Source organism: Trichoplusia ni, chromosome 17, assembly GCF_003590095.1.
Source record: "Trichoplusia ni isolate ovarian cell line Hi5 chromosome 17, tn1, whole genome shotgun sequence".
NCBI lineage: Eukaryota > Metazoa > Arthropoda > Insecta > Lepidoptera > Noctuidae > Trichoplusia > Trichoplusia ni.
The window spans coordinates 2,928,984-3,062,254 of record NC_039494.1 but is presented as its reverse complement, the minus strand read 5'-3'; the positions used below and the strand labels follow the sequence as shown (position 1 = coordinate 3,062,254).

Genomic DNA, 133,271 nt, shown 5'->3' with positions numbered 1-133,271 from the left:
TGATTGATGCTGAAGAGGTAGTGTTTAAAACACCTCAGTCTAGATTAGTTTCGTAGTCTTTTCGAGTATTTTAATTACATAAAAAAAGGCAATCAAAACAGTTGTTTTCAGAAGAGGTTTTTTTCTATGAACTTGTTTTAAGATAAATCCAATTATCACATTTTGCAAACTTTAGATTGGCAAAAGATCTTCAATGAATTCGTAATAGAAGAAATGTTTTTAAACGTGTTTTTACACGTGAAACTGCAAAGCTTTTAAAATGGCCTCAGTTTACGGAAATAGAAAATATAATTACGGTAGATTATAATTACTTATAGAACCGCACACTCAGAGCCATCACTGTGACCTTCGATGTGGCTCTCTGAAACTTGTTTTATAATCAAAAGTAAGTAGTTTAAACTAGTACAAGAGAAAGCAAGTCATCACTATTTATTTAATTTTCATTTTCTTGATGTAAAACAGACATGAACCAATTTTCACTATTACTATATACAATGTCTATTCGATTCTGAATACCAGAATACCTGTCAAAGTATCGAAAAAATATATCAAACATATTTTTTCTTAATAATGCGTACATAAGATTAAAACTACAACAGAAACTGTAGGGTTTAATTATATTTGAACGTAAAATATACAATTTTATGCTACCATAATTTTATTGGCATGTATTAACGTAGACATGCAGACTAGACATGACAAAACAAGTCAGCCAACAGAGTCAATCAACCAGACATTGTTCGATAATGGTGTATTAATTACAATAGAACAAAAGGCATGTATCATGTATACGTCCAAAGCTGACAAGCTTTCACCAAACTCTTATTATAATAGATTCTAAGAATATAGACGACCTCTTTTTGTTAGAACCTCCGTTACGTTCCGCTGTCAACTGTTGTCAATCCATCACAAACAAAAGTGCCCAAAAAATACAGTTAATCTGACGTATTATCTCATTTTTCGTAAATATGTATGTGCTAGGAAATAAGACACATATTCAGATTTCAGATTTCTCAATGAACAATATTTATTTTGTTCTACACGCTTCAATCTATCATCTAGCCTAGAAAAATGTACGAAGACCACTCCATTATTAAATTTTCTATCTAATTAGTGACGACGCAGAAAATATTGATTGACGTTGTGAAGCACTTGTCTAATGCCTATCTATTACAAAGGCGACCAAAGACACTTCTTTGTTTCTGCGAACCCGACTACAACTATTGGTCCCCGTGAGTATCAAACTTGTTCGTTTCCAAGTTTAAGAGTTTGTTGCAACAGTTTGAGGCAGTCTCAAGCTGCATGATTCGCACAACAAACATTTCATCGAGCGAGTTCTAAATAAAACAAACAACTGTTTGAAAAATCTATCAAATCGTCCGATAAACGACCAAACATGAAATGAAACTTCTTTAAGGAAGACGTATCATTACGTGTGTCTGTTTTTCCAAACATGGAGTCGACACTTCTACGATTTCCGTCGTCCACCCAGAGAAGAAATTCAAATTCAAAAATTTGTATGTCGAAACAAACTTAAATGCTTACATTGTGAATCGAAGTAATAATACTAATAACTAGATATTTTAATCAAACCAAAAACTAAAAGTACTTCTTTGATCGTCTCCTCTTTATAAGTACACTTGAAACGTTGTTTGTTTTCATGAGTGGTATCGGAACTACTCGCGGCAGGTCAGATACGTGGGCGTCAGTTACATGTAAATAGATGCAAAGAGCGATGTTCCTAAATACTATTTAGGATCTAATGTAAAAAATAGATTTTTCGGGTAGTGTTTTGATACTTTAGAATTATTGATAGTTTCAAATCTAAGAAACTACTCTCACTAATCATACCCTTATCAATAATGTATTCCATAGACATTTTGTAACAGTACACTTAACTCACCACTTAAAAAGTAATAATTATATTACTGGACTAATCTAATTAAATTAAGTGTGTTTTGAGTCTAAGTGTATTTGAACTAGAGACTTGAATGTTTCTGGAAACATGGGAAAAAGAGTGCGGGTAACCGTCACATGCGATTGTAGTAAACATTAAAAAAAAAATATTGATTTTTTTTTAAACTATCTATTGACAAAATCAAAAATATTTAAAAACCGAATGGTACAGAATCGTCGCGACATATTGCCGTAACGGACTTCCATTGCATTGTCGTCCAGTTACCTACTAGTCGCACCTAAAGAAATATTACTTCAAGGAAGTTTTAATTGAAAAAGAAAAACTAAAAAAAATATTATAGAACACACTAAACATGTGCCGCCTCGGTAAAAGTAATTCGGAAGTACTAAAAGCGAATTGTCGGTAAATAATTGTGTGAATGTGTTGGCTGAGCTAAATGGAAATCCTGCCAACAATGGCGGCCTGCCAATACTGAACGTAGCCTTGAGAAAAAGGTTATATTCGAGTTGAAAGTTTTGATTTAATATGAACTGGGGTCGAAATCTAAACAGACAGCTCTCGTATTTGTAAATAAGGATGAAATGTTTTATATACAAAAGATGTATTTAGTCAAATGCAGATGTTTTCTGTTAGATGTGAAAAGTGTGACGAAATACAGTGTTGTGCTTGCCAAATGTTAACAGGCGAATATGAACAACAAAGCTTGGTTTGGATGTGATTTAGATTTAGTTTCCAGAATGCTAGTAAACCAACTTTATAGATACCTACTGACATTTTTAGTACTTTAAAACGGTTGGTACGGTAAGTACGTGTATTTACTGGAATCGCCAGATAAATGGACAATGGACGCCCAACCAGAACGTGAACAACCCCTTATTAAATATTTATAAATCCTCCTCTCTTGCTTTATAATTACTGTCAATAAGTAAACAAAAGCGAGTCGGTTACATACTCGTAACTATATAATCTATACGCATATACATACTATGAACTATACGCTGAAAACATCAATTCCATTAGCTCGAACAATTTCGCTGTCAGGTAAAATGAGTTATGGCGTGAAGCTGAACGATAGTCGATATTACGTCTCGTCACGAATACAAAATAGACGCTGTAAAATTGCCTGTCGAACGCTGTAACTACACTCAGTACTATGTTGCTATTTATGTAAACGAAACACGCGTTAGAAGGTAAATAACACTGATGTTTTAGACTAAGAAGCGAAGCTTTTAATCTTTTTTTTTTTAGATAAAAAGTTTGGATTTTTTTCTTATCAGAAGCAATTTTCATCATGTGCACATTTTTGTACCGATCCTATATCCCTATTTTAGCCTAAGGATTCCCGTGCATTGTAGGCATGATTATCTCGATATTAACTGCGTAAGAGGACTGGCAGGAGCTGGATGCGAGCAGCCGAAGACAGATCTCTATGGGGTGCAATTGGGGAGGCCCATGTCCAGCAGTGGACGAATATCACCATCAGTATAATTTAAGTTTTAGTCAATTTGCTTGGGTAAATAATACCCTACTTTTTCGAAACCTTAAGTGTCGCAAGTCCACTTATCACTCTCACTATTATATTTAAGTGATTGGACTAGACTTCTGGCTTCCATAACTTTCCGGTTTTTCTCGATAGAAATGACGAAATTGCGAAAACATGCAACTGTGAGTGATGTAAGTTTTTAAAAACCTGGAGAACGACCTTCTCGAAATAAAAAAAATGGATTTTGAGTGAAACTTTATAAAACCTCAAGACCTATACAATTTTATTTCTAAACTGAATACACAGACATTTGAAATACACAAACAACCAATAACATCGTAGTTATGCGGCTTAATAACTAGTAATAAAAGTCAAAACATGCTCTACAGTAACTATGCACAAAACATTGCATTCCTGAGGCCGCAGACATGTTTTATTAAATTTATTCCGTACCGTCTATTGAAAACACAATAATGAAATATCTTGAAGCAGAACGTGACTAGACAGAATTTTTGACATAACAATCGCGTAGACTGACTTTCTAGTTGCATTTGTCTAAAATATTAGATTAAAACGAAAGCACATTTGGCTTTCGCCTTCGAGCAAAAATAAAAGAAATGCAGGCAGTAGTGCCAAGTGGCAGGCTTTTATTACGCCTCTCATATCGTTCGTTATACATCAGCCTTTTATTTTACGAAGGACACTTTCATTTCCCCTTTATGTTGACCGAAATCCAAGTAATTAAAACAGTTGATACGCAATTTGATATTATAAAATTTTTATAGATCACCACGCCATAATCCTTGAGCATGACGTGCCTCGGGTTCAAACCCCGCGTAGGACAAGCATTTGTGTGATGCATGAATGCTTTTTCACAGTCTGAGTGCTTCGTATGTTACTTATGAAAAAAAAATCAAAGAAGGTAATTACTACACAAAATCATTATTCTGAACAAACCCTCATTCCAGTCATCATAACAGAACATCGTATTATGTAAGATATCTATCTATACATCCGTAACTGTCAGCTAAACCCTTCATCCACACATCAGCTAGTCCACAGCTCCTAGATACAAGGCTTACTGCAGTTTATAAGCATTAAAATCGCATTTGCGAAGCCAATGTGTTGCACGCAAGGGATTATGTTAACACGTTTGCAAGCACGCTCTTATTAGCGCTTTATAGTATCTTGATTGTGTACTAGGAAATCTCTTGCTAATCGAGTTACAGGAGGATTCAATACTGCATGTAGTATAAGGCTGCTTTTATAGGAAATTATATGAAATCATTTATTTTCTGTGACTGGTATATTTTTACTTTTTACTCGAGTTTTCTTCCTATCCAACTAGACTGAGAAGAAATATCTAAACAAAGTTAGTGACCGATGTAGCTTTGAAATTCCAGAAAGCTATTTTAGGTATAGAAACGTGAAATAATATACGACTAAAGAGGTATAATCGGATAATATATTTATATTCCGTACTCGAAGGGTTAAAACGGAACATAATTACTGAGGCTTCGCTTTCTGTCTGTCTGTCCGTCGTATTCAGGCTACATTTCATCATTTGTCGAAATTCAAACAAATAATGAATTTGGATGCCGTTATGACAACATTTAATAAAAATCTAAATAAGTAGACGGGCAGAGGTGGAGCGTTAGAAATAGGGTAGTCTTTTTAACCTTAATAGACGGGCCTGTTGGTCTAGTGGTTAGCGACCCTGACCGCTATACCGGAGGTCGTGGGTTCGATTCCCGCCCAGGACAAATGTTTGTGTGATGAGCATGATCATTTGTTCTGGTGTCTGGGTGTAATTTATCTATAATATGTATGTATTTAGAAATATATAAGTAAGTTTATCAGTTGTCTGGTGACCATAACACAAGCTCTGCTTAGCTTGGGATCAGATAACCGTGTGTGAGTTGTCCCAGGATATATTATTATTTATTTATTCATGGAGCTGCAACAAATAGACATTTTTGAATGTCACCTATCCGTCTACGTGTATTGTTCTTGCATACAGCTACAAATCATATTTATAAAGTTTGATTTTAAGCAAGTAGGTGCACAGCTGTCCAGTATATACGTCAGCTACGTTTTTCGTATTTATAAGTAACTGCCCTGTGGTTATTTATTCATTAGCGTGACCTTTTACACGGGCATTCAACGGTTCTGTAAGTCTTTTACACGATTTATAAAGCTTAGTCTGATTTGCATGTATACAAAATAGAAAAAATGGTATGCCAACCGTGAGACCAGATTCTTAGAATGAGAAACTGAAATGCAGTTATTATATTTAGGGTATGACATCAATTTTTCATTATATTTATATTGTTAACGAAACCTCCTTTTCAAAGTGAAACCTCCTTCAAGATCCTTAGTGAAACCTCTTTCGAACCTGGGATTTGACAAGCAGTCTGCTATAAAAGACGGAGCGCTCTTAGCAACGCTCTCTCCGCTGTCAGCTGGCCTTGCTGGAACATCTCCGTGACCTTCGTTGTATTTATTCAGCATAGCAGCCATATTGTTATTTCGATAATTGCCATTCATTCATATTCCTTTGCAGTAATTAGAGTTTGATGTATTAACTTTAAGTTATCTTTGTAATGATTGGGTTTAATTGTTTGTGACGTAACCGTGCTTGCTTTTTAAAAACCTGTCCTCACTTCTGGTTTCTAAGATCAGAAGTGGGATAGACCACGTGCTTTGTGCTGTTTGTGCCATCTGTTTTAAGTTAAAGTAAAGGATTTGTTTGAATTTCATCTAATTACTGCAAATTTTATTTTTGACTGTGCCACGAGTATCGGTGAGCTTTTTATTTTTATTCTGTTTTTCCTGAGACATGCCCGAACGTTCGAAAAAGTGTTAAAAACCGAAACGATTCGCGTCGATCGTGTCGTTATCATTCTCGCACGTTGAGAAGTAGATCGTTTTATCATCGCATAAACACCGTGAGCGTTCTCGTGGTCGCGAGCGTACCTTGATTCTAAACATCGTTATGTGTTCCGTAGTCCATGAAGTGGTCATAGACGTTGTGATAACTCATATAGCTGCCGTGATTCCACGCGGGATCGGGCCTTAGGTTGAATATTAGCTCGTTGAGGTTATGTGTAACATTTAAATAAGTTCATGACATATGCCGAAAGTCTCTTTTGCGTTTTATACCAAAAAGGTTTGTCTGACGATCTGAAAGTTGCAATAATAGTCAGAGGTATTACTGATACTCGAATAAGGGCTGCTGCGACGAATGCGAAACTTAAAATAACAGACTTAGTTGAATTTTTGTTAGTACCTATGTGTCAAGAAGGACTTTATTTGTTGTCAAGTTTTGAGTACTGTCACGAATGCTGGTTTTTATTCGGTTAATTTAAAAATATTTCTTTCGTAGATACTGAAATAGATTACTTTGGACGTTTTCTTGATAATGGTCAGGAGCGGCCGAGCTCAAGAAAAATTGAGGCTCTGGTAGGCTTCTACACAAGTGTCATGCTCTATAGTGTGTGACGTAATACTTGACAACCGTAACCCTAATCGAGAAGCATTTGTCCCTCAGGAGATAGCGTGCCTCAGAATTGTTTACAGACAATCAGCGTTGTCAATACGACTACACTAACCAGAACAACCACGAGCGTACGCTGCTGGCGACTCTGTAGAAGGCTTCGTGGAGCGCAGCAAAGCTCGACTCTGACAGGCGGGAGTCCTGTAAGTTCCTACGTGTACAGCTACATCGCCCCTGCGAGCTGGAACTGCTGGCTGGTTCGGCTGCGGCTGCCGGGCGTATGGTGATCTGGCGCGGCGAGTCACGCTGGACGCATGCTGTGCTGTCTCCGAGAATGCGGAGCAACATTAAGACTTCTGTTTGGCTTGGACCTCTGGTTCACAGCTTCTGTTTGGTCTGAGCCTTTGGCTTATGGCTTCTGTATGGCCTGGACCTCTGGTTCATGGCTTCTGTTTGGCCTGAGCTTCTAGTTCATGGCTTCTGTTTGGTCTGAGCATCTGGCTTATGGCTTCTGTTTGGCCTGGACTTTATGGTTCATGGCTTCTGTTTGGTCTGAACCTCTGGCTTATGGCTTCTGTTTGGCCTGGACCTACAGTTCATGGCTTCCGACCTGGTTAAGTATATCAGCTTCAATACCATCTGTTTATCTTGGCTAGCATTCTACACAATGAAAGTTGGGAATTTCATTGCTTGGAATGTTACTAAGTTCCATTTACATTTTAATTTTAAGAATCAGATTTTGCTGTGCAATATTTTTAAGTCATAGCTTTTAAGTTTATTTACTTTTAAGAATCAGATTTTGCTGTGCAATAATTTTAAGTCATAGCTTTTAAGTTTACCATTTCAATAACATTCCTGAAATCTTTCTGTTCGCTTGTTGGGTACTTGATGGTGGGAGTGCACGCTCACTATCGCGTACTTAACAAAATCACTTCAAATGGTTTCTGTTTTCCAGCTTCGACACAAGTGTCGCAAGAAAACAAATGTTTAGTATGTGTTGTTGTCATTTTGCAGATGATTATTTCTAGTCTGAGAGCGACAGCAGTCTGGTGATGCTTGAGATAGTGAAGATTCCAAGCAAGATGCGGTCGAGGACGCCTCGCTGTCAGGAACGGCCGTGTTAACGAAACCTCCTTTTCAAAGTGAAACCTCCTTCAAGATCCTTAGTGAAACCTCTTTCGAACCTGGGATTTGACAAGCAGTCTGCTATAAAAGACGGAGCGCTCTTAGCAACGCTCTCTCCGCTGTCAGCTGGCCTTGCTGGAACATCTCCGTGACCTTCGTTGTATTTATTCAGCATAGCAGCCATATTGTTATTTCGATAATTGCCATTCATTCATATTCCTTTGCAGTAATTAGAGTTTGATGTATTAACTTTAAGTTATCTTTGTAATGATTGGGTTTAATTGTTTGTGACGTAACCGTGCTTGCTTTTTAAAAACCTGTCCTCACTTCTGGTTTCTAAGAATATATTTTCTTGTTTTCGCTGCAGTTGTCATTTCCAATCCGACATCGTTCTCTTTTAAATTCCAGTCGTAAAAATAAGCAAGATAATCAACTTAAACATACAAATCTCGTTCTATGCTTCTATTTCCACCCTTTTCGAGACCCCGAGGATGGCTTTCAAATGTTACTCATAATGATTGGAAACGAATTTCATCCCTAAGATTCAGTTAGTCAAATTTCAGCTAAATAAGTTCCCCAAATACACACACGTACAATGATCTAAATGCAAATAAAATAACTCGTAACTCCACTTATAAAAGGAATCCTGCTTGCTTAAAGTTCGGCGAACAAGTGAAAAACGCTAGTCAATTTAAAATTCGTACCAATTAGGCCGGCAGCGCAGTTCAGTCCTCGAAGCTACTGCCTGACCTTATTTCCTGAGGTCACTGCACTGGCCCGTCCCATACGATAATTAACAAGCTAGGACAGGTTGAAAAAGAGTAGTGGACATGCGAAAAACGCTGATTGAAACGGGCGAATTTTTTTCAGAATCCGAAATGTGTCGACGAAAATAGTTTTTAAAAATAAATTTGTTTTATTCGTTAACACAGATGCAGAAGTCTTGTTATAAATGTAGAAAAGTGTCAAAAAAAAGTGTGTTATGTAATGTAAAAATATGTTCTGCAAGTACTTAAAAATACAAAGATAAAGACCAAATCTGGCCATGATCCTGTGGCTAAATATTTGTTCCATTAAATAACAGTACGTATTATTATTCAAAAATTAAAGATAAGCACCGACCTGCCATAAACATGGAAGTTTTCCGAACTACCTCCCAACCAATACAATAAATTGTTTATATTTATTTCATTACCCTATATAGGAAATAAAATACCTTACTTTATTAAACCCTTTAACCCATCCTTAAATTATAATCATTGACTTTGTTCTACATTACTATAAAGGATACCATTACTCAGAAGTATCGTAAAAAATAATGTTTTGTCTCGTAAATACACTACTAGCGATACAATTAATAAGAATGAGCTGTGATTCACTTGGGATTATAAAACGGAACATTTTCGGAGGATAAAAATAATGGCAAGATACGTTTTAAATTAAGCCAATTTATTGTATACAAACTGCTGCCTGCGGGCCCGCCCGCTATGTAAAATGATCTCATGTGAACATAAAATCGAGATAAAAACCTGTGTTACCAAAAATAAAAAAATATTAATTAAATTATTATTAATTAAATGTTTGACCGTACCAAGCGTTGTTAACCAAAAGTTATATTTTAAAAAGGTTTTGGTTTAGCAGCTACAGAAATACATCATAATTGAACATGTAAATAGCTACGCGGTTCATGAGATACATACAGCCTGGTGACAGGAACTAACAAAGAGCTGAGTCTGAGAAATAGGCTTCTCCTTTTATACTTTTGGAAACGTAACCCTAAAAAAATAACATTAAGTTTATTTCTACCATTTCCCCGTTTTCCCTCATTTAGTTTTTGACAACTGTTCCTGTTTTCAGCTTATACTGTATCTTTAGAATTTAGTATTTATATCGTAGTAATAAGAGAAGTCCCTTTATTCAAAACCGACGAAATGTCCTCTGTAATTTATGAAAGACTTGCCTACCCGAGATTTATCAAGGCTAGACCATTTGTAAGACTTCTGTCTACGACTGATGATTGCATTTACAGTTGATATAAAACAAGTCACAGCAGACTTCCCGATAAAGCACGGCAGTACAAAAACACATTAGAGCTATGTAAGTACAATTTTCAGGAAATTGAATATCAAAAGTGAAATTTCCGATCGAAAATAAATTAATACGAATATTATAAAGGAGTAAATTTCTTAAAAATGAGACGTAGTTAATCTCAGGAACTACTAGTAAACCACTTATGAAATCTGTTACATTCGGTAAATACCAATCTTCTTTTCTTTCCACATTATTTTTCAGTATCACAAACTACATTTGTATAAACTCAAAATATTACTTGATGAAAAGGAAACGGGTTACTTAAAGACACAGAGCCCAAAAACAAGTAATTAAGAGGATTTCTGATTGCTGAAAAGATAGGCTGAAAGACGTCTTACAAGTGTTCAAAGGTCAGTCTATTTTTACGCCCATCAAGGTCTGTTTTAACTAACGTCTTGTAGGCTATTGCCCTTTCAAATTATGGCCCACTATAGCCCACTTCCTCCTTCGATGGGCACTACATTTACATTTATATTCGTATGACTTTCCGACTAGTAATAAAAATATTTGCATAACAAATGTGGCTTTATGACGAGAATCGAGGGTTATTTCAAGGAATGGGTAAATTGAAGTGGTAAGTAACGTATAATAGAACCTATTTTATTGTCAAAGCTTAAGCCGTAAAGAGAAGTTGGAGTTCAATCTTCTTTGTTTTTCCCTTTCCATGTTGAACATATTTTAATTTCATGCTACGTTTTTAAGTTTTCGCGACACTTGACTATTAGCAAATATCCTAATATGACACTTAATATCTTTTGGTGGGTTGTGCTGTCAAAGGGTTCGTGGGTATGTCCAGCTAGGACGCTAGCTGTAATACATGCTTATTATATTAATCTATATGCTTTTGTGTCCCTAATTAAACATCACTCAACGTCATTGTTCCATCGTTAGATAGAGTGCTTGATAATTAATCATTGGGACTTTATTGGCCCATGCTGCAGCAGTAGCAGAATACATTAACAATAGGCAAAAAATTATGAAAATGAAGACGAACAATTTCAGGATTTCGAATTGTAGAGTCCGAGTTGTTAGAGGACCCTAAAATAGTTTGAAATATTCAAATTACTCACACAAAGATGAGGAAATTTGGAAGTAGTCCTATGTTATATTTTCCTCTCTTCTTAGCTTTGGTCTAATCTACCTTAGAATGGGCATTGTTCCTTATTACATGCTGCTGAATACTGAACCCCATGAGAAAACTGCTAATCTGACCTCCACATCCCATTTTAGAAGGTAACAATGTGTACCATGGTCAGATGTTCACATATACTCACTTATATACTTTCTATCTCAAAGTCGTCATACCGAAAATATTTTTGGGAAATTCGTTTAAGTTCTTCTTATTTGGATGACGAACCAATGTTTGACCGAAATAAGTAGATTCAGCATTGGCGTGTAGGTGGTGAGGATTCAGGAACTAGTCTAAATGTAACCTTCCTTTATTTATAGGGATACGCCAGAATACAAAGAAATAAACCATCAATTTCCTATAAAACCTGCCGAAAATTACGTAAATACATAACGAAATTGTCAACACGGAAGAAACACAACACGGCGTTTGACGCCATGTAAAAATGGGTCTACTATTGTCCGGGTCGCGTGAGGAACTAAGGAATGTTCGTATCCTAGAACGTCCACAATAATATTGATCTTCTTTTGTTTATCGGCACGTCAACAGTTTGGAGTCCAGGAGGTGTTGTTAAACGAATGCTTACATAACAAAGTGACATCGGAACTGGTTGGTTGACCCGATTACCGCGGAGTTCGTTGATCGCTTGTGGGTGTGTCAGCTCCGTTCATATTGACTAATATTCTGTAACTTAGGAGGTCGTAGGTCTTGTGATGTAAGTAAAGGACTGATATTTGTTTAGACTGACTCAGGGTGTGAGTTTATCTTCCGGTTGTGGATGTTACTGAGATAATGCGCAGTAGAGTTTGGCGACTAAATGATACTGTTTTGCACTCTATTTTTATGTTAACTGTCATTAAGACTTGAAAACTGATTTAAATTAATGATATTTACTTATTTTTTTATTAAAATTATATTAATTTAATAAAACATAAGAAAAATAAAACGAAAAAGAAAATAACAATATACCTATACATATTTCACATATTTTGTAGCCATTTTAGCGAAAACAAATGTGAACATATTATTTAAATGTCGTATTGTGTTACTGAAATCGAATAAAATCGAAAATAAATATATCTATGGAATCCGTATTTACCTAGGTCAGGTACTCAACCGAAAACCTAGACGTCATCGTTACTCAACTAAAATACATTCACGAACAGCGCTCAACTGACAAAATGTCGGAAGTTCGAAAACACTAGAAAATAGATATACGGTGCATATGCAGAAACCGAACAATGCCGTCCTTGAGGGACGATCCAAAACTAACTCTACAAAACTGAAGACTCTACAAAACCACTTCGAAATTGTAGAAATACAGATATAGGATCGACTTACCAGTAACTGCGTTTTGTCGCGACACACACAACAATATTTGTGAATGAATAGGAAGTGAATGCACGGAATGGCGCCGCGGTTTCAAAATGGCCGGTGACGTGCGTTCGCTAGCGCCCTGCGATGCCGACTGAGGGGAGGTTGGGTGGAGCCGGGCTGATCAAGCGAATATTTTATCGATACTCCTACTCTTAGATCGGAAATGAGACAATTACGTTAGGCTTTAGTTAGTTTCAGTTTTTTTTTCTCTAGTGTGTTGGTTTCTCTTCTCGTAGTTTAGTTTGGAGAAGTGGAGTCTGGGCGTTAGTCAATTGCGCAGTAATTCCGTATTTAGAGATACTTTTCTTGTTGGTTGGTTACTTGCACGTATATTTGCTTCTTTAAAACATCTACGTGCAAATAAATCAACAAAAAATATCTTGATAAAAATGCAGTTATTATATTTAGGGTATGACATCAATTTTTCATTATATTTATATATTTTCTTGTTTTCGCTGCAGTTGTCATTTCCAATCCGACATCGTTCTCTTTTAAATTCCAGTCGTAAAAATAAGCAAGATAATCAACTTAAACATACAAATCTCGTTCTATGCTTCTATTTCCACCCTTTTCGAGACCCCGAGGATGGCTTTCAAATGTTACTCATAATGATTGGAAACGAATTTCATCCCTAAGATTCAGTTAGTCAAATTTCAGCTAAATAAGTTCCCCAAATACACACACGTACAATGATCTAAATGCAAATAAAATAACTCGTAACTCCACTTATAAAAGGAATCCTGCTTGCTTAAAGTTCGGCGAACAAGTGAAAAACGCTAGTCAATTTAAAATTCGTACCAATTAGGCCGGCAGCGCAGTTCAGTCCTCGAAGCTACTGCCTGACCTTATTTCCTGAGGTCACTGCACTGGCCCGTCCCATACGATAATTAACAAGCTAGGACAGGTTGAAAAAGAGTAGTGGACATGCGAAAAACGCTGATTGAAACGGGCGAATTTTTTTCAGAATCCGAAATGTGTCGACGAAAATAGTTTTTAAAAATAAATTTGTTTTATTCGTTAACACAGATGCAGAAGTCTTGTTATAAATGTAGAAAAGTGTCAAAAAAAAGTGTGTTATGTAATGTAAAAATATGTTCTGCAAGTACTTAAAAATACAAAGATAAAGACCAAATCTGGCCATGATCCTGTGGCTAAATATTTGTTCCATTAAATAACAGTACGTATTATTATTCAAAAATTAAAGATAAGCACCGACCTGCCATAAACATGGAAGTTTTCCGAACTACCTCCCAACCAATACAATAAATTGTTTATATTTATTTCATTACCCTATATAGGAAATAAAATACCTTACTTTATTAAACCCTTTAACCCATCCTTAAATTATAATCATTGACTTTGTTCTACATTACTATAAAGGATACCATTACTCAGAAGTATCGTAAAAAATAATGTTTTGTCTCGTAAATACACTACTAGCGATACAATTAATAAGAATGAGCTGTGATTCACTTGGGATTATAAAACGGAACATTTTCGGAGGATAAAAATAATGGCAAGATACGTTTTAAATTAAGCCAATTTATTGTATACAAACTGCTGCCTGCGGGCCCGCCCGCTATGTAAAATGATCTCATGTGAACATAAAATCGAGATAAAAACCTGTGTTACCAAAAATAAAAAAATATTAATTAAATTATTATTAATTAAATGTTTGACCGTACCAAGCGTTGTTAACCAAAAGTTATATTTTAAAAAGGTTTTGGTTTAGCAGCTACAGAAATACATCATAATTGAACATGTAAATAGCTACGCGGTTCATGAGATACATACAGCCTGGTGACAGGAACTAACAAAGAGCTGAGTCTGAGAAATAGGCTTCTCCTTTTATACTTTTGGAAAAGTAACCCTAAAAAAATAAAATTAAGTTTATTTCTACCATTTCCCCGTTTTCCCTTATTTAGTTTTTGACAACTGTTCCTGTTTTCAGCTTATACTGTATCCTTAGAATTTAGTATTCATATCGTAGTAATTAGAGAAGTTCCTTTATTCAAAACCGACGAAATGTCTTCTGTAATTTATGAAAGACTTGCCTACCCGAGATTTATCAAGGCTAGACCATTTGTAAGACTTCTGTCTACGACTGATGATTGCATTCACAGTTTATATAAAACAAGTCACAGCAGACTTCCCGATAAAGTACGGCAGTAAAAACACATTAGAGGACACAATTTTCAGGAAATTGAATATCAAAAGTGAAATTTCCGATCGAAAATAAATTAATACGAATATTATAAAGGAGTAAATTTCGTAAAAATGAGACGTAGTTAATCTCAGGAACTACTAGTAAACCGCTTACGAAATCTGTTACATTCGGTAAATACCAATCTTCTTTTCTTTCCACATTATTTTTCAGTATCACAAACTACATTTGTATAAACTCAAAATATTACTTGATGAAAAGGAAACGGGTTACTTAAAGATACAGAGCCCAAAATCAAGTAATTAAGAGGATTTCTGATTATTGAAAGAATAGGCTGAAAGACGTCTTACAAGTGTTCAAAGGTCAGTCTATTTTTACGCCCATCAAGGTCTGTTTTAACTACCATCTTGTAGGCTATTGCCCTTTCAAATTATGGCCCACTATAGCCCACTTCCTCCTTCGATGGGCACTACATTTACATTTATATTCGTATGACTTTCCGACTAGTAATAAAAATATTTGCATAACAAATGTGGCTTTATGACGAAAATCGAGGGCTATTTCAAGGAATGGGTAAATTGAAGTGGTAAGTAATGTATAATAGGACCTATTTTATTGTCAAAGCTTAAGCCGTAAAGAGAAGTTGGAGTTCAATCTTCTTTGTGTTTCCCTTTCCATGTTGAACATATTGACGACCTCCGTGGTCGAGTGGCGCACGCACCGGTTTCAAGGTGTCGCTAGCTCTGAGGTCCCGGGTTCGATCCCCGGTCGGGTCAATGTAAAAATTCACATTTCTACATTGTCTCGGGTCTGGGTGTTTGTGGTACCTTCGTTGTATCTGAATTCCATAACACAAGTGCTTTAGCAACTTACTTTGGGTTCAGAACAATGTATGTGATGTTGTCCGCATTTATTTATTATTTATTTATTTATTTTAATTTCATGCTACGTTTTTAAGTTTTCGCGACACTTGACTATTAGCAAAAATCCTAATATGACACTTAATATCTTTTGGTGGGTTGTGCTGTCAAAGGGTTCGTGGGTATGTCCAGCTAGGACGCTAGCTGTAATACATGCTTATTATATTAATCTATATGCTTTTGTGTCCCTAATTAAACATCACTCAACGTCATTGCTCCACCGTTAGATAGAGTGCTTGATAATTAATCATTGGGACTTTATTGGTCCATGCTGCAGCAGTAGCAGAATACATTAACAATAGGCAAAAAATTATGAAAATGAAGACGAACAATTTCAGGATTTCGAATTGTAGAGTCCGAGTTGTTAGAGGACCCTAAAATAGTTTGAAATATTCAAATCACTCACACAAAGATGAGGAAATTTGGAAGTAGTTCTGTTATATTTTCCTCTCTTCTTAACTTTGGTCTAATCTACCTTAGAATAGGCATTGTTTCTTATTACATGCTGCTGAATACTGAATACCATGAGAAAACTGCTAATCTGACCTCCACATCCCATTTTTAAAGGTAACAAATTGTACCATGGTATGATGCTCACTTATATATTTTCTATCTCAAAGTCGTCATACCGAAAATATTTTTGGAAAATTCGTTTAAGTTCTTATTTGGATGACGAATCAATGTTTGACCGAAATAAGTAGATTCAGCATTGGCGTGTAGGTGGTGAGGATTCAGGAACTAGTCTAAATGTAACCTTCCTTTATTTATAGGGATACGCTAGAATACAAAGAAATAAACCATCAATTTCCTATAAAACCTGTCGAAAATTACGTAAATACATAACTAAATTGTCAACACGGAAGAAACACAACACGGCGTTTGACGCCATGTAAAAATGGGTCTACTATTGTCCGGGTCGCGTGAGGAACTAAGGAATGTTCGTATCCTAGAACGTCCACAATAATATTGATCTTCTTTTGTTTATCGGCACGTCAACAGTTTGGAGTCCAGGAGGTGTTGTTAAACGAATGCTTACATAACAAAGTGACATCGGAACTGGTTGGTTGACCCGATTACCGCGGAGTTCGTTGATCGCTTGTGGGTGTGTCAGCTCCGTTCATATTGACTAATATTCTGTAACTTAGGAGGTCATAGGTCTTGTGATGTAAGTAAAGGACTGATATTTGTTTAGACTGACTCAGGGTGTGAGTTTATCTTCCGGTTGTGGATATTACTGAGATAATGCGCAGTAGAGTTTGGCGACTAAATGATACTGTTTTGCACTCTATTTTTATGTTAACTGGCATTAAAACTTGAAAACTGATTCAAATTAAAGGTATTTACTTATTTTTTTATTAAAATTATATTAATTTAATAAAACATAAGAAAAATAAAACGAAAAGTAAAAAAACAATATACCTATACATATTTCACATTTCTTGTAGCCATTTTAGCGAAAACAAATGTGAACATATTATTTAAATGTCGTATTCTGTTACTGAAATCGAATAAAATTGAAAATGAGTATATCTATTGAATCCGTATTTACCTAGGTCAGGTACTCAACCGAAAACCTAAACGTCATCGTTACTCAACTAAAATACATTCACGAACAGCGCTCAACTGACAAAATGTCGGAAGTACGAAAACACTAGAAAATAGATATATACGGTGCATATGCAGAAACCGAACAATGCCGTCCTTGAGGGACGATCCAAAACGAACTCTACAAAACTGAAGACTCTACAAAACCACTTCGAAATTGTAGAAATATAGATATAGGATCGACTTACCAGTAACTGCGTTTTATCACGACACACACAACAATATTTGTGAATGAATAGGAAGTGAATGCACGGAATGGCGCCGCGGTTTTAAAATGGCCGGTGACGTGCGTTCGCTAGCGCCCTGCGATGCCGACTGAGGGGAGGTTGGGTGGAGCCGGGCTGATCAAGCGAATATTTTATCGATACTCCTACTCTTAGATAGGAAATGAGACAATTACGTTAGGCTTTAGTTAGTTTCAGTTTTTTTTGCTCTAGTGTGTTGGTTTCTCTTCTCGTAGTTTAGTTTGTAGTAAAGGAATCGGAACGTTAGTCAATTGCGCAGTAATTCCGTATTTAGAGACTTATTTAAAGTTCATTACTAGCACGTATATTTGCTTTTTTAATATCTAGGTGCAAATAATTCAACAAAAAAATGTCATGATAAATAAAGGATATATTGATTTTTATTTTCTGCTGAATACAACTTTTCGTAAAATTTTAGTTTGTTTACAAAACAGATGTTTTGAAACGGAACTACTTAGGTAACAACATAAAACAAAAACCGATCCCCGTAAAATAAAGCTTCATCGAAGTTATTTATCGACTGACATTATGCGTTATATCATTGTAATGTAAACACGACAGGCGCACACTTGCCGGCCGGCGGGGAGCGTCCTAGCTACCGACAAAATTCAACCTTGTATGCAATACGATAAATCCTCATCTCCTTCAGAATCACAATCCATTACTGTTTCTCTTACCAGCAATACTAAAAGCTACAGTAACTACGACGCAATGAACAACCCCCGAACATTAAAAGTCGTAGCAAAAATGACGTCGTAGCACCGTAGCTCATGCTACGGCGTAGAGGACCCAAGGCACGCAGTGAACACGCCCGTGATTTTTCATCTCCTCCGACATTGGGCTACATAAGAGTCAAGTTCAATAAAACGGAAAATTGAGTTTCCTTATAAAATGGAATAGCTTTTGGTATGCAAAGATGAAGGACGAACGATATTGTGCTCATAAATCAGCCTTCTCAAGGAACAGTGTATTGAAATGAATATAATTAAATACATGTAAAAAAATGAAAAAAATATTTTTCTGCTGGAAAGATTACTTTGTCTTCAACATATAAATATTGCCTTTTGAGTTATGAATCTGTACTAAACTAGGTTCAAACTTGTGGATCCTAGCTTTGTTGAGGACTTATAGTACCTAATCGCGAACTTAATCAATAAATAACATCAAAAAAGTGTATTTATTGAGCACTCAACGATTCAACTTGCCTTTTCTGTACATTGCATTCATTTCTAAGAAAAAAATCATAACCTGAAAAAGGTTGTACTACATACACGGTTAAGTATCTCGTTGTAAGTTGATAATCCTAAAACGTTATCGTTATTTAGGTACGATATTATTAGTAGTAGTCACTTGTTATTTATATTTACGTTCCTGAACTGCAAACCTACCTTCAAATTATGAAGAATCATTTCATACAACTCTTACGAGAATATACAAATTTATACCATTATTGTATTACGTTACCTGTTTGTTTCATTACATAGCCAATCATAACATATTACCATTTACAATAATAAGGGACTTTTTTTTCTTTGTTTACCAACAGTCTCACCCATTCCCATCGGGTATTTTTCCGTTAGAAAGAGAAGGAACGACTGCGAGATAGCTGCGTCCCTTTGTCCCGATATGCCGATCGATGTGACCTTGGCAGTGGGGGACATTCAAGCCCTAATAGATGGGTTACCACAGGGAATATTAAGGGGTAGCATAAAATAAGTTAATCGAAATAATTATGTTGATAAGCCAGCTGGCTGTTTGGGTAAGTGATTTATTTATTTATTGAAATTTGTTTGTATTTTTTACCTTATGTAAGTTCTGCGCAAGTAGATTTGAGTTTATTTGAGCATTTGCTTCTATAATAGTCACCTTTAGATATTACATCAAGATAAGTATGAAAAAGGAGACGTACAAACGTGTGGAATACAAAATTACGTTTGATGATAAAGATTTGAATTGATTGGGATTTGTATAAAAAAAGTAAACACAACAAACCACATGGAAAAAAAGAATCTAAAAAAACAGTTTTTTAATTTTAACCATCACCATCGGTAACAAGGTAAGTTACAGCTTGTAACCATGATAATCTTTATCATAAAGTACTTAAATAATATAAAACTGCATCTACATGATTTCGAACCTTGTCATAAGTTGTGAAAGTCAACAGAACGAAAGAGGCCGTGCCATAAGGATTAACAACTCACTTGTGAAAGTGTTGTGCAATATCGATCGATGAATCAATAACACGTATTAATTTATAAAGTTCATTACTTTGTTACGTGTGAACGAAGTAGGTATAATGTAGGTATTAAAAATTGGTAGCATTTAGAAAGAGTAAGACATGAAACCATGTAAAAAGAATACGTGTGTTTTAAGTTTGTCTCATAAGTTTTTTATGACAAAGACAAACAAATTTTGTTCAAATTAAGTTAAAACGAGTTTTAAAATATTAAAAGTTTAGGCTAAACTTGTTTTTAGTCATTTCAGTGAGTACAAAAAAGTGGGTAGAGCGAAAGTACTACACATTAACAATTGTAATTATAATCTAACGCTTTCATAACTCGAACAACTGAAATTCATAGCTGTAAATAAAATATGTGCTGAAAATAATAAGAAATTTGCTCATACCCAAGTTCATGGCACAATAGCTCTGTATAGCATTTGAAAAACGTCAGCTAATAGAATCAACTAGGCAGCTAACAGTTGCTACGTTGATACAGTAAACAGCGGCGATCGGCATGAAGCAATAACTTGATATTGGTGCTCTACCCCTGAACTTGGAAGTCGGAGTCAGCGTGAATTGGTCGGGTGACGTCATATGAAACGATATTTACGATCGGGTCAAGATATCGGTTGAAAATGAAGACGGGTAGAGCAATTTGAAGTCTGAATAGGAGTTAGGTGATATGTGGGTAATGTAAAAGTTCTATGGATAAGTATTAGATGCGTTTTTTGTTTTATATTTTATTTTCACTGAATTGTTTTGGTTTCAAAACTAAAAGTAACATTTTATACAACAGGGAAATTTTAAAGACAATAGCAACAGCAAAAATTGCTCTACATTTAATACTCGAATTATACATATACCTGAAATGATTTTAGAAAATGAAATTTAGATGTTTCATAAATGTACGGTTAGTTAGTGAGTACTTGTAGTTATAGAGTATTCTGGCGTTCAACTGAGGGTGACTTGTACACGAACTGACAAAACCCTCGTTAATAAATTGAAATCAAAACCTCGCTACCTACCTCACTACACCGGGGTAAAAACGCGTTGCCCTCACATTGCGCAACACCTACACACTTTTGGCCATTCATATCTCTACTACGCTTACCGTAAAACCCACTTTGTTCGTACCCTTATCGTCCTCGCCTTTCCATTCATTATAATATGTTCAATTCTTTTGAACAACTTTCAAACAATATGATTCTTTAAACTTTTGTGACACCGAATGGATTTGGCGATACTTAGTAAATATATGCCGGAAGACGATAACAAAAATGCGAGGTGTGAATGTTGACAAATAGAATTGATGAATAAAACAACCGGTTAAGTACGGTCGGACTGATGACACTGAGCGTTCCGTATGGCACGGATAGGCTGGATCATGAAAAACAGGACAAATTTAGTTCCGTTTTTCCCCTTTCGGTAAGAAACCCTAATAAGACATATTTCACCAACCGTTAGTTATTGGAAACATACGTAAAGCTACACACATTAAACTAAGTCCAACTAATCTAAACTCCATCCTTCGGGTAATAAATATATGCATAATCTATGGCCAGGAGAAACCTAATAATATATTGATGAAAACGTGAACGGCAGCAACGAATCCCAGTGAAGCTAGAAATAGAAGCGTTGCAGCAATATGAGGGGCCTACCAAGTACCAGCACCTGTGTTTATTAATATAGTAGCCAATGTGAGAAAGAGATGCCACTCTATGAAGTGTATTGTGCTGTCTCGCTTCCATAACTACCATAATATTACTTTAAGACCTGGTGCTAGACCCTCTCTAGTATCAATATACCGCTATTGAATTTCTTAGAACAAGAAATATGATAGCTATTAGGAATTATAGGAAATGAAAGACTGGAATTTAATTAATTGAAGACTTAAATGCTCGGTTGAAATATAAAAGGTTGGTATTTTCTGAGAATTTTAGAAATTCTCTCCCGTTCCTTACATTTTCATTTAGAAAAATATTTCAGGATTTTTTCATTAGGTAAGTACCGAAGTAAAACTATTTTATGATGAGAAAACCTTTTAAAATGTTGTTCAATTTTTGTAGGTATCTATCTGGTAAAATTTAAAATAATTCTTTTTCTGCCTATGCAAATACCTTAAACGGTTTTAAATTAAGGTTTTTTTGGCTGAAGAACGTTAGCTCGGCCTACCGTAAAATTGATAAGTAGCATGACAAAAAGACATACAGACTTCTGGTAACGTAAAAAATACTTCTTAACATCGTTATGGCATGCAAAAAAACCTTCGAGCCCTAACAAAGCCATACAAACATTCGCCAAAACTTCTAATTTCTTTCGACTTTCGAAGTTATTACATGTCAGAATACAATGAACAAAACTCGTTCCCTTAAAAACGAAAGTTCGCGAACAGCAGGCATTATGAGATCGAATCAATCTCCTTTATCTATTATTTTTGACGGAAAAGTTCCGCCGAACTCCGTTTCCTACTTAAAAGCGTCTCTAAGGACCAAAGTTCTCAACTATAGGCACTCTACCAAACTTTATTGAGTAATAAATTACACAATGAAGTTGTATATAGTGCTCAAAGGACCAAAATAAAGGTATTTGGGTCCTGTGAGCACTACATTCAGGTTTAGGGAGAGGGGGGACAGTCAATAGCTTTACGCCTGCGCATTGATCTCCACGAGATCAAGCAAACGCGAAATTGAACTCTATTGCATTGAGGTAAGGTGTTATCAATGTGTCCTTGTAATGTTAGAGGACAAAGGTGTCTGGATGCTAGATGCTAGGATAACAAAGAAAGGGCTAACAGATACATGACATAACTTTAGCTTTGGGAAGAGAGGTTTGTGTTCGTTTCACGTAAATAGGTGAAAGAATCCCAATATTACTTTTGACGTGAAATATAAAATCGCATGCAAATTTGAATTCATAAAAAGAAGTAAAAATTAAACGGTTTCCTTTAAAAAGTTATTCGTTCGGTCATTAAAAAAATGAGTATAGTTGTATTTAGTGAACAAGAACATTGACTGTTTGATGAAAATCGACACATAAATCACGAGAGAAATTTGCAACGAAACGAAAACAAAAAACAAATTGCTATATGAAACTAAACCTACCTACAGTTCAGAAAGATTCCAAAATCGAAGTAGATGTAAACAATAACAACGGCAAATTCTGGATCCAATTGCACAACATCTACTCAAAGTGAATTTAAATGAAACCTATGAGTAACGTAAACACGGCAACCTTGGCGTGAAAGGAAAACAGATGAGAGGCGACGGGATAACGCGCAATACAGTAATAACAGAGAGCTCATAACCGTATCATAAAGAATTTCATAAGTGTAATTTTAAACTGCCGCCGTAAGGAATTTGAATCCTTGCGTAGCGGAGGTTTCACAAACATTGAAATCACGTTCAAGACACCCAGACTCAGCATAAGCATTTGTGGATCACACAAATGTTTGTCCTACGGGGGGATCGACTCGTCATCACACGTCGTACATAGCAGGTTTGAGGTAGTGATCTCTACCTAAGCTTATTGCTTAGTAGACAGAACATTTAGTATCATAGTACAATTACATTAGCGTTAAAATAAACGAGTGATGAATCATAGAGAGAGCTCGAAGTGAAATATTGTTAAAATAATTAAGTTGAAAATATTGAAATGTTTTCTTAAACAAAGATAAGTTGCTCAAATTTTAGCGGTTTTGTTTTTGTTTTTGTAACTATATCAAACAAGATATATCAAAATAAGAGACCGTCATCTAGGAAACCAATGACTGGAAACTTTTTTTTCTGATTCGGGTTTGACTACACCCACTATAATAAGTTCTGTTTTTAATATAAACACTTGGTAAATTCAAATCCAAGAACCGATGTAATACGTTTGCTCAAAATGTTTCAATGATAATGGTAGATACATTTATCATTTATAAACAAAGCCTTACGATCGACATTACATTTCTACAATATTCAAAAAAATTAATTTACGACGGCGAGTATAGACAATCGTATTCAAATCTCAACCTTTTCTCCTGTCAATTGAAAACCCGTACGTACGTATCTCTGAAATAGATCGATGGACTGGTTCGTATTGAGTAAATTCATTCGTTCACATTCGTCAGTCAACTACTGCTGAGATAATGCTACTGTTGAGTATTTGGGTCGTATGTTTAATATTTAAGATTTCTTGCGATTTAATTTACTAAAACTGGTCCACCACAGCCGGTAACTACTGGTGCCGTGGGGGGGCGGGATTGGAGCCGATGTTGTTAGAAAGGGCTATAGGGGCCCCGGTACATAAATGTCAAAGAAAAGAACATGGTTTCCTATCAGCAAAACATTAATAATTCGTAAAAATCTTATAAAAATAAGTCCCTGTATGTAAGCCGCTTACAGGCACAGGCTAGATCCGAAAACAAACCAGTAAAACACTGCTACAATATTGTACTTGGTCAATACCTACACAACAAGAACCCCAAACATCCAACGCATTCCTGAATTGAAAGTAAATTGACCAACCAGCTTCCATATAAGCATATAGGTACATAGGTACGGATAGCTTACCTTAACAATAGTACCTATAGTAAGCGATAGTGTTACATCACTCAATCTCGTCGCTAATGCTTTGCTATTGTTTGTTCCTTATTCGATATCTGGCAATAGTCCAAAAAATTGACATACCAGGATGAACATAAAATTGTTTCGATGTCGCATAGAAAACGGCCTACATCTATAAAAACCTAAGTAATAACTAAGTAGGTGTGTTTATAATAATAAAGATAAGTCCTTTAGTGCTATTAGCAACCGAACAACGGAAAAAGCAATAGATGATAATGGATATTCCCATAATTATCACTACACGTAAACACAAGCAAAATTAATAGAATTGTCGGTATTTATACGTATACGCCATATATTCAGGTACTTAAAGAGGTCAACAATTATTATAGAGAATCTGAATGTCGGTGTGTCTTTTCTTCTAACACATATTAATATCATAATTTCAGTGGTATATTCGATTTGGCAGACTTGGTTTTTTATATTAATTTTAGTTGCATATAAGATTTAAAATGAGTTTTTAGGCAAAAAGACACACCAAGGTTTACTTCTTTAAAGTGCGTTAACAAATAAATTTAATACTGCTGATAAGTTTTAAATTCTGTGCTAACCTTTTACAAATTCATTTCGTTATAAATACTTCGCTATTCATTGGAGTTGTAACAAACCTTATAAATTGTTCTTACAGCATATATATCGCTAAAATAAAGTGGAATGTTTACGAGGCTGTCACTCTCAGTAATCTGCCTCAGCGGATTTTTAAAGCTCCACGTCAGATTTGTTTTGTCGCGGACGCAATCGCTCACAAGAGTTTGCGATCCCTTTCTGCTTACTATACATGCCGGGATAGATACGGGCATCTATTTTTTATTATGTAACTTGCAATGGAGCAATAATAATGGCAGCCTTTGTACATCCCGCTGATGCACGGCTGGACACAGGCCTCTTTCTGTCTAGGGAAGTTTTGAGTATTGATCATAACGCAAGCTCACTGCAGGTTGGCGATTTCAGATTAAAATACTTAGACTCCAGGATTCCTCGTGATATTTTCCTTAACCGTTTGTCAGTGGTGACTAACAAAAATTAAGAAAGTAGGTACATTCATCTAGCTTTGAAAACATTACATTGTTTTTTTTATCTGCATTGTGATCGAAACTGATCTTTGTGCAAATAAAATAACCGATTACATTTTCGGGTAACTAACCAGTTGTAAACACAGATCTGTGCCAATAATACTCTATAATAATAAAATACTGATTTTTACAAGAAATATGTAACAACAAGTTACCGAAAATATTACACAAAGTTAAAAGCACAAAGCCCTTGTTTAACGAAAGGCCATGACATTATAAAAGCATGTACCTAACCCTCTTAGCTTCATCGTAAAAAGGATATTACTATAAAACTGTAACTTTATGCCTGTCCTTATAATATATAACTCAATCAATATTTAAGTTAATACCCGTACTATGAAGTTAAAAGTAAATGTAGTAAAATGTAGGAGGGAGAGGCCGATATCTCTGTTGAACATGCTGTCTCGCTTACACAATGTCAACAGATCTGTTATAAGTCCCCATAGTAAGCATTCAGGTAACTACTGCTAACTATAGAACTACGCTTGTTTACCTTTACAAGACAAACAGGACTTCTTGGAAGTTGGAATATACACTTCAGAGGGAAATCCAGTGCTCAAACAATCTGTACAGGGTATATATGCATCCACATACCACGTCCAAAGATTTTATAACGACAAATTAATATGGAAACGCTTTTAAATAAAGGGCAACCTAGAGTTCTGGAAGTGTGACAGCGTTAAAGCTCACGGCTTTGACCGGCGCATCTCTTCCAAAATTGCAATTATATTACCTAAAGTGGTCCGTGTGATTCCAATCGGACACTGCTCCCTTTTCCTATTAGGGAAAGAATGAGTTAAAGGGTGCACAAAAGCCTTCAGAGGTTCCTGCTCGACAACCTTGTATTAACTTTTGCTACACATCTATCTGATTACAGTCATTTCTGTACGAATTAAAGTGACACAAAACGAGACTGAATGAGCACTTACAACTGGTTGGTATTTTGGCAGTTTGTTACATCGCTGTGTTATAGTAAACATGAGGAATACTTCTCCCCATGCCTTGATTGATCGATTAATAAATGTTGCAACAAAAAAATAATATAGAAATATCACCTAATACTACCAACCACATTGCTAATATTTACCAATACACAGTATACACACCTTTAAAATATAATATAATGTTAAACAACACAAATCTGCTGTTGCTTGTTTTATTCTTGTTTCAATTATAATTTTATGTCTAGAATTTAAGTAATAAACAGTAATTTTATAGGAAGTAGAATATAAGCTCTCATATTTTTGCAACGCCTGAAAAAGGCCGTTAAGCTGAACTTCAATTATATATTTATCAACTGTACAACCTTAACATGCAAATAAACATTTGAATTTGCTACAGTCTTTTGTTATAGAAATCTTTTATTTATTTATAAAAGCCTGTGGCTAGGTAAAACCTTAGCTAAATTCCAACGTATTTTAAAATAGTTTTAGACGACCGTCGGCGTCGTTGTTAATGAACAAACATTTTAGCTGTCCTCTCTGCGTTACCAACGAAACATTCTAGAAATGGGTTTAGTATTAAAGTGAGTTTACCAACGTAATTCAGGTCAATCTGTTTACAGAATCCCGGCTATTTGTATCGGGGATAATACTAGTAGTCCAAATAAATTTCGGAAGATTTATTACCGAGACATCAAGGAGGAAAGTATCGCTTTTCCGATATTACCAAAATATTTTTGGTACAATTTTGAGGTATCTAGAGGTAGAGTTTATTTTAGCGGAGTGGTTCAGGTCACCAAGCAAGGTAACAAGTGTAGGCTTTGAAGCAATCGTAGCAGTTGTCTTCATAGCATTTTTTCTTTCATAATAGGTTGCTACGAAAGTATGAATATAAACTGTTTTAATAAACTTGATGTTAGTATATAACACCTGCCTGTCGTAGCATAAGCATTCAGAACGACGCACAAAATATTTATTGACTACTTATAAATATTTTGTGCGTCGTTCTACAAGTTTATTTAAATATAGTTCAGTATTACGTGAGTATTGACATGAAAAGGGTGTCAGTAATTCGTCTCTAGGCTAACATCGTTGGAAACTATTAATCCTATTTGAATAGAAGGCTTAGGCGGAATGGTAAGTAGGTACCCGTTGGGGCTAATTCACACTGAAAAAACAGCGGCCTGCATCGTCTGAAAATTACAAACTAGGTGTATTGTGTATTTATTTTTCTAAAATATTTTTATTTCTGAAACAAAATTAGCTTAAATTACCTACATCTCATGAAATCAGCTACAGGCCAATAAAGACTTGTCAAAATCGGTCTAGCTGGACCGATTTTCAGAGATTAGTCGAAACAGACGGAATAAAATTAAACAATGTTATTTTGATGTTTATCCTGTATACCTAATTCATCTGCATGTAGTAGAAAACGGTTAATTCAATTACACACTCCTACAATTTTATATAGATGGATAAGCAGATAATTTTGAATCTTATCTATGTGAGCAAAAAGTTCACAGTCGTTTGATAGCAAAGGACCTGCAGCATGGCAGCGAAGTGATTCAAGATGATGCACGAAGGTACCACATGGACCTGCGACGCAGCACGAGTCTTCTAGCGACTAACGACTAGTTTAGCAACTGTTGCACCTGACAACTATTGCGTCCATTCCCTCTCCGCTTTTCCCTCAGTGTGAATTGACCCTAAAGGTAAGCGGATCACTTGAGAGGAATCGCTCTCAAGTTATAATTAATACGTTACGGGTACGACTTATAATCTGTATTTGAAAGCGAAAAGTTTTTTCAAGGTTGATATCGGATGAAAACCGGTCGAGTGCGAGTCGAACTTGCAGCACTGATGATTCATGAGATGGATTCTGATGGTAGACGGGCGGACAACGGAGCCTAAGTAAAGGTTTTACCCTTAAATAACACGGTATTGAATCCGTAAAATAAGCGTCCATTGATTTAAAGAAAGTAAAGTTATAAAAATAACAATGTTTGTTTAAAGAAAATTATTTCTTGTACCTACCTCTTTCTCGACATTTTCTCTGCAACTTGCAATTGTAAGGCTTACTTAAGTAAATATTTATATTACATCGGGTTTTTTTAAACCCAACAATATAAGAGAAACTAGAAAGGTTATTTCTAAAGTCTACTGAACCTAAACACAATACTTTGAGATATTTTGGCAACTGTAAATCTATATTATACTAACAAACGCGTCTGAAAAAGGTTTCAAGTTCCCAAGGTGGCTCTCCTAATTGTAGTAGGGTATTTTAATGTAGGTTTATACTACGGCTACCCGTTTATACAAAACTCTTTGGTAACCATAGGTCATTGAACGGACGGCCTAACCAACAAGAAAGTTGTGAATATTTTACGTTTGCGCTTAACCGTTCAGTGTTGTGAATTAATTATGGTTACGTACTACTTACGTAATACTTTTTCTTGGCTTACATGTTCTATTTATTACCGAGAAAATTGATCTAAAACTATACCTTAATGGGATGAGGGTGCCAGCGGGATTGCCCCAGTGGGTTACCTCGGCCACGTTACACAAAGGGCAAAGGAAGGAACATGGGTGGGTTTTAGTTAGTAAAAGTCAGACACTTCCTTCCGCTCAGCAAAGGGAATCATTTGATTGAAAAAAAGAAGATAGGACAAGTGTTGGAAAAATAAGAAGTACCTACCTAAATATAAATCGGTTTGATTATTTACCTGGGTTCAAGCTTTTAGAGTAACAAATGCCGTGCAAGGCGTAAAGAAAACGCCTAACTAATCCGTAATTCTATAGAAATATATGAAAGTGCACAAAAGATTAAATGCCGAGACCTTCGCAAGATATAGGTACAAAGGATGCGCAGCGTTTATACGTGGGTCAAGGAGATATATAATTTACTGAAAAGATCTATTCAAAGAAAATAAGAGATCTGTTTGTTGCCACACTTTTACGGCTTTAATTTTTTTATTCTTATATTTCTTCTACCCATTCGGACGCAGAATTCCGTAGTGGAAAACCTTATTCCTGGTGGTGAAAACCAGAATCCTATGACTACCTCTTGATGAGGAAAATTTAATCATTACATCTATTCCTGACAAGCGTGTCCTCGGTCAGCAAATCTAAATGACCTGGCGTGGTGTAATAAAATGTTTTTTGCCACAGATACTCTGATAAAACGTTAAAAAAATGTAACATATAAATATTTTAATTCAACATCTTTTTATATCACAACTCATAATGTTATAATCACCTAAGTTCACAAGCTAAAATTCTGCGCTAAAATACTCATACTCAAATAACTCATAAGGCAACTGTGCCATTAAATTCAATTTGAATACCGCTTAGGTAGTCGTGACAGACGCTCGCTGTTTGCAATGGTTTAGAGTGAATAAGATGCAGTGGTGCATCGATCGGTACACGACCTACTTGCAGGTCAAACGGGCAGAGGGGTGCACACCTACCTCCCTGTTCCTGCCCCGGACTACCCCCGTTTCCCCCACTCTTCATTCATTCGTTTAATGTAGATTGTGGACGCATTGCAATCGTGCGGGATATTATACCTACTTGATTATGCTATAATTCTTTCCCCTTCGTAAATTATGGGCTGATGGAAATGGATTATTGAAAAGGGTTGTTCAGAGATCCAGTTTCTATTATAAGATAGGTCAATGGAAATTTTATTTAGATATCAAGTGGGACATGATAGAATAGCTTTTGAAACTTAAAATATTCTGTGGTTACGTTTCTCAAAGTTAAGAAGTTTTCTTTGTCTTCTGAAACTCGCCCTACAATAAATTAAGGCATTCTCGTATTCCCAAAAATTTTTATCTCCAACGTCGGGTCTATAGCTAAGTAGGCACATGGAATATGTAATTGTTTCTGGTTTCTTTTGATGTGATCTTACAGCATAGTATACACAATAGTCACGATACGTACTACCTATTGTTGATGTTTCATCACTTTTGCTACATTTTGAGCGAGATATTTGATTAGTATGATATAAATTGGTAAGAACCTGTCTTGCTTTTCGGAAACATGCTTTGTAATGCAAAAGTACACAATGTCGGATACTACCTCGTACAATGTACCTATTCGCAGACACGTTCCTGGCTGAAAGATCGTAGATTCCAGTTAAAAGCAATCAGAACGCAACGGGAGTTTCAAAGGTAAACGAACTTACCGCGCACTTTGCTATTCGGTGAATAATTTCCGGTGGTCTGCTATGGTTTCTGCTTGTACTTAACAATAATTCAGTCCAGGATCAGAGCACTCTACGAATTTAGCACAATATTATAAATAATATTTATGTTGTGACAGCCATTGTCAAACTATGAGAACGGGACAAAGACTTAAGTCAATTTTATATTCCTACTGTCTGCCAGTCGTAGACAGAGAAACTAACTTGGTTTCCTACCTTTTTAAATCACAATGGCCGAAAAAAACATTCAAACGCAACGTTGAAGGTTCCGTACAAACAGGTAGATATCATGTGAATAAGACTAACTAACAACTAACTTTAACATCTCAATACACAGTGAAAAAAAAAGTATATTTAAACAGATCAACGATTCGCAAACAATTTCCTTTTAAATACTTCGAGAACTTTCTCTGAATAACACCCACTCGCGAACTCGCCAATTAACTTTCCAATTTATTTTTCACAATAAAGTTGAAAGTTAATTAGTTTTTATTTTCTTCGAGGATAAGGTACAATACGTAACGCTTCATTGATCAAATATATAAACAGAAATGATCGCCAATGTCAACAAAACAGATCTTAGGCGCTTTGAAATAGAAACGATTTTTGTTTAATTGAATGTTTGTATATACTTTTACTCTTCCCAGTTATATTGGGGATCGACTTCTAGTCTAACCGTATCGACTAAGTACCAGTTTTTTTTACAAGAAGCGAATGCTTATCTGACTTCAAACAGCTTACCCAGACAACACGATACTCCTCAGTAAGACTGTTTGTCAAGACTTTCTAGTTTCTAACTTCCTGCAACGACTGTGTAAAAAATGTGTAAATCACAGCCGAGACCCACAATTCAACGTGCGAACACTGTTTTTTTTTTACTTAAGACATGCCCCTTTTCCGATCTAAATTTTGCCGTCTAAATAATATATTTAAAGGGTTAAAAAAGTGAAACAATCAATCATGTACTTAACATTTAATTACCGGCACAAGCAGCTGACACATTTAAGTGATGACATTATCTTTAAAGTCTAGTATACAAAGCTTGGCTTTCCTGTCTCCCTACACATAATAACAAAAAATATATAACTTCTGCTTAATTACAAACTTATATATTTCCATAATTAATACACACAGGCACCGTATCCACTGATTTCCTTTTCCAATACATTATTTAATCACTGTACAGTCAAGAAAAGTAGTCGGTTAACGCGTATTTATCGGGACAGCCTGACTAGTTTCGGACCCTACCAGAGTCAAATCCCGCCAGCAGCTTTGCCAGCTCATGATTAAGGACTCCGATTGGGTCCAAAACGAATCGAGATATCCCGATAACTAAGCGTAAATAAAAAGTTTTTAAATAAATAATTACGAATCTGCCTCAGACATTCACAATGCACCAGTATTTTTGTAAGTTTATGTGTGATGCCTAATAACAACTCAATAACACAACTGTACACATAGAATTGTGTACAATTATTCTGTGAACTCTGTTACCCGACTTCTGTTTCTATCTGTACCTATTTCCTTTATATTTTCAAACCGTTCCTGTCTATTTTCTTTCATAACTACTACCCTCCGTACTCGAAGCAGTGCAAGTGTTGGATACCCGACGACTTTTTCCAACGCCGAGAACCTTTATTTATACCAACTATTAGCAGCCCAGGACAATGGCCTCCCTACCTCCTTCAATTTAACCTGGTTTATGGGAACCCAGTTTTGAGAGAAGGTATCGTGCTTGTCCGGCCATCTCAGTCTCACTGTAACTCTGTGTCTCTCTTTTTCTTTTCTATTTTTTTTACCGCCCAGTGTACGGTTACCTTAGCCCAAAACTTGTTCGGTATCCAGCTGATATGTTACCAGAAGCCTCATTATACGTTATTGAAATCTCCTTTGGCTGAAAATCATTTAGTGATAACAAGATGGTATTCCAGACTTGCGTTGATTCATTTACGAAGGGCTGACAAAAAGAAGATATATTTTTCTCTTAACGTGATTTCGTTAAATCCCACGTCATAATTAACTTATGAAATACTATTAGTAGTTAGCAGTGACTTGGGCGTAATCTTAGAAAACGATAAATTCATACTGTCATTCTTGTACAACAAGCTTCGCGAGATAATAATAATAATACCAGCCTTAGTAAGTCTCGCAGCAGGCCTTCCCTGTCCTGTCCTCTACAGGGAAGATTTGAGCATTGATCACCATGCTAGCTCTATGGGTTGGCGATTTCAGATTCCAATATTTGGAATCCCTATTTCGTCACAATGTTTTCTTGCACCTTTTGTTTGTCAGTAGACTCTTAAAATAATTAAGTAAGTAGGTACATAGGTAAGTCGGTACGCAATTTGTCTGCGGATATTGCGACCGGCGTTGTCACTCCTGTATAGGCCTTGTTGGCCATCAGCGCAAGGGCCAAAATTAGAAAAATAACACGGCTGCTGTTTTAATCATCTGTCATAGATGTTAGAGGCCACTGATGAAGTCACATAAGGACCTTGCCTGCGTTGAGATCGATAGTGCACCTTGTGCATACAAATCCATGCATAACCAGCAAAACCGCCAAGACTTTCAGGAGATAAGTAATGTAGTATTAAATTATACATACTCTTACCTCGCACTTATGTAAAAAAAAATTCATCAGTAATGTTAAGTTGAAACCGTTGTTCAACGGCCGTTTTCAGTATTCCTTCAATCGAATGTTTGATCTACTAGAAATATAATTAATATTCTACATCCATCGAGGGATAGAATATAGAAAACGACAGATTCATTATATTAATACGACATAGTTATCAAGTTGACATAGGTATCAACAGTACGTTGTCACATCTTTCAGTGTTACCAGTTCAGTTATTATTTTATTTTTAAATATAAAATAGACTCGCCCAAGTCGATGTATGTACATGATTAATATGTTTTATACAAAATAAACCATTAGAATCTATTTTCATATTTGAAGTGAATGCCACTATGATACAAGGCAAACTATTAAGCTATTGCAAATTGTAGTCAACTTTTATATGTAAAATATTACACTTTTTGAAAACACTATTATTTTATTAATTGATAAAGATATTGTCTTTGAATATAATAAGCTTATTATCTTGATACAAATAGTATTTTTATTTTTTACAGTACCTATGCATTGTACAACTTAAAAATAGGAGTTTTATTGGCAACAATATATACTATCACTTTTAAATAATTTTAACAATACTAGATATTAATATTATCTTATAAAAACACTAGCTGACCCAGCAAACGTTTTTTTGCCGATTTTTTTTTTCTAGTTGTATTTATTTTTTAATGCTACATTATAAAAAAGAAAACAAAAATTTTTAGTGTGGGCAACCCTTGTCACTTAGGGGTTTGAAAAATAGATGTTGTTCTATTCTCAGACCTACTGAATATGTGTAGAAAATTTCATAAAAATCGGTCGAACCGTTGCGGAGGAGTACGGTAACTAACATCGTGACACGGGAATTTTATATATTAGATGTAAAAATGTGTTGCTTACCATACAAATGAGTGTTAAAAACATATTTTTTCATAAGTTAACTGTGCTTCTTTTAAAATTCGAAAACGCGTTATTTTACAGCCCGTCTGTCGCTATATTCACTTATTGCTAATAATAAAAATCTTTTAGAACTTGAGTCCGTATTGAACCTCTTTTGATAAAAGCAATAAGTCTTCATTACCTACTCATGTCCGATGCAAACTACACAGCACTATGATTAATAGGCTATTTCATACCATTTTTTTAATCATGAATTTCAATTTTACAAACAATACTTACAGTTATTTACAAGTAGTACCAAGTCGTATTGTAAAACTAATATTGCTTATGAATGGTGTATTCCTTTCTACGTGTCAATCTATTGATAAGTTTGTTTTTATATACAGATAACATATTTTTAAAATTATCAACATTAATATTGATTTATTACATTATTCAGCATATATGTAGTTAAAACAACCTATTATTATAACCTAAGTAAATATTAAAAACTGGAAGTGTAGTTTTGATAGTAAATATCACGCAACTCATGGTTAAGGACTGAGGTTGGGTCCGAAACTAGTCGGGCAATCCCGATACATACGCGTGAGTAAACCGTTGCATCATTTAATAATGAAAATGCAATATCAACAGCTTTTTTATATTATAATTACTTTAATGTAGGTTGTAAATTTAGCTTTAGTGATATGACTGTATTTTTTTTAATTGTACAACTTTATTTTTACAGCGAAATCGCCATGTCTTAACCCCAGTGTTGCCTTTGTATCTTGCATAATAGACCTGCCATATATGCAGCTGTCAAAAGTATTCATCAGAGGTCAAAACTTAAAAATAGGAGAAAATATTATTTAATACATTGTCTATAGAAAAATCCGCGGATACCTCAAATAAAATCCTTACAATAACTAATGAACAGTATACTTGTTGCCAATAAACATATGCTATGAGTTCACTTGCACTGTACACTGTATTTGCACTAAAACAGTTTGTTCTGCACAACCTAACCCTGTCATTTTCACTGTTTCAAAGGACCACACGGAACGGGCGCATGGGGTAGCGAAGTGTTAAGGTGTTACATTTTTATTTTTAGTCGTGTAATCATGTTATTAAGTTGGTTGCGATATATTGTTTTAGTAAGTTGAATATATCTTTTTAAATTGTAGGCTGTTTTTTTAGGCTTTATTTAGATACTTCTAATTGATCTATGTAGATTGAGTGCAGCAAAAAAAAACTTTTTTCCAATATTAACTTAATGAACACGGGTATTTATTTAACTGTATTGAGTCCATTTCCGAATCGATGATAAATCGATTGTTCAGTATCGATTAACAATCGATTAGACACTATCGACTAACAATTGATTAGACACTATCGACTAACAATTGATTAGACACTATCGACTAACAATCGATTAGACACCATCGATAAACAAAACAATCGATTAACAATCGATTAGACACTATCGATTTGTAATCGATAATTCACTGCTCGTTTATTTAAACCAAACAAGACATCGCAAACCAACATCAATGACCTTCCATCACAAGTACACTTCGAAACCTCATGCTACTCGCAGCAGTGAACACTTCAATAGAAGTTGCGTGGTCCCTGAGGCCTGGGCTATGGTGGCTGCTTGGCAGGGTGGCGGTGGATGATTACTAGCTAATAACGATGTCTGTTCGGATATATATTGGGGTTCTGGACGTTGTTTGATTGCTGGACCGGGTAGCCTTGGGTAATACTACCCGGTTTTGCGGTCTGAAAGAGTAAAGGTTAGAATAGAATGGATTTTTAATGCTTTCTTCTTATACACTTGAGATTTACATATTAAATGGTAATGTGTTTATTTTGAATTATCTATCTGACGGACTCAAAAGACAATTTTTTTTTTTAATACAAAGACACCCCCCAGACTCCGGACAAGCATTGGTGGATCACACAAACGCTTGTCCTACGCGCGGATCGAACCAGCGACTTTGTCGCACACAGTGGGTTTGGCGTGGTGACTTCAACCACTCGGCTATCCGTGCAGTAAATTTTTTTGTTGCCACCACTACCACGATTTTTTGCGCATGAACAGTGCAGTCGAAAAATCCATAATGGAGTACCACATACCTGCATATTGTTGTGTTGTGGTGGATGTATGGAGAGGTGTCGCGACACAGGCGGCTGCGCGTAGCCCACGCCGCTGCTCACAGACGGGTGGTGGGCCTCGCTGAGACCGATCAGTACTTGGGGCTAAAGTCAATGTAAGGTATACAATATACATATTTGTTGTTTGAATTTGAAATAAGTTGTGACTACTAATATCGAAAAAGAGTTGGGAATTCCGCGGGATTCAGAGTTGGGTTAAATCCTACTTCGGTCACCGGTGACCAATCGCATGAAATACAAATTTAAAGTAATCAAAGGTTGCATAATAGTATAGTTTTTAAAAAGCACACAGAAAAAGCTCTAAAAATACCTAGCTTTATATCTAATCATGGCAACTTTTCATGACCTTTTTTAGGTTACCTAACAAGTTGATTTAAAATTACCAGTTTTGGCATGAAAAAAATTGTCAAGTAATTTAACGAGAGCTTATGTGGCGGTGGTAAAATATGCTCTTGGTCTTCTATTAAATAATGATGGAACTAATAAAGTTAGCCAAGCTGACCTGAGCCTCTTTCTTCTGTTCCTGATGCTGCTGGCCGTCCCTGTTCTTCAGCATGTCGAGGTACAGCTGCGGCTGCGGCGCGGGCGCGTACATGAGGTTGGCGTGGTGCGGCGAGTGCGGCGTGTGCGGCGTGTGCGCGTGGTGCGCGTACAGCAGCGGCGGCGGCCGCTCGCCCACTACGCCTGGACAACTATACAGCTATAGCCAACGGAAGTAGCACCGACAAAGGAAGAAGGAAATTATATGATCCGATTATCCCTGACGTGGCTTTATTTATTTGCGCGTTTTATACAATCAATGAGGAGTTGCGGACTTAATGCCTGAGGCATTCTCTGCCAGTCAACCAAAGGGTGTTGCAGAGATATCAAGAGATAAGTGTACCTATAAATTAAAGTCATAATAATAAATTTCTTTCCACACTCTTGAACTAGTCTTAGGTGTACCGGGGTTTCTTCACCACGTTTTCTTCTACGATTCTTTTTTTGGTCGAACTATGCAATGTGCACATGATTCAAGACATTGGTACTGGCATTTGAACCTACGACATGTCTTGGTAGTCTGGCGATGATATCACTACGCTATCGTCGCTTGATTGAAAGCAACCAGAATATATTTTGTTAATTATAAGTCACTAGTTATTTAATGTACCGTACCTACAACACCCGAAGTCGGCATTGTGTAGTACGCTGTAGATGATGAGCCACCGACATTGGAGCCATACTGCGAGGGTTCTGAAATTAAATTGGCGGTTCAATTTTATATGGTCATTATACGGTTAGTTTAGTATACAAATATTCATGCGGTTATTGCAGGTATTGTTTTGTAGTCATTGTTATTTTTAGACTACAAGCTAATGAGGTTTACTCAAACAGATTTTTTATACCTGTATTACATTTTATTACGTTTATCACACATTTTCGCAAAGCATTCGTAAGTTACAGTTTTCTTTGTTAAAATTCGAATTCAAAATCCATATTAAGTAATTTCAACAAGACAAAATAATGACGTACCCCTTACAGCAGTTAATATAATTAAACAAAAAGTTAGTATTGGTACGGGTATACGGGTATATGAACGTGTGTTCATCATTACTACCACAAGATATCACTACAATGATATTACATGCAAAATAGGATACAAACAAAAAACATTAAATACTTTAAAGAGACGATGGTTAATTATTAGATGAAAATTAAAGAGAAAAGAGATGTTAGGAATGAGAATGAAGGAAAAGATGATGAAATTAAAGGGTATGTCAACTTGATCAAATGGAGAGTTTTCGACGTAAAACAAACTTCATTCAGTGGAAAATAGAACCTCCACCTTTTTGGAAGTCAGTCAAACCTCTTCCAGAAAATGATAAAATTAAGGTTCTTGATAGAAGGACAACATTTTCCGTTAAGTTTAGCCCATTCCAGAAATGTAACTACTGATTACATGGTTAAGAACCAATGATACAACTACTATTCTAAAACAGAAGGGACAGAAACACAAGCATGGTGATGAGAAGCGACAGTGACACCTATACAAAACAACTCACTGTTCCATAGCACTGCGCGGGCCATTTGACGGCCCATACGCCCGTCTTCTACTTCTGCAAAAGACATCTCAGTTATTAACAATCATATTTAACACAACATTTTAGAAAAGTCTGAACTATTTTTCATTATTTTGGTAATTCAATAAAAATGATATGGTTTCCTTCATATTGAAACCATTTGTCATATGGTGCTTTGGTTTAACATCATTGTTAAACCAAAGTCCGTTTTCAGGATTTTCACATCATGATCAGTTAAATTAGGGTCTGAAAAAAGGCAAATGGGCAAGAGGCAACACAAGTCTACAATACCCGACGACTTTTTATTTATATATTCTTTCAGTTCGGCATCGCTTGGGCGTGCTTCGCCTTAGTGCTGACCCATATTTTCGTATAATCGTAATGAAGAGATTTCATTACGATTGATTTTATAGAAATAATAAAGAGATTTTATTACCATTGATTTTATAGAAAAAAAATATCACAAAAATTCGCAAAAGACAAACAAAAATAACTCTTAAATGCTCACTGTGATCAGAGTACACCTGCTGGTGTTTCATAGGCGGTTGGTGCAACCGATGCGCGTACAGAGCGTACGTGGGCGACGGGCTGCGAGGCCTCTTCACACCCGACTGTATGGGGCCACGCACTATCGTCTGCTGTTGTGGAAACAACATGTGGTTTGAGTGCTTATGCTTGAACAAAGGAGAATAACACGATCATACAAACAGGTGCAACTAGTGTTATTGTGAATGTGATTGGTGCAGAGTGATGGGCAAATAATTATATGCTTTATTGTTTAGAGATAAGATCGAAAATTAAACAACAACTAAAGATAATGATTGTTGCAAATTGTATTGGAATTTCAACTCTATGTCTAAATCGAGTAAAGGTCTATTTTTTAAAGAGAGATTGGTAGTTCCATCAATCTGCACATGGTCAGTTAAATAATGAATTAGCAATGCATCAACTTCTTACTTTAAAATCAGTGATTAGTATAAAAAGTGCAATAATATTACATTCTTACAATGTATTTAATTTTAAAATGCTGTTACAATATATTACAGTGTTAAGTTCAAACTAATCAAGATCAAAACTCTAACTATGTATGAAAACTACTAATTAGTTCTTGGTTTACTGTTTGAAGTCTGGTGCACAAAAGGAGACATAATAACTAAATTTTTGGTTATTACAATTTTGGACCTTACAACACAAACGTAATAAGGTCCAAAGTTGTGTAACACATTTTTTTATCCTTATATAAATATTAAAGAACTATTATTGTGCTTTAAAGTCTATTTTTGAATGTTGCAATTTGCCATACATACGCAAGCCAGTATTATTAATATTTACCTTAGACATCATGTGTGATGTAAGTGGTGGGGGTCTGCCCTGTGACGGCGGTGGCTCCCCTTGCCCTGTCGACGACTGCATGGGGAACATCGGAATCTGTATGTTGCTCATGGATTGCATCTTCATCGACTGCATTTCACTGGAAAAGTCACTGTTTTGTTTTTTTCTCATTTATTAGTGTGTCTACTGAGCGGTTGTGGTTATTTTGTTAGTGTAATTAAATTTTGTTAGTATACTTAATCCCATTACCAATGTTTGTATGAAAGGTTTGTTCATTATATTGTTACACAAACGCCCAGACATGACCAAATTGTCCGGAAGCAATAAGTCTTTAACTGGACTTTTAAATATAAGTGTCCAGTAGCAATGACTTGCAGTTAATGCAACAGCAATTATAATCTACAATAGTATTTCAATAGTATAGGATCCACTGTAGTGACTACAAAAAATATAACAAAGCTTTAAAAGCAATTAACTACATTTAAAATACAGTAATATGTCTAAAAACCTACATTCATATCTAATTATGAATTTCACAAAATCTTTTTGTATAACTGATGGTCTTAGTTGACTTTTTTGTTCATGCTTTTTTATTGTAAGCTGTAAGCTTTAGTAAGTTTACATCATTATTAAATGATGTAACGGTTTAATCACGCGTATTTATCGAGGTAGCCCGACTAGTTTACATAAGCACAACATGCTTTTTTTTTAAATAGCTGTCACTGTTACAGTACAGCATAGCTGTTACTACAAATATTAATGTGTTAGTACCAACATACAGGTTGTCCATACTCACTTATTTTCCTTTTGTTGTTGTCTCTTTCTGATCTCATCCTCATTGAGAAGTTTTTTAAGTTGCATAAATAACTGTTGCTTCTCTTTTTCAAGATGTTTCACCTTCTGTTCCAGTTGTTCAATCTGTTCTTTTGTTTCCTCTGAAATTTTGAAAGGTTTTCATTTTAAGTGATAGTCCTATCCTAATTTATTTATGGGGCATTGAAATAAGGATAAACACATATTTTAAGATGAAATTTAACTAGGATTTGTACTAATGTATAGACCAAAACCTGTCCATTTGTTTGTGATTATCATATTTTCAAAAGTGATACCTAAAAATAATTGAACACATTGGTCACCAGTGTCCTGCTGTTGTGGTTTTCCTAATTGGCATGTATATAAACTAAATATAAGTGTGGTAAGTCAAAACTAAATACTGTCTAATTGAACAATATAATATAATATTTTGAAACAAAACTAAATAGACCTCTCAGACAAGAAGATATTGCTTAACTGGTCCAAAATGATGTTCAGACTTTATTTAAGATTAAAATGGAAAGTTTTCACAGTATTATAGCTATATGTTAATTGAGTCTTATTCTTATAACTAGGCTTACCAAGAGTCATGACATCTTGTCGTTCTCTCGCTTCTCGCTCCTTTCGGAGTCTCTCCTCTTCAACCTCTGCTTCATATTCTGAAATAAATTTGATTAAAGTGTTGTAAATATTTTCATTTTCATAAAATATAAATAATATGACCATTGGGCATAATTGGCTCTAGTATGCCCAAGAATATAATTATATTAAATTGTATTGTAATATGATTGTTTGTTATGTTTTAAGCCAAAGTTAAAATGTACACTTTAAAAGTACTTACGAATTTATGTATCTCTCTCTCTCTCAAGTTACTCAAAAGTTTCCGAAACTCAACTCAGTGAAATTGTAATCAAATTGGTAAAGTTTTGCATGCTAAAGTGTGAATCAACTATACTATAACGTTTGGACCCCTTAACAAGCGTTTGTATAGCAAGTACTGATATTGTAAACAAACCTTCTTTCTTCCTCTGCCTTTCACGTATGATATAGCGCTTCAAAGCGCTCCACATTTTCTGATCAGCTTCATTTTGCTCCTCTGCTGTAGTAGCAGTTACAGCAGGCATATTGACAACAGTTTACACGAAATTACAACAGACCCAAATGAGATGTAAGATGTTGTTTATTCCAAGTCAAGCCAAGTCCGGAAAGTTGCACCTATAGTGTCTCAAGTTGTAAATATTGCAGAAGTATTATCTTAACATGTTTAGTTAGATTTGTTTATATATCCCATCATGAAAAAGGTGGATTTTGTTACGTTGTAACAAATTGTCGACGTATTTTTAGACGTTTTACTATTGATTCAATTCTTTCATCTTTGGATTTCTGACTGAACTGACATAACGTATTTTTTGTCTATGGCTGCCATAGTATACAATGGAAAAAGAATTAATTGGTATTCATCAATTTGTTATTACAACATCCATTTATTGATGCAAAAAACGTTCTGCGGTGAGGAAATACATGAATTTATTAATCGCACTGAAGTATTAATTATTTAGTTCATTAGACTTCTAATTCCACATACTCGACTGCAACTTAAGTAAACTCGCATATTGGTAAAATGGAAGCCTAAGTTTTATATTGTTATGAAAGAAATAACAACTGCAGCTTATAGCTTATTTCATTTTATTTGAAGTTTTTAATTAATCGTGTCAAACTGAATTCATTACTGAACGAGTTTTTGCAGTCACTGTCAACTGTCTAACTTCTGCAGCCCCCGCCTCGTCTCTGCCTTCATGTCCCCCGGTGGATGTCACTGCTATCGCCTATCGGTTTTACAATTTATTGCTAGCGATATAATGTTTAATTTATAAAAAAATAAATCTGAACCATTGTCTTCTAACATAAAAGTTATTGTTTAATATTCAGTGCTTCTCATCTAAGGCTAATAATGGACGGACCATCAGGACCTAAGAAGAAACTCAAAACGGTAAGTCAATAGAATTATATTTATAAAAATGAGCGAAGTGCCATTTAAGATTTGTGTATGTTAAATCAATTTCCGTTATCTCGCCTGTTTGTTGTTGGAGCATTTTCCTTACTTCTGCCATTTTATTAACGTGAAAGTATCGCTGTATGTGGCAGGATCATATTTTATTTAGGTCATGATTCTCTGGGTATAATCCGAAATAGTTTGGTGTAATTGCTTATCGTAATCAAGATTAGCTAAATGGTATCAGTATATCAGAATTAAAGGAAGATAATACTATGTTTGTCACATGTTCTAAGGTTTAAAAACTTATCTTTTCGTGAGTTAGATATCTACATTAAATCACACAAACATCAGTAATTAAAAGATTAGGTGTTTGCCGCAAAATATCAATATGTTGTGAAGGGATGGTAATAGTGATTTTGCAGATTAGTAACACTGTACTGAAAGGTTTTATTCATGCCATGCATAGTTTTTAATGTTTGTATAAATTACTTTCTATCAACTAGCTATATTGTAACACAAAGTTAATTTATACAGGCGTTTTTTTTTTTAATTTTAATCAATTCAATCTATTACAGCCTACGGCTCGACATATGACCTTGTTCCTTAGCAAATAATTTTTAAAAAAGGTATTCATATAAGTACATTTTATCTCTAATTTTTCTTGTATTTATTATTCAGTGACCTTTTTAAAAACCAGTGTAATTATGGTTATGGAAACTTTCACGGAAACTTTTACGGAAATGTGATGTGCAAGGCTTATACTAAACATCATAAAATATAATTTTTAGTATTATACTTACTGTAACTGTAGCTGAAGGGTCCAGTTCACAAGGGGCTAATTGGTCTTAAACTTTTTACCATCTGTAAAACATATGCAAATATTAATGCAACAAAGTATTTAGGTATTTTGAACTCCTTGTTACAAGCAATACATCAAGACCCACTGCAATTCAAAAAGAATATGAATGGGAATATACCTTCTTATACAATTACCAAATAATCATCTGTTCTTTGACAGAACAAAACCTTTTGGTTAATAATTACAGCCTATAAGTTGGTGCTTCAGAAAAGAGATAAAAGTTAGAAAAAGATCAAAGTATACTAGCTAGTTGTGTGAAAAAGAGACAGTGATATTATGTAGCTTATTCCCCATGTACCAAGTTAAGTACATTGGCTACATTGTAAAAAAAGTTGATAAGTATGTAGATACTGCTCAACTATTTTTGACTGTACTGTACTGCACCGTCCAGCAGGTCTGTAAGTATCTGCCCGCAGAGTTGTAAAATTGACATTATTGAAGACACACCCTCATTTATATTATAGCTTGTAATCATTGTGATAATAAATAATCCTGTAGCAACATAATAAAAATATTCCTAAGCATTAAATTGAGCAATATAATGAGCTTAAGTGATCCAAATGATAAGATTTTATTAATCTCCAAAAAGTGAAAGTCATGTAAATAAATTAAGGAAATGACGATTACGTAATTATTTGCCTTAATCAATGTGTGTTAGTATGAACTTGGGAAATTTAATCTAAATGCGATATCTTAAATCACAAACAAATAAAAAGTTCTAAAATTCATTAAAATAGTTCTCTGTACTCGAAAAGCTGAATGTCACTTACAAGCCCCTTAATTGAACAAAATTCTGTATGGTCTAACACAACTGGTCCAAACTGAAACAGTTTTAAACTAATTTTGTATGTAAGTATAACATCATTACAAAACTTAACTATTGATGAAACATAAGTACCTAAAGGATAGAGAAACATTCTATTTAAGTAACTTCAATGTTATGAAAATCATAATATGTACATAGCATAATAGTTGCATTGTTACGAATCAAAGACCATACTCATGCGAGGATATCGGCTGCTCGATTTCTTCTCATTGAAACAACCTCCGTAAAAGATGGTCTCTCCTTATTTCTCTTACGGCGAGACCTACTATGCATAGAGACTACGCGTCGTTGATCTAAGATGTTTATTTAAACGTATTGTATTCGCGAGTAATATTGCTTGCAATGCGTCGTCGCAATAAAATGTTTTTGTATACTTGCCTTTAGACTATGTTTCCACCGAAGATGTGCGATGATGCTAGCTAGAGATGTTTCAAAGAACCAATCGAATCGATATATTTATCTTGCCCTGATCAGTTCATATGGAGCTGGCGGTGCTAGATTTTTGCGCATGCAAAGCAAGCTAGGGTTATGTGCGAGGAAACCTTTTTTAGCTATTCCGTGAAGGAGACGAAGCCGTTGGTACTCTTTCGGATACTTTACTTTGTTTGGCGTTACCAAACAGCAGCATTCATTGCAATTACTATGTCTAGCTACTGTGTTATTCAGATGCTTCACTTGTTTTGGGACTGTACTGAGGCGTGATCATGGGTACTTAACGTTGATGCTGTGTGAGTTAACAAAACGAACACCAATCGAAATTTAGATTATTCATGACAATCGTAGTAACATTGCGTAAAGTTCGCTTTAAAGTATTCTTGCACTGAAACTTCAGAAGCATTGAGTGTGCTTGACCCTGTATCGTGTATCTACCGTTGTCATATCATTTAAACAATGTGTTTTATCTAGTTACCTATTTATCATATCTGAAGAAAGTTATTGATAAAAATACCTACCTCATAGGTGGTCATAAAATGTGCACACGATGTTATTGAAACGTTTTGCGTTGTCATTACATATGTCATCAACTACAGGAATTTGTACTTTCAGTATCTGATATAATACTATCTTATTTATCCTTTAGGATTTACGTGAGTTTAGCGACTGGATGTTGTATTATCATTATAGCTTGATTGTTGCTTTCAAAACATATTATGTATAAAACATATTATGATAGTGTACCTACGTAGACAAGTACGAAAGTCACTTTATCAAAGTTGTTTGTACTTTCTTAAATTATGCTTAGATACCACACACTGATTAAACGTTGAAGAAATGTGTGTACATGGTGAAGAAACCTGGATTCCAAAAAAAAAACGGAATCTGAAATCGATATAAGATGCTCAGACGACCCTTGGAAAGAGGTCTCTGGCCACTGGCCAGTATGGCACCTAAATCATCATCATAATCTCAGCCCGGAATACGTCACTGCTGCTCAAAAGCCTCATCCTTGGTTCTTCAGGGTCTTGAGCTGTGAAAAAAAAGTCGTTTACATCTTTCCCCACCGTTTGTATACTTTTTAGCCAAAATGTTCACACATTATCGGCGAACGATAAATGCTAATTAATGCCCGTAGTATGATAAGAGTTGTTTTAGAAGTGGGTAACCAATTCTATACTTGTAACTCATTTATTCGAATTTATGTTCATCTGGTAACGTGTTCTCGTTTATGTAGCACACTCTCAGAAAAATCATAATTGACTGGCTATAAGGGTATCTGAGACCTCCACAAATCACTCCATCTTGGATAAATAGAAAAATAATCCAAAATAATTATTTCCAGTACAGTACCTTACGTGTTGAGATAAGTCGATCGATAAACATAATATAAAGTGTATGAAAAACAACGGAATTTTTTTCTTTGCTAAATCATTCAATAAACGATTGAATAATCTGCAATATCGAATGCACTGTGAATGGTAATCCTTTAAAACAAATGCCATCGTGATGAAGCACGATGACGCACGTCGGGGGTCCAACATCAAAGGCAATGGCATCGTCATCAAAAAATGTTTCAAGCGATATTCCTTAAGTATTTTATTGTTAGTTTTCTAAATAATTGTACAGGAAAAGCTTAATAAAATAGCTAGTTGAAAACTGCTGATATCTGAAAGACATTGTAATATTTGTAATACAAAACATAAATTTTGGAGTTATAGATCAAAACATAACCCTGAAAACAGGAAAAGCGCACGAAAAACACTACTCGATAACGGTCGATACTTAGAAAACACACTGACACACATCGATTAATATATAAGAAGTTATAGATAAGAATAACCATAATTACTGGTTGTCTTTTAATGAACAACAAAATATTGATTAACTCATCAAAACATTGGTCGATAGACCATGTCCGCCATGTCAATAACTGGTTGAATCTTGTCCACTTCCTAGAGGTGTAGTTTTCAGGACAATATTCAAATATATATCTAGCTTGCGGTCGCCCGCAAATAACTTGCCTTTTAGCGGCAAAATAATTTCAAAATTGGTTTATTACATCACGAAATTACACCTACAACCTTACAAACTTTACCTCTTTAAATGGTGTAGAGTTGAGTAAACAGTTTCTGCTGTCACCAACAAATTTTTGGTTTATTTATTAAAGTTTCAGCACTTTCAGCATCAGTTCTCACCACATTTACCACATACCAATACAGTATCGAAAGTTTGCCAAACTGGAGCCCAATATTATTTTGGGCTCTACATTCGGCTTTAGTCGATAATGAAGGAGCATTAGCAAAATAACTACTTACAACAAAAAAAATAGAGGCGAGCACTGAGGGCTACAATTTATTTGATCCGGCCCACTATTTCCCACTGCTGGGTAAAGGTCTCCCCAAAATCGTTCCACGCTTCTCTGTTCTAGGCCACATGGTAACAGCCCTCGTGGAAATCGTTTAGATTGTACATAATCTGCTCGAACTTACAGAACTTTTTAGCCAAAAAAGTGACGTATTTGGACTTTATTCGACATCAATTTTGGACAGTAACATAACAATAGATGAAGTATCAACAAAATCAATATTGTTATCGTTCATCGGTTGTCCAGTACGATATGGGGAATAACATTGTTATGGGTTATGATAACACAAACCAATCTATTGTTACCATAGATACTAATGCTTACCACATTGGCGTAGCAAGAAAAAGCTAGCTATTAAAATCAGTAGTTGACCTCATCAAGTCAAATCAAATCGTAACGATGTTCATAAATGGGACTAATATTTGAATTTACTTCTAGGCTAGTTTTATAATAATGTAAGTACCTAGACCGCAGGACTACCAATTCAAAAGTCTTTAATTCAATTCCAAGGCACGCACAAAGATTTCGAATGTTCTGTTCGTTTTAAAAATAAATATAACGGCTTCCGTGTTTCGGACGGCTCGTAAAATTTTGAGTCCTACGCTAGATCTCTCTCCGATCGTGTCGGATTGCCGTCCCATCGTGAGTAAGGGAACCGAGAGTGCACCCGGTGATGGCAATAGCATAAAAACCTTCGTAAGAAAATAGTTTTATTTCAATCACGATAAAAAGTATTATTTACTCTAAATCAAAAAATAATTAAAGTGATTTACTGTAAAATTCCTACCGTCAAAGAATTGAAATAGACTGGTACTTATTACAGCTTAAGTAAAATAAGTTCCATTATGAAAAGTGACCTATACTGGTAAAGTCAGAACCAGTTACGGAAGCCATTGCCTTTTTCTTGGCACTAAAATGCATTCGCATTTAGTTCAGCGTTATTTATTCACTACAGCACGTACAAACTTGAACAGTGTAAACTTCGCAATCGACTAATTAAATTTCTTAAAAGTTCCATATATATACTCCCATTTTAGCGACAGGCATGGCCGGTTCCCAGACGTACAATAAAACTAGCATTAAAGAGTATTTCCTGGATACAAAGCAATCACAATCTAACAAGGCTAAAATGCAGTGCAAGTGCTCTGTCGCCCAATAAACTACAAGCATTATTTACCAGCAATTTAAAATACAGTATCATTCAACGAGGCGCGCCAGTCTACCGCTCAGCGGCGTGAGCGACGTGCGTGTTGCTACGTTAATTAATTCACCGCTTTTTACGAACGCATCAGTTTAACATTGGCGGGAAAGTTTATTTGACAGTTCATTTTTTTTAATCAAAATGAGTCTGGAGCTAAGGAATAAAAAAGTTACCGACGTATTCGAGAAGTATAAAATTGCTGAATGGGGCAATGGGAATACCAGAACGGTTAGTCATTATTCTCTATTATTTACGCTTAATTAATTAAAAATATATATATTAATAGATCACGAAAACCATAATTTCTCTTAAGTATTTTTTCCTTTCGGAATAATTTCAATTACTCATTGTTTAATTTACTTGGTAAGTAAACTTATGAATCACTTATCGATACACCTAAATAATCGAAACTAGTTATTTGGTTAGTGCAGAACGGAAATTTAATTATATTATTTCTCGTTTTTAATAATTTATGCTTTCTCCAATACTTTAAAATGATTTCAACTTGTTGACTTTCCATCCGGTCTTGAATATTAAGTGGAGGCTAATATGTAATAGTTATCAACTCAAGGACCCAGTGTAAATTCTTTCTATTTAAATTTCAAAGCTGCGTTTACCTTTCGTGAGCGCGAATAAGTAATTGCATTAAAGATTGCACATTTCAATCACCATAACGTTACGTCCAAATAGTTTTCTTCTCACCATTGACGTTCATTTTTCAGTGACAAATTAATAGAAGCTACGTACGAATAAATGTACCTTCTATTTAAAATTTTATTTAACACATTAAATGAAAACATCTGTTTTTTTGATAAAGGTTTACGAGCAGAAAGTAATAGTTGAAAAAAAACTACGTATCTACTAAAACGCGTTGTAATCTTGAAACTGACAGATATAAACAAGGAAGCCGCGAAAATTTGGCGCGAAATCGATAACTGCTACTAAACAAAGCTATCTAGAAACATACTCGTGATAATGGTTTGATCGAATTAGTATTTGATAGAATAATCTTTGTGTCGGTTGATACGAATTGTTGCACTGTATCATCTCCTGGCCTATACGTAGAATATACCGCTATCTCAGACCTTAGGGTCGAGGAACTTGTTTTGAATGTAACACTTGCGAATCCAGACAGGTATATAAAAGCCGGAATCCGGACTAAAGTTGCTAATTATAATCTGAAAAGATTTTGGGGTAAAGAGAACTTGATTAACTTTTCTTTGAACTCTTTTTAAGACGACGCAAAACAGAGTTCGATAGGTTTAACGTATGTCTGCTTGCATCCAAATTTTCGAATTAATTTTAATTTTCTCATAATCGAAGTTTGGTTTCTTTACAATAAACAGCCTTTTAGGGATTTTTTAAATTACAGTATTTGTTCCATGCATTGTTAAAGGAATGGCGGAAAAGGTGTCAATTTGTATTCCTATCTCTATTTCACACATATCTAATCTGGCAAGTCGTAGTAGTATAATGACTTGATTATCATAATTATTTACCTTTCTGTACAATAAAAGGTTTATTATAGTCATAACCTCTTGCAATGAGCATGCATCTTATATCAACACACATTTTGTACGTTTTGTGGAAGATAGAGCATCACTGATGAAGAGATAAGTTAGATGAAACCTTAAAAGAATAGCAGTAACTGCTTTTTTTTTTAATTAATGTGCGTATTACAAAAAATGGCGAAGGCAATCATTGTGAGGAAACCAGTTTACCTGAAAACTTTTAGGCACTTTAACTTTGGCAACAGGTTGTATATCAACCACACCACGAAAAAAAGTAGACGTTTGTCCAGGAGAGGTGTTGGCGCAAAATACACAATTTTATGTTCATTTAACAAAATTGATTCGTGAAGATAAATCTATTGAAACGTCTTTAAGTGTTAAGAGAGGTATGACATTTTAAACCATCGGATTGAACTAGGTAACTAAAACGTAAAAGATATAATACTCTTTTACCCAGTAATATGATTTCAGAAGTAAGATAGGCTATCTCTTTACGTTAAACTTGTAGTTGTCAGAATTGGATGACTTAACCCTTATTAAACTGAAACAGAAATATCCAAATAACTTGTTATCGTTACTACGCTTGTTTTGACGATTTGCTTGGTTTAGTCACCTAATCCAGTCAGATAGTAACAATATATAATATTATATCAAGTATAGATACGGACGAAGGTAATTGGATAAAGCAGAGATAAGTAGTGACGTACCTAAATTGTTTTAAGTATATGGTTTCAACTAGCAGTTCCTCTACAAATCGAAAATCATCCTACGGGAAATCGGGATAAAAAGTAGCCTATGTGTTTATCCAGGTTATAAACTAGTGGTGCACCAAATTTCGTACAAATCCGTTAAGTGGTTTTTTACTGGAAAGAGTAACAAACATCCATCCATACTTACAAACTTTTGCGTAATAAATATTAGTAGGGTTTCCTGAAATGTTTATACGTGTGTCATATTGTTATGCATAAAATATGTCGCAAACCCTTTTACGGAGACAGATGTCGAATGAATAAAAAGGAAACTTTCTTCATGGAAAAATTGAATCGGTTACCATAACTTGGGATAGGCGTTTTCGTATTTCGTTTCTATTTTTGTATGTATCAGTTATAACAGCGCGGCGTGTCGAATTAAGATTTTTTTTATTCTTTTCAAAGTATTTCAAAAAGGAGGTACTCAATTTTTCTGTATTTTTTAATGTTGCTACTTCAGACCTTCGGCCTGGATGAATCGATTTTGTGGATTATTTTTTAACTTAACGCGAAATTACTGTATATTTGAATTAATTATCCCGGTTGGATAAGAGTTAACTTTAGTACAATAGATTTTACACCGGAATATGACCACGAATGCCTGTAGGTCAAGGTTATTTTTTATGTGCGGAAGTCCGAATCAAACAACTACTAAAGCGCCAAGTGCAACAGTCGTATCTACGTATCGTGATTCGTAATGTACTTAAATCCACTCGATAAAAACTGCCTTTGTTTGATCGATCGGAGGTCGTAACATCGAAATGATATTGATCTTGACCGTCAACATTTCGAACAATACTTTGAAAACTTGACATTTAAAAAGTCGATTAAATACTATTGCTATTTTAGTACATGTTACAGCTCTATTGCAAGACTTTTTTCCTTTAAAATCTGGCGGAAGAGCACTAGACATTTCCGTGTCTAGTAACTGGTTATTTGCCTACTATCTAATTTGCTTATGTCGTATTCCTTATGAATGTGAAAGTCCTTAGACAGCTTCATACTGTTATACGTTATATCTGACTTTACTAATATTATAAACGCGAGAGTTTGTATGTATGGAAGTATGGACGTTTGTTCCTCTTTCACTCAAAAACCACTGAACGGATTAAGACGAAACTTGGTAAACAGATAGTTTATAACCGGGATTGACAAAACTGGTTGCTTTTTTTTCGTTTTTATGTTCCCATGGGAAAATTTTCGATTTGTAAGCAGGCTGGCCCGCGAGCAACATATAGTATGTTATGTTCTTAGATACCTAGATTATACTTAGTTTACCTATTTTTTGATACCCAGTCTAACTAAACAAACGTAACTTATATGGATTATTATATTTGTTAAAATTAAAACAGCTGTGTTAATATTATAATGCAGTTATTGATTATTGTCCGAATAAAAGACACATCACTTGTACAAATATATTTTTTGAAATTATCATATCATTTTAGAAATATAACTGTAGTTTTTATCCATGCCTAGATTGTTATCAGCATTGGCCTTGGTTTATCTACGAAATGTTACAATTCCACGTGTTTATCGTAGTACTCGTGAATTGGATACGCTATGGTGTTTATTTATATGTTTAAATTCGTTGAGCTATATTTTTTGCTTTGAAAATATAGCCCATCACACTCGTAAATAGCAAGGCTGTATACTAGTTAGAATGAAAGAATTTCCAAAATCAGTTCAGTAGTTTATGATTTGAGGAGCTCTTGGCTAAGCTATAACCGCATAAGTGATTCGATCACAGGTTAAGCTATGCTTGACGCGGTTGGTCCGTAGATGGGTGACCATCTTTGTCATAACGAGTTCCTCCGTGTTTCCGAAGGCACGTTAAATTGTGGGTCCCGGCTGTTATTCCTACATCTTTGACAGTCGTTACAGGTAGTCAGAAGCTTGAAAAAGTCTAACCAAGGGGTATCGTGTTGCCCAGGTAACTGGGTTAAGGAGGTCAGTGGCAGTCGCTCCTTGTAAAACACTGGTACTTGTAGCTCAAACCGGTTGGACTGGTAGCCGACCCCAACATAGTTGGGAAAAGGCTAGGCCAATGATGAGTTCAGTAGTTTATGAGATACAACCGTACTAAGGTCACAAAATCATGAAAGTTTTGCTAATATGTGTTATATTCTGAAGTGATTACTATCATTCAATCTTCTCCGTATAAACACGAATAAGTACAGAATATATCCTATTTTACACGTTATTGTGTCGTTAGTTCAGTGAACGTATCAAATTTCGTTTTACGAAGCTAGTCCAAACTTGTATTCGGAGAAATACTAAACAATGCTGTTAGTGTAAACACCAAACTATGTTCTTCATCAAGTACCATATGTGGTATCCTGTGATCGACTATTATGTAATCTATAGTACCTATAATAGTATTAGGGTGTCTAATATTGGAGAAATGAAGTTATTTAGCCTAAAATTGCTTGAAATTCCAACTGTAAAATCAAAAATGGGTGTTATATTTCCATTTTAATATCTCAATATTTTTTGGGTAATATTGAATAACAGGGTCTAAAATGACAAATTTCATTTTTCTCATTTGATAATCTTAGATTTCCGCACGACGCTGACGTTGATAGTCTTCGGACAAATAAAAGAGGTGAGACCAAAAATAACTACACACTACTTCATTAAGTCATCTCACATCAATCTATTCACAAAGAAAATTGTATTGCCCTACAAATGGCAGTTTCGCAACCACTTTTGTCCGCTCTATCAACTCAACACCTGTCCTTAGTTTGGCAACCACCTAGGGAAATCTGTTGTGAATGTCAACCGTTCCCTTTGTGAGTCTAGTGCTAGGCGTTCCGGTGTTTATCAGGTTATATGAAACAAAACAAACAGTTTTACCTTATCAACGTCCATACTATGTTGGAAACATGATTTGGTATCGCGTTTTTTTATGGAAAATGCAATACTAGCTGCTTGTTAATGATCATCGATCTAATCGCTCATACATCTCATACTTTATTTATCAATACTTCGAAATAATGTACTTCAGAATCTTTTTTATCCATTTCTTCAAAACTATTTTCCTTTCAGCTAGGTTTTTCCCTTTACTTTAACAATGTTTCGTCCAATGCTGTACTTACCCCAGATGATCTGATCAAACTGGTTTTTTTTTTGTCATCCACTACTGCTATTAAATTAAATTAAATTAAATTAAATATTCTTTATTTCAGGCAATTAAACCCATAACATGCATAACAAAAACATTGTGACTTAGACTACTAGAAACTAATAATAGAAAACTTTAAAATAAAATAAAATAACAATATTAAAATAAAACTTAATCTAAATGAAATTAAAAATCCTATAAATCTTTAATCTCACTTTTTAGAAAGACGTTATGGAAAACAGAGGACACAATGTTGTTGTTACTCAGGGCTACTCTGCTGTAGAATGATACCCTGAGCCTCTGCACTAGTGCGACAAAACCTGCAACTCTGTTCTCAGCGAACATGTCAGTCGCACTGCACCGCCAGGGCAAGTTCATCATTACCCGGAAAGCATTGTTATATTGTACACGAAGAGTGTTGAACGCACTTCTCGTGAACCGGTACCAGAGTTGGCTGGTGTAGAACGACTGACAGTACGCCTTGAACAGCGTCACCTTAACCTGTTTGGAGCAGTGGTAGAATCGTCTGGCTAGCATGTTACTCCTACAGGCTATACTGCGCCTCTGTCGTTCCATATCGTCATCATCCATTAGGTTTTCTGTTATAATATGTCCCAGATATTTAAACTTTTTAACAATTTTAAGCACGGTTCCACATAAGCTTATCGGTAGTATTACATCAGGGCCTTTTTTACACTTAAATATCATAACTTCCGTTTTTTTTACATTGTATGTTAGGTGGTGTCGTGTTGCATATTTTTCACATACATTTATTAACTGCCTAATACCGTTGACCGAAGGACTGAGCAGCACCATGTCGTCTGCATAACTAAGATTATTAACGCGCACTCCGCCGACCTGGCATCCGACTCTGGTGCTTCTCAGGTCCTCGATCAGCTCGTTTATGTATAAGTTGAATAAGACCGGCGACGTCAGACCACCCTGCCTCACTCCACTTGTTAGTCTATAAATCTCCGACAGAGTGTTATTCCACTTCACCTGATTTATTTGATTGGCATACCAGTATTCTAAAACATTTATGATTTTCGGTGGTACTTTGGTTTTCCTTAATTTGTCCCACAGTATACTGTAATTTATAGTATCAAATGCACGGCTTAAGTCCAAAAAGCATGAGTATACTGTGGTGTTTCTATTTAAATACTCGTATATCTTCATCTAATTTGAACTAAACCCTCCAAAACTTCTCTAATCCTAATTTAAGAAGGTCAGATGTTTTCTACTTCTCGTATCTCTCACGGATGTTGGTCCTTTCTCGTCCTAAATAAAACCCATGTAGTTCCACAATATTTGTATACAAATGCCCCACACTTATTCGCGTCGGCTATCGTGCGCGGCGTTATGTCACGGTTACGCTTAGTTTTACGTAAACATTCTACTTTCTCCGCATTTCTCGCGCGGATTCATACCAGCGATGTGTAGCTGGTGCTTATGTGGTCAACAGTTCTAGTATTTGCAACTTTAAGTTTAAGTAAACACTCTTTCTGGACTTGATCTTTGAAAGTGGTATGTAAGGTACATACCACTTACTAAGATTTTGGTAGCATGATGTTCCTTTCGTCGTTTCTTTCGTCTTTTGTTAAAATTTCCCATCACTTTCAAAGTTCAGAAAAGAATAGTAAACTTTTTAAATGTACAGGGTTGCTTACGGTTGCATTGTTTATAAAATCCTTTGTACTCAGCTTTCATTTTTCCATCGTAAAACTAAATTAGTTATTCATAAATGTATTTCTTCTTTAATGTTTTTAATGAATGCATTTCGAGCAGTTTCCTCAATCCCACAATATTTAATCATCAAGTCGCTAGAACAATAGAGGAATTATCTTTTATTTGTTTTATGATGCTTCATGAGTTATTGACACTAAATTGTACATAAGAAGACAATTGTTCAATGTTTGTTCATAGAAACGTTGACTTCGGTGAAACTGGGTTGGACAAAATTGGTATTACATAATTTATTATACCTACGTTCAACTGTATAACATGTCAATTTATGTAATGGGTCCACGTATGAGTGTGTGGCGCCGAAATACTATTATTTATCGTTAGTACAATCAGTTATGAGTCATCGCTGAAAAAGTAAAAGATTTTTTTTTCAACTGTTTTGGTAAACTCGGTATCCATTAAGGACTTTTGACGACTAAAATGCCTTTAATCTAGTAGATACATCATTTTCTTTGCTTGCCCAAAAATTATTAAGGGGTCTATAAACAAAAATCTAATTAATTAGTTTCAGAGAGCTTACCAGCTCGTCTTGAAGTTATACTGTTGTAGGGATGAAGCGAGACAGCGCATTACATGGCTATAATGGCGTCTCTTTCTTACAACTGCAGCGATATCACTACAAAACGTAGGGAGATCCTCAGACTAATTGCATTTTATGTAAAATCACAATCGTGATATCCTTAATTGTAATTCCGTTATTTTCCGTTCATAAACGTAAACAAAAGATTTGCTTTCAATTTGAGACCTTGACCATAGATTACAATTTACAATAATATCCCATTTTGTCTTAAAGATAATTGTCTAGAAAATACATTTATTCCAATGACTGCTCTAGGAAATGTCACGTTGATAAAAACCCTTTTAGTTAATGCCTTACAAATATATTTTAAAAGGTACAGTAAATGCCATCCGGTTTTCAGAGAGCCTACCGCTGGCCCTCTTGGCACTTTTAACTAAAGTATACTTGGCACTTTTTACTAAGTGTTTTGTAGTTTTGTGCGAGGCAAAGAAACAAAACAAAAAGTATGTAAACCTTTGCAATACTAGAATTGTTCTTGGTGTTCATTTTCGAATGCAATTGTGCATAAAATAACTTATATATTGAATTCTACCACAAAAATTCTACTTTTCAATTCAATTTGCTCTTGCGTTTCAGTTTAGTTAGATTTTCTTATTCGGTGACATTTTTGAACGGGATTACGATAAAATATGAAGGGAATACATATGGTGTTGAGTACACAATTTTTGTTTCCTAAATGGCTGATCATAGTGAACATAAGACACGTTTTAGTATTATTTTATTATTAGTAGGTACTAGATACAATCATTTTATGTAGATAATTGCGAGATATTAATGAATTACTAACTTCCTGTATTAATTGGTACTGGTATTGTAGATTGATAAAAGGGTTTAAAAACCTTCAGTCTATACATAAAACCCCAGTATTTGGGGATCAAAACAAAACAAAAAGGATATTTGACATTCTTTTCTAATCTTCTTTCACCAGCATATTAAAAGAAATAGCCAGCAACAAGAAATCGTTTATGACAACCATACTTACCTTCTTTATCCTTAACAAATAGAGCATTGGTAGCACTTCATATCTTAAAAGAACATCTTATCCTACTACTATTATAAAGGCGAAAGTTTGTAAGTATGGATGTATGGATGTTTGTTACTCTTTCACGTAAAAACTACTGAATGGATTTGAATGAAACTTTACCACAATATAGCTTATACATCAGAATAACACATAGGCTACAATTTTTGAAGCTTCTAATGTGAGGTCGTAAAAAAACAAATTTTTTGCGCTTACATTGCAAACGCTGACTGAATCCTACAAGATAGATAGAAGGCAGATAGATAGATAGAAGGCAGATAGATAGATAGAAGGCAGGTATAAATTATAACTTATATCTTCTAACCACGCGGACGAAGTCGCGGGCAACAGCTAGTAGTGAGTAAATCTTCTGTTCTACAAATGTGTGCCAATCTCCTTTGTTTTGTGCAGTCATTCATCTCTTGCGTTTATATGTCGATATACTACACATCGTAAACAAACAAACATTACCATTTGAGTACAGTCTCCGATGGCCATGGAATAGAAATAGAAAATAACATGGTAAGGTCACGCGGTCGATGTAATAAAAAAATTGATAAAAGGAATTTTTTATCATATGGTGTTGAGTACCACGTTGTAATTACTATGTTATGTTAGTTTGTTTTGCAAGCTTTTTTTGTGTCTAAGTAGGTATTGAAAATTTTTATATGAGTACCTAGTACGGCTATTACCCCCTTGTAAGTGGTTAACAGTCAGTCTTCTTGTCAATCGCCTAATTTTTTTGGCCTTTCGATTGTGTTCTGCAATTTATTAGACGGAGAGCGTTGAAACACTTACCCCTGAGTTTGTTTTGAAATTTCTTCCCAGTATACTCTGATGGAAATGTCTGTACATACAGAATTATTCTGTAAGTAGAATCATCTCATTTTTTGCACGTTGCACTCTTTTAAGTTCCAGTATATCTTCAACAAACACAGTTCTCCCTAGGTTTTCATAGCCAATAATCAAATGATACCTACCCTAGGTTGGTATAATTAAAATAATAATCGTCTATACATTTTTGTCGGCCTAGGCTCGGCATAGTTGAAATATTAAAATTAATGTTAATTTAAAACTATGCACGACTAAGTCAATTACATTTGCATAAGTTAGGCACGAACGTGTTCTAGCTTTACGGATCATTGATTTTGTAGTTTATTGTGATAAAGTTCTAAATTCATGGCTTTATAATCCAACACATATCACCTTTGTATTTAAGAACCAAGTAAAATTAACACGTGGCAATGCAATGATCAATGAAATTAAGTATATTATAAGTATTACCCATTTGTAGAGTTCATTTATATAAACATGTAATATGTTTGAGATTTCTTCCCCCACATATATTGTTAGCAATGTCTCAATTTTGATTAAACATGTCCAAGAGCCAGACCTCAAAATTGTACTTTTACGTTAAAAACTGCATCAAAATCTGTCTGTCTCTTCGAGATCTACGACGTTACATGCAGACAAACTTAACAAACTCGTCTTTTACGTCGTATGCTAAAAATAGACAGCCTAAAATAGCTATATTTATAGGAAATCAATAATTATATTTTAAGGAAATGCAATCACGAGATTTTACTGCTATTAAATATCTCGTAATTATCATAGAACATGTGTGACCTTAGTTGAGGCCGATCGATTTGATTGTATTCGTAGCTTTCGATCAAATTACATGTTTTCCTGGTAGCTATTTTAGGAACTATTGAAATATTTTTCATTTGTATTTCGCAACAATTAAATTGCGTTTTGATTTATCATGTTTTTTTTTTATGAATTTTTAATTTAATAATAAATTCTGCTTCTAAAATAAATTGAATATGTTAGTAGGTATTTTAGATGAATATATTAAAGTGTTTTACCGGTTGTTCTGAATAGAAATTAAACTATTGCACTATTATAAAAAAACCTCGAAAATCGCATTCTGACTTTCTAACGTTGCTTTGAATAAATTGTATTTAAAAAAACAATGCCGTATTCTCCTGACACTAACTTTTTAAATTCAAATGGAAAAAGTCACAACCATTTACACTAGTAAGTAGGTTCCTATAACAATAGGTCATATAAATAATTTAAAAAGAAACGTATAATTGTTTCAGTGCGCTCAAGTGGCAACAAATGTCGTTGAACAGAAGCACCAGGTGTCCAGAGCCAAGAGGAGTCGAGCTCTTGGTAGCCGAGCCTTCAGGGGCAGTACTGTGTGGTTCACAGGCCTCAGCGGTGCCGGCAAGACCAGTATAGCCTTCGCACTTGAAGCTTACCTGGTTTCCAAAGGTATGTATATTTTCGGAACCCACGCACTTCCCCATTTACCAAGCCAGAAATAATAACTCCCTTTTATTGTTATAGTAGATAATAGGGATGATGACATTTTTTTTTTCAGTGTCCGTCTTGTAGTTTTTTGTATAATAATGGATACGTATTTTTTAATTTGTCCCGCAAACATAAATTGACCCAATTACAGTGAATGAAACTTACGCGTGACGTCACGATTGAGTATAAATTTTACTCTATCGTTACGTCACAAGCCCCCTCTCCTAAATTTTAAAGCAGTTAATCTTTGTCAATTCTAGTTTTTCTGAAAAAGGAAAAAATACGTGTCTCATACTTTTCAATTATCTAACTGAGGGACTAATGAGATTTTTTCTTTTTATACCCAGTCATCATCCCTATTAAAGGTCTCTAAGAAACAAGACTTTATTAACAGATCTAGTGTTTGTTCGAGTTCTAGTTACCTCCGGAGGTATGTAAACGACAGAACTGGGGAGAAAGGCAAAAGACAATTTTCGATCTAGTATACGTTTGTTAAATTCGCCCTCGTCCTGTCCTCGTTACACGCCTGCGTACATGTTCTTGCTTTCCAGTTAGTTCCAGTAATTAAAAATTAGAATTAATATGAACAGTAAACACATGCGTAGGCATAAGTTCACTGAATTCACTGCTAGTTTCAATGATAGCTGACCCTTTAAAACGCTTTTACTGAAAGGATGCGTGGGTAACAATGTCTGGTAAATCAAAAGCTTAACGTTTTACAAAGAAAAGATGATAGAGTACAACGTGGGTGGGATTCTAAGACGAGTTTATTCTTGAAGTAAAAATAAACCTTTTGTTTACTTCAAAGTAAAAATGATCTCTGAAGGCTTTCTTTGTGAATAGATAGTTCAGTTCTTAGATCCAGCTTAATATACATATTTGAAATTACGAGCATGAAGGATTTACTCTATTCTAGAATAGCGGAAGAGTCAATTGCGGTCGAGCATTTATGATAACTGTAATTACTTTACGATGTTTCGAACGTAAATATATCATTAAGTGTTTGTCTTTTTATCGTCCAGACACCTTTCCTGAAGTCAATATTAGATTGCTTGTTATGTTCCAGTAGTCTTTGATTAGCGAGAAAGGATTGCCCACTTTTCTAGTTCGACATTTGGACATCGTAAAAGACCCGGAAAAAGTACTTAATAAATAAAAATTCTACTGAAATAGTCCATACGATTCAATGGTCTATACGGATTTGGAGTTTTGAAAAGCCTCCATAGAAATGACTTTTTGGAACCGCGAAAAAGTTTTATGAAATAGAGGAAACATAAAAATATGCTTTTCACTTCCTGCGGAATCTTGTACACAGAAAAGCGAGACGGTCTAAGGCCACAGGTATACCAGTAAGGGAGATGGTCTAAGGCCACATAGGTCACCTGACGAATTTTTTTAGGTAACGACCTCTTTTCAATGATGTATAAAACAATTATTCGTATACAATGCGTCTAGTTGTAATCATTCTGATTCACAGTACCGATAATGTGCTGTTTTGATATACCTCATGTGCGTCAGACGGCAGCGCGACCAAATTAATTAATTACACGTTACATTATCTCTAATCAGCGCTCGTAAAATTATCAATATTTTGAGAAAACTGTCGATAAATTACTACGTCTAATTGATTTAGTACCTATCTGTGCAAAAATAACTAGCTTATCCATAATCTAATGCAATATCTGGATCAAGCTTCGAAAAACTAACTATACAAGGTAATATTAAAAAAGCCCCTACAAAAAGAAACCGCAGCCAGGTTGACCAGTTTAGGAGCTAAGGTGCAGAAAACAGACATAGCGGTTATACAAAATAACTTAACTAAGCCATTGTCCAAATACTAAGTATATCAAGACATACCAACGAAATACTTGTAATACATAACTGAATAATTAGTCACCTGTTTCGTCGATTACGAATAGAACAAAAAAGCATGGAACCTCGTAAAATTCGCAATCAAGCAAAAAATCGTACCACTTTACTAACTCCATAAACCCATTAATTGCTATTTCAGATTGAACTAGAAATTAGGTAATTTAACCATGTGTAGCACGTCGTGACCCACATAAGGTAATTTAAAACTGCAATTGGATACCGAAATAATAAGCTGTATGCTAAATGCACACGAATTCAATCTTACATCATGCATAGCATCGGCCATGAATAGAATACTATTAGCATGATAGATCGAAGGTACTTTACATGAAAACAAGGATTTATTAAATGGAAGCGAGGCAATGAATCAAATGCTGCCGCGGATTGAAATCCTTGCAAACAAACCATGGGGTATAAGTAAAGCAGTCTTGCATAATATTGTCTCGGTAAGCAGTGATTAAGCAGAAATATCATATTGATATCCACTTTGTCCTATTTTTAAACGAATTTCGCATTATTTTGTGAATTTGATTACTGCATTGCCGAAGGATTATCAACATTTTTATGCACAAACCAGAATAAAAAAAAATGACCCTTTTACTACTTCGTCACATCAGACGATGCATTTTGTGAGTTTTTGTCATTGCCCTCTAGAAAGCGGTAATGTCATTACTTTTTAATTACGCCTGTATATCTTATTATTTAAAATCCCTCGCAAATGTTTTACACTGTACTTTATTACAGCAATTATGTTGTTAAAACTTAGTATTTACTGTAAGCTTATATATACGTCATAAATTATGAAATAGTTACTACATTGCATTGACAGCTAAAATTAAGAATTTTAAGAACGCTCGACAAAAGAAATCTTCATCTAAATTTAATCAGGTCACCTGTTAAGGAGCTACAGTGCTACACATTGGTCTGCCTGAAAGGTCGGTGCGAACCTTGAGAACGAACTCGATTTTGACTTGGTAGTCCTGCGGTCTTAACATTTGGCTATCACAGCTTCGACTATTAGCAGGAAACCAGTATTAGTAGTAGTAATACTATGGATCCTATGGGAACAAATTCCCATGTATAAACCGTACATCAACAACATCATCACAATACCAAAATATTGTCGCTTGAGACCATGACAATGATATTGTCATACACCAGCGGTAGTCAACATATCGTATGAAGATAACTCTCGTATACATGGGATCTCGGTCATGTAACACTCGTGACTGCGGAAGTCATGATTCCGCGTGTGTTTGTGCCCGCGCCAGCATCCTTTCGGTACAATGATTCCATAATGTATGTATAATTTGACTCACCATAGCTTTGCGTTGACTACTACATACTACTGGGGGACATTGGTGACAAACATTGTTAGTCCACAACTATTTGTTCTTATTTTAGGTACCGGGCCCTCGGACTAAAACATTAATTATTTTGGGGAGTGTTTTTGTTCGTAGACCAGCTTCTCCTATAAGACGATTCGGCTATCCATTGAGTAGATCTATCTGTCTGGGTGTTTTATGTGTACGGGTTTTGAAAGTTTGTTGTTTGTTGCTCATAGAATATTCCTGTAGTTCAAAAGTCCTTAAAGAACATTATGGTAGTATGGTATTATGCAGCCCGTTCGGTACCGTTGTAATGCGATAATTTGCGCTCGCCTTTGCCACCGACAACTCGTTTTGTCCTTGCACTTAATTGTGCCAATTCGTTGAACTAAGTTATCTGGTTCAAGTAATCGTTTGAATTTGTTTATGTTTATTTACGTTACAGTTAATAAATATATTCTTTATTTAAGGGATTTATTAAGCTTTCCGTTGTATCCAGCGGCTAGGCTGGATTTTGATACCATTTTCGCTACAGTATTTAAGAATACATGTACAAAGTATATCGAGAAAGTACAGGGGGGCTAACGCCACTTCTTGAAGTAATATTCCTGAGGATGTCAAAGAGAAACGCCGCTCAACGCCGTGTATAGCGCTTTCCCACTTCCACAACCTATAATATTACTTTAAGACGGGGTAGACCCTCAGATTCCACTAAAAAAAGGTTTTGTTAACAAATAATAATATACCGTTTTATTTTTTTTGGTACAGATAAAATTACCGTTGCATGTAATTAAAATCCTAATTAGTCCGTTATTAAAATATGTATTCATTTAACATCTATTATACCGTCAGTCAAATTGTAAACCAAATCAGGCTAATTGTCAATCATTACTTAAGATAAGTGTAACACATACCTACTAATAAATAAAAAAGAATATTTATTAGCAGTCGCGGCTGATTTAGCGCAAACAAGGCATTAACGACCTGATCATTAATTTTCCTTGCCTGATAAGAAATTTTATTACTAATACATAAAATGCAATATAAATCCAGGATGCTATAAACGCTGACTTTTGAAATAGAATGTCCTAGCTGATGCCCGCTGGCCCGCTCGCTACAATTTATCCCATGGTAACATAAAATAGATATAAAAACTAAATCTGTTCAGCGGTTTTTGCATGACAGAGGAACAAACACTCATACATACAAACTTTCTTTGGTGAACATTGAACATAATAGGAGTGCGCTATCTCCAAGAATGAATGATGAATAAGGATACAAAAGAGATTTGATATATAACCTTTTTTTACTACTCAGGGATTCCTGCCTACGGCCTCGATGGCGACAACATAAGGACCGGTCTGAACAAGAACCTGGGCTTCAGCAAGGAGGATCGAGAGGAGAACATCAGACGAGTGGCTGAGGTCGCCAAACTCTTTGCTGATAGCGGTGTTGTGTGTCTATGCAGTTTTGTTTCTCCGTTTGCTGAGGTTGGTATTAAGACAACTAACTTTTTAAACTGGTATTTTAATGATCAGAGTATAAATTTTATCTAGATAGGAAAGGGTATCTGCCCTTTCCTAGTAGTTATCAACAGTGCGATGATAACAGGCTGGTATTTTAACTTTTACAAAGTTACATATCGTCATACTGAAATATCAGGGTAAGAGGAAAAACAACGACAAAATATTTGTTTTTAATTGAGCGTTAAATCAATTTAAAATCTTTTTTTATATGTTTATTGTAATTCTTTTTAAGATTTTATGCAAAGAGTACGTATTTACAAAATATGTGGCCAGTACCCTTATCATCTCAACATTTCCGGTAATAAAGTCATGTTTCCAAATGATCTTGTAACTTTTTATAGTTTAATTTGATGTTTAGGGACCTTTATATAAGATCAAAATAAAGGTATGGTGATAACATGTGACCTTTTGACCTTTTAATGTCTGGTATCTATCTACTGACATAAAGGGAATCCCAAGCGATAAAAAGACATAGCTGACATATGATTTAATTTTGACACTAGCCTAGTGTTTTATTACAAGGAAAGAATATTGATACACACAGATAGTTGTTCCCTTAAGAATTTATGAAGGTATTTATTTTGAGAAGTGAAGCTACCCAAATATGAAAAGATGGCCTAGCAGCAAGGGTCAAATATGTGTGGCTTTGTAATTTTTAACAAGGTTCTTGAACATTAAGTCAACAACCGAAAACAATGCGTCCCATGCAACGCTGGCATGTTTCTAAATTAATTACTTTATCCCAAAGTAATTGTTTTTGATACCTAAATTCGAAACTTTTTTGCAGATAATCTTAAAAATAACCTCTAAAATAAATAATTTGAATAAACCTTTTTATGTTAAATGTTAATGGATTATTATGGTACATTCTGATAATCATCACTCATTATTTTAACAAACATTGTTTCGATAACGACTGTTTTAGCTTATTAAAAGCCCTGCAGTGCAGCGGTACAAGTTTAAAATGATATAATAAACAAATTTTAATTTACTAAGAATGAATTTTTTTGTCGGTCTATATTTTCCTGTTTCTTTTTGTAGATTATCTGTAGTCTCTTTTAAAGAAATGATATTGGGTACAAATTTCACAGAAATAAATTAAATACCAATAATCATACAAAATTAGGTTGTATAGTTAAATTAAAATAGCAAAAAAATAAAGAACTTCAAATCCTTCTCGTTACTATAATATTATAATGTTACTATAATTATTATGTCTACAAAAAATACTATATGTATAAGTCATTAACCTACAATTTTTCACATTCATTCATAATTTTAAATACACAAAACTAAATACTAGGCTAATTAGTTTTAAAACGCACCTTTTAAATAAATATTTATACATTATGATATCGCGTCGATAAATAAGTAGATATAACATTTATAGGTCAAAAGTCAGTAGACAAAATGTTGTCTTAATTTGTTCCAGTTTTATTTTAAGTTCATTGACTTACTGTTTTATAATGATAATGAGCTTCGTATAATTAGTGAGAGTTGTTGTTTTTTTTAAATGGCCTGTTCTCTTATTATCTATGTTAGATGACTTCCCTAAACATAATATTAGTGAGAGTTTTCGTCTTATCCAACAATCCAAGTGAAATCTAGACCGATGGAATTTTCGATAGATTTAGCTTAGCATATTATATACCACATACCACCTAAGAATCCATATCAAATACATCTTTTATATACGTCTATAAAGTCATTTTGTGCTTCTTACGCCTTTAGTCAAATAACGTAACGTAAAATGTCATAACTGTACCTACATAGACGAAGGAGGTTTTATCGTTGACTATAGGTCTACAAAAGACATTTTTTGTCCTTACTATATCCAGCTTCCACTTAATGCGTGCACAATGGTTCGTATAAATCACCAGTTTATTTGTAGGTGCACTTTCCAGATAAAGAGAATTACACTAAAAAAATACATTGTTTCTTTGATTTTAAAAGACTATACATTACCAATTTCCTCCAGTTCCTAATCCATCATAAATTATAATTCTTTGTCCTTTTTATTACTAGGACCGTGAAGTGGCTCGTCGTATCCACACGGACTCCGACTTGCCTTTCTTCGAGGTGTTCATCGACACTCCGCTCGAGGTTTGCGAGCAGAGAGACACTAAAGGTCTCTACAAGAAGGCCAGAGAGGGACAGATTAAGGTTTGTAATACTATCAATACTTGAACATTCCTCAACTGGAAGAGAACTGTGCAGCAATGGGACGTATATGGGACGGTATTGGAATACTTTCAATGATTGACGCTATGCTTAAAATCTTCCCTATACTGGAAGTGGCCTATGCCCGGTAATATTAAGGCTGGTATTATAATATTTCCAATGTGAAGAGCTGAAAAGAAGGGATAAGTTTGGGCAAATATTTGCATGATCACAAATGTCTGTTTTAAGCTCTCATTAAATTGTGGAGAAGCTTTAAGAAGAGGTGAGAAAACCCAAAGCCAACCGACGCACAATGGGCCAACTTAAAGCCTACATACGGAAAAAGGAACCCATCACTAGTAACCAGGAATTAGAGAAGATATTTTGTAAATATATTCGCTTTGTTACAGGGCTTCACAGGCATCACTCAGGAGTATGAGAGGCCCGAAGCGCCGGAGCTGGTGGTGCAGACGGTGGGACAATCCATCGAGGAGTCCACCATGCATGTCGTGCGCCTTCTTGAATCACAGGTAAATACATTTAAAAGGCGGAAGGATGGACTCAACTGCTTTGCTCAGAACTGTCTCCAAATAGACAGAGATAGAGACAGGTGGAAGTAAAGAAGAGGAGACTTTGCTCTGCAGTGGGTCACAAACGGATTTTAAAGCGTAAATTATTAACCCTTCAGTATAGTTGGAACTGATGAAAAATAATGTAGTGCAACGTATAAACGAGTAATAGGAAATATGTATTTCTTTTTAAATTGATTTAAAAAGGTGCTTAAGAATATAAAGGTTATTGAATAGCAAAAGAGGAACGAAATGTCTAAAAAGATATTGTGTAGTCAGGTTAATTGACTAAGTACATATCTAATTTAACAAATGCCTAATGTGTGAACGTTTTTTCTAAAAATAATATGGCCGATGCTTATGCAAAATAGTTATACCTGGTAAAAACATGATTACTTTGTGAAATCATAAACAAAGTATCAACTGTTTCAAAAGTAACAAAATCTCTTTAATTTTAGAAGTTTCAATTGTTTCAATCTTTAAGTGACAATTGTATAAATTCACACAAGTATTTATTTTATTATGATAAGTAAATTGACCTTGTTAAGCTTCCTGCCTTTCTCTAAACATGAAAACAGCATTAATTATTACATTCTTTATTTTTAATCCAATTCCCAGGTTTAAAAAAATCAACATTAACTGTATTTATTTTTAACACATTGCTAGCCATTCCCTTTTTATCAAGGCCAGTATTAATTTGTATGCAATATCTATAAATAACTTAATAAGTTCTAACGACTTCCTTTATTCAGTTAATTGAATCTTATTGTTATGTTATTTTAATAGTTTAGTTACATGATTGCTTGATTATAGTACTGACGTATTAATTTTCCACCTGTATACGTTATTCAGGTATTTTAAAAAGCTAGCATAAAAACAAACTAGTATAAAACAGTGACGAATTTCATTTTGGTTTTGTAGCCTAAACAGTTAGACGTGTTTTCGTACGTTATTCGGGGATGAATATTGCGTAAGTTACTCTCAAAGCCATGTCACAAAGAGTATCGAAACTAAAAAAGTGTCATTCGTTGAAATTATGGTTTTTATTAAAATTAGGTATGCAGAGATTTCATCAGCTTCCGATTGATTTGATTTTCTGCTTCTAACACTCCAAAACACAAATAGAGTAGATCATATTAGTTCCTCAACGATAACGTGTTAGCGTATTTCTAAACCCAGAACTTGCAAACGAAGGCGTATATAATATCGTAATACTTGTATCATTTTTCCTCAGAGTATCATCCCCTGTTTCGAGAACAGCAGCAAAAGCGTTGAAGAGCTGTTCATCTACGGTAACAGGCTGACCAGTGCCATCGAGGAGGCTGCCAGACTGCCGCAAATCGATATCAACACTCTCGACTTGCAGTGGGTTCAGGTAAGTGAAAGATCTCCCTAACACATTTTTTCTATTGAGTATAAAAAGTTGTTTCAACGCCATCTAGCGGTTCAATAAAATAATAGGAAATATCCACTTTAAGAGACTCTCATCTGCCACTATTGGCTACTGGCTAGACATCAATTAAGACACTAAGATGCACACCGACCACTGTGACCAACAAACTCTTGCACACACTTTTGCACGTCTTACGGGTTTATTTTAGTCTTAGAGAAGGCCGAACTTAAACGAATACTTAAAGCCTCCTTTAATTACAATCAATTTTAAGAATCTGTTTTGATCTTTGCCTTTCTAGACATGGAAGTTCAAACCCAGTAACAATCGCTACTTAATCTCCATTTATATTTTTAATTTTGATTATTTTAGTAGAAACAGAAATACATCATCTGTGAAAATGTTAATTGTTAAGCCATCACATTTCATCGCCTTACATTAGTTATAGGGTTCCGTTTTTTAACCCAATATGTAGGTAAATATAAAGATATATTTATTTGTAAAAATATGGTAATTGGGATGTTACAAAAAATCCTCGGTAATCTTTGGTAATCCTAAAAACCTTGATCAGTCAATATGTATTGTACTAAACATTTGATGTAATCTTGTCACTATGTGATAGCGAAATCGCAATATTTATGTTATGTTACGCAACAGTAAAGCCATTTAGATTGTCATAATAACTTTGATAAGGCATTTAGGACGCCTGCATTAATACCAGCTGATGCTAAGCTATTAAATGTATTACTGTTGTAAACGTATAATGTTGTTTGTTTCAGGTTCTGTCTGAAGGTTGGGCGTACCCGCTGAAAGGATTTATGAGAGAACATGAATATCTACAGGTTAGTTAGACAGTAACATACCATTCCTTAACATTATACCGAATAAAAATATGATATTAATATTTTAGGACGTTTTTAGTCGATGAGCTTGGGATGTGGCAGAAATAAAAAATACTGTTTTATATTATTTACAATAATAAAAAGCAATTTTGACACTTCAGGCTGGCCTCAGTCGACGGAATTTCTTCATATCGGGCATTATTTGGGCTGTGGATTTTTGCAAAAGCAGCTCTAACTTTAAAACCCGTTCAGTTGCATACAGTTCCAGAGTGAAAACAGTCCATACGATTTATTTAAATTTGATCTTCATACCTTAACTACATAAATCGCTCCCCTGTACAATATAAAAAGATCACCACATCTTACACAAAATATTTTACTCTCAGGCCCTCCACTCCAACTGCCTTTCCCTCCCCGACGGCTCCCTAATCAACCAATCAGTGCCCGTCGTCCTGCCAGTCGACACCGATGTCAAGGATCGCTTGACAGGCGCCAACGCTATCGCTCTGTCGTACAATGGCAAAGCGGTGGCAGTACTCCGGTCGCCCGAGTTCTACCCTCATAGGAAGGAGGAAAGGTGTTCAAGACAGTTCGGGATCGATCATCCTGAACATCCTTATATTAAGGTAAGTAGATATGAAGGCTACATTTAATTTTCAACCTTATTCAAAGAGGATTAGGTTCTAAATTTGTCTGTTTATTTTTTTTGTTTGTTACCTTAGAACTTCGACCTGTGTAACCCGATCTTGTTGATTTTTTTTTCATTAAAAGTGTAGTAGCTCTCATTTGGTCCCATAAATTTTTCTATTAGTTTAAATTTAAAGTCGGTTTCACGTTTTTTTTTCTTAAAAAAATATTCAAATGTCTTTCATGGCTTAACCAAGAGAACTGACAGGGAAATTAAATAAAAGATTATTATACTCATCAATCAATACAACCTATCCAGATCCACTGCCTGATCCAATGACTGGCCTGTTGGTCTAGTGGTTAGTGACCCTGACTGCTATACCGGAGGTCGTCTGGGTGTAATTTATCTATATTATGTATATATTTAGAAATATATAAGTATGTTTATCAGTTGTCTAGTACTCATAATACAAGCTCTGCTTAGTTTGAGACTAGATATGGCGTTGTGTGAAAGTTGTGGAATATTTATTTATTTATTTACTGCTGAACATAGCCCTGCCCTCAAGATGACCCACAACACCCGGTCTTCAGCCATCCCCGTCCAAGGCTCATATTATACTCATAACATTTCATAATACCCACAGATGATAAAGGAGGCCGGTGACTGGTTAGTGGGCGGTAACCTGGAAGTGTTCGAGCGTATCCGTTGGAACGACGGCCTGGACTCGTACCGGCTAACGCCCAACGAACTGCGGAACAAGTTCAAGGAACTCGGCGCTGATGCTGTGTTCGCTTTCCAGGTTGGAACCTTGCCGAACTTATTAGGTTATTTGTTTATAAAAAAAATGTTATGAAAAGAAAAGATTATAAAAAAGCATTCGGGACAGGATTTTCTATTTGCGCTATGTTTGTTTACTACTTTTTCTTGGCTTCTTATCCAACAGTTTTCAGAATGAAATTGATAAGTCCTTTGTCTAAAAATAGAGCCCCAGTTGTAACTCGAACTAAAAATATGTAATAATCCAAAAAAAAGTCCAATACCCTCAGACATTAATTGGACAGTTTATAATTATCATGATTTCTAGTAATAATTATTACCAAAACCAAATTTATTACAATTTTCCTTATCAAATTATTCTTTCAGTTGCGTAACCCCATTCACAACGGGCACGCGCTGCTCATGCAGGACACTCATCGCCAGCTTGTAGAGAGGGGATTCAAGAAACCCGTACTCCTACTACATCCTCTTGGTAACTATAACTTTCAATATTTAATACAAAAAGTCCACAATATGTCGCGATCCCAAAAATTTCGTATATAAAGTTTATTCTGTGATAAAGTAAGTCTTCAAAAATCTACGTAAACATGCCATAAATGCGTCATAATATACTTTTTACGATGTTAAATGATGACGTACATTTATTGTTTAAACGCAGTAATATGCTGTGGTGTAAATGATTATAAATATGTGTATGATAGTGATGCGGATTCATCGTATTTGTCAAGATCTGACAAATACAAATCTTTTTATTCGCCAATGCAGGTGTACAATACAAGAGGTGTTAGATTTGAGTGACTAACCTAGTAAGGTGTTAGTTAGGTGACTAGTTTTGAACTCAATGGGAGTCTTTAATAATGGGAAAACCGTTCTTAAAACTTAAAAGAACTATGCACCAATTTAACACTAGTTTAAAAAAAAATGTTTGAATCTTATATCGCCAACCTACAGTGAGCCAGCTTAAAGATCTATGCTCAAACCTCCCGAACGTATAAAGGCTAGTATTATTTTCATCATCCTGACAGGAATTCAGTTTTAATACACCCCTTCAGAAACTTATCACCAACGTTATTACGCAGGTGGTTGGACAAAGGATGATGATGTGCCGTTAGAAGTGAGGATCAACCAGCACAAGGCGGTCTTGAACGAGGGTGTGTTGGACCCTCAGGCCACTGTGCTCGCGATCTTCCCATCACCCATGATGTATGCGGGACCTACTGAGGTATGAGCTAATTATTGACTTTGTTTCTTTCTAACTATGAGGATTTGACAGAGCTAGTCTCAAGGCTTCTATTACTAGTATTTATACTAACAAATAACATATAGACAATTTTGTGGACGTCTCCGGTTGGCGAGACTACGAATACTTTTTTTAGTATCGTTTTGTCTCTAACTGGTGTTAATTTGTAAAACCATAGCAGAAAATTTTGCTGAAATCAAAATCTTTTTTTTTTGTTGTAATTATGTTTTATGGTTACATTCAACTAAATACAGAATCTAGTGCTATTTTTGTAGGGAAAATCGTCGTAGATGATTTTAAAGCCTCTTCAGGTAAACTTCAACTAATACTCATTTTAACGTATTTCGTATTAAGTATGAAAAATGTTGTATTGTATTGTAACCTGCGTCTGGTATAGGTCCAATGGCACGCGAAGTGCCGCATGAACGCGGGCGCCAACCACTACATAGTGGGGCGCGACCCGGCCGGCCTGCCGCACCCCGCGGGCGGCGGCGACCTGTTCGACCCGCGACACGGCGCCATGCTGCTCAAGGTGGCGCCCGGACTCAACGAGCTAGAGGTATGGAGTTAAAATAGTTAAGTAACTTTCATAGCTGTTCATTAACCAGATGCCAATTTTATGGCGGAGAAAACTAGATGACTTTTAAGTGTCAAATGGAGCTAGTCTTACTTATTATTTAAATATGATAGAAATTTATTAACCAGATGCCACTTGACCTTTAAGTATCAAATGTAGATAGCTTAGAAGAAAAATGCAATGGTAAAATAAAAATAATAATTTTAACCATTGTGTAGTTACTATCAAATTGTGACATCTCAATGTTGTACAACAAAATGAAAAAAATAAGAGGCAATGGCATTAATTACACATAATTTACGCATTTCCAGACCTCCTGCGAGTCTATTTATATTTATTTCAGCCTAGAAATTGATGCCTAAGAAGGAAAAGTAGAACACTGTTATTACTTTGATCAACGAGAATCAAATTCTAAAATGTTTTAGTACTAGAAATAACTTTAACGTTTTGATACAGATCATTCCATTCCGTGTGGCCGCTTATGACACATCTGTCGGCAAAATGGCTTTCTTCGACCCAACGCGCAAGGAAGACTTCGACTTCATCTCAGGAACTAGGATGAGAGGTACATAAGTACTTATGATTATTGTTCCTTTCCATTTAGAAAGTGTTTATTGAATTTAGCTCTCAAAAGAAAATAATCATATTCCAAAGAAATTAATGTCCCTCGTACAATTACAGTAATAACAAAGATTTCTTAAACCATTTTCCCACAACAGTTAATTAATAAACATGTTCAAGGTCTCGCGAAATCTGGTAAGGAGCCGCTAAAGGGCTTCATGGCCCCAACAGCTTGGAAGGTATTATCGGAATACTACCAGTCCCTGAAATCCAAGATGGACACCAACTAAACTGTCAATGAGCAGCTATTTTATAAGTATTATTTTATTAACTGTCATAATATAACGGCCTCATTACGTAACACCAGATTTCATCAAAATACTTGTTACCGGAACTCTTGTCTTAAGTTATATCGGCCTATACATGCCCCACTGATGCTGGTCTATGAACGTTTGTTGACTTGTCATAATACCGATAGGGATTGTCTCAAAATAGCATATGACGACCCAATTTAAGAGCTCTAGTTGGTGATTGTTTCAAAAATATACCTTAATGCTGTAAAAATAAGGTCGGTTTTAAAACAAGCGAGTAATTAGGGGTCGTTTTTTGAAGCAAAAAGGTTTTTATACAATGATGAAATCTGGCAACGGTGTCTATCGTATTAAGATAGTAGATTTACCATACTCTGTATACAAGTGAGATTTTAACTATTTAGAATTCAAAGAGCGAATTGCAGTTATATTTTAAAATAATCTTGACATTTTATTTATTTATTTTGAGTACTTAAATTTTCTTATCGTACTTTGTCATAATGTGTCATTATACTGTGCAATATTTTTGTGATTTAATTTTATAATATATATCATTTTTTTCATATGTTGTGATACACATTCCTTCGTCTTTTTAATGTGTTTTATACACATTCCATTTATTTATGTAAACGTATATTGCTTCAGAAGTTACGTACGTAAATATAAAATAAATCTGTATGTTTGACTTATTTATAATTTTTAAATGAATTTATAATGAAACTTCTGTGAAATTATATAATTTGATTTTTATTATTCATAAGTTTAGTTTTAGGTGCCGGTTACCTATGACAAATATTTTATTTACAATTACTTCACAGTAACACTATATTAATAATGTTAATGTTTTTATGCTAACACAACATTGTACAATCAAGTACAAAATTCGGTAAACAGAAAGAAAATTTTAAAAGAACCATACACATTTAAATTCATTGATATTTTTGTACTATTAGGTATTAAAAAGCTTGATACCTAATAAAGGTAAACACACTAATCATCACTTCATACTGTCACCAAATAATACTTAGCCTCATTAAAATTCTAATTTTATTAACTGGCTGTTTCTGACTGAACTGACACGAATTTCAACAGTTTGATATATTTCTACTGGTAAAATCCTGTTGTTTACTTACACTTAATGCAGTAAATCATGTATGCAATAAAAACATTGACGCCAATTGACTTTGTTTCGTCAATTGCATAATAATTAAAATTAACAAAGTTGAAATTGGCATTGTCGCTTAAAACTATCTATTTATTTATATTAAAAGATCATTGACATTTATATCCAAGTTCGTCATCATTATCTACAAATATACACTAACCCACTTTTAAAAACTAAAATTTTGTATATAATACCCGTTACCAAGTAAATTAATTTGAAACGTATCCTATCAAACATTCTATGAAAACAAGACACTATTTTAAACACAAAACGCTTTTATGTCACAAATTAGGTAGTAGACAAATACTTGTAGAACTAACAATCTATAGTAGTACATATGTATTTTATTTTTACTGGTTTCAAATATATTGAACCCACTAAAAGACGGACTGTTGACGTTGTGGGAAAGAGACGAAGCTATAAGATCTGTAGTGCTCCATCTCCCTTCAACAACAGACATAGTTATGGCCTCAATAAATACTTGACTCTTTTTATAATTTATATTTAATGTTTCTATATTTTCAAGTACATTAAATGTGTATTTTAATTTTAAATTATTAATCGGAGATTAATTTTACAATTGACATCGGGGTTTTTTCTTTATTTTTTTATCGATAAATTGTCTTTTTTTGTGTTTATGTACCTCGAAGTTTCATTATAACTAATATAGTCACATGTTAACGTTTACAATTTGTGATCGTATTAATTTTGTATTATTTCTAATAATGTAATCGATACACAATCATGTGAAGGGACGTATTGTTAATTTATAAGAGGTTTAATTATAAATTGTTGTAATTTTAGTAAATAAAGGTGCTTTTAAAGTTAATGTAAAATAAAGATAAAATGACAGTAGCTCAGTGTTTTATTACTACACCTATTTGGTATTAATTCCCTTTTGTAACGTGTTGAAGTTTCATGATATTTTAAGATCGGTGTCTAACTCCTCGCTCTGTTAGGGCTTAAAGATAAGTCTTGTTTTAGAAGAATAGATCACAATGATGAAGTACAAATACATCGGGCCAAACATATGAGAGGATTCGGTGTACATGAATAAAAAAGCAGCCGAATTGAAAACCTCCTCTTTTTTAAGTCTAAGAAATTGGGAACGACTTCTGTTTCAAACAGTAAAAAGAGTTTTCAATACATCTTTTTTACTTTGTGATGTAGTAGTTTTTAATATAAGAGTGTTTTTATTTAAGTACTTATATACGCTGTTAATTTTACCTATTTATTTTGGCGAACTATCGTATGAATGACATCAATCTTAATTTACTGAAATAAGATTAGGTGACCAATTAGTTTGATTAAATTGATTGTGTAGTAACACTTTCGATGGTCAATATCTATTTGCCTTCTTTTTTATTTTGCATTTCTGCTACTAAATAAAATTACTGCTTTTTTATACCATGTTTTATGCATATAAATATAATATTATTAAGACAGTTGAGGTAGGAAGCGGGATTACGCTATGCGCAGTGTATCGCGCGAGTTTGCTATCTCGCTCCCACAATGTCAATAGTAACGGGATGGAACTGGCAGGAGGCCTATGTTTAACTATGAATCGCGATAGGATATATTATGTTTATGTGATAAAGTTTTTGAGTTATGGGGCTCAAAGGGGTCAAAAGTGGCTCTAAATGGTTCGGGTAATATTACACACGGTGCTGCTCGCCATGTATTACTTGAACTTGGCTTGACACGCTACCGAGTGTCTTAATCAAAGGGTCCATAACGTCATACTCAGTGCAGAATTGCAGTGCAATGATCAATGCGATTGATCCCAAGGTGATGCAAGAACAATAAAATTTAATCCGAATTATTTATTCTTTACGTTTATACAGCTGTTTGTGATGGGCGTGACCATGACTTTTACCTTCAAAGAATATCTTTACATAATTACCTACTCAATCGTCACATAGAAACAAAAATCATGACCACACACTTTTATCAATCACACTTTTATTCTTAGCATTCTAATTGTTATCTATTAAAACTTGGATGTTATCACAAATTCAATAATTATCGTAATCCTACATATAAATAAAAACAAGCAAAATTCGACCCTAATTCAATGAGTATATAGCTTATTTCATAATAATTACAGTTACTGATACCGTTTGGTTTGTTTTCCCGTCAGTGCGGAGTTAACTTGATTCAAGAAAGGTCGTATTTATGATGGCGGTTCGGTTAGGTTGTGTTACAAGTATCTTGCGTAAATGTACGAGTAAAACCGGTACGCGATGCATGTCTTATTACCCGATAGACGAGCATGTGTTTGGACTCTCAAGTGAGCAGCAACAGGTAATAATAATAACATTATTATGTTAAATGACTTGAACTTGTCTGGCTGTAGTTTTATTTCCAAAGTAGTTTTTTTTTTAATAATCATGCTGATAAATAAGTATTAAGTTCTTACTGATTTTTTTCTCATTTGATTGAAAATCGATACTAATCTATTTTTTCCTTTTTTTAATATGTATGTCATTAAATACTATTTGTAATGTCTAACCCAATTACAACTTATAATAGTGTAAACTAATGTTTCAAAATATTTTGGTACAAAATGTTGAACCAATTTATAATATGTTTAATTATCTGCTGCTTTACAGTAGAAACTCTAATTTTGTTTGCCAAGTTATTTGTTTGACCCGGGGTGAGGCAATCATGAATTGTGTATGACTTTATTTGGTAAATAACGATAGTTATTGTTTAATATTGTAGCAAGTATGACTCAACATTAAAATTACTATAGTTATTTACCACATAAAGTCAAAATAGTTAATATCTAGTCTCTTTTATAATGTATTAAGACAGTTGTGGGCACATTTACATAAGAAATGTATTTGTAAGAATGTTTAAAATTCTTATCATCATTGAAATACGGGCGATACAATTAATTACTGATATCGTCATTTCGTTCACAATAACAACAGCTATCCTTTAGAAAGTTACTCAAGCCTTTTCATGAGTACCTAATCATCTTTATTTACGTCTAGCCCTGGTCTTCGTCCGCGTGGTTAGAAGATATAATAAGTTAGGAATTTTTGAACGGAAGCTCTCTAAGCTGAACATTTTTCCCCGTTTTTGCCACATTTTCCATTGTATCTTCGTTCCTATTAGTAACAGCGTGATGTTATATAGCCTAAAACCTTCCTCGATGAATGGTCTATTGAACATGAAAATATTTTTTCAATCTGAACCGGTAGTTCCTGAGATTAGCGCGTTCAAACAAACAAACAATCTCTTCAGTTTTATATATTAAGTAGGTAATAGATTTTTAATTCTTTACTGTGAAAATGTATTGATGTATTTCTCGAATCGAAAATTATAAAAATAGTTTTATTAGAACAGGTGGTTTGATAAAAATAACCATAATAATGTTGGTAAATAAGTTATTATTAGTGTTATTATGTGACATCCACAGCTGCGAAAGTCTGTTTTCGACTTCGCTCAAAAGGAACTGGCACCACATGCAGCACAGATAGACAAAGACAACAACTTCCCCGGGTTAAGAGATTTTTGGAAGAAATGCGGCGAAATGGGACTTCTTGGTAAGATACTTGTTATCAGTTCCCCTTTTTCCTAATGGTAAATCATCAAATGACTCCTTCCTCTTTCGGTTGAGCGGAAGGGAGTGTTTGACTTCTAGGCACTGACTAAATGCCACCCATGTTTCTTTCTTTGCCCTTTCTGTACCAGGGCCACGGTATCCCTTACGGATGATCCCGTACACATAATATGATGCGTAATCCCTGTAATCCTGAGTATCTACACTTCGATTTCTATGAGTAGGTGCCTACTTACTTACTCCTCGTCTCAAATCGTTAAATTTAAAAAAGCCTAATAAAGTATCTATTTAACGATGTCTTTGGTGATTTCCAGGTATTACGGCGAATCCAGATTTTGGGGGAACCGGAGGCAAATATTCAGACCACTGTGTTATAATGGAAGAACTTTCCAGGTAAAATTCTGCATTAATAGCTACAAATTTTTCAAAAACGTCAAAAGCTTTACGTGCTTATCCTGTACTGGAAGCGTTTTTGCTTCAGTACCTACCTAGATTCAAACTACTTACATTTATACATTTTTCAGAGCCGCCGGTGGTATAGCGCTGTCGTACGGTGCTCACTCCAATTTATGCGTCAATCAAATTAACAGAAACGGCACAGATGAACAAAAGGCAAAATATTTACCAAAGGTAAGCAATTTCTGCAATCTCAACATCACTGCCAAAAACTGAATAGTAGTAAAAACCTTCATTTTTTCGGAATAAAAAAAAATCCGTAGGTATATCAGCTATTCCAATCGCGAATAGAATCAATCCCAATATTTTCAAACAGGTGATCATTAATTCATTTCAAAAGTTGTACCTGCTCGCACTCATGCTTTGTTTTTTCATACCAAATATTTAATGTTAATATCCATTTGACAGACTATCAATCCGTTTTACTATGCATTTAGATCAATAGGTACCTACTACATTAATTGTTATATGCTTCAAAACAAGTCTTACATTCATTTTCTATTCTCAGTTATGTTCAGGTGAACATATAGGAGCCTTAGCGATGTCAGAGCCTGGCGCGGGTAGTGACGTAGTATCAATGAAGTTACGGGCTGATAAGAAAGGAGATTACTATGTACTGAATGGAAATAAGTTCTGGATCACCAACGGACCCGATGCTGATGTACTAGTGGTAAGGAAGCTATATTAGGAATAGATAACATTTGAATGAATTAACTGTTTCCAAGAGAGTAACTACGATCAGGAGAGCTAGGAGGATCAGATGGTAGATAATACTTATTTTACCTTTGCATCCCTAATCTTCTTTAAGTCTTTGCATTACACGCCTGTACCGCTTGACTGCTTTGCTTCCCTTTTTACTAATCTCAGAGCATGTCTAACAATACTACGAAGTAGTTAGTAAAGATATAGAGTACCCTAAACATCAAACTTGGCCCAGTACCTACGTAAGAAACTTTCCAACCAAAGGGAAAATTTGTCTCTGTTTTATGTCCACCTAACTCAACACCTCAAGTCATATTATTCAAATGTCTATATTTTTTCAGGTGTACGCTAAAACAGACCCAGCTAACAGTAAACCACAGCACGGTATATCAGCGTTCCTTATAGAGAAAGGTTTCCCAGGGTTCACCACCGCACAGAAATTGGACAAGCTCGGTATGAGAGGGTCCAACACCTGCGAGTTAGTGTTTGAAGACTGCAAGGTATGTAACTATTGTTAATTTGAAGTACATCTTTATAATATAAATAAAAGGAAGGCGTCACGTTCCCGATTCCTCCTTGCACATATATTACATATATCTCGTCTCGTTATATCAAGCTATTGTTATTAATATAATTTGAGGTTTCAAAAATTTAAAAGCAATCGGCTGCTGACGGCTTACGGTTATAATTTTGAATGCAAACGGACTTATATTAAATACCCACAGTTTTATCATCATAAATGGTTGGTTGCTACTTATATGGACCCAACTGAAAACCTAACTTTATGGAATGATTGAGATACTTTCATACTTATTTACAATCTTTATTTAACAGGTACCAGCAAAAAACATCCTAGGAGAAGTAAACAAAGGAGTGTACGTGTTGATGTCAGGGCTCGACCTGGAGCGGCTGGTGCTAGCAGCTGGGCCAGTCGGCCTGATGCAGGCGGCTATCGACACTGCCTTCCAGTATGCACACACTAGGAAACAGTTTGGAAAGAGCATTGGGGAGTTCCAGTTGTTGCAGGTATCTACACCCTAGAGTGATGAATTGCTATGCATTACCACCCAACGACCTAATGCGGGAGACGTTGCTCGGTAGTGAGGATAGGCGGACAGTTTCAGACTCTTACCGACTAAAGTCAAGAGCCTGACACTACCCGCGCCCTTGCCCGAGGAGGTGGGTGGCTCCACTTTACAAAAACAAAATTCTATTTCTCCTTTTATATACCTATTAATACCTAACATTGGCAAATAGGGAAAAAACACAAGAACCATACTTATTAGGTATGTGGGTGGTTATCCCGACGAGACCGCAGTACCAAATGATTTACTTCTGCATCTATCGTTGATGCAGCTCAAAGACTTTTAGCAAGCCAACAGGCGGCTGGATATAGCTTTAAGAGATTGGGTAGCAACATAATAACTATTTCATAATTTCAGGGTAAAATGGCTGACATGTACACGACGTTAAGTGCATGCCGTAGTTACCTGTACAATGTTGCTAAAGCGTGTGACGAAGGACATGTGAATAGCAAAGATTGCGCAGGAGTCATTCTGTACTGCGCAGAAAAAGCAACGCAAGTAGCACTTGACGCCATACAAATTCTTGGTAAGAATCACTTCTACTTTTAAGATATTATATAGAACAATATCTACTCACTATAATAGTTCTTTTCTTTACTATTCGTAAGTTCTAATCCCGATTTTTTGCCTGCTTGCCAACCTAAGAGACATCAATAGTATTAGATACTTGTCGCGGCCACCGCTTCAAGTCAGAGTTCCCTAGATACCGTATATCTACATTATAGACGAGCGTGCTGTGTATAAGCCATATACTCGTACAGTTGTCGATTTTCGGAGAACTACGCTACTCGTGGACGAAAGAAAAATAAATTGTTTTGTCATTTATTTATTGTACTGTTACAGCTGCAATTTGTGAAAGATTATGATATCATTAAATTGCAGTCATTAGGTGTAACTGCAATTTGATGATAATTTATTATTGCAGACATTACTGCACTTGAGTTTTCCAACTAGAATCTGCTCAGTACAATTTGGTTTAACTATTTTAAATGATTTGTAAATAGACTCAATGCGAATGTTCTTGATTTATCAAATATATTTGTTTAGGTGGAAATGGCTACATAAATGACTACCCAACTGGCAGACTACTCAGAGACGCAAAACTGTATGAAATCGGGGCTGGCACGTCAGAAGTAAGAAGAATGCTTATTGGAAGGGCATTAAACAGTGAATACAAATAAATAGTCATCACAACAAGTTATCATTTATTAAAGAATTTATTTAAGAAAAACTGGTATCAATTCATGTTTCTCCTTAAATATTAACAAATCTACTTTCTATTTATCATAAATAATTGATTACATTTTGGTATGTTATAGGAAGACTAATAAATACATTAAGTAAATAAGCATTAATCATGTTTCAATCATTAACTTAATTTATAATGAGTTTCTAATGACTGAACATTTCAATAAGTACATTTACAGCTGCAAAGGTCAACAACTCTCTAGTCTAATATTGCAAAAATAAATCTGGCATTGTCGCCAAATTAGCAGCTGACATTAGTCATTTTAATGTCATTCCCACCAAAAGCTGACAGAAAATGAAATAGACAGTGACTCAACAAAATGCCACCATTTCGGAGGAATGTAGAGCATTTGTCCAGGTTTAAGAATACAATAATATGGCTTGGCATTTTTGTAATTAGGAAATTTATTTAAATCTGGTCGCCGAGGATCCACTTGGGCGGTGTTGTTTAACAGTTCATGGTCATGTGGATACAGGTTTTCGGTATCTGAAGGGGCAAATAAAAACAATTGCTTTTCTCCCACAACTTGGGTCAATAAGTTTCTTTTTGGGTCATGATGTAGTGGGGATACCGTGCCCTTTGGACCGTACCAAGCCATCACATCAACTGGCTCATTACTGTCAGCAAAACAGCAGTATTCTGGCTCTGTAATATCATTTTTCAGTTCAGGTATTTGGCTAAACAGCTGATACTGTGCTAGGTATCCAGTTAGACCATTTGTTTGATAAATATACTGCTTGATAAACTCTTCTATTGTGATTAATTTCTGTGTCCAATCAGAATCAGTGTACTTGCTACCAATTTCAATTGACACAGTGCGAGGCCCGGCTAGTTTTATGAAATAGTTTTGATCTTTCCACTTCTGTAATGCTGGCCAGTGATTGATGCAGTTGGTGAGAACTACTGGTGTTTCAGTCAGGATGTAATTTTGGTAAAAATGTTCCATGCTCGGACAGTCAATAACTGGTATGAGAGTAGCATTGAATTTATCTGCTTCAGAAGCGGAATTATTAGTTGGAGTGCTTTCTTTACTGGGTGTACATTTGCATGTCTCGCCAGTCGGTTGCAAATTCGCAGTACTTAGGGTTGTTGCACAATTTTGCAACAGTAAAGGTTCCTTGTCCAGCGGACAACCAAACAAAATCCCGAAGTCTATGATCTTGAAGGCTTGCTTTATCAAGGATTCTATATCTTCAGATGAATACTTCACGTGAGCTAACAATTTCAAATATGTTGCCACAGTGATAGCTTTTCTAATGAACAGTTTGACCTCTTTCCAATTTCCGATATTGATTTTTTCATACATGTAATCGATTATGGCTTGTATTCGTATTATAGAGGAGGGGTCGGAAGACTCTGTACTGTTTATGTACCTCTGTAATAAAGATTTGGAAGCTGCATCTAATTCGTCAATTTCTTCCAGTGAATTAGCAACACTAGGTTTATAAGCTTCTAGCTTTTTACAAATTGCCTGTAATGCAAGCATTGTGACTACGTTCAAAACTGTAAAAATAAAACTAGGTGTGGAGGCATTTACAGTGTTTTTGATAAATTTATTTACAATTCTTTAACCTAAAAACGCAATAGTTAGCTAATGACAGGATGACATCATAAACGTTCAGTATCATGCATTCTAGATGAAATATAAAATTAAGGCGACCTTTGGCTATACCCACTTTTGAATAATATTTACGAATCCATATCGACATTTAAAATAAGAGAATCATGCTTTAATTACGTGTCAAGAAGCAAAATAAAACAACAATTATAGATGGCATTATCATCTTTTATGATCCAACAAATTTTCACATATTCTGCGTAAAAAGAATCATTGTGTGTTGTCTATGACATTTCCCTGAACAGTTTAAGAAAATGTTGAAAAAATTATAGCTATGATACCGAAGGCCGAAGCATATTAAATGATGGATACTTTAAATAAATATAAAAAACGGGAAATGATAATATAATCAATACTGAGGATTCTCTTGGCCTTGACCTTTCAGAAAAGTAAATGGTTCTGGTCTATGCCAAATCATATGACTTTTGCACGTGATCTGACAGATTATTTACATTTATTGAAATCAAAGTGTTTTCAAAGTTTTAAAAACAACATTTTCTAATTAGATTTGCGATAACATGTTAAGAAAGTCCCGCCATGAAAAAATAGTGAAATGTTACGTGTGACGCAATGGCATTATTCGACAAATTGTTTTCTCTCAAGAGAAAACTTGATGATCGCGATCCCCGATACCGCGACAGGTACGTCATGATAAAACGCTTTTCATTCATTTAATTCTATTTTGAGTGGTGTGGCATGCAGTGGTGGGGTTGACGCACGAAGTGTTAACCCGTGCCGGGAGTCAGGTCTTGATGAGGGCACTATGTGGACCTTCGCGTCGCAGCGGTGACGCACGCCAGTCTGGCTGCTGGCACTGTGGCAGTGCAGCTCGACGAGCATGTGATGACTGCGCGGGGCGCGGGCCGCGGGTCGCGGGCGTAGGCGCACGAGCGATCACGTCACTCTAAGCGAGAGGGGCGGGTCGCGCTCTATGTTTACTTATTATTTACATGAGATGTAAGTTAGTACACCAGCACATTCCACCGCTAGCGGACGCTCGTCCGCCAAAAATCGTAAATCGATGTGCATTTAGTGTAAATCTTTATCAGTGGTTGCATTTGTTTGATCAGTGAGTGCCTATGACACAGTTTTGTTACGATAAGCTTTGCAACTTTGATATTTTGGTGAGCAGCTGTGAGGACAGCTGATGTGACTATGAAATAAAATGAAATTTAGGTAACAACTGTTTACTGTGTTTAGTCTTAGGCAAGAGGGCTGGTTGTGTGTAGAACAAGATTATGTAGTTCTGATTAATGATTAATATAGTTTATAAAGTAGTTTGAAGCAGTTCAGTCCTGTAGAAACAAAGTAATCAGAATCACATTCTATTTAAACATATTTAGAATGTTAATGACAATGATGAGTTGATTTAGTGTCTGTCAAGCTGACACATCTAGACATTATAATATGTTGATATCGGTGTTGGAATATAAGTGGCACTCCAATGCACAATGTGTGACTGATTGTGACATAGGAAAAGAGAAAGTTAACACATTGTTTCCTTTGAGCATTTCTTTATATAGCTACCGTGGAAAACTATTCAAATAAAAAAGTAGGCTTTCAAATGTTTTGATGGACTTTTGAATATTAAATTACTGTAAATTGATACATAAATAGAATTATAATACTGTATATCTAGTAGGAATCTAATTTGACTAATGTGATCTGTTACTAATTCAAATTGTTTTTGTCTCTTAATATCTTAATCAGCTATAATCCGTTCTGTGATCAATTAATCTTAATTTAATTTTAGTATCCATCTATCTTTCTTATTCTATTATCAGAAAATGAATAGGATTATTAATTTGTTTTTATTATAGCGTTTGTCTTATCTAATAAGATTTTACATCATTATAATGGTACTCACATTGGTAGATTTCTTGGCATGGGGATAGTTATCACATTATATAAAACGTTATTAGTATAAAAATTGAATAAAGCTTGTCTTTAGTCTTAAAATTTTTTAAGCTCTATTTTTTCCAAACTTAATTTGGTTCTTACATATTATTCTTTATGATGATCTGATATACCAGTTATGGTATACTGAAATTTTAAATGATTATTATTATTTTAAAGACTAAATCTAATTCCTTTTTTTAGTTATCAATGGTAAAATCTGATCTGACCATATTAAAGGCTGTATTTAAAGTTATTTTGTCATCAGATAAAACAACTTTATTTAATTTATTCATACTAATTAATCAATAATTATTATCAACATTTATCTCCAATAATAAAAAGAATCCCATAACACTGCTTTGAACAAAAAGCCTCAGAAATACTTTGTCTATTTACAAACAACCTTAAATTGAGTCATTAAAGTTTATTTTCGCAAATCACCGTTAAACAAAAATATTCTAGTTTTCATTCATATACAGATAAAGGTTTTAAACTCAGCTGTGAGTCTTAACATCAACAAACTTTATGAACGCAAATATTTTCTGGCAAAGTAGGTGTGTCAGTAATCATGTGATAGAGAAGATAAAGAGCTATGAAATTCATGTGGCTTCTATTAATAAACTTTTATTTTTAATTTCTTAATACTTAGACTACAATTTCCGCATTGAATTTCACGTGACTATATTATGTCCACCTCTCTTTTTCACTTTTCTACCTACTAATTATAATTGTAGTTAGTTTCCTTATCTATACTAAAAACTAGTCCAATATTAACCCTAGACAGGTCAAAGACCTCCTCTCGTGCAACAAAGAAGCAACCAAAATTTCCCGTTTATTGCCCTCAGTGTAGTCTTTTATTTTTTTTCTAAGTACCATCATGAGGTTTTTTCATTAATCTTAGGGACATTTACATTGAACCGTAAATACGACATTGAAAATGTCACATTGATGTTTGCTCGGGATTTGAACTCGCAACCTTGAGCTTCAGTGAGCTTGTTGACTCTATCAGTGATGACAACTAAAACTATATACGCTGAACGCAAATAATGGTCAAAACGTCAATTTCGTCATCACAGCATTCGCGTCATGACAGCCTTGTATATCCCACAGTGAATACGATGTTTGAAAAAATTATCTAAAAATTTTTTTTAAAAAATGTCCCTCGATGTCATTCAAATAACTATCGTTTTTTCGATCGTTATAGTCTCGTTCATATTCATTTTAATTTCACCTCTAGACTCGTGCAAATTTGTTTTATGTATAAAATACCTTGAATTTTGAAAACTTAAGGTTATGCAAAGATGACACATTCAGGTTGTCGGCTTATCGTCGCTTGTCACTCGTCTGACATTAATTGCTTTAAAGTAGAGCTTGGTTTACACTCTTTGTCATAAAACTTCGAGACAGTGACCTACATAATACATTAATTAAACAAAAAAGGTTTTAATATGCGCTTCTGAATCCTTGATCAAGAAAGTATTAAGATGTCCTTATTCATGGCCCTCTTTTCACACTTTCAGTCGCTTGAGATTTAGTTTCCATATAGTAAATCACTAAATCTGATCTCATTTAGAGATTCCAATAAGCCATTGTTAAAGATTCGTCATACAGACAGTGAAAACAAAATTGGCATGCACATGCTTTATTCGTGGGATAGGTCAGGCATAATTTAATTAGCCGTCGAAGTTGCTAATACGTTATACATACCATCAAGTTGAGATCTGGACACAACCAGCTTCATAAATATCAGTATCGAACTTATGTAAAGAAGTTATGGTACTGGTCTCCAACCTAATCCTTCTATCAGTCTATGTATGAAACTTGAAGTTGTTCTCAAAAAGGGAGCAAGAGTGATCTTTCAATATTAAGCATTTCAACCGATGATAAATGCGTGTGTCATTTTGTAATGGATCCTAGAATGAATAAATCAATGCGTGTCGTTTTGCACCTTACTGCACTGTATGACAGAAGTATCTTCTTGTACTTCACGACTTCTACTTCAGTTGTCCCATACAAATGACTTCATACCAAAATAAGTAATCATGGTATCTTTTTTCGCAGGTCTTGTCAGATAAATCCGGAGCAAGTGCGGCTGCTTCTATTCAAAGAGTGCGATTGGAGAGGCAGGAAACTCCTTTTCGATTCCGCTGCAATACAGAAGGTACCAGCTGGTAAAAATGACAAGCCTTGTGCAAGACCGTCTGATGAGGTGCCGTGTATCGTGGAGGTATCCGATGGATTCAAATATCTGGTAATTTCATGACTTTCTTCTAGTTTGTAACGAGTTGATGGGAACTTAACTGCTGTTCCTTTTTCCAAATTTGTTCTTGTTAGTCCTTTTTTGTCGTGTCATTTTTGAACACTCTTTTAGGCCCTTACACATATTATTATTAGGGACTTAAAATTTTGACGACGATACTTAGAATGAATATGGAAAGAAATGTTTGGAGACAACAAAAATACGCAACTGCCAAGAATATACAACTCATTATCAATCTTAAATGGCAATGGAAGCAACATTAACGACCTATTTCCTGTTATTTTAATTGTCCACTCTGTCTACTGTTTACCGGTAGATGTCTACGGGGAATTGACGTAATCAGCTCGTTGGTAGGAAGTTAAAGAAAAACGCTGTGATGAAGTTAAGTCTTATACTAAGCAAGAACATTTTAAGTAGGGCACGCATAAGTAGGTTAATCTGTAATAATATAGATAGAGTGTTCTCAATGACATTAAGTCCTTGTTAACGGCGTTGCCTTTTAGGTCACTGCACAATGTGATTACGTAGACGTCTTTTCCCATTTCGTTTCCTTTATTCGTTACACGTCCTAACAATAAATTAATGACGATGTTTACTTGTTTTTTTATTTGAACAGTATGATTTATGGCCTCTTTCGATAGTCAAATACTAATGATAATCAGTCTCGAATCACGTTATCAAGTTCGTTGCTCCATTCTAGTGTTGCTGGAATTTGTAATCCATCAATGGAAATCTAAACACTTAAGATTAATAGATAAGTATGATTCAGACAGACAATACCAACAATTTTGGATTCATAATAGCGATAGAATCGTAGTTCTTTGTATAAAAGTCAAGTAATTTGCTTTCTAAAATATTTCGTTCAGAAACATTGTGTTATAAGCCACACCAATTACAATCTTATTACATTTTCTGTTCTTGAATAATTTGTTTTGTTCCAACAGTTCTTTCAGTGGCAAATTAAGATGATCTATTGGATACTAGATTTTTGTTCAACACACGCCTACGTTTATTTAGGCCATTTACCTTAGCGTGTGATAATCACAAATTTTCCAACCGGTTTTGTCTACGGCTTCTTTAATATCTGCTATAGTTTCAATTATCCATTCTTCTTCTATTTTGACATCCTAAAGGATCTACTATTAAATAGATTAAACTCAATTAATTGATTACAAGTCCGTCCCACATCTTAACCCACAATAACTATAACAGCTGTTATCAAAACCTATATAACTTTTAGAATCTCGCTAATCACAAATAGATTTACGAATGACTCCGAATAAACATAAGTACCGGTTTAAAGAATAACAGAGATTCGTTGGATAATAATATTGGACGCGGACTTGAGGCACGTGATTACCCAGCTGCTTACGTTACCGGCAACACGATGACGCGACGGAGGAACCGTGCGATATTAATCATAGAACAGTTAAACACATTTGATATTGTGAAACTATTTTCATTTAATGAATGTTTGGACTTTATGTTGAATTGGTATTACGATCCTTTCTTTCTTGTCTTATATGTTTGGAGATAGCGAAAAGCTTTTCTTTTTTTGGTTTTCAATTGTCCAGTTATCCATCGTTTGCTTTTTTTCAATAGTCACTAACTATATCTCTGACAATTCATACACCCTTTCTTCGACCTTTTCATTAATCACATCTCTCATTAAATTCTTATGATTATCAGTTTATCTCTTATCTTATTTCTACTTGGATTCATTTCAGCTTGTAATCATTCGCTGTTGGGTACAAAGTTCAGTTTTTACAATTCTGCCAGTTTCTATCCACTGATATTTGCCTTTTGCGATTCTCAGAACATTATTCTTATTATAATCAATGTCTACGTCACTAAAATCAATGTAGATTGTTTTCTTTATCATTGTTTTGAAGTGGTCGGTTTCACTTATCGATAAGATACCGTCTATTTTTATTACATTTCATCGGTTAGACAATCGTGTTGATATGACGTCACGAATCATGTGAAGTAGCAGTTGCTACTTGTAGAAAGCTGAGTTCAAGGACTGATAGCACTGAAGAAAGCCTTGTAGTAGCCATCACATCATGAAGGTTATATACGAGTCATGCTTTCTTTTCCTTCGCCCCTTTTTACATATTTTTTTTTCTTGCGTACTTTGAAAACGTTATATGTCTTATTTCACCAACTCAAACAATTTACTCAAATAGAATATCCTTGAATTCAACTCAGCGTCCAGAAACGGCTATAACCCATTTAAGATTCCTTCTTATTTATAAAACAAGGCGCCCGTACTTGCTCAATAAATCTTTCTGTCATTGTCATAATCTTGGCAATATAGACCCATTTAGCAATAGCCTAATGATGTGAATTTAGATTTACTATGACAGATACGTAATTATTAGTACTTTCTAAATCCTTATAGATACGTCAGAATATTCATTTCAATCGGCTTAAATTTATCGTCGACAGAGCTCTCCATGTTGTGACTAAATACCGATAAAAAAGCTTTATTTTTCTCGATATACGGTATCAGTCCACATGCACTGAACGCTAGCGAACCTCTTTTAGCGATAACAGTTTAAAAATATTACAACAATTGACACACGAAGCGGTCACAAGACCGACAATTCATTCTACATTATCACTGGACCATTCTAAATTTAGATCACTTAAGATGTTAGCCTTTTCGATTACAAAGTGTGCAGTAAGTGGGACTTATGTGCGCGAACTGTAATTTTAGCTGGATTCTAATTAATGGACATCACATGTCCCATTATGGTTGTGACAATTGTTTCTCTTCTATATTTACTTTTAAAATCCTCGTGTCACATGATGTGTTGTGGCTGATACGCTCCAGGCGTTGGTTAGAGCCGGTCTAACTCGATGGTTATTTATAGCCGTTATTATCTTAATATGGAATCTAAATTGGTGTGTTCCGTGCGGGAAATGATTTGTGAGGGTTGACGTATATTATTTTATGACAGTTATTTTCAAATAATACGGTTTTGTTTGCTTATTGCCTTTAGCATAATAAGGTAGCTTATACGTTTGCCCATTGTCCAAAATCAAGCCAAACTTGTTACGTCAAATAAGCGCGTATTAGACAACGAAGGTATCAATAAAAGAGCATCGAACTTCACTTGTTAGTGTTTATATTTTTGGAAAATATTTATCACAGTCGTGTTGCGTACGAGTGGGCGTAGCTGTGAATATACTATATTATTTTTAGTTCTCTTTGACGTATTTGGTCGTACGATGTTTGTACCCTCAGGCCTCACCTGTCATGTAGATCATCGTCGCTGATGAACGAGTGGGCATTCTTTGCAGTTGCGAAGGTCAAATAGTACACGATGCCCTTTTTAGTTTATGTTGCGCATTATTTTTGTGATTCTTTGGTTTGATTTCTGTACTTCAATGTCAAGTAAGGGTGAAGGTATTGCGAGTATTTATTCATTCAAAAGATAGATTTGTAAAAGGACCAGTGGTGTGGAATAATGTTTGGTCCATATGGTTTTCAATGGTAATGGATATTCTCAAAAGATTTTTTTCCTTAAAATGAAGATACAATTAATTGAGGAATACCAGACATACAAGACGTGCCTATATTTTAACGACAGTTACAATACTTATCACAGAATGTATTGTTTCCTTACGATAACTTGAAATGACTCAAAGTGGAAATACCGATATAATACCTTATATCTTACATCTATTCATCTACACTAATATTATTCTTAACACTGAACTGGCTTGTCTACACATAGTATGTATTATTTTAAGAAGTGTCATAAGTTTAGTCCCATTATTCAGAGTTTTGGTGAATACCTGCAGGTAGCAGAACACGCTAGGCTACTCACTATGATTTTTCACATCCCTTTTAACATTTTCAATCAGTTCTATAACAATTGTTTTTTTGTCTCGTAGTACAAGGGACCGGCGGCCGACGCGAACGTTCTCGGTGAGATGATATTCGGAGCAGTCGCTATGAACTACAAGAGCGTATCATTGAAAATCCATATCATGGATGAACCAAGAAGGTAAGGATTTTAAACCTTTATATTTTTATAGGTCAATACATATTGTGATAGCAAACAGGTAGTTGAGGAATTTGAATATCGAGTCTGAAATATAAGAAATAAATCGGTTTATTTTTAATTAATCACGTAATTTAATCATAAATTATGAGTTCATTATCTCTGTCTACGATTGTGAGGAAAAAAATATTGAAGATATTTGTTGATTTGACAGCTTAATTATATTTATAGTACGCAAAACAAATGTTGTCATAAATCAAACGTAATCATCTTATTACGACCGGAGTTTGTGTGATTTATGTATTTATTTGTTAGGCTCACGCCTCGTTTCATCTTCATAATTTAATTTATGTTTTTATATAATGACAAATTCTTTAGGTACGGGATTCTAATTTTTATAGATGTATTATGTAAGAGTAGTATACATTTTATGTAATGTAAGCTCGTGACCGCGGTTCACATTATTCACAGACACATGCCGGGTATAGCGGCGTAAGTGGCCTAAGCTCGGTATCTCGGGATTCAAACTCCGTATGATATCGTACGAACTTTCAATCGTAGAAAGATCATTCTCCACGCTTCGACAAAATGAGGAAGACTTTACTTGTCGATTCGGTTTACTCAATAAGAGTCTGACTCCACCCACTTTCTCGAGGAGGTCAGTTTCCATGACGTTGACGCCTGAACAAAAAACGGCTGATTGTACCCCAGATCTTTGAAGAAACTTTGCGTTTCTCGTGCTATCTCTATCGTTTTAAGAAAGGATATAGTGACGGATTGACATTTAAATCCCCTTAAATTCACTTAAATGCGTCTAATATTCAGAGGTAATTATCATAATATGTAATATGCATTGTTTCCTAGGTTGATGTGCACGAAAGTATTTTGTGTACCATCGCGGCGGATCACACGGGTTGTTAACCCAGAGAGGAAAGACGCCAGTGGTTGTGAGGCGGGTGACAGGTCCAAACCGCTCAGCGTTCCCCTAGTCAGAGAAGAAGGAGTATCGTTAAGCTTCTCACTGGATAGAGGAGACTCGGGTATGTTTGCATAGCTAACTTAATGATTTACAAGGCTGTGACGGTCATATGACCTGTAAGTTGTTCATTCTCTACAGCTCAGGGCTCACTCTTTACCAAATACCTATAGACTAATTAACATGGTTCTGTAGATGTATGATCGTGTTATATCGCTCTCTCATCACATTAAAATAATCACATTTGTCATTTATATATTTAAATAAATACATACTAATGCGAATTTAGTTCTGTGATTTCATCGAAGGACCAAAATTTATCAAATTGGTCCTTCGAGGCAATCTGTCAGCGACGGTGGCATTTCCCTAATTAGTTAGTTATCAGTATAATTCGAATAATTTAATCTACATTTAATTGTTTTGTTGTCTGTATTAAGAGTGATTTTATTGATTTATCATTAACCAACTATGTTATTTGGTTCCGCTTAATTAATTTAATTGCCAGCTTAGAAGAAATTGAGAAAGACAGCTTAAGTATTATTCTAAAGCGGCCTTTTAATGTCGGTCTTATGGTTCTTTACGGATATAAACTTACTATTTGTTTCAGGTTATTACGGGGACTATTCTCCATACAGCAGTGTCGGGTCCACGAATGATTATTTCTCAATGTGTGACATTTGGGAAAGTAATAACCAAGAGGAGTTCTGCTCATTTCATTGTAAGTATGCAAATTGCTATACAAATTTGAGCCGTAATTGATGGCCATTAAGTCGTAAAGTCCACAATAGCATGTCTAAACTTCTATACATAAAGGACAATGCAAACATTGAGTATTTATTGTCAAACATAAAATTTTCCGATGTTTAAATTCTATTCTCGTGACTGATAAACAAATAGTTGAGTAAATACAACGTTTACTCACACCCTGTTATTATACTATAAATAAGCAGTGTTTTCTGTACTTTAAATAACTCTCTCCAAGAAAGAAGAAGTTCATCAACAATTTTGGTTGACCCAATTTTTCCCACCCAAAAATTGTTTTGTTGTATACTTAGATGTTGTTGTCTGAAGGTTAAGGAATATTGTTATTATTTATACATTTACTAAGTAAATCGTTATTTTACCAGTACCACCGGGCAGAAAATTGAGTTCGTCAAGCAACGGTAGTTGGCAACGCAGAACCTTTCAAAACATGGCCACTCGGTTTGACCTCGGACATCAAAGTACCAATTTGCTCGGAGTTCCCGCACGTAACAGCAATGTTGCCGGTTCCGATTCACAAGTAAGTTATTTAAAGTGTGTTCTTTTGTTTTTGATTCAGTTTTTTTATGTATCAGCGTTTTGGATGTATTTCTACTGGTGAGGGTAACGATAATTTTGTGAGTTATCTTCATGATAGATTTTTAAACAATGATATCGTAATAAAAGCATTTTCCAAATCTGAATGCAAATTGCCAATCAATCATTGAAATTGTCATTATATCATACTGCCGCAATACATATTAGCAGCATAGCATATAGCTGCAATACTCCGAAGAAATACTAGTGTTACTGTAAATCTTGGTTTAAATTGATAAAAGGTTCGTGTGTAAACTGTTATTACAAAGTACATAAGAATGAAAAGATTGGCTGTCAGGTTAAAATCGAAAGAAGAATGTATGGAAAACAAAAAAGTACATAAAATTTGTTCAATAAATGTTTTCTGAGGAACAACTTTACAATGAACTGACTGCCGTTTATCATCCGAAAGCTGTTCTATTTTGTTCGTCTTGAGAACATGGGTTTGCACTAAAAGTTGCAGTATATATCAGATAAAGTTACGAGAAAGACTTTGTCTATCCTAATCTTTTTCCAAGAAATTTCATAGATAATATTTATAAAATTATCTTACAATGGAACAATCCGTCAGTTTGAATAACTGGTCACGTCAACGTAGTGATTAAATGGAAATGTTGATTATCAAATTGCCTTATAGCACGCACGTAAAATAATTTTATTCATAGAGAACTTCTAACACGACTTTTTCGTTAGGTAGAAATATAAACTGTACTGTAAGGAAACAAAAAAAGTTGACGCCACATCATTTTAATTCGGTTATCCTTTATTTTTTTCCTAAAAAAGTCAAAAATAAGAAACCATTAATAGTTCACAGTTATCCTAATTGATTTCATATATTACTACCCTATCGCCTGTCACTGAAAGGATTTAATCCTAATCCATAATCTCACTAATTTCAATCTACAATCGCATTTCTCCGCAAAAACTTCTTTGGTCGAAACCCTCCAAATGATCACATGCCCAAATTGCCCAATAGCTTACATCTATCTCCCAAAGCTCCCACTCATGACTGACAGGGATAACCTCATCGGTAATTTGTTTACAAACAGCTTTATCGGCGTTATCATAAAGCGCGTGATACACGTCACATGATTGTCCAGGCTATCGTTCAGTCATGTGAGCTATTATCAGGACAATGACAGAATAGTAAACTGTAAAGGTAGTTAATAATTGCACACATATAAATGGATTTGATAATGAGTGCGTGTTGATATACGGTAGCTGTTTGAGTGTGAGGGATTTTCTCGAAGCTTCCGTTTGATTCTACCTTATGTTGTTGAATATTTAATTTATTATGAGATTTGTGAAGCATGCACCAGTCATTCGTTTCCGGGTTTTCGTGGAAGATGTTTTAAGCTAAGAATTTGATTCGTCTAAATATTTCTTACGTAGATACGGTGTAATGTTTTGTGGTTAACCAATTTGTACGCGTCGATCTAATGATGTGTACACTTAGGCCTGCCGTCGCGATGTTGAAATGTTATTATAAACTTAATCTACGTTGTTTATATTCTAGAAGCTAATAGTGTATTCGATTCCAAGATATATAAAGAGATTCATATCTTTGCTGCATGTAACTTACTTTGGTCCGTTTAAAACTTTTGTATATAGGGTTAAATGGTTTTATTCGTTAAATCATAAACAAACTATTGAACAGTTTTGTTTAGGAATTTAATTCTTAAGTAATAGCAAAAACAAGAAAACCTTTGTGTAGACAATTCATGTTAAATGGCTACTGAAAAGTTTGAAAACTGATACTAATCTATATTAATGTATTAATCCTAGTTGCTTCTCGGGTTTTGTGTAACATAAGCCGGTTTCAAATAGAAAAATCGTTTGGTCAGTCCTTCAGGTCATATGCTACATTAAAAATCCGCTTAGCACCCTCATTTCATAACTCAAATGTTGAACAAAATGGCGATACTTCGAATGTCATAAGGATCTACATACTTTCACCACACGCCCAAAACATATGTAAAGAATATGGGTCAGATCAATATTGCGTTAACATTTTACAGTAAACTCGTTCTGGAAAATGATGCAATAACATTATTTGTACAGTTAGCCGAATTCTGCTTGTTATTGGAATTACGAAAGACCCAAGTAGTTATTTATTTTACTGCAAAAATTAGGGCGACTTTACAATGAGTATTTTTTCATCTTGTTAGGAAAAAATTGTTTCATTATCTATTCATAATCGCAATGCTATAAATCTTTCATCATAAATCTTGTTCAATAATGACACGTCTTGAGCATTTTACAATTTTGGTCAGAGTAACTTTAATTCAAAGGAATAACGTAGAATTGGCAGCAAGTTCAGAGAGGCCCAATTGTTGAAAATGCTTGCCGAACCAGCAGAATGATCCGAAAGGGTTACCATGACCCAAATAAATAATTAGCAAAGAAAGGAACATGGACGGGTTCTTAAAGTCTGATATTCTTTTCCGTTCAGCCCAAAGTGGGATCAGACATTTGAGCAATAAAAAAATAATTGTCATACAAACTTAATGTTTTTTTTAAGTTTCACCCCTTATACATCACCCCACAAAGACTAAAGCAACAGTACCATTATTCAGTAGTGATGTACTTTTCACCAGCTGTACCGCAGCAGTACGACGAGCGGTACTAGTGACAGCATATCGAGTACGGGATCTGCGATGGTGCATCGGAAGAACAAGCTCGGTCTGGCCTTGTTGATCAGTGCTGCCGATTCTGCGCAAATGTGAGTACGAATTCTGGTCGTTTGGTAGTCAGTTATTAGAATAGTTTTTCCTCTTACGCACAATGGACATTCTTGTACGTACTACAGCTACGTTCGGAAAAGGGAGCCCCTTCGTTCGGGAAAGGTTTTCCTTCAAACATGTAATAACTTTTTTTTCTTGTACTTTCTTGGGAGGCTGGGTCCTTTTGGCCTCAGTATTTTTTTTATTTTATATTAAGTTGTCAATTTTCAGTGTTTGAAAAGTAACCTTTATCCATGTTAAAAACTTCTGATTTCTTAAATGGTTAACTTAATATATTTTGTCATTCCCGAAACTAAATAAGAACTACGAAATTACGTACTGTCCCTCACTGATCCCAAATGTATGATAAACAGTTGCTACACAAAACGCATTAGTTCACAATATGTAATAATACTTAATACAAATATCTTACAAGTAACCTTGTTACGAGAAAGGATTTTGTTACTTATTTGTGAAGTTATAACTTATTATGGACGGATGAGTCAGAAGGTCACGCAACCACATAGTTAGGTACAGTTTTTGTTAGGTGCAGATACATACGTTTGGATTACCTTGTCAAATCATAATTTATTACTTGAATTTTCTATAAGTATGTACAGTGGCAAGGCAATTGCAAAACGTTGATATTTCTAATTTAAACAACAATGTTTTCTAGTAGTCTTCTTAGTTATTCTTTAGTTATTTTTCCCTTACTACTGTGGAAGTGAGATGGAGCTCTACATTACGCAGAGTGAAGTCTCGCTCCCACAACGCTTACTATTCACAAAAGTCATGCCAAAGTTAAATTGTTTCTCCTCACCACTAGCGACGTGGTGCGGCGATGTCTGGAACATTCTCCGCAACTGCAGACCCTGGTTTGCCGGTTGAGGTTGGCGACGCTGACGGCCGGCGCGACCGGCGGCCGAGTGTCTACCTTGTATCGTGCGGCGGAACATGCGGCCAGATGGTAAGAACTGTTAGTTTGATGGGTTAAGATGTATATGGATGAGTTGAACAATAATTATTTTTATAAGGGAACAGGCTTGTGAGGCAGTGGGAAAATTGCCGGCTGGTAATATTAAATGTGGATGTAAAGTTGTTCAATCAGAGGTTACATAGAGTATTCTGTTAAATTTATTCTAAGTACCGTAATAAATCCAACTGTATAGTTCAAAAAAATACAGAGGCAGAAAGTAGGCTTTTCAGTATATCAGTAAGACCTGTTAGTCACTTTTCGACAACCTCCGTGGTCGAGTGGAGTACGCACCGTTTTCAAGGTGTCGCTAGCTCTGAGGTCCCGGGTTCGATCCCCGGTCGGGTCAATGTAAATATTCACATTTCTAAATTGTCTTGGGTCTGGGTGTTTGTGGTACCTTCGTTGTATTCCATAACACAAGTGCTTTAGCAACTTACTTTGGGTTCAGAACAATGTATGTGATGTTGTCCGCATTTATTTATTACTTTTGTTTTTCACTAGAATTTCAGATTTCGGATTACGGAAACAAAAATAGTCGATGTTTCTTTTATTCCGACTCCTAGATCAGAGAACAGTTTGAGAATATATGTCTGTCTGTCTTTCTGAATCATTGAATGTAACTTCCCCAATAGGTTGTCGGATCTGGTGTACGGGCCTCGTCTCCAGCCGATGTGGTTAAATCTAGTCACGGGAGACTCTCGGAGCTCCAACAAGTTAGCCGAGTCGCTGCTGTCCGATCTCTGCTCCGTACTGACCCTGGGAGACACCAAGAGTACCAATTTGTAAGTATTAGCTTGTTAACTGTTGATGATATTTATTGGGAAGAGAGTGCAAAGATGGCAAAGATCCTTTTTACGTTTAATTTTCTTAGTTTCCTTAAGTTTTGGATAGTATGTATAAAAGAAAGTATATACATATATACCTAAGTGTAAGAAGTCTTAAGAAGCAAATCATTTCAAGAATTATCTCATTTGTATCATATTGTATTTTTTTATATAAGAAAGCCAATTCTTTTTGCGTTGCGTGTTGAATAATTGACCAATCGCGAGCTCGTTACGAAGTTGATTGGCCACAATCAATCAGACGTAATAATGTGTCTAGGGGAATAGAAGAACAGAAAAGATTTTCGGAAAAAATGTTAGAAAATTTTCATCTCAGGAAAATACTACTTTTCTATAGAATTTTATTTATTTTAAAACTTTACTAACGTACGTAGTCCGGTCGTAAAACTAATCCCTATTACAAAAATAACCTATTATTTGTAGTATTCTCATACCCACGCAAAAGTATGTATGAATGAAAAATTGGGTACGCACTCTATTTGCTTTCGCAAGCGTAAATAGTAACGAGTAACGAAGTATTGAAATGAATCAGGTCATTGCGATATCAAACTTTATTGTAACCTCCTTATTATGAACTTCGATTACTGGCTAGTGGAGAGACCGATAAATATGTAGAAGAAAAGGAAATGAAATCAGCATTTAGACGGGCCATCTTGGTTTACAACTCAAGTGCGTATCACTGGATATAAAGTCAATGAATGATATTGAAATACTTTTACGGATTTTATCGCAGTTTAATTTTAGATTTTAGTTCCCGATGTTTCGACACCTCTGCAGGTATCATGGTCACGGGCATAGTGACAAATCTAAGAAACCTCAATGAATGATTTTGAGACCTTTCAGCTGGCAGCAACTGAATGCATAAGGCAACAGATCTTTGTGGTGTACCGTGGGAGCTGTAAAAGGCTGAGAAGATGGAATGAATTAATAGCAAAATCCATGTTCTAGTTGGTCTCCCACGTCAGGTGATCATAAATATAGACAGCATATGTTTTTTTTTTATAAATATTCTAGCTATTGCCCGCTAGGCCGCCCGCTACAAATCGAAAGTGATCCTAGGGGAACCTAAAATCGGGATTGATTTTTGCGTGAAAGAGGAAAAACCGTCCATACATCTATACATACAAACTTTGGCGTAAAAACTACTTCTATCCGATGTATTAATCCTGGTTATACGAGTATACTGAGCACCAAGTTTCGTCTACATCCGTTTAGTGATTTTTGCGTGAGAAAGGAACAAACATCCATACATACAAACTCTCGCATTTATAATATTAGTAGGATCTCATGGCCTCTTTGTCTGTTTTTGCCTAAAGCTGGTGGTCGATCATCATAAACTGTTATTGCACTTATAGAAGACGATCTTCGTCTAAAGTGCTAGACCAAGATAATCAATAAGTACAAAGGCCAATCTACACGAGTACATCGCTGGCCAACTTTCCGATTATCAGCACATTCGAAAAAAAAAGTTAATTGTTCGTTCTATTTTAGATAATCGTATAAATAATCATGATATAAGCGAGTTCATTCTTCGTTTTATTGGTTCCTCTGATGAGTCAATTCCTACACGTGTCTGGCTAGACTGGGCTACGGCTGTTTTCATAAAGTTGAATCTTGATAAACGTCTAGATATTAGGAAGATCGTAGTTCTTGCGGTATTCTTGCCAATGTTTGTGTGGTTAGAATAGACTGGTTATTTCTTTTTGATTTTTCTTGTAATGAATGTGAAAGTAAACTAAAACTGATATGCAGATAAATGATATTTTGTAAAATAAAAATGATTTGTTCACATGCGATTTAAATCAAGAATAGGTACATGTTTTTTCTTGTATTTGCGACGTACGGTCTAGATTATATAACAATAAACCAATCATCATCATCATCTCAGCCTATAGCTGTCCGCTGCTGGACATAGGCCTCTCCATATGCTCTCCAGCACGACCAGTTCACTGCCACCTGCATCCAACGAGACCCAGCGGTTTTCACCAATAAACCAATAATAGGTTTTAAACCTTACTCTACGAATGCGGTGCGAAATGTTATCATTTTAGAGCTGGCAAATTTTAGCACATTTTGAATATTAGCACATTCAGACAAAAACAATCTATTCAAATATTTGTTTTGATGGAAATAGAACTGTAATGATAGAATGTAACACTGATCACACTCCACTGTTGAAAATCCACAGATCTAAGAAATAACAAGCGAGTCTGTTTGAGTCCCCTCAATACCTACTAAACCAATTCAAAGTACATCGACGAAATGTCGTTAATTTATTCGCAATAGAATCGGTTCGAATTAGTTCTGAACATTTTTTCTATTCCCACTTCAACAGCCTAATAAATTAATTCCAGACAAAGAATTCCGCTTTCATTAGTCAAACGATAGGTCGACAGCGGCCAATTAATTCTTTGCAAGCATATATTATTCTAGTTTTAACATACCAACAAGCCAACACTTTCTCACAAACAGCTGTCCTTAGTTCAATTATTTTTATCTTGATTTAATGGCAAGTCCGATCACATGATGTTAAAATTTAAACAATAGAAAAGCTTCTGTATTTTACGTACGTTGATAAATAGATTCGTATTTGTAGAACTTATTAGTAAGACAGAAATGAAACACGATTGTAATTCACGTCACGATTGTACTTTTAGTGTACGATAATATGTCTGCGTGAGGCCCTTTTTTGTTGCCTCCCAATCTGCTATAAAATACGCCAGTATTATTGTTTAGAGTAAAATATATGACAAATCTTCTATAAAATTTTAGATTTTCAAAATCTTTTATGAAATACTAAGTTACAAAGTGCTTATAATGCTGTTTTAACTTCAATATTGGCCTACCATATTTTTTAGTAAATTCTGTTATTTATTTATTTTCCCCAAAACGAAAGCTTTGTTACATTTTGTTAAGTCTTATAAGTTCCAAGTTTCTGACTGTATCTACATGAAATCTTCACTTATTTTTTACCTAAACCAATTAGTTACTACATTTTACAGTTATTTTACATTTTACCCTGTTAATAACATTCAGTTTCCGACAGTACATACAAACCGTCACCCTTTTTGTTTCTAGTTGCTCAACTACACGTGAGGTCGGCGCAAAATAAACGAATGCCTTCTATTAAACAATTGAATCGCATTGTTTCGCGATAGTTACAACGGCACAATACATGCTATACGTTCTGAACTTCTGGACACGATTTAGGTCACATACGCGTTAATGTAACTAGTATTTATGCATTAAGACGAACTATTTTATGTCTGGTTGCTTATCGGGCAAAAATAGGTACCTACTTAGATTTTTATTCGTATGATTCACAACCTCAAACTTGCGAAAATGTCTATTAACTGCAGACAAATCATATGTATATGTATAATACATGAGAATCTTACGATAAATGTTCCTAAAGGAATAAACAAATAAACATCTAATTCGTAAAATGTATTTGACGTAAATTGTAAGGATTATTCAATACTATCAAATTATAATATAAATATTATATCTAATCAATACATTAGCAGCTTTCAGATTAGCGACCACGTTGTGCACGATTATGTTGATAAAAAATCATTCAGTACTATATGGTTCTAACTGAAATATAATAAAGAAAATAATTGTGATAATTTTGATCTCCATGTTTGGTCACGGAAGTTAATTTTAACAGATACTTGATAATTATTAAAAGTAAATAGTGCATAATACATTGTAAGTGCCCAATATCACGTTTTACTATTTGAATATTCAATCTGTTCGCAATTTTGAGGTTGAAACCTTTTAGAAATTTAGAAAACAGTTGCTCCACATATTTTTAATCCGTTTTATACTTTGTATCCTGATTTGAAAATTCCTATTATTAGTGAATCCACAAACGGAATTGCGTGATCTATGACCATCAAAAAACTTCGATGTTCGCGGTACCAATCAAACACGATCAAAGTTAATAAACTGTCAAAGTAAAGCTTTTAACTTTATCAAGTGATAATTTCTAATGAATCTCTGTAGCGTCAACGCTTAGAGCAATGTCGCTTGTCACAAGGTATTAGACTAATCTCTATTTGAATTACAAAAGTTCCGTTAAGCAAGCGAGGTACGGTAATATACGAAACATTGTGGAACGAACAATGCTTTTCCAAACGTGACTGTGATTTGTTAGTTCTAACAAATATTTCGTAAAAACAAACTAGGAGTCTCATTATAATGCCAACATTTTGGTTACGCCAGCAATTTGTAATGGCGCTCTTGTCACATAAACTTTTGTAAGTAATAACCCGACTGTCAAACATCCCTCGACAGATACCTAAATCAGAACAATTCTTCTGCTAATATTTTATTATTTCCTATAAAAATTCACGTGAAACGTGTAGGCGATAAAGAAATATTTTACAGTAGCTCGTTCGAAATATATGTCGGTACTCCGACTTGATTTTATAGCTCATCAGATAACCGAGCATAAACATTATCACATGATCCCGCCAAAAGTTTCGAAGCTACATTACATTTACAAATATATTAACGGTGTTTGTTTTAAATATAGAAAGCTGTTTATTGATGGACAGTACGGAGTTACCGACTAAGAAGTTTTTAACACAATGTGCTTATACATTAAATACACTATGAGGTCATGCTTTTTAAGATGAAGATTCACTTGTGAGAAAATTTTACTGGTCAGTTATGGTATGTGTTAGAATATTCGCACGAGAATCGTTTTTTTCATATTAACACATAACATTCACGTGTGTGATAATTATTTGCCTTATTTGGAGACGGATACGCTTTTATTTGCAATTGCAATACATAATACGAAATGATTATAACCTTTGGAATACACGATTCAAAATCTCTTAACTCACTCTTTGACAAGAATCATCGGTGAAAATCATAATTTTGTATGACACTATAAAAATTTATATAAACCGCAAAAAAATTAAAGCTGACAAAATAGTTTGTAGTAAATTCATTCATTTATTTATATTTCGCTTCAAACCGCTTTTCACCAGCGCGACAATTATGTAAGACCAATAAATAATCAATCTTGTCTCCAGACACGCGTATTGTTTAGCCGTCTGGACCGTGTCCAACGCCGATTAATGACAGAAAAAAAAGAAAAATCTATGCATACATTTTGGCGCGTTTTCTCACTGTACAGTGTTCAATTTTCAACAAGTGTGAATGGAAACGTTGTCTGTTTTAATTTTCGTTGGAGTTTTCGAAGTTAGCAAGTATACATGATACTTTAAAAAGTTATTTTCGTACGTATACGTGTTCCGTTCCCTCACGTGATTCCTGATGTTGTTTTTTAATGGTTTGACGTCGGCATTTACAGTCTGCCTGACATTGTTGTGCAACCGTAGGTCTGTGGAAGACTTTGCGGATGTAGATATTTTGGCTATGACTTTGGCAGTTAATGTTTTCGGATAAGATTTACCAAGCACTAATTAAAATTATAGCGAGAATATTTTCATTTTTTTTTATTTTGAAATTCGAAAGTTGCCCAGATTTATTCAACCTTTATCTTATAATTTATTTAAACAAAATAAAACGTCCCGTCATTTTAATATAAGGAATACTGAAATTATTATGTTTTAGTTTGTTTACATATTTTCAAGGTTCTTTTTAATGAAATTAGGAATCTTGTTAACAACTCACTAACATATTTCTACAACGTGATTATTTTACAAGTTGAGTTACACTAATCGTGTGCTGTTAACGAGCGAGCCAAATATTGATTAGCTGCGGTCAACATTTGCATACTAACGTGAATCATCCTCGTTACAGTTTCATCAGCACGTTACTGACGCACGTGCTTACCTACCACCTGGGCTGGGTCGCGACCGTGAGTCCGTACGATACTGTGGACCACCAGGCGCGGCCACAGGACACCGCACCAGACTCCTGCAAGCCGTACAACGCGCTTTGGGCCCAACTCAACGATCTCTGCGGAAGCATCGGCTTCCCACCCCGCACCGCCCGAACCATCATCACCGGTACCAAAAACACGCAATTCCTCAACAAACTCCTCGTCGTACTCACCTACTTCCTGCGCTGCGGTGACGTCAGAAGAAACGAGTTCCATTACCAAAGCACCAAACTCCAAGAAAGCAAAGTCGTTAGTGTTACTCCCGAAAGTGCAACCCTCAAAAGGACCGCAACACACGTGAACAAACTAGCGCAGTGCGAAACTGAAAGTTTAACAGTGCCGTCAGTGAATACTCAGAACAGTGATAGTAGTGTCAGTACGTTAGCGGCTAGCGAGGTCAGTATCAAGAGATCGTCCACGCTCGCCAACCTAGGACAGAAGCTCTCTAATAGCACTGAGTTCTTAGCGAAGGATTGCAGCTCGACAAGCGACCTCCTGGTTACCAACCAACTCAAGAGGAACCCGACAATGATATTGTCGTTGAAGCCCTCTTCAGATTCTAGTCTAAATTCGTCGCTTTCGGAGAACGAAACAGAAGAGCAAAAGGTCGTGTTCGTGCTCGGCGATAACGACAAACTAGTAGGGCTGAAAAACAAGTCGGCTGGCGGTAAATGTGTAAAGAAGTCTTCCAAAGTCAACAACGAACCCCTAAACCTTGAGACACCTGAAGTCACGACTGATTCATGTACAAAAGAAGGCTGTGAGAAGGACAAGCGGGCTGACAGTCCGTCAAAGTGCTGCGGGCAAACGCTTCAACATTCCAAACCTATCAAACATTCCGGTTTTAAGTTCGAGTTCGATAAGTACCCTCAGATAGTCACTAATTATATGAAGAGCAAAAACTTAGAGATATTAGATAGACATTATATCGGGAAACCGGGGAATTTGAAGCTGGACAACTTCCAGTTTGACCCGACGATCGTGCCGCCGATACAGGAGGAGAGGTGCGAGACTTGTGTCAAGTGTCAGATGATGGAGTCCATGTTACAAACACCAACCAACGCTTCTGAAATGGAGTACATGAACGACATCCCGCGTCAATCGGAACCGCAGTACGCTAAGGCGACTGTCGTGGAGGAGGTAGCACCTCATAGAGAAATGTCTCCTAAGACTTTTGTTAGACGGCAGGAAGAGAATACTGTTGTTGTAAATGTTAAGGAGTGCGAGGAGGTCAAGCGGCCTGAGGACAGGCGGGTAGGGAGGCGAAAGGAGAAAGATAGGGTGGTGGAAGTGAAGCAAGTTTGTGAGTTCCCCACGGGAGAGCTGCAGCCGGCGCACGCGCAGCCGCGGTCAGGCTTCGACGGGTCGCTGCTCGGCGCGCTCACCGATCACTATGTACCTGATTTAATTTTACAAGGTATGTTGATATGGTCTTTAACTCATACATATAATCCCCCTCAGTAATGTGTAATGACTTCAATATTTGGAATGTAATAATAATTAATATCATCTATTTGATGTGTAGTATGCATATGAATCTCATGTCGGTCGGCTATAGATGACGGATACTCAAAGAGAAGTCATAATAAATTCTCCTCGTCAACGCTCAATTACGGGGGGATGTCCTCATGATGAGTATTAAACATTTGCAGGAACTATCGCTAAACCAAATGCGTGGGAGAGTGAGCTGCGGCGGGACTTGGACCTGACGTCATACCTTAGCAAGACGACCGACTCCACAGTACAGGCTGTCGCTATCATTGGAGACATCAATAACTGGTAAGTATTTTATTAGAACAGTATAGTCTATTGTATACAATATGCTACGAAGAAAAGATTTTTGTGAAAATAATTTGAACAATAATCTTTGAATGTAAAAAATCTGTATGCATTAATTTATACTAGTGTTGTCCTCAAAACCAAAGTAACAAAAAATAGCCGTAGGATATTCCTTCACAGTTAGTCAGTATTTCGCCAAACCACCCACGCTAGCTCATACCGTGATGATCAAGCCTCAAAACCTAGTAAGCCTCAAAAGCCAGTATTTTAAGATGAGGCCTGTTGCCATTGGGATGTATATAGGCTGGTATTAACAGATATTTTTTGCATGCTGTCCCTGTCACTCTTAAGTGCTAAACAGAGATTAAGATCTATATTATAATTTGCTCATTTCGACAGCCATGAAATGTATTTTTCGGTTCTTTCTATTCTCCGTTTATTTAAAAGTCAATCTGATTCAATATAAAAAATACTTTTCCCACTCCTACATTTAAACCTGTTTGTTACCCAGGCAAGTGCGCGTAGTAGGTGGTCAGAGCGGGTCTGGCGGTATGTCGTCGTTGGTGGGCGCCATGTTGGACACTCTGCCCGCTATGTTCCGAGCTCGAGTCCCCGCACAACTTGTAAGTAGCTATTACTTTAGTGAGAAGGATATATAGAGGGATGATAGAGCTTTTTGACCGATAGTCCAACAGAAACGCCTAGTAAAAATAGAAATTGAATGGTTTTCAAGCTAGCTAATAAAAACAGAAATGTTTACTATACTTTCGGATAGGTAGCACTGTATCATAAGTGATTTGTATTTGTATCTCATATATTGCTTTCAAGTCATTCGAATGATTTGCTTTTTCTTTAGTAGAACCCGACTATAGTCGGTATATGATCTTATATTTACATATTTTCTTCATGACATTTACAAAAAATGTCTTAAAACCCCACATACCCACAAGCTTTTGTATAATGTTTCCTAAGTGCAAGAGTCTATAATAATTAAACCCCCTATAAATTCTCCACAAATACTAGGTTCTAAATATATCTTTCTCCATTCCAGTGCATTTCTTTCTTGGAAGGCAAGTTGCGGGAATTCTGCGTCCTCTCCAAGACATTAGCGGACATGCTAATGTCTACCGATTTCTGCGACATCGCCACATTAACTAAGTCTCTGAACATCGACGTGAATGACGTACCTTTACTGCTAGCAGTCGCTACCACGCACACGCCACAAGTAGCCACAAGATACGGACTGAGTTATGGATGACAGTAGTAAATGTTTTTCTGCTAATCAGATGTTGGTAGAATAAATTACTTGTTTGTTTGAGCTGGGTCTCATATAGATTACTTGGTGGTCCAAGGAAGGAGGCCCGGACCAAGTTGTTAGTTACGCCTCATTCGTAATGGCGTTTTTTTAACGTCGCGGTTGTAAAGCTTTTTAGGCGTTCTTGCTCCGTTGTTGACAGTGTTTCCTCCGTATATGCGTATGCAAGTCATATTACTACTAGCTTTAACTAAAATCTATTTTGAACATGTTCACTCAAATGAATGAACTTGATTAAATGTTCAAACTACAGCGAAAATTGTGCATTGAAATTATATATCAAATATTTTAAAATAAATGTCGTACGTAGTTATGACGTAGGCTTATATAAAAGGGGTAAAGGTCAATCCGAGATAAAATATAATTACTCCCTTGACGTCACTCATAGTATTTGAGTGTGTCATTGCACTGCGTAGTAAAATTGCGTGGTAAAATTCCTTGTCAATGTACCAAATTTATTGTTGGTTTTGGGAATTTATATATCCGGTATTTAGAAACACGATTGTGTGACGTCAGGTTATTTTGCATTGTCTCTTGTTGGCTATGAAAGATTCATGGACAGGGAGTGGAATTTTGTCGGTGTAGTTCAAATTTTCTCATCATATTTGAATATGAAAATGCGTTTCAATTATTATGTTTCAAAACATTACTGTTTCTACTGTACATTATATTTATACAATCGACATTTTCTTAGGGTTGTGACATAAAAACCCTACGATCAAAACGTCTAAATATATAAAAATAATTCTGACGTCACATTTTACACGTGTTCAAGTAAACGTGAACGTTACTTTGTTGTTTAGCTTCGCACATGCATTGGCTGTCAACTTTAGGACTTGACAGGATTTATTACGCTGTTATTAAAATATATTTTTTTGGCAACTACGACTGTCATGGTTTTTAGAATACTATTTTCTTATATTGAAGCTAGATGAAAATGAAAAAAACATTTTCATGTTTCAAGTAACTATTCTACTAGAATCTGATTAAGTATCGTTATTAAATAACATTGTCTATATTCCTTAAAACATTAATAAGGAAACGCAAACATTTTATTATGAATAAAAATGAGCTAAAATTTAGCATTATATTTAAACATGTAGATGCTTCACACTGTCGGTAGATGGCACTGTATTTCTTATAAAAGTAAAATGTTTTTAAAATTAATTAGTGGGCAGCTTGGAGCGTCTAAAAGCAGGCTTTTAGTGGCCTTGGGATACTACCACTTCTTCAACAGTCTGTTGCAGTTGTGTAAAAGAGATGCCGCACTATGCTTAGTAGCGTGCTTTCTCTCTTCCACAATTCCGATAGATTTAGTTCAAAAAGTTGTAGTTCCTTTGCGCAATCGATGTCGTGTATTGATCAGACAACGTTGTTAAACGAAATTAATATTATGAAATGCATAATAAAAAGTATTAACGAAAATATACTTCTTGCCATAAAAAAAAAACTATTTGATATTTGACAAATACGTATTTTGCTATTAAAAGTTTTGATTGGAAGTATAATTTTATTCATGTGGACGCATTGCGCGGATCTGTGATGTTTTATTTAATTGTTTAGAATGGAATTATTTGTATTATACGTATTCGCTGCGGGCAAAGTCCAGGAAACGATTAGCTCAATATACACCGGACGAAGAAATTATATAATTATTATTTAATATTTTGGACATCGTCCAGTGTATGCTGACACTTTACTGGACTTTACCCACAGCTGTATCTATGATTGTGATAAATCGTGAAATATTATTGGAATGTTAGTTTAATGTGATTTGAGATCAGTTGAGGTTTTAAAAAGCCTATGTATTGTGATAGTCAATTAAATTTTATAAATTTATTTATATATCGATGGCTCAAAAGCTATCGGAGATATTTACTTTATATAAGTTGCGGTGTCGATGCACAATATGTTCAGTTAGCATAGTCAACACTGTAAAGGTCTTTTTGGCAGCTGATTATAGAGCTGTTGTATTATGGGCACTTCAATCGAATATGAACTCTATTTTCAGTTCAATAATGATCAATTTCGTATTCGATCCCTTTGAAGGTTTATGCGAATGTGAACACCATTGTTTTGAGAATAAAGTTCATTTTCGAATGAAAAGCTCACATAAATTTCTGACTCTGTTCCATACATAGGTAAAATAAGTATTAGAAACATTCAATGTTCTGCTAGTAATCGCTGCTGAGACTTAGAAAACTGAACAAATAATCAAGACTAATTATAAAATAATTATAATATCCTTCACAAAAATAATACTCATCGACTTTATGATTATAGTAATTGGGAATATTTTTGCCTACCAACATGTCTTTAAGTAATATTATTACAGGTGTGGAAAAGAGACGGCGCTCTACATGAATGCCCTATCTCGCTTCCTCCACTGGACTTTTATTTCTTCTAAGGGATGTCGGTAGGTCTTTTAGACACGAAACTCTGTGTTAACATTCCATTGCGTTTTTTGATATCCGCTTTTAATAGTAGTTAGTAGAAATGGCGTGATGGAGGTGTGGGAGTTTCGTGTTTTGTTCTGTCGGTAGCCAATCATTTGATATCTGTATAGTACCACTTAATGTATTTGGAATCTTAAGGCGAAGTAATAAGTTCTATATTGCATTGATATTAACATTCGAGTTTAGTCGGCTCTTACGAGAATTGCCGATGTCAAATTATAAAGTGGTATTCGTTTTTGTCTAGAGAGCAGCACCAGTGCGAAACGAAAGGAACGATAAAGTTGAACTTTAACGTGTAACGTTGTTCCTTTTAACTCAATAATGTTGGTAGCTGGTGTTAGTCCAAATTACAAAAGTGAAGAAGAATTATAAATTTGACATGTTCAACGCTCCCCTTTTACTGTCAAAATGTTTGATCACATAAAGGTGATTTCCATTGCCTAAGAAATTTATAGCAAATACTGGTACGATACCAAAGTTAAGCGACTTATAGAAACAAAAATCTTGATGAATGACGTACTCCAAGTAATAGAGCAGGGGTTGTGAACATGTTTAAAATTATGAAAAAGCAGAAGTTCCTGTGGTTGGCGATACCTGTATTACTATAATATTTAACATATCCGTCTGTAGCTATGTCTATCTACTATTACCTGAAGCTATTTCTGTACCTAAGTACCTTGTTTCGTGGGGGTCATATGTATAGTTATTTTTTAAGTTCTCATTTTAAATGTAATGAGTAATAATTTTTTATACTTTAATCAGATAATAAATTATTTTTTTCATATTGAAAATGTGTTATCATTACATTTCATTTCCCTGCATAATTGCTGATAGTTATATTATTTTTTTTCTGACAAAAGATCAACGCCATGAAACAGTTATAATTGATTTATCCAAGGTTTAACATTTTTATCATTCAATTTTATTTAAAACGGTAACTATTTAAAGTCTCTATAATATACTTGTGTAGCAACGGAAAACTGGTAAACTGAAGGTAAAGATAACAGCTATGAAATGGCCATTGTCCAGTGACATATATTCCTCGCCAATACCAAACAAATTAAAAAAGTTTCACCACTCAGCTGGTCAGAAGTAATCATCATTAAGAGTATACAATTAGCAATATTTTACTTTTTCCTTATTGAGTACCGCAATTTCGGTTAAATTAATTGTCTTGAGTACGAACGGTCTATACGTGACCAAAAGCTATTATAGTTATTTTTAAAGGGGCTGAATATAACACTTAAAGACTTGCTTATTAATTATCCAGTTCATTTAACTTTTTTGAGAAGTAAAGTATGCTATCTGATAGGATAAATAATCTGAATTTAAACGGCAAAAATAGTGTAGGACGTCCTCAGGCACGGTGGAGTGATGATCTGGGAATTTTCATTCATTCATAGGCCATTTTAAATAGCAGAATTGGGACCCTGCGCAAGATTGCTGGCAGGAGCTGGATGCGAGCAGCCCAAGATAGATCTCTATGGCGTGCAATTGGGGAGGCCTATGTCCAGCAGTTGACGAATTTATGAGACCAAGAAACGAAACGCACGGATCGCAACGCTTATAATAGTAACATGAATAAACGTAACACAAGATAAAACGACATAAAGTTTCTAACTACATAGGTAGAAAATACCGCTACCATCGAAATCTATTGTTATCCCTGTTGTGGATAGTCCTGCAAACAATTCAGTTCAGCGGTATCATGTACGAATTTCTTTATTAATTACTCTTTCTCTTGTTTGTGGGCTGTTCTTAATGTTTAACATATGAAGTTCAGGTTTCGAGGCAAAAGTGCCTGAAAAAGGCGAAATGGAATAAAACCCTTTGATACTAAAATATCTCCTCGTATTTTACCTTTGTTATTAATTTAGTAAAAATCTTATTCTTACACTGCATCTAAAATGAATATGCTAATCTCAGTTTCTTTGTAAATGCTCCTTTTATAAGCAATAATTAAATTCAGGCAATTTCCAAACTAACGTATTCTGTTTCAAGTTGGCCGGTTTCGCCGTTTCATTCCTTTCAAAGTCGCCGAACTTGTCTTTAAGTTTCGTTGTAAAAACTTCTGTATATAATTACGAGGCCTGTACAAAGTTGCTACCCACTGTTCCCCGAAGATTAACGTGTGGAACAACTTTTATTATCGGCTTATTTTAAGCGGTGGTTGTTATTTTTTCTTAACAATTTCAAAGTGAGGATAAGTGAAAGTTTTTTCTTGACTTTGAACTTTGGTTTGAAAGAAGTTTGGAATTTCTTCATTCGAACAAATCTAAATAGACACATTCGACCGTTTTTAAAAGATCGACTTGTGTGCTTTCATATTATTATGTTTGTGGAAAAAATAAGGTACTTTTATCGTTCAAAGCTTCGTTATGGTTATTAAGAGATCAAGTAACAAACCGTTTTATAGGTTAAACTAGCTGTTGCCCGCGACTTCATCCCCGTGGGTAGAAGATATAAGTTCAGCTTTATACCTGCCCTGATTTTTTCACATTTTCCAATTTATTTTCGCTCCTATTCGTTGCAGCGTGATGGTTTATAGCCTAAAGCCTTCCTCGATGAATGGTCTATTCAACACAAAAAGATTTTTTCAATTTGGACCTGAGATTCAAGAGAAACAAACTCTTCAGCTTTATACACCGTGATTTTTTAGTCGTCTTACAAAAGCAGCCCAGTTTATGTATCCAATGACTAGAACACGTTCATGATAAAAAAATAGGTATTTATGAGATTTGGATAAATTTAAAATGCAATTTTTATTCAATATTATGATGCAATTCGTAGTTTTTTAGAAACACAGCTCTGTTGCGAGCTCGGTCCGAGCCTTGTAACAATGGTGAGGGGCGCGGGCGGCGGCGTTTATAATTTTTAAGAGTATATTTCAGATTTCTCTTGTTTAATTTTTCTTCGTATCTACTTATTATTTCAGTTGATGATAAAAAAATAATAATCGCGCATAGGGGTATTTTACGTCGGATACTTGAACTGGGCTGCTTTTGTAAGACGACTAAAAAATCACCGTGTATATTAGTATAGATATAGATTTATTGGTAAAAAGTTACTTTAAGTCTTACTTCAGTGCCATACAATTTATGTAATAAATTATTCTGACTTTCTGCCACACCTCAAATGGGTTCACTTAACTTACAGCCATCAATTTGAGCATAATTTCCTTTTTGCACACAAGTACGAACATAAAGCTGTAAGTGTACGGCTATTTTAGTAATTAGCTCGCCCCAACCGGGTGCCATTAGTGGGATTACCTTCACACAAAGCTAATATTTTATGAAAGGATCACCTCACTCGGTTACGACTGCAAGTGCGGTAGCCGAGTCATAACTGGAAGTGCGGCTTACTAATGTTGAATTGCAATAATATTATTCTCAAGTGTGGTTGGTTATTGTAATAGGAAGGCACTTGAAACTGTGCAGAGTGAAGATTTATTTGCCGAGCGAGAATCCTAAGTGAATTGTAAAGATATTTTATGTTTCAAAGTTTACATGTGTCAGTTTAAAATAAAATCAACATTTTATTTTTAAATGAGATAAAGAAAAAATGGTGGATATTTATAAAAATCTGTTTTTTAATCGCCTATAAAGTATGCATGATAAGTTTTTGTTATCTTACTAATATTTAAATTCGAAAGTTAACGTGTACATACTTACGTGTACAACTTAAGTAATTTACTAGGCTAGTACTACTTCTCCAGGAGTAAAAAGTTATTTGCTCACTTACAGATAACTATGCCATTTTTTAAATAATAAAAGATAGAAGAAGTTGGTGATGTAGAGAGATTTTTCTCTCTGGAGCTATCTCTCGTTCTCGATACTGGGTCCAAGCGTGGACCCGATGGATAGTGACTGTTATTTTTTTTTAATGTAAATATTCAAAGTGTTGTCTACATTTTTATACCTTAAATATACGATAATAATGCAATATCGTCTAGTATTTACTCAGGACTTCGAAAGAGAACAGAAAAGTACCTACAGTCAAAGAGTACTATAAAATATTTCATTAGAGTAATTTAAAATTTTTATTGCCAACCGTAGAGTTTTAAGGCCCTAATGTCAGATACACTATGGACAGCGAAATTTATGACGTTTTTACAACTATGCTCACATCCCTGGAAAGGTAATCCTATGTAATTGGTATAGAACACAACTCTTAATGTCAGTAACGTTATGAGTTGAATATAATATCTACAGATAAAACCATAGGTAGGTATTATAGTTTACATCATGGTGCGAATGAGTTGTCTATGCTGGTAGCATAAAACTACCTCTCAAAGTCAGGGCAATCCTCTGATCCTGAACACGGTAAATAACTGTTAAAAATAAGCTAAAACGTTTTTTTTTTCAAAAATCTAACAACATTCTCTGGATGCCAATTCAATATTACAAAAATCATTTTCAAAACACCGCTCCAAAAAAATTATGCTAACAGAAAGTGATTTTTAAATAAACGGTTTCGTATGTGTATTGCGTACATATTTACCGTCGTACCTCGGAGCAAAACAATCCAATTAGCGGGCTACCCAAGCGCAACTTTTTCGGTTCCGACCCTCGCTCGTAACCCCCAAATACTTGCCGAGCACGAAATAATCTCGTATTGTTATGAGATATTCTTTTATTGCGTACTCTCTGCTTTTAAAGCTAGAAAAATCGTGTTTTATTTTGAGTAAGGTATTTGCTATCTAGGTATATATTTCATGAATCATGTATCCAATAAAGTTCCGAAAATTGCAGCCATTATTCAAGAACCGTTTAGTCTGCTGGATAACTGAACTCAACCTGAAACTTTGAGGACTTGTTTCGAGTTCTTAATTAAATCTCTCCCTTCAGAACTTGGTGTAATTAGTATTGCTTTTAGCTTTATTTGACCTGACTGCCAAGGTAGTCACTTTCGAGAATCGTTTTAACCACTTCAAGTGTCAAGATCAATTGTTAGCTGTTTCTTAACTCGAAACAGAATCTTAAATGGAGGTACGGCAACGCGTGCGGCAGGCAAAAAGGAACCAACGGTATTCTGAAAAATTCAGTTCATGACTATGCTATTTTATTCACTCTTCCCTGTAAACAGGCCCTTTAAGTTAACAAACAGACATACCCGACTATCAAACACAACTCGCGACCTATATGTTTGTTTTATGAACGAGACCGAGAGGTCGCCTAATCGAAATTCAATTTACGTGAAGTAACGAGGGGCATCCATTATGCGGACAGTCGTGCGTGACAGACTGGCGTGCGATCGACTATTCATTGGTATTACTTGTTCTTACGTTCCTCTGAAATCAGAAATGTCTCCATAGAAATCATCCATTAAGTATATCCGTTTCGTACTCAAATGATTTCTGGATATCCAGGGCCATCCAAGCAATAGTCGAAAATAAATTTTGGAGAGTTAAATGTTTTTGTTTGCTTCGTACTTCAATAGATAATATTATTAAATTTTACTAGTCATTAACGTTCCGGCACGGGGCAAAGGACTCCCTTCCTTCATTCCATTTTTTTTGGTCATTTTAAAGAAATCAGAAATCAAGCTCACCAGAAAAAGGGATGTGTAATTAGTTAGTTCTTTGAATCAATCTTTTTTAATATAGACAGCAGTCATGTATCTTTATACCAAAGCTGTTCGAATAAAACATTATCTAACCTGGTTTTAATTGATTAACTTCGCCAATTTCAAAAGGCTGTTAATTAATTACGAAGTGTAATTGGCATTAAGACAATATAGGAGGAAGAATTTCCTTCAATAAATCTAATTCAAATAATAAACTGGAAAAAAAGTCAAACGAAATACTTTAATCAATCTTTAAGCAATGTAACCCAATCTCTAGGTGAACCTATTGCTGTCGTGCTACCAGTTCTGAAAGTGTGACAGCACTATGCAACAGCCCTTTTTTGTTTTGGTGGGGGGATCTTCCGACACCAAACCGACACCTCGGGGGAGGATATGGATTTCCAATGACCAAAACTGGACCGCCGTAACGTCTCAAGCATATATGATCAGTGCATGGCAACGCATAGAAATTCGTCATACAACGACTTGGCTACACCGTAGGCCAAAAGGGGACGACGGTTTTCTGACTGCATTTAGTTTGGACGTCGGCAATTCTGCCTCATACTGGGACCCAGCTTTGAAACTGCAATAGCCTTGCTAAAAGTCTAAAGTAAAGAGGTTGCTATGTAAAACGAATATATTTACTTAAGTAATAAATTACCTATACTCATTAAAGGGATACAAGTGAGGACGATACCTTTAATCCCTCGAGTGGTTAATAAATTAGATAGTTGAGCCTGATTTAGGGTTAGTATTTAGTTAAAGATATCGGATTTACAACGATGAAGGTATCTCCTTTGTCCTTAGTTCGGGTAGGAGTCCTAGAAAATACTAAATTATAATAGTTTTTTTGGTTTACTTGTAGTACCTTACAGTTTTTCCTTTATTATAAGATATGTACCTACACGTTTTTACACTATGACAAGTTTGAGACGTTTAGGTAGCATTCTTTTAACTATCCGATTATGTTCTAAAAACAATTGTAGACTCATCATTACACATTTTAAAGTTACTTTTCTAATATGGCGGCTTAAAACTGTTTTACCTTTTAGTATATATGCCCTTTAAAATATATTTTTTGAATACGAATCCCTTACTAACTTATGTAAGCTTTGTGTCTGGGGTGTTTCGTAAAAGTTTAAGTCACATGCTCAAAGACATCCAGACTCAGAACAAGCATTCGTGGATCACAATGCTAAACGCTTTATTTGAAGATTATCAAGACAAACAGCGATATTGAGACAACACATAATAGCTATATATACATATACGTTCTCAAGCTTACAAACATGGAAACCATCGATCTTAATTAAGAGACCGATTAGACATCGAACGGGGTGATGCTTACCGGTAATGCATGAGTCTTGTACTTGTTACTAAGCCTTCAATATTGATCTTCGATCCAAGTCACAAAATGTGTCGTATTTGTGTTTCATTAATTAAGATCTGTTGTTCGTGGTTTTATTAGCTTGGGTGTCGGTTATAGCTTAGAAAAAAAAACATTTCTTCTTTTACGATCGGATAAAAGCCTTATATACGGTCAGAAAGCTCTACAAGAAATTTCATCGAAATGGGTTCAGCCGTTTGGGCGTAACGAGGTCACAAATATACACATTTGCGTTAGTGTGATGAGAATTTTATGTTTATATATTTTTTTCATTTTTTGTAAATTGACAATTTTTGTTTATAAATTTTATTTTTACGTTATATTAGGTAAAGTAAAAATAAAAATTCAAGCAAAACTTCTAAAATAAATTCGTTACTATAAAATAAATATACATTTTAGAATAATAGGTTTTTTAATAGTTCTAAAACGTAATAAAAAGAAGTATTGTGCAAGTTGTAATACATTGCTGGCGATTATATGTCACCTTAGATACTTGAGCTGCGCGGCTGCACAATGTATTATAAATACTATAAATAGCACGACATTTCTCGCATCGTCTAAATCGGCCATTATTAATTAACAGAGTTGAATCACTTAATTATACCCAAACACAACACATTAGAATTTCCTGCACAAACATTATTGCAGTTTCAAATTGCTTCTATAGTTTGTGTAATAACAAACGCGGTAAAGCCCCAGTGGTAGACTGTTCGGCTGCAAGCTATTGTAATCCTATTTTATGTGGTTAGCAATCATTATTGATATTGTTGGCTGTAAATAGAATGAACAGGGTTATTCTGGTTTTATGACGTGACTATAATATACCTAATATATACACGTTGCATTGCATGTTAAATGAAAGAGTTTTTATATAATTTTCGACAAGAATGTTTATAAATGTGGGTTAATTAATTTAATATAGGTAAAACGATGAAAACAAACTTAAATTGTTTCTGTTAGTTTGTTTGTACTATACGTAGGTAAATTAAGTACATTAAATTTCATAAACAGTTTCGTGGAAAAATGTATACCAGTTATTTAAAAGAAAATCCGTTTACGTCAAACTGGATTTCCTGAAAGCAATTTAAAATGTTTTTAAATCATAAAACGCGGATTTTATGTTGAAGCATAATATTTTATTCTGCGAATCTAGGTAGAATAATTAAACTTCAATACATTTTAATTAAAAAAAAGATAAAACCAATGAAAACCATGGTACCTATGAAAGTGGGGGCTAATAACGTCACTCGTCGGTAAACAGTGTACAGATAAGTGACGTCACACGCGACTTAATGTTATTGTATCATCTACATTTTTCGTTTACATAATAACAAATAACATGGTGATTATACGAACAAAGTCTATAAGATAGACTAATTAGTCAAAAACCCAATTCTGACCGCTTTAAAAATGATTTCGTGTTAAATGGTATATAATATAATGGTACCTAATAATAAAATTTTGCGAACACATAAACCTCAGTTGCAAGCGAACATTTTCGAATCAGTTTAGATGACTGTTATTAGTTGGACTGCGAGTTAGTTTGCTATTAAAATATACATCACTGACCCACAAATGCCACTTCTAATTTAACATGAATTATATACAGACATTATTCTTAACTTTATTTAGGTTAAATTACGGCGAATGTTTTTGTTTATGTTTGCTATTTGTTTTGATTTCGAAATACCCCGGTCGTGTTCTAAACATGGTACGATATGTATGTATGGTAACGAAAAAAAAAATTTGAGAGAAATTAATTTCTTTTTTTGGATGTGTTTGTGTGTTTATAGATTCAAAAATTACCCTGGCAGAACGAATATGTTAACACGTAATACTAATCTTTTATTTAGTTTTAGCTTTACTTTGAGGAAAAAGATCACAATCCTATTATCAAATAGGAACAACTCCTTAAACCTTGTAGAAATAATATAAAAAAACTAAAAAAAAGACGTTACGGAAATACGTAACTTGTCATTGTTAGCCTTCTGCAAAAAATTTAATACGTATCCTATTTCGTCCGTTATTAAATAATTATTGCGTGAAACCATATACTGAGAAGTGTACCGTGTACATATTTATTATGATCGCGGTATGAAATGTAAGAATTTTAAAACTAAAGAGCTATAAATCTTGAATACAATTCTCAATATCGCCCATTACTCAGTATAAGTTGAAATAAATTTCCCCGATTCCACGCAAAAGTTTGTAGCAGCGAGGAATAAAAAACCCAGCTTTGCTAAACAGTAGTCGAAGAAGAAAAACTAAAAAAAAAACACCAAGCGCAGGTCTAACTCACAAGACGAGGTTCCGTACAATACGGCGTAGCAAAACTAATTTGAAAAAAAAAATTATGACCCTTACAAGGAGTTGTAATACCCTCAAGCGATATAAAATCTCCGTAAAAAAATCAACTGTGTTCTTGAAATACTTATGGCCTGTTATCAGACGGGAGTCTAGTGATAGGCTCCCGTTTTACGATTTGTGTACGGATCAATAAAAATGAAAAAGAGTAGACTCCCAATGACACGCTTAAATATGAAAAGTTTCGGAACTTGAAGCGGTGGAGGTTCTTTACGTCGCGTGTCGTTTTATTTATGGTGGCACAGTATGTAACGGGAATTTGTGTTTGGTCAAAAAGTATATTTTGATTTAAAAATAGTGGAGAAAAAACAGACAGTCTGAAAATACAAATTTTGGTAAATATTTTACGTCGCTTTGCAAATAGTGTATTATCTTTCTTTATACCTAGGTTAATTTTAAAGTTATAAAATGTTTTGTATTTAAATATATGTGAATAAAAATGGCTAAGCAAAATCAAAAAAAAAATAATTTAAAATGAAATCATTTATTCTGTAAGTAGGATATATCATCACTTTTACATGTCTTCTTATTTTTTTGAGAACGCTGGAGTCGACATTTCCTATCTGACTACCCTGAGAAGAAATGTCGAAACAAACTCAAGGGGTCACAGTCTCTTTTGAAGTCCAGACAATTTCAATGCGAATAGATATGCATAAACCAATGCACGGTATTTCTTTGGACTGGCCTTTTGAAGAAAGTACCAGATCGATCTGAGCAAGGAGAAAAAAAAACTCACTCAAATCGCCAGTTTGAGAAACTACAAATAACATATACCTGCATACAGTTTATACTTACAATAAAATAAAAAGAAAGCAAAAGAGGTTGAAAATTAAAAAAATAGAAAATTAAAAAAATTGCATGAGGGTTTGGCGACAATGTTAAAATGAAACACCACGGTTGCAATTAATATTTCTAATACGAAATATGAATCCACGAAACTTTAGCTTATTCAATCCATTATTCTCAATATCAAAAAGCTAAATATTAATATAAAAGAAACTCAAACGTCCAGCCTTCATTAAATCTTGGAAGTAAAACAAAAGCGAGTTGTTGTGATTTATATTGCACTTAGTTGCAACGAATAAATTACGTTTCAGCTTACAAGGGAGCGACGTGCAAGCTTATGCTTCTATCTAATTACCTTACTGGGAATATGCTTGGATTTATGTTGTATTTTGTGAATCGGAGCTGTGACTTATGTTTTCATATTAAATGTTGAAGATTTACTGTGTTGAGGTAAAGAGAAGATGGGAGAGAGAAGCATGGTTTTCGCTGGTCTTTACCGAAGCGGTAAAATTTCTGAAAGTTTTCTCGAGTTGCAATCCTGAAATCCTCCCCAAAGTTACATTGGTCAGATGTATTTATTTGAAGAAAAAGAAAAAATACTACAGTCAGGTTTAAGTAGATACTGATTCTATTAATAACATACAACATAATGGTGGGTATATCAATGTTCAGAAATAACGGTGGAATGCGTTACATAATATGCATATATATACGTCTTAAAGATTTTCCTGCGTACCACGATTTCATCACACGGAAATCCTTTGAATTTTCAAAGAAACAATTTATGGCGATAAAAATTCTCTTTCGACCGCGACGTCTATTTACTCAAAATAATGCTAATTTAAGATATTTTTCAATTTTCCGTTATACCTTGTGAAGCAAAGCACTTTGAGATCTCGTTAAAAGTTTTTCTTGTTTGATTTCGATCAAACTTTGCAGCGCTGTAAGCATTTTTCGAGAGCAAAGATATTATTTATTTATTGTTCTAATTTACTAGCTCGTGAAATATTGTAGACTATAAATTTTGTGAAATATTGTAAATTTTATTTAATTTCCTGTGCTAGAATAAATTGTAGACAGGAGCGGATTTGATATATCGGCTGCCCTATGTCTACAAAAGATATCAAACCCCTTATCCATTAAAAGTTAAATAAGTAAAGGTCGATTTTTCAATCAATCAGTTAACTTCTATCGGAGGAATAAATATGACCGTCTGTCATAACATATTTTCTATACAGCTTTTCTGTCCGTCAAACATATTCGTTCGATAAAAGTTATCTGGCGATTGAAAAATCACCCCTCAATGAATTAAAGAGCAGACAGTTATGGTAGGTTGCTTCGGGTTCACAGAAGACGTGACTACAAAAAGTTTACAAAAATATACCAAATTTACTGTCTGCTACAATATTCTGCTGCAGGTCCGGGTCTACGAGACCCCTGGGTAAATCCACCCCTGGTTCTAGGTCATATAGTTTTCTGTCCCTTAGAACAATAATTCAATCATTATGTAATATTTTGACTAAACAATGAAAAACTTGTAATTTGGGGACTCTGGTAAATTAGCTAAAATTTATTCTTTTCAATCTACAAAAGTAGGTATTTCTAAACAATCTACAAACAACAACACACAAAAGTATTACTTATTCATTTCCAAATGCAACAATTCAAACTCTGTTAAATGACACTATTATTATTCAGAACATCGCGCAGTCGTTGCACGTCCTCACTCGAGTTAGGACGTCTTCCTCGAGTTCCAAATGTGATGTCACTGTTAGTTGAACTTTTTAAAGGAAATAAAATGTTAGACAGCCTTTTTCAAGACGACGTATGTAATAGGTTCTTTTTGTACTTATAGCTTCGGATTGCTTGCTATGGTTGGGGTGTTTAAGCACACAAAAATAAATATCAACCTTGCATTTTAACTATACACTTATCAATAACTTTAAGAATATGTTTTACTGTTCACATAGGTACTTTGGGATTACACATTTTATTATAGCAAAAACCTTTTACCAACTGTAAATGTTACCAATCAGTTTACAATAAAGTATTTTGAATCTGAAATAATCAGATACAAAAAAAACAACCTACCAATTAAAATACAATAAAAAGAAATCTTTAATAACATACAAACATATTTAGTAGGTACAAACATAACATAAAATACGAAATAATTCTCATCCTCAACATTTCACATACAAGTACCGAAAAAACACTTATTTCAATGAAAATGAGTCCGCTAAGTATTTAATTTCATGGCTTGAAAAAATCTTGATGTCGAGATGAAAAAGTCGCAGTGCCTAAAGTATTCATTGGAGCATGGTCGCTCTCATTTCGCCACAAAGCGATTGCAACAGGTTGTAATGTCAAGATATTCTTTAGAATGTACTTACTTTCTTTCTGGGAAAGTGTGTCGACTTATATTTGTTGATGAAGCGGGATTCTAAGAGTGCGCTGGCTGGCTTTTGAATCTTGGGAATGTGAGATGAGTTGCATTTATATAAAATACTGTGGTGTGTTGGATTTTTACTCCTTTCTTGAAATATTCGTCGTGACTCAAGGGTCGGTTTTGTTTAAAAACTTGCCTGTTTACCAAATGAAATCGGGGAATCGTAGGAGACATAAAATGTATGCCTTTAAAGATGAAGGGGGAAATGTACTGCCAAGTTTAATAAATAAATAAATAAAGTTTCACAGTTGTTTTCATCGTAATTTACCTAATCGACTGGCACCTATAAAAACAAAATCTGAAAAAAGTGCCATGCTATTAACAAATTCATCCTGTCAAGTAAAAAAAAGCATAATTTAATTTTCAACCATTAAAATGCAGGCCGTTAATAAAGAAAAACAAAAAAACTCGTTTATAAAAACTTTTTCTACTGACAGATGTATTTCAAAAATCGAACGCAGATATCGATGACAATTTTCCTACACATCTTCAGTGCCTCCACTTAAGTGGAACAATAGAGACGTGTCACGTAAGACGCGTGCATCGTTGAAAGAAAATAAAAGAGTCCCGTTTCCTCTTTGATTCACACTAGATTGTACAAAGCGTGTATTTTTCTTTTATATTTCCTTCGTTCCTTTGTACTTGATTGTGAGTTACAAAGGCCTTGTAAGCAGCTTTCGTAATCATTCAGATTACAAAAGGTTTTCACGACTTTTAAAGTCTGCGTACATTTGGGGGTTTTATTTCATGAGCACATTACCTGCATACATAATGTAAAGGTTTTGTAGGTATATAACCCATATAGACGAGGTATAATGAAATAAAAATCTGAATAAAAGCTGACCGAAATTAAAATTCGATATATAAATTTGTTTTAATTGTCAATATTTAGAGATCTACTTACTCATTTTATTTATATTTACCTTGGCTATTCTAAAAATTAGGGACACGTACAAAATGTAACCTATTAACATAGAGCTTTTATTACGAAGCAGGAAGGCTGATTTTCGCGAATCATTGTCGCTGTTATTAACATGGCCCGAGTAATTAGCTTTTTACAAGGGTAAAACCTAATTTATATTAAAAACCAGAGCCTTTTATGTAGTCCTGGCAAACACTTTCCGAGGTAGTAAACATTTTTCTATCGTGTTACTGGAAAACAATATGGCGTTTATTAATTTGATAATGGAAAAAACAAAAGAGGTCGAATAGAGAAAATATCACGGTCAAGTGCGAGTCGGACTCACGAGGCTGAGGGTTCCGTACAAATATATCAAAGAAAAACTAATTTACAAACACTGATGCAAGAATTCTATTGATTCAAGTCAAAATTATGAAAGTAACAATCGATAATTAACTTTGATCTATACTTTTACTATTTGTTGTTATAGTGACAATAGAAATACGTCATCTATAAAAAATGAAACTGTCTAGCTATAATTCATGAGATACAGCCTGGTGAAAGACGGCCACACATCGGTATCACTAGTTAATAAATTCCGTTTTTCTTTATTACAATAATATTAATAATTGTATTGTATTTATTGTTTAAGATTTCTGCCCTTTTTTCTCTACTGATATTCTATTTGTTAGACATTTAATGATATCATTACATACATACATAGTTTATTGATATGTGCCGATAGAGTACAATAATAAATATCATTCAGGAATTCTATCCGTCACTTAGATATTGAAACAATATATCCTTAGTAATTCTTCTCGCAATGAAATTTAATGCTATAACTGTGTATATTTTAGGACGAAAGTTGACCGAAATTGTTCTTAAATAATATAAAAAGAACAGTACCGTCATCGAATCAGTGGTTCCGGAGATTACCTTTTACCAAGAACAAGCTAACCTCTTTAGTATACGACTCAATGATTTCTTTGTAAGTCTTGAATCTCGCTTCCATAAATGTGGTTATTGTGAAACAAAAGAATCACAAGGATTAATTTCAATGCTTGAGAAACTCATCCATACTAATATTGTGATAGTAATTGTGTACCTTTTGTGCTATGGCGACTAAAATGAACCGAATTTTATAAAAATATGGTATGGGGATAGCTCAAAATTATCAAAATACAGTGTAATAATAGTTCTATTGTGATTTACGATGTTTGTGGATCACAAGTCCGATGTAGGAAAGCTCTTAATCAGATTTATAATAACATAGTTAATACAGAAAACGATGCTCTTCTTTTTACTGATGAAAGAATATTATTTTCGTATTTGCGTTGTTTATTAAAAATAAAACCGGTCTGAAAAAATAAAATCTGACACAATTTATCATCTGTAATTTTTTTTTTAACTTTGTAGCGATCATGGTTTAAGAGAAACATTTGTGACAGTCAGTGGAGTCTAGGTTTTTACTGTTTGGGTAGGGAACTCTAAATATAAAGGTTTTTTTTTAAAAGAACAATTTCCCGCACAACCTCCTACGTCTTAGTGGAAAATAATTGCATTATCTATCGCAGAGCGGAAGGTTGCCCTTATTAATCTTTCGTGCAAGAAAGCGAATAGATATATTTATAAAGAAAAAGCTTTTCTATCGGAGAATAATAATAAATTGTAGCTTGTAAGGTGGATCTTCTTAGAAAATTATTTATAAAAGGAGGTGAATTGAAGATCTTTATTTCTGTTCTCATCGTAGGTACTTTTTTACTCCATTACAAAACAAGATTTCAAATAATTAATTTCAAATAATTTTATTAATACCGGCGGCAGGGCGTACGCTACTCGTTAGGTACTCCGTTTTTCAAATTATTATTTGAATTCTTCCCGTGTTTCTTACACCTAAAAGTAACTATGTAAAATATTACTTAAAATAGTTAATGTATTCGTTCTGGATATGTTTATTAAATATGTTAACCTCAGCAAACCTTGTTTCACATAAAATATAAGTCCCTCATAAATTTAAGTCCTGACATAAAACCGTCATTACGATATTAACTTATATAGTAGACTAGCTGTTGCCCGCGACTTCTTCCGCGTGGTTAGAAGATATAAGTTATAATTTATACCTGCCTTCTATCTATCTATCTGCCTTCTATCTATCTTGTAGGATTCAGTCAGCGTTTGCAATGTAAGCGCAAAAAATGTGTTTTTTTACGACCTTACATTAGAAACCTCAAAAATTGTAGCCTATGTGTTATTCTGATGTATAAGCTATATTGTGGTAAAGTTTCATTCAAATCCATTCAGTAGTTTTTACGTGAAAGAGTAACAAACATCCATACATCCATACATCCATACTTACAAACTTTCGCCTTATAGTAGTAGGATAGTAGATATTAACTACAAACCTTATGCCTACCTGTCTCGAACGCTATCACGTAACCCACTCATATTCCGAATACCATCACATTGAATTATCACAAGTTTTGCTAAACGTTACGTCACTCCCTCAAGTGATAAGTCAACCCTTATTACGGGGACACAAGGCCCATTTTACCGTTTGGGTTTATTAATTAAATTAATTAAAATTCCCTCAGGCAACACTCCCGTCCCGGACCGGTAAATTTACGGGTCCCGAAGGCTCAACTTTAATTTGTAATGTTGCTCTGTTAAAAATTAAAGATGGACTGGCATTATGGAATCGTTTTAGACACGCTTCGAACGTCTTTTCCTCTTAAAACGGTTTTAATTTTAGTTAAGAGACTTATTACAGATTTCTGACAAGTATTTTTAATGGCGTCTTTCTCAGTCTTCTTTTAATAAGACTGATTTATTTTATGATTTTTTTTCCAGTCTTAATTGTCCATTTTTTATGTTTAGAATATTAGGTCAACACTTCACATATGTGAAAAGTATCCGACAATCCTGTGAGAACACTAATATTTTTGGCTTCAGTTTTATTTTTAGAGAAGTATTCTTTTATTTATTTTTATTAAATAATATTTAATGTGCTTTTGTAACCTACGATTAATGGAATTTTACGATACATTCCAAACATATTCTATTTTGTACCAATAAATTATGTCTACGTAGCAGCTACGCCAAGATAGCTATGACATTTTTTTACAAAAATAATTATCTTTTGCCATTATAAAGTATCATCTCTTGAAAAGGAAAAAATACAGGTAACTCCAAGTTGAAAGTCATTGAGTTGGAACTTTGCCTTTTGAGCTCATTCATTAGATCTATTAAAAAGGCTTCCCGGAAAAGCAATATTGCTGATAACACGGGAAGTGGATCGAAAGTCCTGATTTCTTGAGAAATATAACTGAACAACATCTGTTTCTTTAATAAATGATCTCTTCTTTGGATCAGGGTTTCTTAAGAACACTTTACTTTGTTTACTTGTTACTTATAAGTGTATAATTTTCACAGTTTTTTGTCTAAAGAGTTATGAAAACCATATTTGTAAATAGTATCTTGAGGAGTGTCTTTTTTAAACTTATATTTTTTTGTGGCATCGTTTTGTTTAAATTCATATTCCTTGTTTTATACAAGCTCCTACAGCCCTAAATACTTCCAAATGCCATAAAGTATTAAAATATATCTCAAATTATGTAACAAAATAAAAACAAAACACCACTAAAAAGAGGTTATCTTCTAAATTCGATAGCACTAAAGCCTTATTACCAAGAAAAATATACTCGACATTTCAATCCCATTTGGTTGACAACTTGACACCGAGTCACGGGCTATAGTATGAAAAACGTTCGGGAGGCATCCCGCGCACACCTGAGGGCACTTAAGATAACAAAGAGTTACTCTGAGAGTCAAGCCTCCCAAGGGCGCAGGGGCCTTACTACCAAATCTTGAAGAATTGTCATTGTAGGTGTGGGAAAGAGATGCCGCTCTACACCATGTCGCTCTGTCTCTCTTGCACACCTGCAATGATATAACTTGTAAAGATGGTGGTAGATGTCAGGTAAGAGGTGGTAGCGGTAATAAAATGAATGTAGTATTGTGAAACTGGGAAATTTAGCTCCATATGAGAGGCTCTACGTAATTAGACTGGAAAAGTTATAAAGTGCGTATTTGTATTCCTAATTCCTAAAGTCGTTGTTATCATTCTGACTATGTCGATCTGAGTAAGTCGTCTATCAATGAAGCTCCGATTTGTCCGTCAGTCCATCTGTTCGTACGTCCGTTAACAGGCTGGATCTCATAAACCCTGATAGCTAAACCGTTGAATTTTTTACAGATAGCATAAACCTATAGCAAAATATAGTGAGAAAGGTTAGGTTACCCACGATTTTTAAGGTCTTAACCTAACCTAACCGATTTTTTTTAACCCAGATGTACGGACTCACACTTAACCAATTTTTTATTACATTCCATTCAATTCAATGTTTAGTCTGAAAAGTACTCTTAATTCGAAATTTTGCTATTATTACTTACATCTGTATTAAGAATTTTCCTCATATTTTATACATCACGAATTTCATATAAAACGAGTCCTTTATCATTGTAATGACAACTCATAATGCCTTTGTTCTGTTTGTTTGTGTCATAACAACTGACTACCCCTTATTTATTATTGTCAAGATTGTGTATGGTGGGTAATTATGATACCGTTTTATTTGCAAACTGGCCTCTACCAAAAACTCTCGAAGTAAGACTGTTGATATTGTGCAAGCGAGCAGGCGCTACATTATTCATAGCGTCATCTCTTTTTTATAACGAGTACAACGTTTTTTTAAGATTTCGTGGTAGGGGGAGTAATTAATTAATTTAAGATGATAATACTTTGATATTTTAATTTGTTTGGACTTGTATTAAAAGCCTTGTTTATCTGTTTGTTTTCCTACAAGTCAATTTCAATGATGGCTTTTTATGTCCGAGGTTAATTAAAATGTATATGATTGTGCCTTTTATTATAATGGTAAAATATTTTATAAGCTTGCTGGTTTGTTCTGTCCGTTCATTACAGGAAGAGATCATGCTATTTCGTTGACTTCGAAGCAATATGAGTTTATGCTTTTTTAATCTGTCTTTTTTCCATTGTTAGCTGGATTTTTTTATTCGTGCTTTAATTGAAATTTTATTAGTATTTTTATTCATCGAACGAAATACTTCCAAAGTTTTGGTTTATTTTATTTTTCTTTTTTAACTCGGTACAGTCAATTAGAACATATAGGGAAATGAATTGAAAATATATTTCCATTCAATGAAGAAAATAGAACAAAGAAGAATTGTGACACCTTTGAAATGTGTGTAAAATAGAATAGTACGGAGGACATGTAACTTTCAAAGGGAAATGGGAAAGACGGAAAGACAGATAGCAGGTGAAATGATTGGACATGCTCGCATTTCGATTTATCTGTATTCTATTAGAGTGTGGACTAAGCTTGGCTGGTATCCTGTCCGAATTCGAAAATATGGGGTATATAAAATTAAATCTATCTGAAATGCAAATGAGCAAGTTAAAAAGGTTTGCATATTTAAAGAAAACGTTACAGGTATATGTTAGCCAAATTGATGAATATCCGAATTATATCCGAACTTTCTGGTATTACGAAATAATTTAAATCAAATCCGAAATAAAGTTCTAAACCCGAAATCATAACCAAAAGCAACATTAAGGTCTTTATAAATTCGGATCTCAATAAATATCCGAAAATTCACATTCACAACAACACTAGTTCGAACAAAATATCCCTTGTGCAATGCTCGAGGCAACGTGTATCGACAGTTGCATCTCTTCTTTAATTCGTAAAGTTATCTGAAAACACAGTCCGGCTAATTGGTAAAAAAGACGGAAAATGGAAAACTCCATGTAATTGATATTGGCATGTTCGTGCTGTAAAAGAAAAAAAGCTTAAAAAAAACAAAAACGTTGGACTTTTTTCTCATTTTCCGTTAGTTCTCCCTCTTAGATTAAATTCTACTAGTATCGTAAACGCGACGGTTTGTATGTATGGATGTAAGGATTGTATGGATGTTTGTTCCCCTTTCACGCAAACACTTCTGAATAGATTTAGATGAAATTTTGGTACACAGATAGTTTATAACCTGGATTTCCACATAGGGTAGTTTTTATCCCGTTCTTATGCTCCTTGGAATCATTTTAGCGGGCGAGCTCGCCGGCAACAGCTAGTCAGATAATAAGATTAAATAGAATATAAATTCGATTTTTGTCGAGACAGACATACAAATCACTCACAACTATTAAAATTTATTTGATTTTCAGGATTTTATTTAGGAGAAGGCATCAAAACAAAATTCCGATTTTACTTTTTAGAGATCCTACCTACCTACCTATATATATATAGCAACTATCCTACATACCAAAGTTCTTAAATCCTTCGGTATCAATATCAATACGCACAAACATATACAACCATATATACCAGTAAATACTTGATGTATTGATCTGTCCCCATATTACCGTCCAGTCTGTATAACATCCACAAAGTCTGTTATATAACAAAGCGACAGTCCTAGTTCCTTATCAGTCAATTGTTTCTGTACTTTCTTTGAGATTTCCCTCTAACATTCTCTTTGAAGATAACAGTCTAAGATGATTAAGGGGACCCAAGTTACGGTACATTTAACGTCAGTTCTATTTTGTTAGACTCTTTGTATAAGTTGCTGATTGTTATGTTCTTGCTTCAATCAATGTTTATGTGCACACAAAAGAAGTACTGTAAGGATGTGAGAGGGATTAAGGTAATAAGTGTCTGCTGCATCATTATTAAAGGATTGTGTGTGGTTTATCAAGAAAAAAATATTCTGAGATATTTATCTATAATGTTTTTATGTTATTGATAAATAAGGTAAGTTGCATCAAACTGTTTTTGTACTGTATAGACATTTGTGTAGGCGGTAGGCGAGTTTAATTAATCAAAAATACAATATTAGGAAAAAAACATTGTGTTTAAATTTATAAGTCAATTAATTGTAACTAATAGTAAAAACAGCCTTTGGCATATATTAAAAACGTATGTCAATCTTAAATAAGACATAGAATATGCAAATATTTTACCATACCGGCATACACCCAGTTTTACCATCTTCCTCTAACAAAAATATTTCATACATTTTAATGTTTTACGACGTCAAATATACATACGTATTTAACTCAGCGTAAAATTCAAAAAAGATACGAACCGTGCGTGAATCGGTTAGCGTTGCGGCGCTGTCACGTGAAATATTAAAGTCGCGTTACATATTCTAAATTCATGTTCATTGTTTGAACAAATCTGGAAAATATATGGCGGTTGAAAGAAACAGAAAAGGGGTATAACCTGTATAGTTGAAGTCATTGGAACCGTGCCCTTAGAGTCACTAGTATTGTGTCATCCAAGAATGCTTGCCCTGAGTCGGGGCGACCTTGTGCATATGACTTAAATGTTTGTTAAACCTCCCACGACACAAGGATTAAATGGATCAGTACAAGTCGTTTTAAAGAAAAAACAAAACTTACAAAAATGATAATAAAACCCCATCACATTTTAGATTCAAGTTCTCAACAAGGCCTCTAATAATAAAATAATAAATGCGGACAACATCACATACATTGTTCTGAACCCAAAGTAAGTTGCTAAAGCACTTGTGTTATGGAATTCAGAGACAACGAAGGTACCACAAACACCCAGATCCGAGACAATGTAGAAATGTGAATACATCGACTCGACCGGGGATCGAACCCGGGACCTCAGAGCTAGCGACACCTTGAAACCGGTGCGTACGCCACTCGACCACGGAGGTCGTCCTCTGATTGTTGAACCTGTGCCCCATGTAAGCCTTAAAAAAGTATCGGATCTCTTCCTATCCCAATAATTTAATACTTTACCAAAAATATTTTCAAATATGGTAACAGAGGTTACAATTATCAAATTGTTCTTTATAACATACAAATTTTAGTATGTAGAGCAATATTACGTTAAGATGCATAATGTTCCCATATATTTATTTCTTATTGGTTATTTCTTTTTCGGTTTTTTGGCCGAATATTGGTGCTACATCGTTCTCATATATGCAACCATAATAATGTAACCCAAATAATTATTATATGGCAGTGAAAAAGAGTAACAATAAATTTCTTCTCCATGAGAACCTACCTTCCGAACGAGCGGTAGCTTCAATAGGAGACTGACCGACAGACTGATAGATTTTAATAATATAATATACTGTATAAATAAATTGTTTGACGTTCAAAAGTGCCATATACTGGTCTAATTGAAATAAAGAATTTGACTTTGACTTTGACTTTAATTAATAACACATGAATATCTTACAGTTATCTCTCTATACTAAACAATAGTACCTAGGTTTATGTTTACGTCATCACATCTGTAATAGCACTGCGTATGTAATTATGGACCAGTCTTGTGAGAGCCACTTCCCAGATGCTACCCGCTCTAGGGCTGTATAAGCGTGTATTGATATGGCACTAAGGAGCACTGTTGCGATAGTTTATTAAATATATTGTTTTATCTAGGCTACTGTGTCCCACTCTTACAAATCTTTCTATGAATCTGTGATCGCATGGAACCGGTCAACGAAATTATTGGTATCAAAAAGTGTTTTTTTTTTATGCTACATGTATGTCTATTCTAGCAAATAAAATTTCTTATTTCTTATGTTTTCTAAAAGATAGTATTATAACAACTGTCGTGATGCGAATCAATAATTATCTGTTTACCAATGACTTACTCATGCGTATCTATAGGGATTGAACGTCTAGTTACAACCAAACCAGTATCCTTAATCCTGAGCAGTTGTGTCGGCGGGGGCGCAAGTCGGTCTTTATACTGTTCAGATAAATTCCTAAAAAATCTTGTTCTATCTATTTTTCATCAAAATATAAATTTTCCTAATAGCATTAAAAAATTTACTCGAAACTAAATTTTACACTAAACTATAAAACTTCTTCATTTTTTAATAGTTTCAAATATAGTAATATAGGTATTAATCTATATTTTCTACGCTAAAGAAACTCTCAAACAACTTTCTCCATATCATTTTACAAAATAAATCCATGGCCTCTCACAGCCCTAACCATAAGTGTTCCGCTATAGCCACTATAGGCACTTTAAGTACCGGGACGTGCACGTAGGTTCCAACGCACGTATACGTAATTAAATTCAAGGCGGCTTAGTTGTCGGTTTGGATAAGATTAGGTCGTTTTATAAGGGTTGCGACTTACTAAGCAGTTTAAAAAAAGTGTGTTTTGACAAATAAGTTCTTAAAAAAGGTTTATGTATTTCTGGTAAATATGACACTTGGTAGGTTATGTATGTATTATAATGAAATAAAACGCTTTTTTATTATTTCTAGAACAGAACAACATGGTTTTTGTAATTTCAGAATTTTGCGATTTCCCTACGATGCTTCTTACATATTAAATTTTGACCAAAAATAGATATTACGTAAAAACTTATGTTTATAATATTTAATTATTTGCTTCTAACTTGTACCATATTTATTACTAATGTTATTTTATGCACACGGCGGCATCCCTACGAATCATCAAACTTCCTTCAAAAATCTTACAGTATTAACTGTAACAATTAAAGAAAGATCATTTTACTCAGATGTCCATTACAATATACTCGAATAATTTTGTTACAGCAAGATATATTTTTCTAAAATATATAAAATGCTATCACCTTATTTTACGACATATTGCATTACTTTACCTGAGACATGTATATAAGATCACTGATGTGTTTCACGAGCACGCTGAGATGCAAATTGGTAAAGCAAGTTATAGCAATGTGCCACTGAGGTTAAACACAATAAATTTCGATCCAATTAAATGTATAATTATAATGCAGTATGCGACTTAAACTAGACATGTATTTAATTATTAATATTTCATGAAACATTGCTTTTAACTCAGTTTCGTTGTAGACTATTAAATACTTGTAAGCTCGAAACAGCAGCATATTATGGACATTATTTTATGTAACATTATTGTAACAATATCTTTCCAAATATTATACATAATATATTCTATTCTATTGTTATTAATATTTATTAACGCTGGTATATATAGATAAGTGCAGTTTGCTCTATTATTTTTAAGGAACACACACGATTCGACAATACCTAGTGTAGTGAAAGCTTTATTCATAGATATGATTCATTGATTAAGAATTCAGAATATTATTTTACAGGTTGCCTTTACTTTAAAAAAAAAAATATTACATTTCGTCCAGTTTAACATTGCTACCAATACTTCATCAACATGTCAAATGTGATAGATTGATAAAATCGTTCAAATATTTGGACCAGACGAGGGCCCAAACCGCAGCCTCCCAGCTCAATCACTTAGTCGCTAAGCCAAATGGGTATCAAATACTAGTGGTTGTGATACTTCCATTTAGTAATTCCTCGACTTCTGAGAATCTACTACTATCTTCCAACGTCCTGGTTTTGCACGCGTAAAAGCGAGACAGCGCTCTGCATTCCGTATAGCCGCATCTCTTTTCCACAATTAAACTTATATTTTAGGAACCAGTGGTAGGCCCCCAGTTAATCCCTTTC

The 133,271-nt window shown here is 34.7% G+C and overlaps 5 protein-coding genes across 11 annotated transcripts; 3 read left to right on the top strand and 2 right to left on the bottom strand.

Moving 5' to 3' along the window:
* Window positions 1-35,018: 35,018 nt before the first annotated feature.
* LOC113502404 (mediator of RNA polymerase II transcription subunit 15) lies at window positions 35,019-42,166 on the bottom strand. Of its 4 annotated transcripts, none has more exons than XM_026883963.1 (10): window positions 41,491-42,166; window positions 41,057-41,134; window positions 40,459-40,597; window positions 39,663-39,813; window positions 38,839-39,004; window positions 38,313-38,366; window positions 37,426-37,503; window positions 36,773-36,954; window positions 36,232-36,354; window positions 35,019-35,874 (listed from the first exon to the last, which is right to left on the bottom strand). In XM_026883963.1, exons 1-10 carry the CDS (start codon window positions 41,597-41,599, stop codon window positions 35,779-35,781), a joined length of 1,176 nt encoding a protein of 391 aa, XP_026739764.1. In that variant the 5' UTR covers window positions 41,600-42,166; the 3' UTR covers window positions 35,019-35,778. The 4 variants fall into 4 exon arrangements, with proteins under 4 accessions (XP_026739764.1, XP_026739766.1, XP_026739765.1 ...); XM_026883965.1 differs by having other exon boundaries at window positions 38,839-38,968; XM_026883964.1 differs by having other exon boundaries at window positions 39,663-39,801.
* A 107-nt stretch (window positions 42,167-42,273) lies between these two features.
* LOC113502400 (bifunctional 3'-phosphoadenosine 5'-phosphosulfate synthase) lies at window positions 42,274-74,895 on the top strand. 2 transcript variants are annotated; one of them, XM_026883960.1, is made up of 14 exons: window positions 42,274-42,465; window positions 58,991-59,165; window positions 63,722-63,894; window positions 65,956-66,093; window positions 66,501-66,620; window positions 67,894-68,034; window positions 68,829-68,891; window positions 69,278-69,517; window positions 70,163-70,318; window positions 70,663-70,768; window positions 71,376-71,518; window positions 71,934-72,095; window positions 72,570-72,678; window positions 72,855-74,895. In XM_026883960.1, exons 1-14 carry the CDS (start codon window positions 42,427-42,429, stop codon window positions 72,962-72,964), a joined length of 1,875 nt encoding a protein of 624 aa, XP_026739761.1. In that variant the 5' UTR covers window positions 42,274-42,426; the 3' UTR covers window positions 72,965-74,895. The 2 variants fall into 2 exon arrangements, with proteins under 2 accessions (XP_026739761.1, XP_026739760.1); XM_026883959.1 differs by lacking the exon at window positions 42,274-42,465 and adding an exon at window positions 48,165-48,388.
* Window positions 74,896-76,276: 1,381 nt separating this feature from the next.
* LOC113502401 (isovaleryl-CoA dehydrogenase, mitochondrial) lies at window positions 76,277-81,195 on the top strand. Its single transcript, XM_026883961.1, has 9 exons — window positions 76,277-76,454; window positions 77,578-77,704; window positions 78,036-78,114; window positions 78,246-78,351; window positions 78,686-78,847; window positions 79,221-79,379; window positions 79,714-79,905; window positions 80,322-80,490; window positions 81,012-81,195. Exons 1-9 carry the CDS (start codon window positions 76,326-76,328, stop codon window positions 81,143-81,145), a joined length of 1,257 nt encoding a protein of 418 aa, XP_026739762.1. The 5' UTR covers window positions 76,277-76,325; the 3' UTR covers window positions 81,146-81,195.
* Window positions 81,196-81,267: 72 nt separating this feature from the next.
* On the bottom strand, window positions 81,268-82,836 carry LOC113502402 (jmjC domain-containing protein 5). Its single transcript, XM_026883962.1, has one exon. The coding sequence runs from the start codon at window positions 82,697-82,699 to the stop codon at window positions 81,482-81,484; it is 1,218 nt and encodes a 405-aa protein (XP_026739763.1). The 5' UTR covers window positions 82,700-82,836; the 3' UTR covers window positions 81,268-81,481.
* Window positions 82,837-83,145: 309 nt separating this feature from the next.
* LOC113502399 (folliculin-interacting protein 2) lies at window positions 83,146-109,236 on the top strand. 3 transcript variants are annotated; one of them, XM_026883956.1, is made up of 13 exons: window positions 83,146-83,472; window positions 86,792-86,981; window positions 90,894-91,006; window positions 91,868-92,043; window positions 92,587-92,697; window positions 93,107-93,261; window positions 95,915-96,039; window positions 96,867-97,007; window positions 97,649-97,798; window positions 103,640-105,138; window positions 105,374-105,500; window positions 106,012-106,123; window positions 106,552-109,236. In XM_026883956.1, the coding sequence occupies exons 1-13, from the start codon at window positions 83,402-83,404 to the stop codon at window positions 106,756-106,758; spliced, it is 3,177 nt and encodes a 1,058-aa protein (XP_026739757.1). In that variant the 5' UTR covers window positions 83,146-83,401; the 3' UTR covers window positions 106,759-109,236. The 3 variants fall into 3 exon arrangements, with proteins under 3 accessions (XP_026739757.1, XP_026739758.1, XP_026739759.1); XM_026883957.1 differs by lacking the exon at window positions 83,146-83,472 and adding an exon at window positions 83,490-83,788; XM_026883958.1 differs by lacking the exon at window positions 83,146-83,472 and adding an exon at window positions 83,795-84,007.
* The last annotated feature ends 24,035 nt before the right edge of the window (window positions 109,237-133,271 follow it).

Excerpts from the sequence above, each read along its gene's own strand:
- LOC113502402 (XM_026883962.1), bottom strand. The coding sequence starts at position 82,699 with ATGCTTGCATTACAGGCAATTTGTAAAAAGCTAGAAGCTTATAAACCT.
- LOC113502399 (XM_026883956.1), top strand. The coding sequence starts at position 83,402 with ATGGCATTATTCGACAAATTGTTTTCTCTCAAGAGAAAACTTGATGAT. Across the intron at positions 92,044-92,586 it reads ACTGGATAGAGGAGACTCGG|GTTATTACGGGGACTATTCT; the intron begins GTATGTTTGCAT and ends TATTTGTTTCAG. Across the intron at positions 96,040-96,866 it reads GCTGCCGATTCTGCGCAAAT|CGACGTGGTGCGGCGATGTC; the intron begins GTGAGTACGAAT and ends CCTCACCACTAG.
- LOC113502404 (XM_026883963.1), bottom strand. The coding sequence starts at position 41,599 with ATGCCTGCTGTAACTGCTACTACAGCAGAGGAGCAAAATGAAGCTGAT. Across the intron at positions 39,005-39,662 it reads CATCACACATGATGTCTAAG|CATAAGCACTCAAACCACAT; the intron begins GTAAATATTAAT and ends CCTTTGTTCAAG. Across the intron at positions 37,504-38,312 it reads CCGCGCAGTGCTATGGAACA|AACCCTCGCAGTATGGCTCC; the intron begins GTGAGTTGTTTT and ends ATTTAATTTCAG.
- LOC113502400 (XM_026883959.1), top strand. The coding sequence starts at position 48,302 with ATGAGTCTGGAGCTAAGGAATAAAAAAGTTACCGACGTATTCGAGAAG. Across the intron at positions 70,319-70,662 it reads ATGCTGTGTTCGCTTTCCAG|TTGCGTAACCCCATTCACAA; the intron begins GTTGGAACCTTG and ends TTATTCTTTCAG. Across the intron at positions 71,519-71,933 it reads TGTATGCGGGACCTACTGAG|GTCCAATGGCACGCGAAGTG; the intron begins GTATGAGCTAAT and ends CGTCTGGTATAG.
- LOC113502401 (XM_026883961.1), top strand. The coding sequence starts at position 76,326 with ATGATGGCGGTTCGGTTAGGTTGTGTTACAAGTATCTTGCGTAAATGT. Across the intron at positions 78,848-79,220 it reads CCGATGCTGATGTACTAGTG|GTGTACGCTAAAACAGACCC; the intron begins GTAAGGAAGCTA and ends ATATTTTTTCAG. Across the intron at positions 80,491-81,011 it reads TGACGCCATACAAATTCTTG|GTGGAAATGGCTACATAAAT; the intron begins GTAAGAATCACT and ends ATATTTGTTTAG.